This window comes from Musca domestica, unplaced genomic scaffold (assembly GCF_030504385.1).
Source record: "Musca domestica strain aabys unplaced genomic scaffold, Musca_domestica.polishedcontigs.V.1.1 35, whole genome shotgun sequence".
Taxonomy (NCBI): Eukaryota; Metazoa; Arthropoda; class Insecta; order Diptera; family Muscidae; genus Musca; species Musca domestica.
The window spans coordinates 3272847-3375385 of record NW_026712315.1 but is presented as its reverse complement, the minus strand read 5'-3'; the positions used below and the strand labels follow the sequence as shown (position 1 = coordinate 3375385).

The 102539-nt window shown below is 35.5% G+C and overlaps 2 protein-coding genes across 14 annotated transcripts; one reads left to right on the top strand and one right to left on the bottom strand.

Moving 5' to 3' along the window:
- Positions 1-348: 348 nt before the first annotated feature.
- LOC101893237 (kinase D-interacting substrate of 220 kDa) lies at positions 349-97613 on the bottom strand. 13 transcript variants are annotated; one of them, XM_059125723.1, is made up of 12 exons: positions 54353-54657; positions 17379-17711; positions 14711-17318; positions 14482-14647; positions 14246-14424; positions 13941-14185; positions 13466-13636; positions 13170-13397; positions 11271-11300; positions 9542-9650; positions 1005-1259; positions 349-940 (listed from the first exon to the last, which is right to left on the bottom strand). In XM_059125723.1, exons 2-12 carry the CDS (start codon positions 17685-17687, stop codon positions 741-743), a joined length of 4500 nt encoding a protein of 1499 aa, XP_058981706.1. In that variant the 5' UTR covers positions 17688-17711; positions 54353-54657; the 3' UTR covers positions 349-740. The 13 variants fall into 13 exon arrangements, with proteins under 13 accessions (XP_058981706.1, XP_005176388.1, XP_005176383.2 ...); XM_059125727.1 differs by lacking the exons at positions 349-940; positions 1005-1259 and adding exons at positions 5213-5868; positions 96524-97612 and having other exon boundaries at positions 54353-55201; XM_005176331.4 differs by lacking the exons at positions 11271-11300; positions 54353-54657 and adding an exon at positions 74073-74454 and having other exon boundaries at positions 1005-1245; positions 9525-9650.
- A 1926-nt stretch (positions 97614-99539) lies between these two features.
- LOC101893060 (queuosine 5'-phosphate N-glycosylase/hydrolase) lies at positions 99540-100888 on the top strand. The gene is made up of 2 exons (XM_005176324.4): positions 99540-99953; positions 100016-100888. The coding sequence occupies exons 1-2, from the start codon at positions 99710-99712 to the stop codon at positions 100789-100791; spliced, it is 1020 nt and encodes a 339-aa protein (XP_005176381.1). The 5' UTR covers positions 99540-99709; the 3' UTR covers positions 100792-100888.
- The last annotated feature ends 1651 nt before the right edge of the window (positions 100889-102539 follow it).

Sequence of the window (102539 nt, the reverse complement as noted above, 5' to 3'; positions counted from 1 at the left end):
CGACAAACAAAGAACACTTTGAGAAAATTATATTTTTCCGATGAAAATAGGACTCTCTGTGATCGAAAAAGTACATATGTACATTACTCATGCATATAAAAACTGAAATGTCATCCCTGTATCACACGATGTGTTCAACTTTTACGTATGGACAATTTGACACTACATATATGTAAAACCCTTATCGTCCGATAGCAGCTTTAGTAGTAAGGAAAACGTTCCTTTCAGTATGTATGTGTGGTAAAATACAACTCTGGAATCAGAGTTCACAATTTGTCTTGTGTGAACACTGGGTAATAAAAATGTCCCAGATTTCCTCTAAAGAAAACAATTTCATTTCTAAATAATATAATATATATTTATTTTAGTTTCCAACTTTATTGTACGTGCGTTTCAATCCCAAAATATATGAGTCTCTTATTTGTAATTTACTTCTTCCTCTTCTTCTTAAATAACAATTTATAATATTAATAAAATATATATTTGTTGAAGTATAAATTTGTTTGGGGCACCTTTTAATTTCACACATTTTTCTCTGTCTATTTCCTCTATATTGTACTAGTTTTTTTAGTTGTAAATGTATTGGCTAATATCCTGTTTTAGATTTTTCTTCTATTACTAGTATTTGAGGAAAAACGAAAGGAATTTGTGTTTCTTCTAGACAATCTTAACTTAAATTGAATTTCATGAAATGAAAATGTGGAAAAATTAAATAAATAAATATTGAAAATAATAGCGTGTCACTTGTGGACGGTAAATACTAGTGGGGCCGATTCATCTTCCTGCAGCTGTTCGAGGAGGGTGCGGTTAGTGGTTTGTCTTTGAATATTTGTGGCATGTTGGGATTCGATGTCTTCATAGTCAATGGACGAGGATCGCACCAATTTAAAATGAGAATTGCCCTCGTTTTTCGTTATGACCAGGGAGGCTGGGCGAGGTCCTGTAAGGAAATAAAAGAAATTAGTATTTTTAATAATTTATAAATATTTAATTTAAAAACATACCTGATGGCGGCTTGCCTTGTCTTTTCTTTGTGCTGGCGCCCAAAACATTCGAGTTCTCATTGGATTTCTCCGAAATATACTCCACATTCGAGGAACTGGGACTGGCGCGTATGGAAACCCTTTTGTCGGTTTTTACACTACCCTGTTGCTTGAGTATCGAGTCACGGCGAGGTTGTACCGGTGATGCGGGAGGCATTAAACTGCCATTTATTAAAGTCGAAGACAACACAGAACTGGTACCCTGAATTTCAGTATCTGCAAAAATATTTTTGTGGTATGCGAAATGCAAAGAATGCATAGTTGTCGGCAAAGAAGAAAAGTTAAAAGAAAAGAAAAAGTGTTTTTCCAAAATTAGTAGGGTAAACATTATTGGGAGGGGATAATTGGATTGGTATTAAAAAAAATATAGAAAGGGAAAATAAGTTATAAGAAGAAAAAATGTAAAATGAAATACATATACACAACAGAATAGAATGATGTAATAACACAAAACAACTTTCTGAATAGCAACAGTGGGGAAAATGAGAATGTGGTGAATTTTTTCCTTAAGAAATCAGAATGTGTGTTAGTCATATTTTGGCTGAATATCACGTCAACGTGTGATTTTCAATATTTTAAAGTTTTTTTTTGTTTTCCGAAGAGAAGAACATGCAAAAGAGAAAAAGATCGAAAGAATGTCGTTTTTCATTACTTATTTTATCCCTTAAGAAACATATACATATTTACAAGAAGAATGACTTCCAGCTTTGATTATACTGGAGTTTATATTCATGCTCAGAAATCTCATTCAGAAAGAATCAATTTGAAGTTTTTTTAAGTTTTGCCTTAAATTTAGAAAAATCATTTTGTTGGAAACATTTTTACAAAATAATATTTTTTTTACATCGCTAAAGGTTTAATCGAAATTGTCATATACAAAAACTGAAAGAGCCAAGTGACCATTCCCTTCGCCGGGATGAAATTATAACATTAGTGGCGATCAGCAAATATCGCAAAACTTTCAATCAATGTAGTTTTCAAGGACGATTTTTTCTCAAAAATTGCGTGTTTTGTTTCTCTGTGAAACATCTTTAGTTTGGTATATAATTTAACCACGGATCGTCTGACAAACCAACAACATTGCATTTTATTATCAAAATGCGTGCTCTGTTCACCGCGCAAGTTCAAGTTTAAAAATAAAAATGAATTAAATTAAAGGTGTGTCCGGTTACCCTAACATTTGTAAAAATTGTTGCTAATTGTTACTGACGAGGGGAGCGATTTGAGAGAACAATTTTGACAGTTCTTTCACTGAGAGTTTGCAAATTCTTGCTGGACAAATTTCTTCTTGCAAACACTTGTAACTCTTCTTCTTCTCTTTCCGGTAATGCATATTTGGCCAAGAAATTTTAAAACATTTTCTTTTGTTTTTCGATTAATTCCTAATTTTTGCATTCTTAATTTCTTTTATTTGCGGACAAATTGCTTTGTTTTGATAAATAAGTTGATTGTTTGCAATTTTTTGCAGGAATTCCGTCTGTTTATTTCTCAAAGTTTTTTTTTTTTTGTAAAAGAGAATAAAACTACCTAACTCTCTCAGAAAGAAGTTGCTGGATTTTTCCTGCAGGAAAAATAACCAGACATACCTTAGTCTTCCACTCTATTTTATTTATTGTCTTTACGATTCATTTTCTTTTACATTTTGTTCTTCTTGTTAAAATCATCAACTCATTATCACTGTCTCCCATTTACCTCTACAATTTCCTTTTATATAACATCTCTCTCTCTCTTTCTCTCTCTATTAATAATTTAATCTCTTTATTTATTTACTCATATTTCTCTTTTTTATTTTTATTTTAAATATTCATGACATTTCTAATTTAAGTTCAGTTAAAGATTAGAGGCAATACCTTGTAACGTTTTGGTGAACTATTTAAATAAATAAATTAAATTAAATAAAATGTATTTCAATCTACATAATTGAAGCTCACTTTTGCTTCAATGGTGTCGTAAATAGACAGAATTGTTGATTAAGGAAATTTAGGAAAGATCAGTCAGATGCAATATGAAAGCTATGGGCTGGCGGTACCATTGGACTGCAATTCTTTAAATGTGCTGCGAATCTTAACGTAACTGTGAAGAGTGAGCGCTACCGTGTGGTGATATTCATTTTTGTTTGCCTAAAATGCAAGAGCTTGAATTGCATGGCATGAGGTTTCAACAAGGCGGTGCCATATTCCACGCAGTATGTTTAACAATGGAATTGTTGGGAGACGATCTAGTAATGTCGATTTGTCTGTTGTTACGTGCGCCAAGGAGGCGGCTTGGGGATGTTTCCCATTCGAACTCCGGCCAACCCAGCCTTATTATCTAGGGCGTAGTCCCGACCCGCATACCATCAGCCTCTGACACGCAACACTGTCTGGCCGTCCCTACAAAGCCTGTAGTAGCTTAATTCCGTGGATAACCATTCCCGATCTATGTTAGCTTTTACTTGTAAAATTACTGGGTTACCATTCCCAAACTATGTGAATTTTTTCTCAGCCACAAAGTTCAGCAGAGGCTATATTCAGTAGATCATAAGGCCGGAACTATTGAGAAGAACTGGTAGTAGTCTTTTTTACGAAGCCTGGCAGAGAATATATTCTGTGGATCACCACTTACGGATCTTTGGTTCCAACTGCAAGTAGTCTCAACTATGAGGACTGGCAGAGGCTATATTCTGTGAGTCACCAGTCCGAAATCATTTGGTGTCAAAACAATGGTTGTATGTTCTTGGAGTCTGACTGGTGCGCACAATAACTTTCGAAGGAAGTATCCCATTTGATCTAAACTTGGTACATCGTGATATTATTGTCAAACTTAGATCGAGTTCTAATTTGGGCAATATCGTTCCACCTCTTCTGTTACTTCCCCCACTAAATGTCAACATTTTCAAAGAAAATAATTTACTGTACAGAAAGAGAAAGGATAATCCGATTTTGCTCCAACTTTGCATAACCTAATATTTGCATTAGTGCTAGGTCAGGTGCAAAAATGGATAATATCGGTTCACTTCATCAAGTACCTCGGCCACAAAGGGTTAAAATTTGGAATAATTACAACTCTTATAAAAAGTGAAGTAAATGTATGATTGTCTTTAAATTACGAACATCACAATATTTTTATTAAGCCATGGTCTGTTGTGAAGATTCCATTCAGACTTGGCACATTTCCATATTTCTATTAGCACAAGATCTGTTATAAGAATGGTAGAGATCGGATCATTCCATCTGGTACCTCCCCCACGAAGGGTCAAAGTTTTGAATAACCAAAACGATTAAAAAATCCGATATAAGATTCAGGTTTTCTTCAAATTACACACATCACAATATTTTGATTAACCAAAGCTCTGATGTGAAGATGAAATGAATCGGTCTACTCCTTCTGGTACAATAGCTGCGGGTATACATCTGTCGGTAAAACCGACTGATACTATCTTATTTGTTTTATTTTGATTTGAATTTTAATGAACAAATCTTATGGATTGTATTCATAGTTTTAGAACTTTTATAGATAAGAGCATAGCTTTACGAATCCTTGTTTTAATTGGCAATTTTTTTAAAGATTGAATTGAAAAAAATTGAGGAACTTAACTTTTAATGTCTTCTCTATGTTTCTCTCTCCCCCATATAACGGTATCTCATCGATTTCAGGTACTTTCAACAGTTTTACAACGAGAATTTACTCAAAGTCAACTCGATTCAAGCTGTTTTAAAATCCAATAGCATTTCATGATCTAATTGGTATTCACAATTGTTAGAAAGAACAAAATTGCTTCTGAACATCCGGACATATTTGTAAATCTAAACATTCTCCAATGGTGGAAAGTTTCGAGGATGAACCTAGCGCATTTTTTTGTTTATGTTCCAATGTGTGTTGGCCTTTACTTCCAACGTTTTAAAAGGAAATTGTGTTAAATTGATTGTTAAAAAAAAATTGTTAAAAATTTTAATTATGTTAAAAATCCCTTTCCTTCAAAACCATAAAAAAATAAAATAAATGTTATGATTTCCATGTAACACACATTAAGGTTATTAAGCATTATTTTTTTAGGATTATAACAAAAATGAACATTATACATATATTGTCTTAACAAATTTACATACATATATACAGAAGAAAGAAAAAAAAAGACAACTTGAAATAAATAATGAAAATGGGGGAAACCAGAAAAACGCCAAAAAATGTTAATTTTTCATTTGCTTGCATTAAAAGAATAGCATTTTATTCATTTGTTTATTATTAATAATATTAATATTATTTTTGTTTTAAATTACTTAAATAATAGTAATATATTTTTAATAAATATATGTATATGTATATAGCTTTCAATCGCTTAAATATATAGTATCTATAAATATTATATTTATTATTTACTACTAGTTATTAGTTTTGCATATATTTGTCTTTCAAATTGATGTTTGGTTTTTATATTTGGGAGGGGTGTTAGTGTTAATAGACCTTCTATACTTGGTATTACATGCTTTTATTTTTTTTTATATTTTTTTTAACTTTTTCAATTTTTTTGTTTGTTCTTTTTTATAATTGCTAAACTAGGTTTAATTTATTTGTTTTGTTAAATACCTACAATATATATTTTGTTTTTTTTTTTTTTTTATTTTGGTTAGTAACAAAGTACAAATACAGCAAAAAAGAAGAAAGCTTAAAAAATAATTTCCAAACATTTGATGAAGGTTGGCGGGGGGAAGTTTAATGGATATGTCCTTTGCAGATCTGTTCCCCCAAAAACAAATTCCTTAAAATCATCACTTTTTAAATTCCCATTTTTTTATTTTCATTCAAATTTAATTAATTTGAATTATGGTGGGCTGTTGTGTAGCATCTGTGTTTTGTTTTGGTTTATTTTTTTTTTGTGGAAAGGAACAGAAAAGTATTTGATTTTTTTAATTGTGTGTGTATATGTGTGTGTGTGTTGTGTAATAGAAAAACATATTTCAAAGCCATATGAACAACATTAAAACATCTTATGAAATACAGTGCAATAATAAAAGCCTTAAGCGACAAAAAACAACAAAGTAATTCTTAAAACAATGTGTGGAGAAATTCACAAAAACTTGTTTGGCGCCTAAACTAAAAGAAACAAATTGAACGTTTTTTTTTTTGTCTTTTTCAAATACATGTTTCGGGGGGATAAATTGTGTAATTATGACAAATGACATTTGGAGATGTATTGAATTTTATTTTGGCATGTGTTTGCAGGTGTGATATAATAAATTAACTAAATTGATTAATAAATTCCCACTGTATATTGAATGGTAATTGAACTGAGGCTTAAGATTTTATTTAAAATTAATCCAACCTATTCATTCGGAACTAAACTCTTCCAAGACAAAAATGTATATTTTTTTTTAACTCAAAAAAAGTGTCTTTTAAAATTGTTAAGATTTCAAATTTCTAGAGACACAAAACGCTCAAACGCTTGTTTCTCCAAAAATGCAATACCTTCGAAGGTATCTGATATCTGATTGCATTTTCAACAACATGTTTTTAAACCGTAGATTTTTTTAAAAGCATTTTCCAAACCTACTTAACAGCTAGAAATTTAATTTTTACGACCCTTTATTTTTTGAAAGCGTAAATTTTGTTTTATATATTTTGTTTTGTTTTTCTACCAACATTTCAAACTTTTTTCTATGTCCAAACATTTTTTTGCATTCTTAGATTTCTGGAATTTTTTCAAGAATATTTTTTTACGAAATTCCCAGGGCCCAAAATCTAGTATGTTTTAGGTAAAATTTCTTAAAGTGCTACAAAGTCCATTGAAAAATGCTACTGAAATTTTAAAAATTCCGAAATTCATGTTTTGCTATCACAAACTCTAAATAACATGTTTGAGATAAAAGGTGGATATACGAAGACGTGGATCTGCATAGAAAGCAGTACCTACTGCGAAATTCCAAATTTGAAAAAAAATACGGTGAAAAGCGTAGTAGCCAGGACGAACTTTTAATACCCTCCATCTTAGGGTAAAGGAAACATTATAACCCATTATGATCCACAAATACATACCAATTTTTAGACACATTCATAGGAAAATGTGCAAAAAATTATCAAAATACCGAATATCGGCAGATACCGCTATATGGGGCTATACCAAATCGTGGACCATACATGTAATGTTTCGCCAAAGGACCTAGAACCCATTGGGACCCATAAATACCAATTTTTAGACAAATCAGTGAAAAAATGTGACAAAAAACCATCAAAATACCTAATATCGGAGGTACCGTTGTATGAGGGCTATACCAAATCGTGGACCTATACATGCAATGTTTCGCCACCGGAGCTAGAACCCATTATTACTAAAAAATACCAATTTTTAGACAAACCCGTGAAAAAAATGTGCGTTCGCCAGGAACGGGCCAAAATATCGTAGAGCAACATTAGGTTTCATTGGTAGTTTGAAGGGCATAATTTCTCCCGAAGGTGACCAATTCGAACAAATCTAAACTTGATCTAAAATTTGATGCTGTTTCGAAATTTTTTGCTTTCATTCAAAAAAAGTTTAAAAAATTAAATATTATGGCGTTTGACTTTGTTGCAGTTTTTTTATTTCACCCTGTATATGATTTGTGGGGTCTAAAAATGTATATTTCGAGGTTTTATAAACGAAATGACAAACTTAATATACCCTCCATTCTACAGTGGAGGATATAAAAATGAAAAATCCTTAAAAATTAGTTGATGAAAAAAGCTACAAAAATTAAAAACGTTCCGTTTCTAAGGCAAGACTTATGCAAAGGTTTAAAAAAAATGTAGTATCTTTAAAATGAGGATCTAATTAACACCATTTGAGTCCATAGCATTCAGGCCCTGAAGCAAGAATTTTTTGTTTCACCAATTTCTTGAAAAAAACCATCTTGGGTCTAACCGTGCAGTTCCAAAGACATTGTTTTGTAGGGAGTCAAATAGTCGACCGCTTGACTTTCATTCCCGTTCTTGTAGATACCTAATGATTTCTTTCGTTTCTTAAAGCCCACACAAATATGTTCCACTTGTTTAATAGTTTAGTCGGTTACTTGCATTTGGCATCGACAGTTCGATTGGTGTCATTATGTTGGCAAATAATAGCAGTGAGTTTGAAATTTCATTATATCATAAATTCAACAATTTAATAATCCAAGATTCTAGCATCACCCAGTAAAAGAGAATATAGTGGCTTCATGTATTTACTATCCCTAGGTAAGGGGAAGGTAATAAAAAAATCAACATTCTGCTTTTCAATGGCTCTCATGGATAAGTTGGTTAGGAAAAAATTTTTAAAAGCGAAAAATTATAAAAAATTCTTCGAATAGAAGTATATTATATATTTACAACAATGTGTACTTTTAACATTTGAGGAATTTTGAAGAAATAACAACGACAATCAAAAATTGATTTTCATTCCTTTGAACCAAAATTGAAATTGTGGTAATTGTTACTCTAGAATTTTAATACATATCTGTTGTACCTGTATTTGTTCGGCTATTCAAATTTACTACTTTATAACTATTTTACATTACAATTTGTATGTATTAAGATTATTTGAAAATATAGCATTGTATAGTAGTGTAAATAAAATCGCCCAGTATTGAGTTAAGACTTTCGATAAATTACTTATATCTCTTTCATTAATGGCTATTATAGTCGTTTAATTTTATAATTGCATTTTTTCACCTACAAATATTTTTTGTTTTTTTTTTTATTTTTTTTGGTTTTCTTGAATTGCTTTAATAAAAATAGTTTTGATATTATATCGGCTTCTTCTTCTTATTTGACTTTTTCTGTATAAGATATGTTTGTATATTATCAAAGGATATTTACATTTCTGCGTAAATCAAAATATGGAGTACAAAAAACACAATATTTTGAAGTTCTTTATCATAACTGAAACCAACCCTTGCCCAGCCAATTTAAATTCTATAATTTGGTATCATCGACTAAATGATGAGTGACACTGTCGCCACCATTTTCATTGGGTATAACGACAACAGTGGGTATGCCACTCGTAATTGAGGGTGAGCGTAATTGTGGGGTCAGGGAGCCCCCAACGAGTACATCATCACTAACCGAAGGATGGCGACTGGCAAGATTGTTGGAACTCAAAATTAGATTGTTACCACCACCACCACCAATTGAACCTAGACCACCACCTGATCCACTACTTGCATTGCTTATGATACCATTACCCAGTATTTGCATGCCACCCGACAAGCTATGTAATGAATGTGAACTGGCACTGCGATTGTAGTCGCCAGTTGTCAGTTTGTGCTGTTGCATTTGTTGATGAGGATTATGATATTGTTGCTGTTGCTGCATTGCTTGTTGTTGTTGTTGTTGTTGTGTATTGGTGGGCGTATTCGTATTGTTCGGATTGTAATTGTTATTATTAAAATTGTTGTTGTTGTATGGTATTAAATTGTTATTCAATTTTTGTTCATCGGATGGCGAACCGAATTCCGATGATTCTCGAATGGGTGCTAAATGCAGTTGTGCGGCTGCAGCAATCATCTCACCTGTTGGCATGCCCGATGGACTTGGTCTTTCACTGCTGGCCACATCTTCAAAGGCGTCTTCATTCAATGTCTGTAAAGCACCGCAAATCATTTGCTCCTCGAGAGTGACCTGTAAATATGAATAACCACGGCAATTATTAGACTGTTTGAATCCAATCAAGTTAATAATATTAGATGAACTAATCAACATCAAAAATACAATTAGAAGAAGAGGAAAAAGATGGATGAAAAACAACAATAGAATGGTTAAGTTGTTTTAATTTTTGGAAATACTACAAATAATAAAAACAAAATTATTAAATAATAAAACAGTTGGGTTTTCGTTAAAAATATTTTTAAAAAATCTCTACAATTGGTTCCACAGTTTTTTTTTCACTATTTTTTAGACCCGGACTTGTGAGATCAGCTTATAAAGGTCTTCTCCCTAAAGTAGATCTTTGGGATGAAAACTCGTTGTGAGTCATCTGTTTATAGAAGACCTGTCAGAGCTCACATATTCTTAGAGTATGTTAAGAATGCATATAGAAGGTCTTCCATCTCTAAAATAAGACATTTTCAAAAAATTTTCATCTTTTATTTTTATCTATAGCAGATCAACTGAAGATCTTGTATTCATGGAATTTATGAAGACTTAGATCATGTCCAAGACCATGATCTGCATTGTAAATAGGAGATTAAAACGCGTCTTGAGTTTACAAAGCGGGCTTCAAAACCTGCGATTTTTAAGTTTACTTCTCGGCTATACAGGGTGAGATGAAAAAACTGTGACGGCTTCATTGGCCGTTTGAAGGCTATAATTCGTGCCAAAGTTGTCCAATTCAAACCTAAACTTATTCTAAAATTTGATTTGATTTCCGAAATTTTTTGCTTTTATTCAATTAAAATTTAAAAAAAAATGTAAAAATTATGACGTTTGACTTTGTTGCAGTTTTTTATCTCGCCCTGTAGAAGGTCTTCCATCTCTAAAATAAGACATTTTCAAATCGATATACCATTTTTTATTTCTATCTATAGCAGATCACCTGAAGATCTTGTATTCATGGAATTTATGAAGACTTCAATCAAGACCATGATCTAGATTGTTGTAGGAGATTAAAACGAGTCTTAAATTTACAAAGCGGCCTTCAAAATCAGTGATTTTTAGCGATATCCTTTTTTCAATTTTTGAGGTATTTTCAAAACTATTTAGTCATTAAAATATGGATTTTTAAGACTCTCTAAAATGTAATATTAATTTTCAAAAATTTCAAAATATAAATTTTATCAGAGATTTTTAAGGCAACCTTAAAGTTTCGAAACGAATTATTAAGACTCCCTTAAGTTCCCAAATCATGGATTTTTAGGGACTCCTTTAAGTATTCAAACCACGATCATTCGTAGAACTTTTAAGACACTTAAAGTCTTAAAACCCGATTTCCATTTAAAGAATTTTGAAGATGTTTAGCTTTTAAAATTAAATGTTTGAAATACCTTTCAAGTCAAGAGTTTTCCCAAGGAATTAAATATGGCGGGTATTTAATTCAAAAAAAAAATCTAAAATCGTTAACCAATTTCAGTTGACGGTTAATTTTTAGTTCATAAATTTGAAAATAAATCTTAATAAAACCAAGGGGACAACTATAAAGCTAGAACTACAAAATAATATTGAAAAAATTAGAACAACATTTATGAAAAAAGAAACGATTAAAATCAACAATAACAACATTGTAAGGTGATTGTTTTTTTTTACCTGTAGATAATCGTATTCATGGACTTTAGACTGAATTTTTGTTTTTGGTTTGATGCGGAATAAATGTGAATGGTTTTGTTGGAATAAATAAACGAATAAATAAAATGTTCATTTATATCAATTTGATTTTCATATTAGACAATGAATTATGTAGAAAAAATATGACATTGGGTGGTATGCATTAACAACTTAAAAAAAGAAAAGTGGAAATCTCTGTGGGTTTTCAAATTAAAAGGGGATATTTTTGTGGATTTCAATATTAATAAGACTTTATGCAAAAAGTGCTTGTGTGTATGTTGAGAGCACTCCATAGATTTGCAAATTGCATAACTTTAAAAGTTAATAAACAACTGAAAATATTGGCTATGTGCTGAGATTTCTAAATTATAAAATAAATGACAATTGTGATGGCGTCAAGTTCTCACATTTGATATCGAACAAATACCCATTGAAATTAATTTTGATTGTCGATAGAAACGACCAGAGTCTAATCAAATAAAAAAACAAGCAAAATAGTATCAGCCGGTTTTGCCGACAGATGTACACCCCTAGCCTTGAGCTATGATTATTCATATGGTTGACCATTTATAGGGAAGGTTCCAAAGCAGTTGGATAATATTGACCAATCCGTATCTCACCCAAGACTGATAAAAATATTTGAATGGCTAAAATTTGAAGAGAGTTGGACGCCTTTATCGCTTTCTTTGAGCGTTTTGTTTTTCCCCCTATGTGGGAGATGTTCCAGAAGAGATAGTCCGCTCTGTACCATATTTATAACAGATTTTGTATTGATGGAAATATTGAGATGTGCCAAGTCTGAATAGAATCGAATGTTTTAGGAGTTTCATGGATATTCAAAATTTTGACCCTTTGTGGAGCAGGAATGGATCGATATATCCTATATTCACAGCAGATCTTGTGTTAGCAGAAATAATGGAATGTGTGAAATTTGAAGAGAACCGGATGCTTAGTTCGGATTTAATATTTGTTTTTTATTCAAAACTTTGACCCGTTGTGGGGGAGGTACCAGAAGGAATGGCCCGATCTCTACAGCTTTTATAACAGATCCTGTGTTGATAAAAATATTCAGATGTGCCAAGTCTAAATGGAATCTGATGCTAATTTCCCGTTCTATGAGCTTAATGAATATTCACAATTTCGATCTTTTAGGGGGAGGTATCAGAAGGAGTGAACCGATATATTCCATCTTAACACCAGACCTTGGGTTAATAAAATTATTGCGATGTGTGAAATTTGAAGACAACACCCCCCCCCCCCCCCCCCCCTTTGCGTTGGAGGTACTTGATGGAGTGGGCCGATATTGTCCGCTTTTGCACCTGACCTAGAACAGATGCAAATATTGGGATTCGCAAGGTTCGAACAAAATCTGATTATCCCTTTTCATTCTGTGCAGTAAATTAATTTCTTTGAAAATGTCGACATTTTGTGGGGGAGGTACCAGAAGGAGTGGACCAATATTGTCCATATACGAACTCGATCTAAGTTTGACAATAATATCACGATGTACCAAGTTTGAATAAAATCGGGGAGCATCAGAGAGCTATCGTGCGCACCACCCAGACAGACAGACGGGCGGACATCGCTAGATCAACTCCAAATGTCCTGAAACGGATTTGGTCCAAAGAGACCTAGGGTCTAACATTGTTATTTCGATGAGACACGTTTGACTTTATCAAATGATATATACCCTCTGCAGCCATATGGCTAAGGGTATAAAAACTAGATATTTAATAGCTTCTAAAAATTTCAATTTAATCAAACTAAAAGGTAAAATGTTCGCTATGAAATGCGAGAATCTAGCTCTTAGATTGAATGTGACTATTCCCCTCTGCAATTCAATTGATTAAAACTTCAATAATTCTTTTTTTCGCAGCCTACCTGTTTCTCCATATGTGATGTCGTGGAATTTTTCCTTGAATGGGGTTGAGTCGGCACCACCACCATCGCATGAGAATCGTGTGTGTCTTTTGATATTGGTGCAGGATTGGCGGCAATTTCCGTTAATGCGGGAGTAGTTTTAAATTTACGCTGCATCTTCTCACAGTCACGCATCGTGGTGATCAGTAAACGGAATAGTTCCCAGTGTCCAAAACTTAGATTGAGTTCCTAAATCAAATTGAAATATTTTTTGAAGATTCAAAAATCAAGCAAGGTAAAGTATTTAAGATAGTTACCTTTTTCAAATCGTTAAGTTCACAATATTTCAGCACACGTCCATTAATGGCATTCTCCCGTAGGATGGGTGATAATTTCGCTAAAGCAGGTTTCAAATCTTCAACACGTTCTATTAAACTAATAACACCCTCAACGGTTAGGTCGGAGAGTTTCGTTTGTAAAATATCATCCTGAAAAATATATTTGAAATAAAATGGAAAAAATTAAATAGGGAACTAAGATATAAGTCTTTTTAAGTCCTATATAAGGTCGGCCAAGAAGTCTAATTTTGACAACAATTTTACAACCACAACATATATTTTGACTGAAAAATATATTTTCAGATGGGCTTACTGGACGGCTCATGATCTATGAGTCTTATAACAAAATACAAAAAAATCATCCGTAATGGTACTTTACACAGTCCCGTATAATTTCGGAAATTTCTCAAAGCGTTTGATTGTGCCCCTTAAGACAACTATAAATCTTTCTTACCCCAAACGATTCGACTGGCGAATTCAATAGCGGTGTCATGGGTGGTTCACTGCCGGAACTGAAATTTCGTTGACGCAATTCCTGCACTGCTGAATATTCATTTTGCAGCAGCTGATATGGCGGGTATGGTCCCATTGGTGAAGGCATATATGTGGTTGGTGTGGGTGGCATACGTGGTGGATGTTGAACACTAGGACGATTTTGTAAGACCACTGAGCCTTCATCTTCAATGGATTGTTGATCCTCTGCGAAATAATTTAAATTAATAACAAATATCCAAAATACTTCTACAAAAGAATACGCACCCTTAAGCACCTTTCTTAGATAGGGATCTAAATTAATGGTAAAGGGAAGGAAGATACGTAAATCGGCAACCAATAAATCGGATTTATGCAACTGCAGGAAGGCGTCTAATTTGCGTTCATCCCGGTCCAATTCCAAGAGGGGAGCGGCTTCGCGTAAACAAGCCAATTTCGGGCGGACCCTAAAACCAAATAATAATATAAAAAATTTTGAAAAAATAATCTCTCCTGAAACTTACTTCTCATAGACCGCTTGCAGAGGAACACTGTCATCAAATGATTCCATAAACTGGTCATGATGCAGTACAATCATACTGGCTCTTAGCGGCCATTGTTCGGTTAGATTAATCCAAGAACTTAGACGATACCAGCTAAAGTCAATTTGGAATGCCTTTAGTAAACGGACTGGAAAAAAGGAAAAATATCATTACTTCCGTCAATTTAAACCCTGTCCAATCCCCCACTTACCTGTGATATAGATGACATTCATCAGGCGTCTCATACTTCGTGGATTGACATCACTAAAGTAGTCATCGGTCAACATGATCCTCGACATATCCAAGACACCTTGAGGATTCTGACCCAAACGATGTAAATTCGAACCAATTGAACTGGCCACAGATTCGGACAGGCGCAGGGACTTTTTACCCGACGCTGCACCACGTCCACCTCCCAAGGGACCACGCAATTTCTCTTGACTCGACATAATTTCCGAGGCATTCGAGAGACGTCTAGCCGACACGGAGTGACCCAATGTCGGAGCATCATCCGATTGTAATTCGCCATAGTTGCGTTTAAACAGCAACGCTGTCATTTGAGCCCTTTGGACTTTACGTAGACCGGAATTTTGCAAATACACAGGAAGATGAACCAAATTCCTTAGGAAATCATGACCACCAATACCACCCTCGGTAAAAAGACGCCGACTATTAGCCTCTGCCGCCTTGGCAATTACATGGGGATCCACAGCAATTAGCATGACAAATGGACGATTCGGCGAAGACAGCAGGGTTTGTATGGCATTCAGAACGGACAGGATTCTCTCGGTATCACAGGAATCTAAGGCATCCACAACACCCACCAGGCGACTTTGTTGATTGGTAAAAGCATCCAGGCATTTTATCATATCTGTCATCAGCGCCACCTCTGCACCCAAGGCGGTGAGGGGAGCTCCTTCACTTGAACGTATTGTACGTTTCAGATGACGTCCCTGTGAGGTGAAGAGGGCTCCAAATGCCTTGGCTAACACATGAAGATTTGTACAGATGATGGTAATAAGAATGGCACAGATGACATAAATTGACATGAGAACATTGTCACTATCCACACTGGTACCATGGGCAAAGTAGGCCACAACCAGGGAGACACCTGCTATCAGGGTTAGCAGACCCAATTCAAAGATTACCACAATGGGCAGACAGCACATACGACGCCAGCGCCAACCAGATGTAACTTTCAGGGGTTTGGGACGAAAAGCTCTATATAAGCGGGTTGATAGCCAGCCGTAGTGTTGCTCGATGGCCTCGAACAAAGAGGCCAACATATGGGCCACAGCTCCTTCGCCCGTGGGCGAAGCACTGCTGGCCTCGGCAAAATGAAAACGCACCGGTTTTGCCTGGCTATCCGCCTGGGCACCGGGTGGATGACAGAAGGCCACTTGAAAGATCAGTCTTAGACGTCCAATACGTTTCTGTATTCCATGATCAATGGAATAGGCCCAGTACATGTCCATTTGGTAGTTACAGTAGCGTATAATGGCAAGCAGGATATATGTGAAGGCCAGGAAGCAGACACCGGCCACAGGACCCCAGGTAAAGGACCAGGTGCACAAGCCCACAATTGTGCCGAGTATAAGGGCTAAATGGAAACACACTAGGAATAGCAGACCAGCTGTTCGTATCGGAGGTTCCGCCCATTGGCGGGCAAAATTTGTCATTTCTTCTCTAAGTTTGGTGAGTAGGAACGATTTTCCGCTACCCCATTTGGCATAGAGACCCACAGTAATAGGTGTTGTCAACGTCGGCTCGCTTAACACATCAGCCAAGGCCGAGGAGTACAATTCATATCCCAACATGCCCTCCGAGTCTTCGTTGGTATTCAAACGCCTGGAACCGAACACCTGACCCAATATTGTCTTCTGATGGGCGGTATCAATGGCGTAGGGCGTCTCTCCAGACTTGTTGGCCCGGTACAGCAACTGACTGTTCTTGGGGTTCCTTAGCAATGCCTCCACAATGGCCTTGGAACGGGCACGCATTGCTATGTGCAGACAGGTATCACCACGCTTATCGCTAGCACCCACTTTCGCCTTACGATCTAATAACATTTGTACTATTTCCAAGTTGCGATTGCGCACAGCCCTCAGCAGGGCCGTATCGCCATCTTTGGTCGCAGCTTCCAGATCAGGATTTGTGTGCAAGAGGATTTTGACAATTTGATTGTGACCCTTTTCCACCGCGGTGTAAATGGCGGTTTTGCGATCCTTACCCTGGATATCGACATCGGCATGTTTTTTCAGCAAAGACTCGACCACACTGCGATGGCCGCCCTTGACGGCATGTATGAGGGGTGTGTCACCAGCACGATCTTGTATGTTAATATAGGCCCCGGCGGCAATTAGAGCCGCTGCAATATCCTGGTAACCTTCTCTGGCGGCAATGGCCAGGGCGGTCATGCCATCCTTATCCAAGGCATTGACATTGGGTTTCTTTTCCAAAACGGAGGTTACACAGTCCGTGTGGCCACCTGAGGCGGCCACCAGCAGGGGTGTCCATGAATACATACCAGCTGTATCGACATTAGCACCGGCTTTCAGCAGAGTATCGACAATTTCTACATTGCCTTTGCGACAGGCCCACACCAGGGCAGTGGTGCCATATTTATCGCCCACATTTACCTTGGCGCCACGTGTCACCAGCATTTCAACGATGTCCTTGAAACCACGACCAGCGGCCCACAGTAGAGGGCCCAAATGGTAGTTACCATGGACATTGACATCGGCACCCTTTTCCAAGTAGAAGCGCACCAGTTCCGTGTGGCCACGATAGGCTGCCCACATCAGTGACGTCCAACCGCCCTGAAAAATTAAAAATTTTATTTAAAGTTTTAAATTCAATAAAATCTGTTTTTTTGTTACCATTTCTCGATGTTCCAAATCGGCTCCATGATCCAACAACAGCTGGGCTATCTCAAAATGTCCTGCCTTTGAGGCACACAACAGCGCTGTCCAGTTATCATTGTCTTCGGCCTGAACATCAGCACCTCGAGCCAAAAGCTCCCGCACAAATGCCGTTAGACCCCGCGTCGATACAATCATCAACAGTGTGGCACCATTTTCATCGCGATCATCGACCGTTAGATGACGGCTATCTAAGATGGAACGCAAACCGGATATATCATTGGCGTCCACATATTGCAGAAGTGCTCTATGTCCCAACGAACCCATAGAATCTCCAAAGCGATTGAGGTTCTAAAGAGGTGGAAAGGGAAGAAAGATGTGAAAAAAGGGAATACAAAATTAGTTTAGCAGTAAAAAAGGAATACAAAAGTGGGGCACATGCAATACGAGTATTTAATGAACATAGATTGCAGGGCGATGCAGTATTGACTATATTATGTTTACAACAACATTTTTTTAAATAATTTTTAGTTATAAAATATCTTGAACATTCCAGGCAAAATTAAATTTCGAAATCGTCAGTTGTTAATCTGTGGAAGACATCCTCTTTAAAAAAGGTTATCGATCTAAAAATCTAAAAAAGTTTTCTATAAAATCTAATAAATTAAGAAGGCTGAAACAGATATGCTTCGCAGATGATATAAAAAAAAAAACAATAAAAAGTAGTAAGTTCGGCCAGGCTTAACTTTGAATACCCTTCACCGTTTCGAACGTAATTGAAAATCTTTAAAAAAGTATAATTCGTTAAAAATTCTATTGAAATCTTAAGAATACCGGTCTATAATCTTAAAAATACCGGATCTATACCAAGACGTGGATCTGCATAATCAATATTTGTCATAAGCCATTACAATGATCAAACACGAAACTAGAAAAAAAAATCCGGGAGATACCGTTATATTAGGGCTATACGAAGACCTGGACCTTCATAGACAATTTTCTGTCGCAGGTTGTAGTACCTATTAGGAACTTCAAATACGAAATTTGAAACAATTTCGGAACTCTAAATATACAATTGAAACAACTTCGGTGAATAAAGTCGCTAAAATCTTCTAGATACCGAATATTGGGAGGCACCGTTATATGGTGGCTATACGAAGAAGAGGGTCTGCATACGCAATTTTTTGTCATACGCTGTTGTATCCATTACGAATTCTAAATATGAAATTTAAAAAAAAAACCGATGAATAATACCACTAAAATCGTCAAATCGGGGGTCACCGTTGTGTGTGAGCTATACGATATCCTGGACCTATATAGACATCTCTCTTCTAGCGGGTAAAGTGCTTAGAAAGAACTTTTAGTATGGATTATTAGATAATTCCATCGAAAAATGTAGCTCAAATCATGCAAATACCGAATATAGGGAGGTACAGCTGTATGAGGGCTATACATATGTATATGGACATTTCTCTTTCAGGGGGTAAAGTACTCACAAGGAACTCCTTCTGTGGATTTTAAGAACATTTTATGGAAATATTTGGCTACAGTCATCAAAATACCGAATATCGGGGGGTACTGATATATGGAGGCTATACAATATCGTGGACCAATATTGCCCATCTTGCCCGCAGACAAAATACTGATCTGTGCAAAAATTTTCGCTTCCTATCTTGTGACCGTTTGTGGCTGAGAAATCAAAAGGGGTTCGCAGATATATATCATCTTCACAACAGATCTTGTTGTATGTGTGAAAATTGAAGAGAGTCGGATGCTTATTTCGCATTCTTTGAACGTTTTGTTCTTCAAAAATCTTGAACTATATGTGGCGGAGGTAGCAGAAGACATGGTCCGATTTCTACCATCTTTGTAACAGATCTTGTGTTGACGGAATTATTAAGATGCACCAATTGTGAATGGAATCCGATGTTAATTTCGCGTTTTACGTGCTTCATGGATATTCAAAATTGGACCCTTTGTGGGGGAGGTACCAAAAAAAGTGGACCTATATATTCCATCTTCACAGCAGATCTTGTGAGAACCGGATGCTTATTTCGGATTTTATGATCGTTTTGAACCCTTGTTGACTCTTTTTGGAGGAGGTACCAGAAGAAATGGTCCGATCTCTACCATATTTATAACCGATCTTGTGTTGATTAAAATATTGAGATTTGACAAGTCTAAATGGAATTGGATGTTAATTTCGCGTTTTAGGAGCTTCATGGATATTCAACAATTTTGTCTATTTGTGGGGGAGGTACCAGAAGGATTAGACCGATACATTTCCATCTTCACAGCAAATCTTGTTTCAGTAGAAGTATTGAGATATGTGAAATTTGAAGAGAATCAAATGCTTATTTCTTGTTTGACGAGCTTCATGGCTATTCCAAATTTAGGCCTTTTATAGGGGAGGTATCAGAAGGAGTGGACCGATACATTCCATCTTCAAACCAGACCTTTGATTAATAAAAATATTGTGATGTGTGTAATTTGAAGACAATCGGTCTCTTACATTATATTTTACAAGAGTTAAAATTATTCAAAATTTCGACACTTGGTGGAGAATGTACTTGAAGGACCGATATTGTTCATATTCCATATTCACACCAGACCTTGTGTTAATAAAAATATTGTGATGTGTGTGATTTGAAGACAATCGGACACTTACACCTCATTTTGTAAGAGTTATAATTATTCGCAATGTTGACCCTTTGGGGGGGAGGTAATGGATGAAGTAGACCGATATTGTCCATTTTCGCACCTGACAAAGCACTAATGCAAATATTAAAATTTACAAAGTTGGAGAAAAATCGGATCAACCTTTCTCTTTCTGCGCGGCAAAATATTTTCTTTGAAAATTTTGTGAGGGAGGTACCAGAAGGTGAGGGTCGATCTTGTCCATCTCCGAACTCGATCTAAGTTTGATAATAATATTACGATTTACCAAGTTTGGACCAAATCGGATTTTCCCTCTGAGAGTTATCGTGTGCAGCAGCCAGCCAGGCGGGCCGACATCGCTAGATCGATTCCAAATGTCTTGAAACGGATTTGGTCCAAAGAGACCTGGGGTCTAAAATCGTTATTTCGATGAGACACGTTTTGGCCGTATCAAATGATATATACCCTCACTATCCATATGGCTGAGGGTGTAAAAAAAGAAAACAATGATAGCGCTAAAGAAAAAATTCTGCGTCAATGGGTTAATTATGTGTGCCACACCAAGACATTAACTCAAATTAAATATTATTAATCAAATTTCCTCAAAAGAAGAAAAATGCTTACTAATTGCAAAGAATTATACAGATATACATATCAAAACATCACGTTTGATATATGTAAACAAATTAAATGTCCCATAGCGGAATATTTGACATGCTGACATGCGTTACTCTCCACCAGGTTGGATGTCTGTTGTACGGCTGGGAAAGATGATGATTGATAATGAAAAATGGCCTGTTATCTTATCAAGCGTTGCATTTGCTACTACAGCCAAAGGTTTCAAGTGAACGGCTACTGTTAATTCTAACACCCTAGCGTATTTTTTTGTATTTATTTTGAAATGTGATGCTGTGAGTCCCTGCGATTTATCTCCTTCCGTAAATATATTCTATTTTTATGACACTGCATAATGACAGATAGCAGGGAACACAGAGAGAGAGAGAGAGAGAGAGAGAGAGAGAGAGAGAGAGAGAGAGAAGCATTAGTCATATATTTATTTTTTTTATCTTATTTAAGGTATTTCTAATAAAAAAACTAAATTATTTGTTTGTTTTTGCAAATGTTAGGACATGTCAGTACCATAGACAATATTTGTTGTTGACACAAGATCTTTTGCCTTGAGTTATAAATAGCAGACTTTTAATAAGTTTTTATTGAAGCCAGCTCCTTTTATAGGTTTTATAGATTTTTTCTAAAGGTGGAGCACTTCCTACAGATTTATTTTTTTGGGTAGAATATCATTCAAGTGTCTTCTATTCATAGAACACATTTACTATATCACTGGTTTCCCGTGTCATAGGTATTATTTCTTTTGCATGTCACTAGGACATAATAATAACTTTTTCTATTCTCTTACAAATATTCAATTTTTTTTTTATAGGTCTTCTATTGGGTATTACATGTTTTTGCAGGTCTACAAAACGAAAACAGTAAGGAAAATCTTAAAGTCAGGCGGGTCCGACTTTATGATACCCTACACCCCTTTGCATATTTAATAAAGCTTTAGATAACAATTAAAAGTTTTAATGGCGAACTTGTTAGAATTAAATCATAAACCATTACATTTATAATTTAAAGTCCGAAGGAACTAATATATGAGGTATATCCTTCCTTTTGAATCGATTTCTACTAAATTTGCCGAGTCATTTGGGTCTTTCCAATTCGGGCTTATATAACCCATTTGATGTACAATTAACATGAAGTCGTAGAAAGATATATGTGGGAGCTATATCCAAATCTGAACCGATCTCGATAACATTTGGCAAGGGTATTTCTGAGCTGTATTTGATATAATTTCTTGCATATCGTTGTTTCGGAGTGCATATTATGGCTACGGAGGATAGAAATAACAAATCGGATGAACTATATATAGGGGTGCTATAGCTATAAAAAATTAATATACTTGTTTCTAGGCTCAATTTGGTCGTAAGTGCCAAATTCCATCTGATTTCAGGTAATATTACACGCTTGGTGCACAAAAAAATAAAAAAAAAACGGACGAAGATTTATATATACAGGGTGAGATGAAAAAACTACAACCAACTTCAGACTGCTGTCATTTCTAAGCCACTCGTCTGACAGCTGGTAAAATTATTCCAGCGAAAGCTCGTTGTATTGCTTTCAAGCGTACAAAAGCATTTTGGTGAGAATTTTCCAGAAAAATAGTTATTCGTGATGGAATTCAAGCGTGATAGTGTGATTTCTTCATATTTGGCTGGAAACCACAAGTGGCTATCGTTAGAGCACTTCAGCATTTAAATGTGAATAAATCTTTTTTGTCTTGTACCATCGATCGTTACCGTGATACTGGTAGCGTAGCCCGATGTCAAGGAAGTGGACGGAAGAAAACAGCAACATCAGCAGAAATGGTTCGTAAAGTAAATGAAGCGACTTGATCGAAACCCGCGTCGCAGTGGCCGAAAAATGGCTCGTGCGCTGAACCTATCGCAATATTCCATTCGGCAAATATTGAAAAATGAGCCATTGAAATTCCAAAAAATTGCAAGGACTTGCACTGAAACAGAAAGAAAATAGACTCAAAAGAGCTAAAGAGTTCCATCGCTTGGTCGAAAGTGGTGAACAGCCGAATTTGGGTTTCTCCGGTGAGAAAACATTCGTTGTCCAGCAGTTGGTAAAGAAACAAAATGATCGTGTTTACTTGTCAAAGAGGTCAGCTGAAAATGTGCACCTTCGGTTGGCCACCAGATCTCAAGCGATGGTGTGGGCCGCCATATCAGCCGATGGTCGCTCTCCTCTCGTATTAATCGACTGTGACATCAGAATAAATGCCGAATATTATCGCGAAAATATTCTGGAGGGTGTATTAAAGCTTTGGGCACGCAAACATTTTGGCCGAAGACCTTAGACTTTCCAACAGGACTCAGCACCCGCCAGCCAAGAATGGTTACAAAATTAGGTTCCTCGCTTCATTTCCAGCGCATAATGGCCACCAAAATCTCCGGAAACCAATCAGTTGGACTATTGTGAATGGATTATTTTGGAAAGCTAGGTTGGCACTAAAAATACCAAAGTGTCGATCACCTCAAGCAAGCGCTTCGCCAGAAATGGGCCGCAGAATAACATTCGGGCAGTGTGTGACGGTTTCATTGGCTGTTAGAAGGCCATAATTCGTGCCAAAAGTGACCAATTCGAACAAAACTTATTCTAAAATTTGATGCTATTTCCGACAGTTTTTGCTTTCATTCAATTAAATTCAAAAAAAAAAAAAATGTAAAAATTGCGGCACTTGACTTTGTTGCAGTTTTTTATCTCAACCTGTAAGTATTTAAAATTGTGACCCTTTGTATGGTATCGGCCAGAATGGGTTGGTTGATATCTATCATATTCACAACAGATTTTGCGTTAGCAAAAATGTTTGGATGTCTGAAAATTGAGGAGAGTGGGATGCTTATTTCGTGTTTTGTTTTTTAAAATTTTGAAACTATTGTGGAGGATGTATCAGAAAGATGTCGCCGATATAACCCATTTTCACAGTCGATGTTGTGTTAGTTAAAATAATGTGTGAAATTTAAAGAGAGCCGAATGATTATTTCTGATTTTATGATCGTTTTGTTTATTCAAAATTTTGACCCTTTGTCGGAGAGGTACCAGAAGGAATGGTCCGATCTTTACCATCTTTGCAATAGATCTTGTGTGGATGAAAAAATTGAGATTTGAAAAGTCTAAATGGAATCGAATGTTAATTTCGCCTTTTATGAGTTTCATGAATACTCAAAATGTTGACCCTTTGTGGGGGTGGTACCAGAAGGAGTGGATCGATATATCCCATCTTTACAGCAGATCTTGTGTTAGCAGAAATAATGGAATGTGTGAAATATTAAGATAACCGGATGTTTAGTTCGGATTCAATAATTGTTTGGGTTATTCGAAACTTTGACTCTTTGTGGGGGAGGTACCAGAAGGAATGGTCAGATCATGTGTTGATAGAAATATTCATATGTACCAAGTCTAAATGGAATCGGATGTTAATTTCTCGTTTTATGACCTACCCCCCTCCTTTGTGGCGAAGGCACTTGATGGAGTGTACCGATTTTATCCGTTTTTGCGCCTGACCTAGAAGTGACGCAAATATTAGGATATGCAAAATCGATTTATCGCTTCTTTTTTTTGTGCCACAAATATTTTTTTAAAGTTTCGCTATTTGTGGAGAAGGATACCAGAAGGAGTCGACCGATATATTCTATCTTAACACCACACCTTGGTTAATTAAAATATTGGAATGTATGTGAAATTTGAACCTGACTTAGCACTGATGCAAATATTAGGATTTGCAAAGTTGAAGCCAAATCGGATTATCTTTTATCTTTCTGTGCAGAAAATTATTTTCTTTGAAAATTTCGACCTTTTGTGGGGGAGGTACCAGAAGGAGTACACCGATATTGTTCATCTCCGAACTTGATATAAGTTTAACAATATTATTACGATGTACCAAGTTTGGATCAAATCGGATACTCCCTTCCAGAGTTATCGTAGGCACCAGCCAAACAGACAGATAGACGGACTGACGGGCGGACATCGCTACATCGACTCCAAATGTCCTGAAACGGATTTGGTCCAAAGAGACCTAGGGTCTTAAGCCGTTATTTCGATGAGGCACATTTTTGCCGTATCAAATTATATATACCATTCTCTAGCCATATGGCTGAAGGTAACCTAGGTTTTCCATTTGACGCAATACATTTTCTTCATTCCATTTCTTGTTCTATTGAATCTAATTCGATTATAATTTACATACTACTCCAAAACCTTTATTGTTGCTAATAGAACACCCTTAAAACATTTCTTAAAAATGTTATTTATTCTTTTTCCCAAACAATAATTAAATTATCAATACCAGGTAAACATTTAATTAGAACCTTTCGACAATCATTTCGCTTCAAGTTGTTTTAATTTTTTATCAACATCGTTCATCTTTTTGCCGTGTGGACAACTCAAGAATGCTCCGATTATAATTTGTTGTTTACCCCTGTTTTTGACATGTTGTGATTTGTTCGTGTCAATTTGTTAGTGTTACTACTATTATTTAAATAAGTGCAACTTAATTTATCAATAATATTTACAATCGATAAAGTTTTGAAATATGGCGACATGATTTGAAGACAACGACTATCTACGGGCTGACGGCCTGTCAACTTATCAATCATTTTGACACATGTCAAATGGGAGGTATTTTGCGAACATTGTTGGTGACAAGTGACAAAAAAAAAAAACATTTGCTTATTATGAACAAATTAATTTATGATGGAAAAAAGCTCGCTTCTTTTACCCTACACGATATGCAAAACAATAAATTTTGAGGATTTAAACAAAACAAAAATTGTTCGAGTGATGTAAGTGTTTCGAAAATTTCAAAACCTTTACAAATAAAAGAAAATATTATAGATTTGCTTTCCGACCACCCAAGTATTTCTACTATGGCATATCCTTTTGTTTATTTCAACAAATGTCGATTATTTTCAGTTGTATATAAATAACTCTAGGTTGACATCACTTTCGTTTTATCTGCCAAACGGCAACTCTATTATTTTTACACCCTCAGTCATATGCCTAGAGAGGGTATATATCATTTGATACGTCCAAAACGTGCTTCATTGGACCAAATCTGTTTCAGGACGTTTGGAGTCGATCTAGCAATGTCCGTCCGTTCGTTCGTCTATCTGTCTGGTTGGCTGGTGAGCACGATATCTCTCGAAGGGAGTATCCGATTTGATCCAATCTTGGTACATCGTAATAATATTGTCAAACTTAGATCAAGTTCGGAGATGGGCAATATCGGTCTGGTATCTCCCCCACAAAAAGACAACATGTTCAAAGAAAATAATTTACTGCACAGAAGGATTAAGGACAATCCGATTTTGCTCCAAATTTGCAAATCCTAATATTGCATCAATGCTAGGTCCGGTGCGAAAATGGATAATATCGGTTCACTCCATGAAGTTCCTCCCCCAAAAAGGTAAATATTTTGAATAATTATAACGTGATGTGATAATTATAATGTGATGTAAGAGTCCGATTGTCTTCAAAATACACACATTACAATATTTATATTAACCCACGGTCTGGTGGTGGAAGATGGAATATATCCGTCCATTCCTTCTGGTACCTCCCCCACAAAGGATCAAAATTTTGAATATTCATGAAGCTCATAAAACACGAAATTAACATCCGATTCCATTTATACTTGCAACATCTTAATATCTCCATCAACACAAGCTCTGTCATAAAGATGGTAGAGATCGGACCACACCTTGTGGTACCTTCCCCACAAAGGTTCTATATTTTAAATAACCAAAACGAGCATAAAATCCGGAATAAATATCTGGTTCTCACCAAATTTCACTCATCCCATTATTTCTGTTAACACAAGATCTGCTGTAAAAATGGGATACATCGGCGCACTGCTTCCGGTACCTCCCCCCACAAATCAGCATCAACATTTTTAATACCCATGAAGCTCATAAAACGCGAAATAACCATCCGATTCCATTCAAACTTGGCACATATCTATATTTCTATCAGCACAAGATCGGATCATTACTTCTGGTACCGCCGCCACAAAGGTTCAACATTTTAAATAACCAAAACGAGCATAAAATCCGAAATAAACTTCTGGTTCTCTTAAAATTGCGCTTATCCCATTATTTCTGCTAACACAAGATCTGCTGTAAAAATGAGATAGATCGGCGCACTGCTTCCGGTACCTCCCCCACAAAGGCATAACATTTTTGAATATCCATGAAGATCATAAAACGCGAAATAACCATCCGATTCCATTCAAACTTTGCACAACTGAATTCTATCGGCATAAGATCTGTTATACAGAGGGTAGAGATCGGACCACACCTTCTGGTACCTCTCCTACAACGAGTCAGAATTTTGAATAATTTTTTTTATCATAAAATGTTTAATAAGCATCCGACTCTCATAAAATTCCACACTTCCCTATATTTATATTAACACAAGATCTGGTGTGAAGATGAGATATATCGATTTACTCCTTCTGGTACCTCCCCCACAAAATGCGAAATAAGCGTCCGATTCTTTTCAAACTTCGCACATCTCAATATTTATACTAACACAAGATCTAATGAGAGAATGGAATATATCAGACCACACCTTCTGGTAGCTTCCCTACAACGAGTCAAAATCTTGAATTTATATATCTCTCATAAAATGTTAAATACAGGGTGAGATAAAAGAAACTGCAACAAGGCCAAACGCCATAATTTTTACATTTTTTCTGGAAAATTCTCGTGATGGAATTCAAGCGTGATAGTGTGATTTCTTTATATTTGGAATAATTTTAACAGCTGTCGGACGAGTGGCTTAGAAATGACAGCAGTCTGAAGTTGGTTGCAGTTTTTTCATCTCACCCTGTATATAAAGGAGGAATTGGATAATATTGGCCAATAACGGATAATATTGGCTAATAATGAATAATAAATCCGGATGCCAAAATATGTTTAAATAAACGGGCAATAGCTAAGGCAAAAGTAGATCCGTCGGCAAAAATCGACTGATACTTTCTAACTTGTTTTGAAAACTTAAATTGAAAACTTAAACTCCTTAAAATCTGTTAATAAATTTAATGGCATCCGAATGGCTTGACTTGACGTGTCACTAAAATTACCTTTAATTTGTGTTAATGTCACTACCACTCGCAACTATTCCTGTACGTGGAAAATTCAATTTTTCCTCATTATTTTTTTCCGCTGTTATTAAACGTCACTTAGTGTCAGCGCAAATTATCAAAGCTTCATATTAATCACCTGATTTGAGGGTATTTTCACCCTCATTTACCTGAATAATGACAATATTTATTTTCGGTCTATTTATAACCCGGCATTTTGCATGATGATATTGCAAAATACCGATCGATGGCGTATCGTTGGTTATAAATTGTGGGAATTCAACAAAAATTGGGTAACGTCGGATACACAACTTTTGTGCAACGAAAATTCTTAAAAATAAATAAATTGATCTGGTTGCCAAGCGAGTTCAGTACATCAGGGGGGGGGGAGGCTTGTTTTTTCGACAATTTGGAGTATAAAGCAAGTTTCTTGTTCCATGATACAAGCTGGCGTAAAAATAATCCTTCTATGAGAAAATGCTATAAATTTACAATAGGCCCCCAATATCAGTTCTGTTTTGACATTTTTGTAGAAAACACATAGGAAGGAACTTAAAAAAAAATTAAAAAAAAAACGAAGATATGGATCGGCATAAGTAATTTTTTGTCACAGGCTGTGGTATCGATACTGAACTTCAAAGGCGAAATTTAAAACAATTCCGATGTATAATGTCGCTAATATCATCAAAATACCGAATATAGCGAGGGACCGTTATATGGGGGCTATACGATATCGTAGACCGATATAGCCCATCTTCGAACTTGACCTGCCTGCACACAAAAGACTGATCTGTGCAAATTTTTAGCAAATTTTTAAATCGTATGGATTCTAGCGTGATTACAACAGATGAACAGGCAGACAGACAGGGCTAAATCGTCTTGGACTTTTACGCTGATCAAGAACATACTGGGTGAGATGAAAAAACTGCAACCAACTTCAGACTGCTGTCATTTCTAAGCCGACAGCTGTTAAAATTATTCCAGTGACAGCTCATTATATTGTTTACAAGCCTTCTGGTGAGAATTTTCCAGAAAAAAAGTTATAGTGTGATTTCTTCAGCTCGACGTCCAGGAAGTGGACGGAAGAAAACAGAAACATCAGAAAAAGTAAAGAGGCGAGTTGATCGAAACCTTCATCGCTGTGGCCGAAAATGGCCCGTGAGCTGAACATATCGCAATATTCCATTCGGCAAATATTGAAAAATGAGCTCGGGGTAAAGCCATTGAAATTCCTAAAAGTGCAAGAACTTACACCGCAACAGAAAGGAAATAGACTCAAAAGAGCTAAAGAGTTGCTTCACTTGGCCGAAAGTGGTGAACTGCCGAATTTGGTTTTCTCCGATCAGAAAACATTCGTTGTCCAGCAACAAAAAGATCGTGTTTACTTTCCAAAGAAATCAGTTGAAAATTTGCACCTTCTGTTGGCCACCGGAACTCAAGCGCCGGCCATGGTGATGGTGTGGGCCGCCACAACAGCCGATGGTTGCTCCCTGCTCGTATTAATCGACCGTGGCATCAAAATAAATGCCGAATATTATCGCGAAAACATTCTGGAGGGTGTATTAAAGCCTTGGGCACGCAAACATTTTGGCCGCAGAACTTGGACATTCCAACAGGAATTGAATTGAAAGAATTGTTACAAAATGAGGTTTCTCGCTTCATTTCCATCGCACAATGACCACCAAAATCTCCGGGTACCAATCCGTTGTACTATTGTGTCTGAAGTATTTTGGAAAGCAAGGTTGGCACTAGAAAATACCCAAGTGTCGATCACCTCAAGCAAGCGCTTCGCCGGGAGTGGGCCAAAATACCGCAGAGCAACATTCGGGCAGCGTGTGACGGTTTCATTGGCCGTTTGAAGGCCATAATTCCTGTCAAAGGTGACCAATTCGAACAAATCTAAACTTATTCTAAAATTTGATGCTATTTCCGAAATTTTTTGCTTTCATTCAATAAAATTTAAAATAAAATAGTAAAAATTATGGCATTTGACTTTGTTGCAGTTTTTTTTCTCACTTTGTATAACCCCCATATAACGGTACCTTCCGATATTAGGTACTTTGATGATTGTAGCCATATTTTTCAATAGAATTGTCCGAAGATCCACACAAGGAGTTTCTTGTGAATACTTTAGCCTTCTTTAGTACTTGGAAGACAATTGTCTATGTAGGTCCATGGTATCGTAAAGCCCCCATATAACGCTACCTGCCGATATTCGGTACTTTGATGATTTTAGCGACATTTTTGACCGAAATTGTTTCAAATTTTAAAGTATTTAAAGTTTGAAGCTTTAAAGCCCACATATAATAGTACCTCCCTTCATCCGGCATTTTTATGGTATTAGCAACATTATTCACCGGAATTGTTTCAAATTTGTTGATATTGGCGACATTATTCAACAACATTGTTTCAAATTTCGTATTTGAAGTTCGGAAACGATACCACAAAAAATGACAAAAAAATACTTATGAAGGTCTTCGTATATCCTCCATATAACGATTTTTATTTAAGTGGAATTTTTCGACGCATTTTTTTTTTTTTTTTGAAATTATTCGAGATCCTTCAAAATATTAAAGCTGTTTATACCCTACAACACTATGTGTTGGGGGTATTATAAGTTTGATTGGGCCAAAAATTATGTAACACCACGAAATATTGATTTCCCACATAGGAAAGTATATATGGATCTTCCTAGCTCGCCGAGCTGAGTCGATCTAGCTATGTATGTCCGTCCGTCCGTCTGTCCGTCTGTCCATGTTAATTTGTAATCACTCTACAGGTCGCAATTATGGTCCGATCTTCACGAAATTTAAAATGGAGGTGGGGCTAGGGTCAGAATAGAACCCTATTTCTTTTGGTGATGATCGCATAATATTTAGGGGTTGAAATGGACCAAAAACTGAAAAAATTCCTGATTTTGCACTTGCTCTCCAGGTCGCAATTATAGACCAATCGACGCGGAATTTCGCATGTAGATAGAGTTTAGGGCTGGCAAGAAGCCTACCCATTTGGGTGGTCATCGGATAATATTTAGCGGGTAAAATAGACCATATCTTTTGTGTTGAAAAAATTCAAAATTTTTCATTGAACCGCGAATATTTTAAATCCCGGCGAAATCACAAAGTCATGACAATGTTACTTCCGATCTTTACATTGATGTTAACATCCAACAAATCAGATATGTAGCAAAATATGTGCGATATATATGTCTATCGAAGAAGATATGCTTGAAAGATCTCTTATATGTCGAGAACGGCTGAACTGATTTCGACAGTTCTCATTAATTCAGAATGGCCTCTTGGCAGGAAAGAAACAACGTCTAAAAAATCGCATAAAAATATCTCTCTAAAGATGAAAATATTTATTTTGTAAAATTTTCTCATATTTTTTCAATTTTGTCATATTTTTGGCATATTTTCATTTTGAATTAAACATTTGGTAATATTTCTACAGCTAACAAAACTAAGTAGTTAGGATATCAGGATGTCATATACAGATCGCATTTATGGCCCGATCCTTACGAAATTTTGCGTGGAGATAAGATGAGGGTCAGAATAAAAACCTATTCTTTTTGGAGATGATAGCCATATATATAGGGGTTGAAATAGACCAAAAAACTGCAAAATTGTCAGCAGGTCGTAATTATGGGGGTTACCGGACATTGCAAAAGCCAAGCAGTTTTGGATGGCCATCCAAAAATATTTAATGTGTGAAGGAGTTTGCCAACTTTTATAGACAAAATACGAAAATCTCCATTCCAGCGACTTTTTGGAGAATTCACAAATACAGGAAAGACGCACTTCTGACTTTTTCGTTAACGCTGATTTCGTTGAAGAATATAGTCAAATGTCTGTATCTCATATAGATGCGTTTCAGTCAAAAACCAATAATAAATGTTAATCTTTTGCCACTTCTGAGAGATTATAGGTCGTTGGGAAATATTGGTTCCAGGTCTAGGAAGACCATTTACGTGCAACATCTACCAATAAATTGGAATTGAGCAAATTAGTTTAAGTTGCTATTATTCGAAAATTAGAGAACGAAACCTGATGGTTTTCTTTTATTATTTGTCACAATATCTTGTGGAATTCTTTCGAGTATCTCGCCTATATTAACTGTATCGTTTAGTGTGTGTTGTAGGGTATTCAACGGTCGGCCCCGCTCGACTGTAGCCTTTGCTTACTTGTTTTTTATTTGTTTTAGTATTTTTTATTGATTTTCAAACCATTCAAATTTTTATAAAGCCCAAGAAAGCCTTGTATTCCAAGGTCAAAGGACCTCTCCGTTTCGTAACTCTCTTTAGAAGAGTAAACCTTTTCGCAAGAACAACTGTTTTCACACAAAGTAATACTGATTAATTTTTACTTCTTCCCAACACCACAATTTTTTCATAATTTAAGAAATTTTCCACTGGAATACAGTTTCCTCATTTCTTCAATTTTTTTTCTTCAAATTTTCATAATCAACTTTTGTACCACTTATTTATAGTTTGTTCGATGATTTCCAATACCCGATGCACTTCACTTTATTGAAAATTATTATCTCAGTAATTGTTATTTTTAAGATTCATTTTTGTTTTGTTGTCATTTGCTTAAAAATAAGATACTAACATTTTTATTCTTCTTCTTGCCGGGCGTGCGTAAATTATTCAAACTTAGCCGCGACGCGCTTAAAATTAATTCATCCCAGCTCTTTGATAATTTCATACTAAACGCTTTCGCTGGACGCGTCACAACATTTATACAAATTCAAAATAAAAAAAAAATAATTCTATTTTCTTTTTGTTTTTTTTTTTTTTAACTTCCAGCGGTGATTATTTGTCTGGGTGTCACAGGAAAGTCGTCGTTGTCGTGGATAGGAAGCCGCCGGCTCTCAAGTGAAGAGACAACAAACAATAAACAATACAATTCGAATGACAGCTCTGGCATCAATGATATTGATGGTGGTAACGGCAGTGACGACGACGATATTGTTGATATCGATGTTGGTGTTGAACATTTTTCCGTTAAACAGTAATTTTTTTAAATTTCATTTTATTTATTTTAATTCGTTTTATCAATTTGTTTTTGCTGCCTTGCTAATTTTCCGTTCACTCACTCATTCACTGACTACCTAAACACTTCCTTGGAGTGGGCCACTCAAGTAAAGGTGGGGGAAGGGCGAACTATGATAGCGTGGAAAGTCACGGACGCACGAATCACACTGTGACAATTTAGATTACATACACACATGTATATACCACTACTACTACTTCTATCACGCATACACACATTCTTGCATATTGCACAATTTGAGATGACAGTGACAGTTATTGGCCTGCTAGGTGGCGTCAAAGCGATAAGAACCACCTGGTTGCTTGTACCTGTGCTGGCTGTCAAAAGCCACTCATTGTTCGAGACTTGGCGAAGATGGCCCAACTAAGATAGCCCCGAAGAGAATATCTCACATATCTACTCGGTATGTCCACAAAAAATAAATCACATTCCACTTGATTTGCTATCGCTTTTTGACAAATGACAGCCTAAAGTGGCTACTGCCATCAACACCACCGCCGGCTTTCTAGTCAAGGTGTCTCGATTGGCCGGGGTCCCGAGCGATATTCCTGCATATTAACGTCTCTCTTTGATTATCTCAATTAAATTTATAATTAATTTGTTTTTAAATATTTGTTTATGATTGCCTTAATTAAAATGACGTAAAAAACGATGACAACAAGAACAACAACGACAACAACACGCTGACAATCTCAATCACTCATTTGTCCGCTTATGTATTTTAGATGATGGACAAGATTCGTCGTCCTCGTCGTTTTGGAGCTACTGTTTTCCGTTTGATTTGAAAAAAAAAAATGCACACGCGCCAAAAAAAAACCAAATATTGAATGAAATTCTTTCTTCTTCTTCTTCTTTGAATTTTTCGCCTTCAAAAGGTATTCTTTATTAAATTATCCGATGCGCGTCGTCCCGTGTGTTGTGATCACGTTCAAGGTACAATACGTTATGAATCGTTTATTATTATCACCATCATTCTCATCAGCAGCGTCTCATTATCATCATCTGTTTGGTTGGTAAGTTAGGTTGGAGGTGTGTTTGACGGTTTGGTTGGTTGTTTGGCCAGCCACCCGAATATGTGTTTTTTGATTTGAATTTACGGAAGCCATACGCCGTCTTTGCAATGAGGCAGGAATATTGGCCGATAATTAAGTGAAACTATCAGAGATGGGAAATTCACTTTAAAAAAAATATATATACTTTATGGAGGAATTTCGCAAAAAGGGAAATTTCGAAATTTTTAGGGAAATACTATGGGAGAAACTAAAAAATGTTGTCATGGAGGAAACGCCATCTATACTTTAAATTGTTTGTGATGTCTAAACTTAAACAAAATACCTCAAAATTGATCCATATCTACAAACGACAGAAAAAGAATTTGTACCTTTGAAAGACCTGAAGACATTTGACATTTTGAAAATCCTGACACAAAATTTCCCACCGAAAGGGCGTGTAGTTTTAATTTTGCTACGCAATATTAGAAATATTGCCGTATTTAAATTAAAATAATAAAGCATAAATATAATTCATTTCGATGGGATAAATATTTTCTGGTATCAAATACTCAATGTAACCATAATACATACAGTACAAACATATTTTTACAATAAAAAAAAAGTATCCGATAAATACGTACATCTAATATTTTCCATCCTGACACAAAATTTCCCACCGAAAGGGCGTGTAGTTTTAATTTTGCTACGCAATATTAGAAATATTGCCGTATTTAAATTAAAATAATAAAGCATAAATATAATTCATTTCGATGGGATAAATATTTTCTGGTATCAAATACTCAATGTAACCATAATACATACAGTACAAACATATTTTTACAATAAAAAAAAAGTATCCGATAAATACGTACATCTAATATTTTCCATCCCTGGCAAAGAACATAAACATAAACATAGAGCGTACCTAATTAAGCCTCATCCAAACCATTGAGTAAACGGTGCTTTGAGGAATTACCTAATGTTTATCTTTTGCAGTAAACAAAACAACCAAGCATCTCAAACATTTCACACTCAATAGTCTCCCCCTCTCACAGATCATTTCATTTCCCACATGTTCTCAAAAAAAATCGGTCTAATAAACACACAAACGACTAAGCATCTCATTATATTCCCAGACATTTCTTATCTCTCTTCTCCTAAAATCTCTAATTTTCACATTTGGAGACTAAAGCTCCAACATCAACAAACGAAACCTAGAACAGAGAGTGCGCAATGGAGTTGTTGTTAGTTTCTGTTGATTATACTGATCTTAATGAGCAATTTTGTTATGGTGAGAGGAGTGAAGTACTTTAGAGCGTATGATTTACATCAATCAACAATAAAGGGTACTTTATATGAAATGATTTATGTGCCAAAAATTGCAATTTTTTTCGGTTTGGGTGGAAAATTTCGATAAATAAATTTAAAATTTTATGATTTATTATAAGATTTATTAAGTTTATAAAAGTGTGTGCAGGGGTGAAAGAAAACAATCGATCTTCTGTTTTTCTTGATTTTTTTAATAATATTATCATTAATGAGTGCGGAAAAAATGTTTGAAAGCTATTCTATGATTGATGAAGCTATCCATCATGATCTCTAGAATATCGGACCGTTCTATCAAAAAATGGAACAGGTGGCAACACATGTTATTTGAAAAAATATCTATCAGGGTATGATGGAAATTTTTTTATAAAAAAAAAAAAAAAGTAAAAAAAGGCCGAGACGAACTTTTAATACTCTCCAGCATTGGGTAAAAAAAAAACATTTTTATATAAAAGTATCTGGATTTAAAGTGTTCCACTTTAAAATATAAATACCAGCAAGATCTTTTGGATAATGCAGTTAAAAAAGTTAAAAAAAACATTAAGTGGTTAGATATAGATAATTGTATACTATAGATATTGTTATGCATTGCGTGTCTTAAAAAACAAATTTGACTAAGATTGTCAAAATACCAAATATCGGTGGGTACCGTTGTATGTGCGCTATATGAAAAGGTTGACCAACATATTCAATATTCTGCCACTGGAGTTAGAGCCCATTATGAACTACAAAAACAGACTTTTAGACAAATTCAGGTAAAAATGTGACTAAAACTATCAAAATACGGAATATCGGGAGATTCGTTGTATGGGGGCTATATAAAAACGTGAGCCTATATGTACAATGTTCCGCCACCGGAGCTAGAACCTATTACGAACTATAAATACAATTTTTTAAACAAATACCATTTTTTAGACAAATCCGGGAAAAAATTGTGGCTAAAACATCAAAATATCGAATATCGAGAGGTACGTTATGTGTGGACCGATATAAAAGGTGACATCAAACAACTGCAACCAAATTTAGACTGCTGTCATTCCTAAGCCACTCGTCCGACAGTTGTTAAAATTATTCCAGTGACATTATATTGTTTACAAGCGTACAAAAGCATTTTGGTGCGATTTATCCAGAAAAAAAGTTATTCGTGATGAAATTCAAGCGTGATAGGGTGTTTTCTTTATATTGGCCACAAGTGGCCAATCTTTTGTGTATCGTATCATCGCTCGCCCGTGATACTGGTAGCGTAGCCCAGCGTCAAGGAAATGGACGGAAGAAAACAGCAACATCAGCAGAAATGGTTCGAAAAGTGAAGAAAGAAACCCGCGTGGCTGTGGCCGAAAAATGGCTCGTGAACGGAACATATCGCAATATTTCATTCGGCAAAAATTGAAAAATGAGCTCGGGGTAAAGCTTTGGAATTCCAAAAAAGCTAGAACTTACACCGCAACAGAAAGAAAATAGACTCAAAAGGACTAAAAAGTTGCTTCGCTTGGCCGAAAGTGGTGAACTGCCGAATTTGGTTTCCGCCGATGAGAAAACATTCATTGTACAGCAGTTTGTAAACAAACAAAATTATTGTGTTTACTTGCCAAAGAGGTCAGCTGAAAATGTGCATGGCCACCAGAACTCAAGCACCGGCCATGGGTACCGGCGACCTTGACATGGCGACCTTGGCATCAGAATAAATGTCGAATATTATCGTGAATATATTCTGGAGGGTGTCTTCTGGAGTCTTGGGCACGCCAACCTTTTTGCCGCAAACCTTGGACTTCCAATTTCAACAGGACTCAGCACCATCGCACTCAGCACGCGCCACCCAAGAATGGTTACAAAATGAGGTTCTTCGCTTCATTTCCAGCGCAAAATTGCCGTATAACAATCTGTTGGACTATTGTGTCTGTAGTATTTTGGAAGGCAAGGTTGGCACTAAAAAATCCCAAAGTGTCGATCACCTCAAGCAAGCGCTTTGCGGGGGATGGACCAAAATACCACAGAGCAACATTCGGGCAGCATCTGATCATCATTGGCCGTTTGAAGGCCATAATACGTGCCAAAGGTGAACAATTCGGAAAAATCTAAGCTTATTCTAAAATTTGAAGCTATTTCCGATATTTTTTTCTTTCATTCAATAAAATTTAAAAAAAAATATGTAAAAATTATGGCATTTGGCTTTTTTGCAGTTTTTTATCTTACCCTGTATCTCATTTTCAATACCAACCATCCAAGACACAATACAAATTGTTGCATCAAATCGTGAAACTCTACGTGAAATAATGTGGGCTCTATCGTGATTTGAACAGACAGACGGACATTTTTAAATCGACTTAGATTTTTGTGCTATAACAATTCGTTTGGCTGGAAATTGAGACCAAAACCATCGGAATTCCGAAACACAGGAAATGCTATACCTAAACGTGGGAGCTATACCTAAACGTGCATCGACGTGTTCCTTTTTCAATACCAAACATCCTAGCTGTAATTAATTTTGAATTGACAACCCTGAATCTATTTTAGCAATTTTTTCAAGGATACCTAAGATGGTCTAATGCCCTAAGTTACAAAGTATATCTTGTTTATGTGAAAAATGTAGTAAAAATCCACCAAAAAATTAAGAGTCAAATTTATTTTTAAGGTTTATTTCAAAAAATTTCGAAAAAAAAATATATAAATAAAAAAATTAATATCAATCAATGAACATCAAACAAGATCACTTAATGTCTTGTCATTTTCCTTTGATGTAAACAAACCAAAAAAGAAAAAAATATTTCGGTCATATTTAAGTGGAAATTTATTGGCCCGCCGCTGGCATTCTAGCCATTTCTTAAGACATAATAAAACGTGCAGATATGGCGAGACAACGAAACTACAACAAAGTATATTTTTTTTCAAATCAAAACACACATTAAAACGCATTTAATATTTTTTTGTTTTTGCATTCCCCCTCTCTAAGCCGAACCGAACCAAAATACTACATAATCTCACGTTAATTAACACATTCTTGTTTTGTTGTTGTTGCTGTTGGTATTATTGTTACAACTCTTTTATAGTTACAAATATTTTGGTCTAAATCGCTGGGCAATAGTGGCGAAGCAGACGACGAAAAAGCAGAAAAATTGCAATGTAAACAAAGCTCACAAATCGCTAGACGCATGAAGGCGCGTAAATCTTTTTTTTTTTTTGCTTTTGTTTTTCTAGTCAAGTCATCATAATATTAGGCGAACGCAACGTTTTATACGATTTGTTTTCTTTTGATTCGTTTTCTTAAATTTCGCGCCCGCTTGGTGTTTAGCAACGACAACCTACGATGCCAAAGTTTGTCTTAAAACTAACTTGGCTAAAATATGTTGGCCTACGAAAGAGTGTCTCGCTCTTGCAATGGCATGGGATTTTTGCTGCAGTTGCATTGCACTCATGTTTTTGTTTTCTGCTAAGAAAAAACAAAAGCAGCATAAACTGCATGTAGCCAACCAAACAACAATAACAATGAGAGGCACAGGGGTCAACTGAAAATTGGTGGGCTCGACTCTGCAATCAACAACTCTAAAAATAAATAGTTGAGGGCAAACTAATCTAGATCGTAGAGTGCGAGATTTAAAAGAGAGGAATATCCGAGAGAGGAGAGAGAGGGAGAGAAAAGTGTTAGAAATATACTCTCATTTATTAGTGTTGTCTAAACTTGGTTTAAAATTATACAATAGTTTAGCGAAATAAAGAGGTAAAATTTCTAACCACGTTGGGCGCCACTTATTAATAAAGAATTCATAAAGTGGTCCAGCTACACTTTTCCTACCTAGTAATAAACTTAGTATTACAAATTTTTTAAGAATTATAAAAAACGGCAAATTAATCTATATTGTGGTAAAAGAGTCACGTTGGGCGCCACTCATTAAATATTTTAAAAGCAATTTAGGAAAAGAAGACATTTCTAATCCCAATTGGGCTGTAGATTTCATTTAAAATCAAATTAATGAAAAAATCTTGTGGTAAAAGAAATAAAAACATTTAGAAGTCACGTTGGGCGCCACTTATTAAACATCAAAAAACTATGTACGAATAATAGATATATCTCACTCTTTCATTTTCCTAACGAAAGATTAATTTCGCAGTCCAAATGGGCAGTAGAAGTCCCCCCCCAAAAAAAAATGTTCAAATAAACAATGCCATTTTATGGAGTCACTTTGGGCGCCACTTATTTAATATGATAAAACAGTGTTGAACCCATAGAGACTTCTAGTTACACTTTTCCAACCAAGAGATTTATTTAGTATTAAAAATTTAGTTAGTATTACAAAAAAAATCAATTAAACAATGTTATACCTGAAAACAGAATTATTTATTGGCACATTGGGCGCCACGTATTAAATATGTCTCTCATTTTTCACATCGAGAGATTAACTTTGCATAGCAAAGGAGTAGTAGAACTCCAATAAAAAATTTTAAAGAAAACCATCTCATGGTTAGAGAAACAAGTTAAAAAGTTGTGAGTTCGGACGAACTTTGAATACCCTCCACCATTTGAAACGAATTTCGCAATTTCCAAAAAAATTAAATCATTTAAAAATTCTGTTAAAATCTTAAAAATACCGAACGTAGCCGTTACATTAGGGACGACGTGGACCTACGTAGGGAACTTTCGTCATAAGCCATTACAATATTTAAATGCGAAACGTGAAAAAAAATCGGTGAATAATGTAGCTAAAATCATCAAAATGCCGAATTTCGGGAGGTACCGTTATATGGTAGCTATACCAAAACGTCGACCTGTATATACAATTTTCTGTCATAGACTGTATTATCCATTACCAACTTCAAATACCAAATTTGAAAAAAATCCGGTGAATTATGTCGCTAAAAACATCATTATATGGGGGCTATATCAAAACGTGGACCTACACAGACAATTTTCTGACATAGGCTGTATTATCCATTACGAATTCCGGTGAATTATGTCGCTAACATCATTAAAATACCGAATATCGGGAGGTACCATTGTATGGGGGCTATACGAAGACGTGGACCTGCACAGACAATTTTTTGTCATAGGTTGTAGTATCCATTGCGAACTTCAAATACCAAATTTCACACAATTCCGGTAAATAATGTCGCTTAAATCACCAAAATACCGAAAATAGGGAGGGAAATTCACGTTGGGCGCCACATATTAAATACCATGAAAACAATGTAGAAAGAATAGATATATCGTATTCTTTCATTTTGCTATGGAAAGGTTAATTTCCTACTCAAAATTGGTAGTAGAAGTTCCTAAAAAATATTTATGTAAAAAATGTAATGTTTTGGGAATCACGTTGGGCGCCACTTATAAAATATTTTAAGGACATTTCAGAATAGAGGACCGATCTAATTCTAAAATGGGAAATATGTCTCATTAAAAACAAATTAATTAAAAAATCTTATGGTAAGAGAAAAGAAAATTCAGAAGTCACGTTGGGCGCCACTTAGATATGATGAAATAAAATTAAATATATCTAATTCCTTTTCTTTCCTACCGAAAAATTCATTTCGCAATCCAAATGAGTAGTAGCAGTCCCTAAAAAATATTTATGTAAATAATGTTTTTTTTTTTTTTCGCAGTCACGCTGGGCGCTACTTATTTAATATATTACGGCAATTTAGAAATGGTAGACCAATCTAATACAAAAATGGAAAATATGTCCCATTAAAAGTAAATTGATTAAAAAAAAGGTTGTTGTAAAAGAAAAAAACACGGAGGGCGCCAATTTAATATGATGGAAACAATGTAGATGTATCTCATTCCTTCATTTTCCTATCGAAAGATTATTTCGTAATTCAAATGGATGGATAAAAACATTTAAATAAACAATGTCATTTTTTTCGAAGTCTCATTGGGCGCCACTTATAAAATATGTTAAGGACATTTTGGAATTGAAGATAGATCTAATTACAAAATCGGAGGTAGAACTTTTTTTTTAAATAAAATTGATTAAATAATGTTGTGGTAAAAGAAAAAACACGTTGGGCGCCACTTAGTAAGCATGATAAAAACAATAGAAATAATAAATTGATTCTATGACTTTACTTCCCAATCGAAGAATTAATTTCACAATCCCAATGGGTACTAGGAAACCCTATAGAAATGTTTAAGTTAACAATGTTATGGTTAATAATACAACTTTGGGAGTATATTGGGTGCCACTTATTGAATATGTTAAGAGTATTGAATGAGTAGTAAATATGTCAAGAGACTTAATTCGATTTTCAAATGATTAGTAGAGAGACTTCTTTGAAAAAAATATTAAAGGAAACATTGCTATAATAAAAATAATGCGATTCACGTTGGGCGCCACTTATTAAATACTTAAAAATCAATTTTCCTTCGGACAAAGATAATTTCGTATTTAATATGAACCTTAATATGAACTTTACATGATTTTATCTGTATTGAAAAACGTGGATAACCATCGATTCCCATCTCAGAAACAAATCCCTATTCTTGAATGGATTGCAACTCTCTGTTTAGATCTCTCTCTCTCTCTCTTTTCTCTTTTTAAGTTATCACCATAATTTTTCTCTCTCTCTCATTCAATGTTATTTGTGGTTATGGTTCTTTGAGCTAATAATTATGGCCAATATCATAACAATTTTCTCCTCAAATTTAATTGAAGCTTTTACGACAAAAAAAAAAATCATTATTCCATTGAGCACAGTTAATACTATTTAATTGACTTCTTTTTTTACAAATATTGCTAACAGAAATTTTAATGTATTTTAATATACATTGGCGTAGCTAAGATTTTCTGGGATTTAAAATTTTTAAACTTCCAAAGGAATTTTTAATTTTTGAATAAATATCTCTGAAAAAATTAAACATAATTTTGCAAAATTACCCCAACTACTCCGGTATTTGAAAATACATTTCAACATAATGCAGTTATTAAATGTCAATTTATAATTGTTGATTTTCACCAGAGCATGGTCGGGCTGATGATTATTGCAATGAGCTGCATATAATTATGAAAACTAAAACCAAGGGGTCGGTCTTTGTTTGTTTTTTTTTTTTTAATAAAATCTTGAGTGTTTTGTTGCTTTTTTTTAAAAAAGATAGACCATACAGACGGGAAATATATAATTTCTTGGCAATCAATTGAAACACATTTGTCATAATTAGAAACGATGTTGATGTCATTTGCTTTCTTTCCTTTAATTAAATAAAAAAAGAAGAAGAAGAGAAAAAAAATCAAACCAGACAGGCAACAGGTGGTCGGTATAACATTTGCAAATGTAAGAATAGTTTTGTTTTAAGGGTCACTACGAATGGTATGATAAGTCAGGTTGGAAGTAAAATTGGCAGGGATATAAACTAAATATAAACTCCACATATAACAAGTAGAATAGTGTCAGTCAGCCTTGAGGTTCCGAAGCAATTGTCCAATTCGTACCTGACCTAAAACTGATACAACTATGGACTATATCGACTACTTCTTATACTTTATATGAGATATGTGCACATTTTTAGAAAATGTGGAAATATGCGTGAGGTAACAGATAAATCGGACTGAACTATTCCATTTTCATAATTCATCCAATACAGAAAAATATTGGTATGTGCAAAATTTAAATAGAATCAAACATTTATATGCAATTTTATGCGAAATCATAAATTTCGATAAATTACTTATTAGCAATTTGTAGAAGACATACGGGTTCGCAAGTAGAAGACATACGGGTTGCAAGTAGAAGACATACGGGTTGCAAGTAGAAGACATACGGGTTGCCCACATTCGACGGACCCATCTGGCAACGCCGCGTTTGAAGCGTCAGTCCAAGCAGATTTTTACCATGAACCAATACACGCCACGCGAGCGCTCTGAAATTTACATTCAACAGAAGAAGTTAATTGTGAAAACTCAACGTGCTTTTAAAACATTAAAAAAATGTGAGAAGTGCGCCTTCTAAGAACACCATTAAACGTTTATACGAAAATTTTCGACTGGTAAGGCTCTTTCTAATCCGAAGAGGCCATATAAAAATCGACCAAGGCGATCGGCCGAGAATATCGCTGCCGTACGAGCCAGTGTTGAGAGGTCCCCAAGAACATCCCAAAAACGCCGTTCTCAGCAGTTGGGCATGGCTCGGTCCACTTTACAACGGATTATTCGCAATTGACGCAATGAATGTTGCCTGCGGACAAGCCTCGTAGATTGGAATGGGCCCAAAGGTCCGTCGAATATGGGCAAGCCTGTATAAGTATTGGAAATTGTGACCCTTTGTGGGTGAGGTACCAGAAGGAGTGGCAGATATATACCATCTTCACAACATGCCTTCTGTTACAAAAATATTTCAATGTGTGAAATTTGGGGAGAGTTGGATGCTTATTTTGCTTTCTTTGAGCGTTTTGTTTTTCAAAAATCTTGAACTTTATGTGGGGGAGGTACCAGAAGAAATGGACCGATCTTACCATATTTTTAACAGATCTTGTGATTATGGAAATGTTGAGATGTACCAAGTCTGAATGGAATCGGATGTTAATTTTGCGCTTTATGAGCTTCATGGACATTTAAAATGTTGACCCTTTGTGTGAGAGGTAGCAGAAGGAGTGAACCGATATATCTTCACATCATAGGTTGGTTTAATTAAAATATTGTGATTTGTGTAATTTAAAGACAATCGGACACATACATCACATTTTATAAGAGTTATAATTATTCAAAATTTCGACCCTTTGTGGGAGAGGCACCTAATGGAGTATACCGATATTGCCCATTTTCGCACCTGACGTAGCTCTGATGGAAATATTAAGATTTGCAAAGTTGGAACAAAATCAGATTAACATTTCTCTTTCTGTACAGTAAATTATTTTCAGAACAGTGTTGGTTTTTTTGTGGGTGGATTGGTGGCTTTTTCCGAAACCTAGGTATTCCCTGCCTTACCCCCTGGTAAACATTACCATCGTTCTCCACTAATAAAAAAACGTTGTTTTTATAAAAACAACAATAAAGAGATTAAACCTGACAATTTTGCAACAACAAAGTAAATTATTTTCTTTCTTTTCAGAAGAAGTGGACCGATATTCCTTATCTCCGAACTCGATCTAAGTTTGACAATAATATGATGATGTACAAAGTTTGGATCAAATCGGATACTCCCTTCAAGAGTTATCGTGCGCACCAGCCAGACAGACAGAGGGACGGGCGGACATCGCTAGATCGACTCCAAATGTCCTGAAACGGATTTGGTACAAAGAGACCTAGGGTCTAAAACCGTTATTTCTGAGCTGAGGATATAAAAAATGGACGGTCCATGCAGTATTTGTTGTTGTCCTATAGAATCCATATCGGTTGCCAGTATCAAAAATGTCCAGAAGATAAAATAGATGCATTTTTATGTGATCTAATTGCACTCTATATTTTTATACCCTCAGCCATATGGCTACAGAGGGTATATATCATTTGATACGGTCAAAACGTGCCTAGTCGAAATAATGGTTTTAGACCCTAGGTCTCTTTGGGCCAAATCCGTTTCAGAACATTTGGAGTCGATCTACCGATGTCCGTCCGTCCGTCCGTCTGTCTGGCTGGCTGGTGCGCACGATAACTATCGAAGGGAGTATCCGATTTGATTCAAACTTGGTACATCGTAATATTTTTGTCAAACTTAGATCGAGTTCGGAGATGAGCAATATCGGCCCACTCCTTCTGGTACCTCCCCCACAAAAGTTCGAAATTTTCAACAAATTTATTTTTTGCACAGAAAGAGAAATTATAGTCCGATTTTGCTCCAACTTTGCAAATCCTAATATTTGCTCCAGTGTGAGGTCGGGTGTGAAAATGGAAAATATCGGTCCACTCCATCAAGTACCTCCCCCACAAATGGTAAAAATTTTGAATAATTACAACTCTCATAAAATCTGATGTAAGTGTCCGATTGTCTTAAAATTTTACACATCCCAATATTTATATTAACCCAAGGTCTGGTGTTAAGATGGAATATATCGGTCCACTCCTTCTGGTACCTCCCCCACAAAAGGTCGAAATTTTCAAAAAAAATATTTTGTTTTTTTTTGCACAGAAAGAGAAAGAATAATCCAATTATGCTCCAACTTTGCAAATCCTAATATTTGCATCATTGCAAGGTCTGGTGCGAAAATGGAAAATATCGGTCCACTCCTTCTGGTACCTCCCCCACAAAGGGTCAAAACTTTAAATAATCACAACTCTCATAAAATGTGATGTAAGAGTCTGATTGTCTTGAAATTTCACACATCCCAATATTTATATTAACCCAAGATCTGATGTTAAGATGGAATATATCGGTCCACTCCTTCTGGTACATCCCCCCAAACGGTCGAAATTTTCAAAAAAAATAAATATTTTTTTGCACAGATAGAGAAACGATAATCCGATTTTGCTCCAAATCCTAATATTTGCATCATTGCTAGGTCTGGTGCAAAAATGGACAATATCGGTCCACTCCTTCTGGTACCTCCCCCTCAAAAGGTCGAAATTTTGAATATCCATTAAGCTCATGAAACGCGAAATTAACATCGGACTGCATTTAGACTTGGCACACCTGAAATTTTCTATCAACGCAGGATCTGTTAAAAAAACTGTGGAGATCGGACCATTCCTCTTGCTACCTCCCCCACAAAGGGGCAAAGTTTTGAATAACCAAAACATTTATAAAATCCGAAATAAGCATCAGGTACCCTTTATATTTCACACATCCCATTATTTCCACTAACAAAAGATCCGTTGTGAAGATGGCATATATCGGTCCACTCCTTCTGGTACCTCCCCCACAAAGGCTCCAAATTTTGAATATTCATGAAGCTCATAAAAAGCGAAATTGACATCCGATTCTATTCAAGACTTGGAACATCCCAAAATTTCCATTAACACAACACAGTCCAAACCTAGCACGTTGCAATACTTATATCACATTTATTTTGGTCTGATACGAAATCGCCAATATTGGCCATAAGGGGTTTAACATTTGAATAATTATAGCAGAAGTCAAAATATTTTTAAATAATCGAGCATTGGCTGAGGGTATACATCTGTCGGCAAAACCGACCGATACTTTTTTACTTGTTTAGAAGTCACTTCGAAAGTTGATTAGCCAAAAATCATTGCCCAGGAGGCCCGACATTGGGCGCCACCATTGCAAAGTATTTCTTATATATCTCATGAAAAGTACTTGCATATTTTATAGACATTAATTTCCAAAAGATTTAGCCAACACTTTGGGCGCCACAATTTAAAATTATTTATTGTTTTTATGAACATATCTCCAGCAGCCACTTAGGTCCCACATCGGGCGCCACTATTTAACGGATTTAACCAACTTACGTGTTTTACAGATATTCATTTGCAAAATATCGGTAAAAGTCATTTAGTACCCACATCGGGCGCCACTATTTTATAATCTTGGCCAAAATTATCCACTTTCATATGTATTATCATATTATGTAATTCCCAACTGATCTGTTGCAGCCTACAGATCATCTACCTGCATTAATTTTCTTCTAAACTATCAATTTAAAGACTGAATGGAGTTTTGTTGACTTATGTTTATTCGAAGAACATGAAGAAATTTTAGTTAATTCTTACGTCATCGGTTAAGGGTGAATACCCAAAATATTGAAATTAATAATTATCAAATAAAATTGACCTTCTTTGTTCAGAGTTTTTTTTTTTTTTTTGTTTTTAAATCAAATCACGTGAATATCTTTGTGGTGATCCAGCAGAAATTCATCAACAAAAAAAAAAGCCATAAATGTCTGTCATTGTGCAAAGGGCAATGACAAAGTAAAGCTTTCTTTCAATTCTTTTGTCCAAAAAAGATTGTTTTAAAATACGATACATAAAATAAAAAAAAAATTGGAATAATTTAATGATATTAGGGATAATATGTGAAGATTGTTTTAATTTTCTGCTAATCCCCAAAATCTCCTCTGATTTCAAATATCCTTCTAAATATTCAAGAGTGGCAGAAAAGAAATCCCATTTAACCCAGTGTCTCAATAATTAATTCAATATCTCCATAAAATTTCGCAGAATTTTTCTTGTTTTGTATATATCATGTTGTCACTTTATTATCCTTTATCCACAAGGAAATATAGGTCAGCCATAAGACGTCATAATCTTATGAATATTAATGTAAAGATTTAAACAGAATTTATTAAAGATTGAGAAGAAAAACATCCATTTCTTATGAAATATGTGTGTGAGAGAGAAATGAAAAAATCCCAAAACATCGTTCTGAAAATTATCCAAGTGAAAGTGTGCAGGGAGTGAGGGTAGCATGTTTAAAATTTCACGGATATAAAAATAGAAATTAAAAGAATTAAAAATAAATTTTAGGGTATTCTTCAAAAGCTTGTATGTCAATGGAAGACCCTCTGAGACACTTCTGAACGATTTTTTCGAGAACTATGGTCGTTTGTTTTAAACCGTTTTTTTTTGTGGACTATCCGAATTTTTCATATCGACTTTCTTTTTCGTAGATTTTTGAAAATTTCATTAAGAAATTTTAAAGTTTTGGGCTTCTATTGGAAGATTTTTTGGTTTTCTATCAAAAGTCCTTCTGGTCTTCAATAAGAAAAGCTTGTGATCTTAAATAAGAAGACCTTCTTGTCTTCAATCAGAAGATCTTCTGATCTGTCATTAGAAGACCTTTTGGTGTTTTATAAGAAGACCCTCTATTATTTAATGAGAGGAGCTATAATTGAGGATTTTCCCAATCTTATAGAGAACAGAGGTTTAGATTTTTTACGATTTTTTCGAAGACTATGCCCGTAGATTGTTAACGATTTTTCGGGGTTCGAGGACCACAATCGAATGTTGACATGTGCGTAAAGTACCAAATATACAGGGTGAGATAAAAAAAAAAACTGCAACCAAATTCAGGCTACTGTCATTTAAAAGCCACTAGTCCGATAGCTGTTAAAATTATTCCAGTGACAGCTCATTATATTGTTTACAAGCGTACAAACACATTTTCGTGAGAATTTTTCAGAAAAAAAGTTATTCGTGATGGAATTCAAGCGTGATAGTGGGATTTCTTTATAATTTGCTGGAAAACCACCAGGGGCTATCGTTAGAGCACTCCAGCATTTAAATGTGACTAAATTTTTGTGTCTGGTACCATCGCTCGTTACTGTACCGTGATACTGGTAGCGTAGCCCGCCACCAAGGAAGTGGACAGAAGAAAACAGCAAAATCAGCAGAAATGGTTCGAAAAGTAAAGAAGCGACCAGATTTAAAACCCGCATCGCAGTTGCCAAAAAAGTGGCTCGTAAGCTGAACATATCGCAGTATTCCATTCGGCAAATATTGAAAAATGCCATGAGCCATTGATATTCCAAAAAATGCAAGAACTTACACCGCAACAGAAAAAAGACTCAAAAGAGCTAAAGAGTTGCTTCGCTTGGCCGAAAGTGGTGAACTGCCGAATTTGGTTTTCTCCGATGAGAAAGCATTCGTTGTCCAGCAGTTTGTAAACAAACAAAAACAAAATGATCGTGTTTACTTGCCAAAGAGGTCAGCTGAAAATTTGCACCTTCGGTTGGCCACCAGAACTCAAGCGCCGGCCATGGTGATGGTTTGGACCGCCATAACAGCCAGTATTAATCGACCGAATATTATCGCCAAATTATTCTGGAGAATGTATCAAAGCCTTGGGCACACAAACATTTTGGCCGCAGAACTTGGATATTCCACCGGGACTCTGCACATTCGCACTTAGCACGGGCCACACAAGAATGGTTATAAAATGAGGTTCCTCGCTTCATTTCCAGCTCACAATGGCTACCAAAAATCTCCAGATACCAATCCGTTGGACTATTGTGTCTGGAGTTTTTTGAAAAGCAAGGTTGGCACTAAAAAATACCAAAGTGTCGATCACCTCAAACAGGCGCTTCGCCGGGAATGGGCCAAAATACCGCAGAGCAAGCGTGTGAAGGTTTCATTGGCCGTTTGTAGGTCATAATTCGTGCCAAATGTGACCTATTCCTACAAATCTAAAATTATTCCAAAATTTGATGTTATTTCCGAAATTGTTTGCTCTCATTCAATAGAATTAAAAAAAAAATTAAAATTAAAGCGTTTGTTTTTGTTGCAGTTTTTTTATGTCACCCTGTTTTTTCAAGACCTCTTAGAATTGTACTTGTGGAATTTTAGAGAATATTTTTCAACGTTTTCTAAAACGAATCGAGCGGGTTTCCAAAGAATTTTTCAAGATATGTAATTGAAGTGTTTTTTAAGGATTTTTTAAGGATTACCAGAGTGGATTTTTACACTGGATTTTAAGAATATTTTTTAAGGACCGCACATATGAGAATTTTAAGGAATTTTTCTCAGACTTTTTCTTTTTAAAACCCTTTTTCAACATTGCTCTCCGGGCAGTTCTTTTAATAAGTTATTTTTCCAAGATACAGTATCTAATAATCATAGATTTTTCTGAATATATTTAATAGGCCTGTTATCCAATAATTTTGAATTCTTTTACCAAATTCTTGTTTTTTTTTTTTTTTTTGAGTTTTTTGTCTTAGGGGCATCAACTCATTAACCGTTCATCTTTTTAAATATATTTTAAGGATCTCTGGTCCAATATAGGGATTTATTTTTATACGAAATATTTTTTCCGGAAGAAAATGGATCGAAATGTATTTATTTTGTTAGAAATCTCAATTTTGATCGGATTTTTTTTTGATATTTGAATCGTGAATTTCGACCCTGTTATCTCGCATTTTTATACATTCTTAAAATAGTTATATAAAATAAATAATAAAAATAATGATAACAATAACATTGAGTTCGGCTGAGCCGAACTTTTAATACCCTCCACCTTAGGGTAAAAGAAACATTTTTTATATAAAAAATATTTGAATTTAAGCGTGTTTGACTGTAAAATTCATCTACAATTAAGACCGTTTGGATAAAGTGAATCAGGCCGTTAAATGGGGCCATACCAAAACGGGAACCTCTGTAGACAATTTTTTTCCTTCTAGTATTGTCATCTACCAAATCTTCTTAAATACCAAATTGGAAACAATTATGTGGGTAAATGTGACAGGATTATCAATCGGTAGGTACTGTTATATGGGGCTATACAAAAACTTGGGCCTATACATTCAATGTTTCGCTACCGGAACTAGAACCAACTATACCCAACAAATATCAATTTGTAGACAAATTCGTGAAAAAATGTGGCAAAAATCATCTAAATACCAATTTTCGGAAGGTGCCGTTATATGGGGACCATAGCAAAACGTGGACCTATACAGATAATATTTCGCCACACGAGGCAAATCTGTGGAAAAGTGTACAAAAATCTTCAAAATACAAAATATCGAAAGGTGACGTTATATGGGGACTATAAATACCAACCATCCTAGGCACAATATAAATTGTTCTGCTAAATTTTGAAGCTCTACGTCAAATATTGTGGGCTGTATCGTGATTTTTACAGACAGACGGACATCGTTAAATCGACTTAGAATTTTATGCTGATTATGAATATATAAATATATATATATACATTATGGGGTCTACGACGAATATTTACGGATGTTCCAAAGGAATGACAAAGTTAATATACCCTCCTTTCCAAGGTGGAGGGTATAATAATAATATGCCCCTAAGAGGAGTAGTGCCCATTAAAACCCTGTCAACATTTTCCTCTACGGTAAATTGAAAATGCCACCCTCTTAAACTAAGTATTTAAATCAATTAAAAATAATTATTAAAAAAAAAAAGAAATATCACAAACATAAACTTAAGTATAACAAACCTGTTCTGCACAATATTCTGTACCTAAATAATTAATCATTATTATAAAAGTTATTAAAATTGAAAATTATTGCAAAAACCACAAAAAAAATTGTTAACATTTAGTAGTGGGTTTCAATCGCAGACAGAATCCAAGAAACAACAAACAAAAAACGCTGTTAATAAGCCAACTAAGGTTAACCGGAACTTTGCTGTGTTTAGGCCTTACGTCTAAATGTTAGTGTCAGGAATTAGTTATTTTTTTATTATTATTTTTTTTTCAATTGCACCGCACAATCCGGTTTTGGTTATTATTCTCTGCAATATCATTAACTTGACATCGATCATTATAAAGTGGTTTGGATTATGCCCATGCGTATGGGCCAGAATAGTAAAAAAAACAACAACAACAACGAAACACACACACACACATATATAACGACAAGCAAAATAATCTGAAAAGTCAACAACATTTAAGCAACAACAACAGCGTTGCGAACAGGGGAAGGAAAAAGGTTAATGGTCAATGCTCGCAACTGCAGCAGCAGATCATTCAACTTTGTATGTGAACCCAAAAGAGAACAATAAAAACATGAACATACATGCAGCAATAGGCCACAACAAACCAAGGATCCGAAGAAGCACCATAGATGCTAGAAGACCCTTGGGAAATTTTCAAGAGCAGAGGAGTTGAGGTTTTCTGCTCTTAGAACCAGAAACAAGTATTGTAGCAGCAACAACAAACAAGAAAGGCCAAAAGCTCAAGAAGTTTAATAGCCACAATTGGCTATTTTTATAAAAAAAAAAAAAACAACAATAACAGCAACAAGAAACAAATCATGCATGCAATGCAATGTTTAGAGCATGAAAATAGAATAGAAGCAGCAGCAAAGAAGAAATGGAAGAGCAGCAAGCCCAACATAGAGATGATGGTTGTTGTTATGTTGTTGATGATAATGGTTGGATCATCAGCATTGTGTTGTAGAGTGTTGTTGGTGTTGTTGTAATGGGAGTACACATGACAAGAAGAGGTGTACAGAAATAGAAATATCTACAAAACGATGAGAAGTTCAAGAATCACACAAATATATGTAGATGCATTAAAGAAGAAAGCTGGCATCGGAGGATGGGGCAGAGTTAAGTTGTTATGCTATAAATAACCAAAAAAAAAAAGTCCGAATGGAATCGGATGTTGATTTCGTGTTTTATGAACTTAATGAATATTCAAAATTTTGACCCTTTGTGGCGGAAGTACCAGAAGGAGTGGACCTATATATTCCATCTCCGCACCAGATCTTGTGTTAATAAAAATATTGTGATGTGTGTAATTTGAAGGCAATCGCACTATGACATCACATGTTATAAGAGTTAGAATTATTCAAAATTTTAACCCTTTGTGGGGGAGGTACTTTATGGAGTGGACCGACCTTGTCCATTTTCGCACCTGATCTGGCACTAATGGAAATATTTGGATTTGCAAAGTTGAAGCTAAATCGGATTATTTTCTTTAAACATTTTGACATTTTGTGGGGGAGGTACCAGAAGGAGTGGACCGATATTGCCAAACTCGATCTAAGTTTGAAAATAATATTATGATGTACCAAGTTCGGATAAAATAGGTTACTCCCTTTGAAAGTTATCGTGATTTTGGTAGCGTGGATAAGGATTTCACATTATTTGGATAACTTACTCCATTCGGATAATGTGGATGTGCATTTGGATACTATATATAACCATTCCACTTCATTTGGATAACGTTGATAAGCATTTTAAATGGATTGGATAACATGGATAGGCATCACCAATGATTTTGATAACGCTGATAAGCATTTCAAATGTTTTGGATAAGGTGGATAAGAGTTATCCTCTATGAAAACGGAATCCAAATGATTTTGGTAACGTGGATAAAGATTTCACATTACTTGGATAACGTGGATAACCAATTCGATTCATTCGGATAGCGTAGATTAGAATTTGGATAATATGGATAGACTCTCCACGTCATTCGGATAACGTGGAAAGGTAAACCAAATGGTTTGGATAATGTGGATAAGCACTACATTTTACGGATAACAATTCAGCTTCATTCAGATAGCCTTAATAAGCATTTGGATAACGTGGATAGTCCTTTCGTCTCATTCGGATATGTGGATAACCATGCCGCATCATTCGGATGACGTGGATAAGCATTTGGATAACGCGGATACCCATCCCGCTTCATTAAGATAGCGTGAGTAGGCATTTGTATAACGTAAATAAGCATTCCACTTAATTTGGATAATGTGGATAAGCTTTTGGATAACGTGGATACCCATTCCGCTTCATTAAGATAACGTGGGTAGGCATTTGGATAACGCGGATAACCATTTCGACTCATTCGGATATGTGGATAAGCTTTTGTATAACGCGGATAACCATTCCGCATCATTCAGATAATGTGGATGACGATTTCACTTCATTTGGATAATGTGGATAAACATTCCACTTCATTCGGATAATGTGGATAAATATTTGACTTCATTCGGATAACGTGGATAAGCATTTGGATAATGCGGATAACCATATCGCTTCATCCGGATAACGTGGAGAAGCGTTTGGATAGCCATTTCGCTTCATTCAGATAACGCAGATAAACATTAGGTTAACGGGGATAATCATTCCACTTCATTCAGATAACTTAAATGGACATTTGAATAATGCGGATAACCATTCCGCTTCGTTCGGATAATGTGGAGAAGCGTTTAGATAACACGGATAGCCATTCCGCTTCATTTGCATAACGCAGATAATCATTGCGTTAACGAGGATAATCATTCTACTTCATTCAGATAACATAAATTGACATTTGGATAACACGGATAACCATTCTGCATTGTAATTTGGATAACGTGGATAAGCCTCCCACTTCATTGGGGTGTTTTGAATTAATATCCAAATTATCCACATTATCTACATAGCATTATCCATGATGCTCGGATAAAATGGATAAGTTTTAAACAATGTTCTATTAACGAAAATGAGTTATTGACCATGGTTCGGATAAAGCACATATGCTCTCCAAAGTGTTTGGATAATTTGGAAAAATTACTTGCGATAATTGGATAGCATAGGAAGATAATAAATGCAAATAATCCGTGCGGATAAATTAGTTCTGCGATTAGAGAATAATTATCCATAAACTTTCCACAGAGATATCTGAGTTAATAATTGAGCGCACAATTTATCCATTTGATCACATGAGAGAATTATGTTTCAAGAGATTAAAGTTGGTTAGATAAAGCAGTGTTAAGAGCATGCCAGCCAAGTCAAGCAGAACGATCCATGCAAGGAGCCATGAAATCGAAAAAGTTCCAACACCAGAAATTAGAAAGAAAGAGGGGTAGAGAGTGTGTGTGTGTGTAAGTGAGTGAAGGAGTAAGAGAGTACCAATAACAACAACAAATTGGGGGAGCAAGCAACGAATTTTTGAGAAGAGTAATAAGTATTATTTTCAGAATGGTACCGTGGCATTATGGGCGTGTGAAAATCTTCTCAAATGGAAATTGAATTGACTGAAACGCCGTCCAGGACTTGTGGGTATATCCGAATCGTGTAGCTTCTGACCGTTGTCACAGTTGTTGTTGTCGATGGCAGGATCAATTTGAACGATGAGACGCGGCAGGGATGAGTGCGGCGATACTTCCGATACGGGATGATGTTTCGACAACGGTGAATGCAAGTGGTGTAGATGGAAATTTAGCAACGAAGATCGATGGGTAATAACCTTTGTTTCTTCGCTGAGCTGAGATTTGTCAGCTTTATCCCGTTCCAACGTCACGTCTTCCTCGTCCTCCTCCTCGTCGTCGGTGTGAAACAAAGGCAAATGCAGGGTATGTATGTCACTGGTGCCCGTCTGATGCAGTCCCCTAACCAGGGCACTGATCGTTGGAGCATTATAGCGCGAGGAGTCCGGCGGTACATTGACCGGACGCAGCTTATGAATGGGTGCAGATGGTGATGACACCCGCCGCTGACCAGACTCCGTTGCCTTTGTTGTAGTTGGTGTTGTCAGAAGAGAAGGTGAGCTCTTGATCTGTCGATGCTCTTCTTGCTGCTGCTTCGCAGGAGATTTTGGGTCATTTGCATCATCATCATTCTTCATGTCTCGCGATGATTAATAATAATAATTTTTCTTGCTGTTGCTTATGAAGTTGTTGTTTTGTGTCTTTGTTGTTGGGATTTTGATTGAGGGTATTAATTGGTCAGTTGTTCTTATGATCGTGCACTGATGTCGTCGTTGTCATATAGTATGCAGAAGTTTTGGTGGCGGTGACGACGATTGTGGTAACAATGTTGGCCCATAAACTGTCATCTGGTTTGCAGAGTCAAAGAGGACGACACATTGTTTATGGCCAATAGGTAGATAGGTGTATGGGTGTGCGTGCGTATGCGCAAAAGGAAGAAATATCGTTATGTCCGAGAAAAAAAAGAAAGAAAGAAAAAAGAGCAAGAGAAGATGAAGAAGATTTCATTTTCAGTTATTTAGTGGTTATTTTTAGAATTCTTCAATAAAATAACAACAATAAAAAAAACAACAACGAACAAGGGAATTATTTCGCCTCTCAAAATTTCGGTTAATTGAAATTCCAGATATTATTTCACCAGCAATCCAAAAAAAAAAAAGAAAGATGAGAAGAAGTGACCGCGCACACACTGAGAGAAAAATTGAGGGTAATTAATAATAAACTTTAATTAGAACTTAATTGTTGTTAAAATACAGAGACTTATTATTTTGTTTTGAATTATAATGTCGTGTGTAGAAAAAATAGATACTGTTTTGACAGCATTATTTTGGATAACCAAGATAAGTTATCCATTTGTATGAATGGCATAAATTAAAATAACATGGATAAGGTTTTGAAAATGGATATAACGAATATATCATCTATGGATACGGTGGATAATGAATATACAAAATTCGGATAAATTGGATAATCAATATAAGATACTTTGATAACGAGGGTAATATATATTTTTTTAGACAACGCGGATAAGTTATTAGAGCATTTAAAATAACGTGGCTTTTAGATAACGTAGATAAGTTTCCTATGACTATATACAACGTGGATAAGTTATCTATACTATTTGGATAACGCGGATAGGTTGTATATGTCATTTGAATATCACGGACATGTTGCCTACGACATTTGGAATACGGGGATGGTTATCCAAGAATATGGAAACCCACGTTTTCTATGACATGAATAAGTTATCTATGATATTAGGATAGTGCGGATAAGTTATCAATGACCTTTGAATAAATTAAATAAGTTATCAGTGACATTTGAATAGCGTAAAGAAGTTATCTATGAAATTTGGATAACATAGAAAATGTATCTAAGACATTTGGATGACGTGGATAATTTGTCTATGGCATTTGGATAATGCAGATAAGTTATTTATGACATTTAGATAACGTAGATAAGTTATCTATCACATATGGATAACGAGGATAAGTTATTTATGACATTTGGATAATGTGAATAAGTTGTATATGACATATGAATAACTCGGATAAGTTATATATCACACTTGGATAACGCGGATAAGATATGTATGACATTTGGATAACGTCGATAAGTTATCTATGTCGTTTGGATAGCGCGGATAAATGGTCAGCAATATGGCAATCTTGGATAATTTATCTATGAAGTGGACAAGTTATCTTTGACATTTGAATATCTTGGATAAGTTATCTATGATACTTGGATAACGTGTATTAAGTTGTCTCCGACATCTGGATAACGTGGATAAGTTATCCACGACATTTGGATAACGTGGATAAGTTATCTACGGCATTTGGATAACATTGATAAGTTATCTATGACATATGGATAGCGCGGATTAATTACCATGAGTATGGCAATCTTGGATAATTTATCTATGAACTCTAGATAACGTGGATAAGTTATCTATGACATTGTGATGACGCGGAAAAGTTATTTATGATATTCGAATATCGCGGATAAGTTATCTATGTCATTTGGATAGCGCGAATAGAATACCATGAATATGGCAATGTTGGATAATTTATCTATGAACTATGGATAACGTGGATAGGTTATCTATGACATATGCACAACGGGGATAAGTTATCTATGACATATAAACAACGGGGATAAGTTATCTATGATATTTGTATAACGTGGATAAGTTATCTATGGTGTTTAAATAACGTGGATAACTTGTCTACGACATTTGGATAAGGTTGACAAGTTATCTTTGACATTTGAAAAACGTAGATAAGTTATCTATGGTACTTGAATTAAGTTAATAGGTTGTCTACGGTTTTTAGATAACGTGGATAAGTTATCTATGAATATTGGATAGCGCGGATTAATTACCATGAGTACGGCAATCTTGGATAATTTATCTATGAACTATAGATAACGTGGATAAGTTATCTATGGTATTTGGATAACGTAGATAAGTTATCGATGCCATTTGGATAGCTCGGATAAGTTATCTATGTCATTTGGATAGCTCGGATAAAATACCATGAATATGGCAATGTTGGATAATTTATCTATGAACTATAGATAACCTGGATGAGTTATCTATGACATATACACAACGGGGATAAGTTATATTGATATTTGGATAACGTGATAAGTTATCTATGGGACTTGGATTAAGTTAATAAGTTATCTACGGCTTTTAGATAACGTTGATAACTTATCTAGGACAAGGATAGCGCGAATTAATTACCATGAGTATGGCAATCTTGGATAATTTATCTATGAACTATAGATAACGTGGATAAGTTATCTATGTCATTTGGATAGCTCGGATAAAATACTATGAATATGACAATGTTGGATAATTTATCTATGCTATATATAGATAACGTGGATAAGTTATTTATGGCGTTAAAATAACGGGAATAAGTTGTCTACGACATTTGGATAAGGTGGGCAAGTTATCTTTGTCATTTGAAAAACGTAGCTAAGTTATCTATGGTACTTGGATTAAATTAATAAGTTATCTACGGTTTTTAGATAACGTGGATAAGTTATCTATGACATTTGGATAACGCGGATAACTTATGAATGACATTTTAATAAGTTATCTATGATATTTTGGATAACGCGGATGAGTTATCTATGACATATAGATAAAAAGGATGAGTTATCTATGACATATAGATAAAACGCTCCGTAGATAAATATAGATAAATAAAAGCTCCGTACATAACTCAACCATGCCGCTTAGTACAAATGGATACGATGTCTAAGATGTTTAGGTAAATTGGAAATGTTAATTATAGATAATTATCTATGTATAATTAATTATAGATAATTTATCTATGTTATTTATGTAGATCCTTGTAATAGTCTTTGTTATCTTCAAATTTTTATACTTTTAAAATTAGAAAAAAAACGATTTCAGCTCTCAACTTTTCTCTCAGTGTGTGAAGAAGGTTACTTAGGGTTATTTACATTTGAAACTCGACATAGAAGAAATCTGTAAAAACACCATTTTCGTCATCAGATCATCAGCCAAGTCTTACTTCAAAAAATATTGCCAACTCTTTAACCATCCTTAAAGTTGAATAACCGCCGATGTTTCAAATATAACTGAAAATATTTTCAAAATGAGAAAGAAAAACAAAATTTTTGGAGAAGAGTAATTTGTTTAGCAACCATCCCACACCCTAATGAAAACCCTTAACTACCTCAACATATAATACCACAATGACATATCCAAAAAATAAAAAAAAAAATACTCTCAATTATTAATTCATGTTGAATATGTTTTGTGTTCAGGTTTGGAATAAATGATGAGGTACCATGTCTAGACAAAATTTAGTTTCTTATTCTGGCATTGATTTCTAGAATTATGAGAAATGTCTGTCCACATATTACTCTCTTCTCTCTCCCTGCCTGCCGTTAATGCTAAAACCGAGCCTAATGCGGACATGTCGATCATGTAAAGTATTATTACCAGTTTAAGACTCCAAAGAAACCAAAGTTACACTTCTGTTTTTGGGACAATTTGTATGTAAAATTATTTCATTTTGTATTTATAAATATTTCGATGCTATTGATTCTGCTAGCTGGGTGTTGTTGTTTTTATTTTTCGTATTAATTATAACCAATTGACTTGGTTGTTGTTGCTGTCGTTGCCGCTGTTGAACATTCTATGAACATTAATTAATTCATTCATCAATCCATCTTTCAATTCAATGCGTCCCCACACAAACATACATACATTCCGACGTCCATATATCATAAATAAAAACTCGGAGTGCGAATGCAAACCTCTACAGAATGCTAACAAGTCGGCAGTACGAAGAACGCGATGCCCAGGTCTGTCTGTACTTCGATATGCCGCCGCCGCCGGTTGGTATGAAATGAAATGTCACATGAATTCTACACGTAAGGTTGACGTTTGCTTTTTTTCTATTTCTATTTTTTCTCCTTCTCTTCAACATCATCAATAAAATTGATTTGTATGCCGTTAAAATGTCTAAATGCAAAATCAATAACCACACACACATATGCATACAAATGAACATTGGAATTAATAGCTAGAATTAATTTAATTAAATTGAAATGAAAATAGTTGGTTTTCCTATTTTAGGATAACAGGGTTACAATGATGCGAAAATATATAATACTATTCAAAAAAAAAAAAAAAACAAGTTAAATGCAGTAAGTTCGGCCGGGCCGAACTTTCAATACCCTCCACCATTTGCAACGAATTTGGAAATTTTCAAAAAATAAAATCCTTAAAAAATTCTGTTAAAATTTTAAAAATACCGAATATAGCCGTTATATTGGGGTCTATACGACATGGACCTACATAGGCCTTGTTTGCCATAAGCCATTACCATATTGAAATTCGAAACTTGAAATGAATGGTGAATAATGTAGCTAAAATAATCAAAATACTGAATATAGGAAGGTACCGTTATACGGGGGCTATGCGAAGACCTGGACCAGCATAGACAATTTTCTGTCACAGGCTGTAGCATCCATTACAAACTTCAAATACCACATCTAAAACAATTTCGGTCGGTATTGTACCTAAAATCGTCAAAATACCGAATATAGGGAGACACTGATATATGGGGCCTATACGAAGACCTGGACCCGCACAGACAGTTTTCTGTCACAGACTGTAGTTCCCATAACGAACTTCAAATACCAATTTTGAAACAATTCCGGTGAATAATGTCGCTAAAATCATCAAAATACTGAATATAGGGAGGTACCGGGCTATACGAAGGCGTGGACCTGCACCGACAATTTTCTGTCTTAGGGTGTAGTATCCATTTTGAACTTCAAATACTAAATTTTAAATTACTTCCGGGAAAAAGGTCGCTAAAATCATCAAAATACCGAATGTCGGGAGGTACCGTTATATGGGGGCTATACGAAGGCATGGACTTGCACAGACAATTTTCTATCTTAGGGTGAAGTATCCATTTGTAACTTCAAATACCAAATTTGAAACAATTCCGGTGAATAATGTCAAAATACCGAATATAGGGAGGTACCGTTATATGGGGCCTATACGAAAACGTGGACCTACATGGCCCATTTGCAAACTTAACGTGCCTACTGGAAAAATAAACATGTGTGCAAAATTTTAGCCATCTATCTCAATTCAATCGAAAGATAGCGTGACAGACAGACAGACGGACGTCGCTAAATCGACTTAGAATTTTACGCTGATCAAGAATATATATACTTTGTCTGGTCTGACATGAGTATTTCGAGGAGTTACAAACGGAATGACAAAGTTAATATAACCTCCATAGTATGGTGGAGGGTATAAAAAATAGATAAGTTGAGTAGTCGGCACTTTTAGGATTTTCGATTTTTCAATCTCTCAACATTCTGAGTGAAATCTTTCAATTGCAGAAAAATAAAGTTTTTCAGATTCCATATTTTGTCGACTTTTCGAAATAATAAACAAAAATTGAATTTTTTTCTAAATAGGCAAATTTTACAGTTTGCCAGTAGCCGGCATATGGTATTTCAGTAAAAAAATATTATTTTGTATATTTTTATACCCTCCACCTTGGAAAGAAGGGTATATTAACTTTGTCATTCCGTTTGTAACATCCTTAAATATTCGTCGTAGACCCCATAAAATATATATATTCATAATCAGCATAAAATTCTAAGTCGATTTAACGATGTCCATCTGTCTGTCTGTTGAAATCACGATACAGCGATTGTGTCTAGGATGGTTGGTATTGAAAATGAGATATAGCGGTCAACGTTCTGGTATAGTCAACATATAACGGTATTTTGATGATTTATGCCACATTTTTTTTACGGATTTGTCTGAAAATTGGTATTTGTAGGGCATATCGAGTTCCTGTGCGTGTGGCAAAACATTGCATGTATAGGTCCACGTTTTGGTATAGCCCCCATATAAAGGTACCTCCCGATATTCGGTATTTTGATTATTTTTGCCACATTTTTTTACGGATATGTCTAAAAATTGGTAGTTGTAGATCATAATGGGTCCCAGTTCGTGTGGCGAGTCATTGTAATTATAAGTCCACGTTTTGGGTATAGCCCCCATATAACGGTACCTCCCGATATTCGGTATTTTTATGGTTTTTACCACATTTTTTCACTGATTTGTCTTGGAAATGGTATTTGTGGGCCAGAATGGATCCTAGTTCGTGTGGCGAAACATTGTATGTATAGGTCCACGTTTTGGTATAGTTCTCATATAACGGTACCTCCCAGTATTCGGTATTTTGATGATTTTTGACACATTTCTTCACGGATATGTCTAAAAATTGGTAGTTGTAGATCATAATGGGTCCCAGTTCGTGTGGCAAAACATTGCATGTATAGGTCCACGTTTTGGTATAGCCCCCATATAAAGGTACCTTCCGATATTCGGTATTTTGATTATTTTTGCCACATTTTTTCACGGATTTATCTAAAAATTGGTATTTGTTGGTCATAATGGGTTCCAGCTCCGGTGGCGAAACATTGCATGTATGGATCCACGATTTGGTATAGCCCCCATATAACGGTACCTCCCCATATACGGTATTTTGATGGTTTTTACCACATTTTTTCACTGATTTGTCTTGGAAATGGTATTTGTGGGCCAGAATGGGTTCCAGCTCCGGTGGCGAAACATTGCATGTATGGGTCCACGATTTGGTATAGCCCCCATATAACGGTACCTCCCGATATTCGGTATTTTTATGGTTTTTACCACATTTTTTCACTGATTTGTCTTGGAAATGGTATTTGTGGGCCAGAATGGGTCCTAGTTCGTGTGGCGAAACATTAGGTCCACATAGGTATAGGTCCACGTTTTGGTATAGTTCCCATATAACGGTACCTCTCAATATTCGGTATTTTGATGATTTTTGACACGTTTCTTCACGGATATGTCTAAAAATTGGTAGTTGTAGATCATAATGGGTCCCAGTTCGTGTGGCAAGTCATAGTTATTATAAGTCCACGTTTTGGGTATGGCCTCCCGATATTCGGTAATTTGATGATTTTTGCCACATTTTTTCACGGATTTGTCTGAAAATTGGTATTTGTAGGTCATAATGCGTTCTAGCCCCTTTGGCGAAACATTGCATGTGTAGGTCCACGATTTGGTATAGCCCCCATATAACGGTACCTCCCGATATTCGGCATTTTAATGGTTTTTGCCACATTTCTTCTAATGTTTCCTGTACCCTAAGGTGGAGGGTATTAAAAGTTTGGCTCGGCCGAACTTAATGTTTTTTTACTTGTTTTATTTCAAACAGTATAAAACAATGCTATATTACTAATTCAAAGTTTAATCCAGAATTTGAAATTAATTTCGTTTTCAAATAGTGTTTTATTTAGTTAACATTCTAAACCAAATATAGATAGAAAATCAAGAATAGTACGGTTACCTTCAATTATAATTTCAAAAATGAGATTAAATAAAAAAAGAAAAAAAGTACCTTTCTTATATTTGGAATTTGTGAATTGATATTTTTCCTTCAGATAGCCCATATTCAAATAGCTGATTAAATCATTTAATTATTTGCAATCATTTAATTATTTGGTCAATTCTATTCTTAGTTATTTTAGTTTAAATTTCAAAACTGCCGACTACTGGTACATGCCGAACTTAGGCGCACTTATCCTATGTTAATTAGGTTAAGTGGATAAGTTATCTATGAAACTTTTAGAAAGTCGATAAACCATTAAAGCTTTTAAGATGACGCTATATACGTTATCTATGTTACTTTTACAACATGGATAAGATATTTTGATAACGTGGATAAGTCATCTACGCTCTTCTGATAGCATTAAAAGTTATCTATGCCATTTATATAAGACGGATAAATTATCTATGCTACTTAGACAATGTGGATATGTTATCTATTTTGTTTAAATGACGTACATACAACATTCATTTATTTATGATCATGAGAAGTTATCCATAACTTCTATCAATTCTGGATAATTTATTTGTGACATGTGGATAACATGGGAAAGTTATCCATGACATGGATGAGTTATCTATGGCATTTAGATAACGTTGATAAGTTATATATAACTTATATAATGTTATATATAACTTGTAACAGACAAAACCAACTTACATGGTTATGTTACTTCGTTCACGTAAAACGAAGACATAACATGTGGAGAGAGTGGAGTGCGGTTGTAAGATTTGGAAGATTTTTCAAAAAGAATTTTAGTTGTATGTAATTCTTTGGTTTCTCTTCTACAGAGCCTACGATCTCATCACTTTTGTCATAGAAGTTATTTTTAAAATGACTCATGGGGAGAATATCCCAGACAAAAAACAAGGGAGCTGATGAGGATTGGTAGCTCTTTCCGAAACCTAGGTATTCCCTGACTTACCTCCTGGTAAACATTACCATCGTTCTCCACTAATAAACAAACTTTGTTTTTATAAAAACAACAATAAAGGGATTAAGCCTGACCATCTTGCAACAACAAAATACTATGGTATCCCGAACAAACAACACAAATCTGTTCCAGCTACTCTGGATAATTTATTTATGACATTTGTGTGAATAATGTTTTCTATGACATTTGGATAATGTGGATAAGTTTTTTATGACATTTGGAAAAATGGATATGTTATCTGTGACATTTTGATAGCCTGGTTAAGTTATCTCTGAAATTTGGATAATGTGGATAAGTTGTCTATGACATTTGGGTAACGTGGAAAAGTTATCTATGATAGTTTGATAACGTGGAGAAATTCCCTAAAACCTTGGGAGAACATAGATAAGTTGTCATTTTGATACAGTGGATAATTTATCTATTATGTATAGACAACATGAAGAAATTATCTATAAATTTTGGACAACGCGGATAAGTTGTATTTGACGTTTGGATAACGTAAATATGTTATCTAAGACATGTGATTAAGTTTTCTATGACCTGTGAATAACGTGGATAAGTTATTTTTGACCTTCAGATAACGAAGATAGGTTATCTTTGACATTTGGATAACGTGGATAAGTTATTTAAGACATGTGAATAACTTGGATAAGTTATCTAAGTTATATTTGACATTTGGACAACGTGGATAAGCTATGTTTAACATTTGGATAGTGTGGATAAGTTATTTTTGACAATTGTATAACGCGGATAATTGTTCTATGACGCTTGGATAAGATATTTATGATATTTGGATAACCTGGATATGTTATCCATGGCATGTGGAAAAAGTGACATTTGGATAACGTGGATAAGTTTTCTAAGACATGTAGATAAGTTATCTATGATATATGAACAATATGGATAAGTTATCTATGACATTCAGATAGGTTATCTTTGACATTTGGATATTGTGGATAAGTTATTTTTAACATGTGGATAAAGCGGATAAGTTGTCTATGATATTTGGATAACCTTGATATGTTATCTATGGCATATGGATAACGTGCATAAGTTATCTAAGACATGTGGATAAGTCGTATATGAAGCTTGGATAACCTGGATAAGTTATCTAAGACATGAGCATAACGTGGATAAGTTAATTATGACATTCATATAACGAAGTTATCTTTGTTATCTTTGACATTTGGATAATTCGGGTAAGTTGTCTATGAAATTTGGATAAAGTGGATAAATAATAAATGATATTTGGATATCCTGTATATGTTATCTTTAGCATATGGATAACGTGGATAAGTTGTATATCACACTTGGATAACATGGATAAGTTATCTGTGACCTTCAGATAACGAAGATATGTTATCTTTGAAATTTGGATAACGTGGATAAATTGTCTACGACATGTGGATATGTTATCTATTATATTTGGATAACGTGGATATGTTATGTTACCTATTGCATGTGGATAACGTGAATAAATTATGTATAACGTTAACCACGATAACGGCATTTGGATAACGGGTATAACTTATCTATGACATTTGGATAACGGGGATAGCTTATCTATAATCTTTAAATTACAAACATAAGTTATCTTCGACATGTGCATAAAAAGGATAAGATGCCTAGGATACCTGAATTCTCTGAATAGATTATCTATCATATTTAAATTGAGTGAATACGTTTTCAGTCTTTTAATTAAATATCTTAACTGTGATATTTGAATAAAGTGGATAAGATATCAACAACATTCAAATAACGTAGATAATTTATCTATAACCTTTACATATCGAAGACAGTAATTTATGTTACTTAGAGAGCGGAGATAATTTATCTATGTCATTTGAATAATGTGGATAAATCATCTATGGCATTCAAATAACGTGGATAAGTTGACTGGCCAAAAGTTCTATAAGATCTGTCAAAATATGAAGTTATTACGCTATTATTTTCAATGGGTGATGGCCCCTCCCTCACAGGGATGAGAGAACTCTCATTGAACTTTTTGGGAGCAATCTCAACTTTCAACTATCTTTTCAAGAAAGTCCTCCGGCTACTCAACAATAATTTTTTAACTCTCAACAATTTTCATCCCAAAAAACTATTCATAATATTTTGTAGCACAGTGTAATCAAGTAAAGATGAATATTTTTTGAATTTATTATTGATTTCTTGTTTTTTCCATTCAATTTCACCACATTTATAAAATAAAAAAAAATATATAAACTTTAAAATTAAAACCTACCTCCACTTCCGGAGCTGTAGGCTTTAAGCGAGCCTTGAACATTTTCTTTAAGTTTTTAGCGTGGGAATCCGTTTTGAAGGATATTTTCGCAACACAAGTGCAGCAGCAACAGAGAAGAAGTTAAAAGAAACGGCACACGTACACACAGAGGCACACACGAATATGAGTTCCAACAATTAACACCACTTAAATGTCCTTTTCGTTCGCAACCGTGGTGGGAGACAACAAAAGGGCAATTAAATTAAATTACACCGTGGCTCAAAGGACACCTGAGGACACTTAAACGACAACACGCCAAAGTATTGTTAATTGTGTGTAGGGGTGGATTACACAATGGATGTCAGGATAATTAAGGATAGGCACTTTGGGAAAATTAAGTTTTTATTTTTTGTGTCTGCGTTTCGCTGAGGATGCTGTTGTTTGCTGTTGGGCTGGCGGCGATGTTATTTCATTTGCAATTCGCGAGATTAACTGAATTCCAGCATAGCCGATACAATTAATTTAAACAACAAATTATGCAGTGGTGGTCGGCCGCCGCGAAAGGCCAACTCTTTTTTTTTTTTTTTGGGAAAATGTTAATTAAAAATTATTTAACAATATCGGTTTGTTTTCATTAGTTGTTTGTTTACACTTTGAAACAATAACAGATAACAAAGATAAAATAGCCGATGATAAGCTTTCGAATAGGCAAATATGTAACAATTGAATGCTTTCAATTTGTTTCCGCTTTCACGGGAAGGAAGTTCAAGTTGCCAGGGGTTAAGTTTAAATAAATATTTATTTTTTATATCTGGTTGCTAATATTGCACAATTATTATCATTTTTATTATTTTTTTTTTTTTTTCGTTTTGAAAGAAAACCGAACGGAAAATATTTCTTCTTCTGCTGTGGCCAACTTAGATCACCAAACTGAAGAAATGCCTTCTTGCAAAGAAACTGTCGCATCATTCTTGTGTGTTGCGGACGTGAGGCCCGACATTTCAATTAAGTTTAAATGATTTTGTATCTTGTACTTTCATAGACCTTCTTTTCATTCGCTCTCTCTCTATCCCGGCATCCACTCTATGTCAATTGAATGCAACAACAAAACGTCATAACAGAATAAAATCATTTTGACGAGATATATTTCTGATCGTAAAGATTTATTAGATCTTCAACAGGCTGGCTTCGCTGACAGACACTGTGTCAATTGTGGATTTTATGATTGGGGCCTTCCACCACCACCACCATCATCATTATCATCCATAAAAATTTTGATAACTCAATTCACACTTTTTTCAAGCGGCAATAAAATAAAGATATCAAAGTGCTGGGGTATGTGAGCCATTTTCAAAGCATACTTTCAGGCGTCACATGAAATAAAGTGATATCGATCAACAAAATACAGTAGGGGACATAATTAGAACACAATTGGAAAATAATATCTATAGCAGACATTTTTCAACTGAAGACATCCATAGAAGACCTGTATAAGGTCTTCTATCCATAGACGCTGAATAGAAGGTCTTCATATTCATAGAAGACCGACCTGTGGAAGGCCTTCTTTCCGTAGAAAACCTGTAGAAGGTCTTATTTCTGTAGAAAACCCGTGGAAGGTCTTCAATCCATAGAAGACCTGTGGAAGATCTTCTACCCATAGAAGAACTGCAGAAGGTCTTTTATCCATAGAAGACCTGTAGAAGGTCTTCTATCCATAGAAGACCTGTAAAAGGCCTTCTATCCACGGTAGACCTGCACAAGGTCTTCCAACCATAGAACACCTATAGAAGGTCTTCCATCCATAGAAGACTTCTATCCATAGAAGACCTGTAGAAGGTTTTCTATCCATAGAAGACATGTAGAAGGTCTTCTAACCATAGAAGACCTGTAGAAAGTCTTCTATCCATAGAAGATCCGTGGAAGGTCTTCTATCCATAGATGACCGGTGGAAGGTCTTCTATCCATAGAAGACCTGTAAAAGGCCTTCTAACCATAGAAGACCTGTAAAAGGCCTTCTATCCACAGAAGACCTGTAGAAGGTTTTCTAACCATAGAAGACCTATAGAAGGTCTTCCATCCATAGAAGACCTATAGAAGGTCTTCCATCCATAGAAGACTTCTATCCATAGAAGACCTGTAGAAGGTTTTCTATCCATAGAAGACATGTAGAAGGTCTTCTAACCATAGAAGACCTGTAGAAAGTCTTCTATCCATAGAAGATCCGTGGAAGGTCTTCCATCCATAGAAGACCTATAGAAGGTCTTCCATCCATAGAAGACCTATAGAAGGTCTTCCATCCATAGAATACCTATAGAAGGTCTTCCATCCATAGAAGACTTGTAGAAGGTCTTCTATCCATAGAAGACCTGTAGAAGGTTTTCTATCCATTGAAGACCTGTAGAAGGTTTTCTTTCCATTGAAGACCTGTATAAAGTCCTCTAGCCATAGAAGATCTGTAAAAGGCCTTCTAACCATAGAAGACCTGTAAAAGGCCTTCTATCCACAGAAGACCTGTAGAAGGTTTTCTAACCATAGAAGACCTATAGAAGGTCTTCCATCCATAGAAGACCTATAGAAGGTCTTCCATCCATAGAATACCTATAGAAGTTCTTCCAGCCATAGAAGACTTGTAAAAGGTCTTCTATCCATAGAAGACCTAAAGAAGGTCTTCCATTCATAAAAAAAAACTATAGAAGGTCTTCCATCCATGGAATACCTGTAAAAGTCTTCTATTTATAGAAGACCTGTAGAAAGTCTTCTATCTGTAGAAGACCTAAAAACCGTTCTATCCATAGAGGTCCTGTCGAAGGTCTTCTATCCATAGAAGACCTGTAGGAGGTCTTCTATCCATAGAAGACCTGCAGAAGGTCTTCTATCCATAGAAGACCTGTGGAAGGTATTCTATCCATAGATGATCTGTGGAAGGTCTTCTAACCATAGAAGACCTAAAGAAGGTCTTCCATTCATAGTAAACCTATAGAAGGTTTCCATCCATAGAAGTCCTGTAAAAGTCTTATATTTATAGAAGACCTGTAGACGCTCTTCTATCCATAGAAGACCTGTAGACGCTCTTCTATCCATAGGAGACCTGTAGAAGGTCTTCTATCCATAGAAGATCTGTAGAAGGTCCTCTATCCATTGAAGACCTGTGGAAGGTTTTCCATCCATAGAATGCCTATAAAAGGTCTTCCATCCATAGAAGACCTGTAGAAAGTCCTCTAGCCATAGAAGATCTGTAAAAGGTCTTCTAACCATAGAAGACCTGTAGAAGGTCTTCTAACCATAGAAGACCTGTAGAAGGTCTTCTAACCATAGAAGACCTATAGAAGGTCTTCTAACCATAGAAGACCTAAAGAAGGTCTTCCATTCATAGAAGATCTGTAAAAGGTCTTCTATCCATAGAAGACCTGTAGAAGGTCTTCTATCCATAGAAGACTTTTAGAAGGTCTTCTATTCATAGAAGACCTGAAGAAGTTCTTCTATTCATAGAAGACCTGAAGAAGTTCTTATATCCATAAAAGCCCTGTAGAAGGTCCTCTATCCATAAAAGACCTGTGGTAGGTCTTCTATCCATAGAAGATCTGTAGAAGGTCTTCTATCTGTGGAAGTACTGAAGAAGGTCTTCTATCTATAGAAGACCTGTAGAAGGTCTTATATCCATAGAAGACCCGAAGAAGGTCTTCTATTCATAGAAGACCTGAAGAAGGAATATCATCTGCTTCTTTTGAAAAAAAAAAGTCATATGGAAGGGTACATGATAATTTCATATTGCCAAATCTATGGCTATTTATAACCTCATATTTATGATCTCATTATGAGGAACATAAATAGGTATACATGCGATTAACAAAATTTGTAAAAAACAGATATACTACCTACATGTGCCTTTGTGTTTTTCATGAGCATCTGATAATACATTAGGCCACCGGAGGCATGGGCAATTCGTGTCTGAGATAAGACGGCTATCGGTTTCCAAGAGCAATTCCAAAAAAAAAAGAGAAAAATTGGGCCAAAACAAATTATAACCACCATTTCCCCTACCACAATGTTATCTTAACATTCGACCGGCCAGACAAACTTCCGCAAGTAAATTTTCACAAACATTGTCTCTATGTTTGTAGTTGAGATATTAACAAAAATAATCTGATATTTTTATAAAGAGATATGCAGGTATGTTTGAATGTGAAAAAAATGAGAGTATCATTCACTATCTGCTGAATAATGTAATATGGCCCGATAACGAGCCATTAATACGATCCACCGCAAAGATAAATGTTTGTGGTTTCGAATGAACAAAATACTATTGGGTTTGCCGAGCAGACATATGCGCCTAAGCACATTTAGTTAATTTTGTTTCGCTCTTTTTAGAAGAGACTAAGAGCGAAAATAAGAAATCTTTCACAAAAAAAACCACATAGCATTCTGGCTAGAGAAGATCTTTAGAATGTCTTCACCATCAGGATACCTCAAAAAGTTCACGAATGAAAAACATATTTTAGGGTAATACGATCATTTTTCGAATTAAGACCTTCTAGATACCTTCTGCAGAAATGAGTGTTCGAAGGCATCTAACATAGAAAAAAAGATATTCTTACAGGGGTTGTTCTTCTAAAGCCTCCTTTATTGGGCTTAAAATCCCCTTTTAATAAATCCTTGTAGAAAATGTCCAGAGGACTTCTCTCTCTTTCAGAGGCCTTCTCTACAATCAAGGCTTCCCAAAATCCCACAAGTCTTCTTCTTATAGAAAGAAAAATTATTCAGAATTCTCCTGCAAATAAAAGACTTTCCATTAGGTTTTCAAGTCATTCAAGAGGTGGTTTATAGAAAGAAGACTTTTTTTTAGGTCTTTTATGGACAACAAAGCTTTAAGAGGTCTTCTATAGCGAAAATGCTTTCTAGAGATCTTCAAGATTCTAAGTACAAACCGTGGATTTTTTAAAAAAGGATTTTTAGGGAGCATTAAAGCATAAAACGAGGATTTTTTTAAAAAATAATTTTCAAGGAGTATTAAAGTTTAAACCAAGGACATGTTAAAAATAATTTTCAGGGACTTTTAAAACTTTTTACAAATATTTCAAATAATAAATGTTTCTCAAACGAGGATTTTTTAAAAATATTTTTCAAGGACTGTAAAAGTCCCAAACGTGAATTTTTAAGGAGCATTGGGGTCCAAACCGTGGGTTTTTAAACATTTTATTCAAGGCCTAACAAAGTCCCAAACTTGGATTTTTTAAAAATACTTTTCAAGGACTATTAAAGCCTCAAACGTGATTTTTTTTTAAAAATACTTTTCAGGGACCTTCAAAACTCCAAACGGTGATTTGTTTAAAGAATTTTCACTTCTAGATGTCTGCTAAAGACAGAAGACTTTACCTTTTAGAGGCATTCAGTACCTTCCAAAGACCTTTTATAGACCGACGACCTTCTAGAGGTTTTCTCTAGCCAGAAGATTTTCCAAACGTTTCTGTTGATGGACGACCTTTGAAAGATATTCAGTTGATTAAAGACCGTTCTGGGGTCTTCCATAACCAGACGACCTTCTACAGTTTTTCTGAACTTGAATCACTCTCTTTTGGTTTCCCATAACCTAAAGAGGTCTTCTAAAGTCAGACAATTTTCTAGGCGGCTTCTGTAAATGAATTATCTTTTAAAGTTCTTCTGTACCTTCAAGAGACCTTTTATAAAACGTCGACCGTCTACGGTCGTTCTGGGAAACTTCTGAAAATGAATTGCCCTTCTTGGATATTCTATAATGCCAAGTGCTTCTGGAGGGCTTCTTAAGACGAACTACCTTTTATAGGTCTTCAGTAGATAAATGAGTGTCAATGGTCTCATATAACTGCAAGATCTTCTTGTTGTATTTTAAAACAGTCTGCCTTCCAGAGGTCTCCTATAACCGGAAGACTTTCTAGAGGACTGATGCAGACGAAGGACTTTGTATAAGACTTCTGCAGATGAACGACCCTCTATCGGACTTCTGTAGTCAGAAGATTGGCTCTCCTTTTATAGACGAATGATCTCTCTCCAGAAGTTTTCCAAGTGGATACCTTAGGGTGGTTCCATATATAAAGGACATTTTAGAGGTTTTCTGTAAATAAATGAACGTTTTTTTGAACTTCTGTAACCCGACAACCTCCTAGATGTCTTTCATTGCCAGAAGATCTTCATGAGGGCCTCTTTGAGCTTCCCAAATGTTTTCTATAGCCAACAAATCTTCTAGAGGGCTTCCATAGATAAACGACCTTCTTTAGGTCTTCTATACGCCGATAGTCTTGTAGGTCTTTTAGAGATAGGCAATCTCCTTGAGGTTTTCTATAGCCTGAAAATCTGTAGAGCAAGGACCGCCTTTAGGTCTCCCATAATCAAAGTATCTTCCAGAGCCCTTCTATAGATGAACGAATCTTCTTTAGGTCCCTTCAAGGATTCTATTAAACACCTCTTAGATATCTCCTGCAAAAAAAGCTTCTAGGAGAGATCTTTAAGCTGACGAAAATAAACATTTCCACATTAACATTACCAAACGAGGGAGTTGCTCCGATGGGCTTTCTTTGATTACTTCAATATTCCGATGAATTTTTATAAATATACTGCAGTTCTAAGAGTCTTCCATTGCTAATATGCCTTCTATTGACTTTTTCACTGACCGAAGACTTTTTAAGAAATCTCCCACAAACTACAAAACCTCTTACAGGGTAAGATGAAGAAAACTGCAACCAACTTCAGACTGCTGTCATTTCTAAGCCACTCGTCCGACAGCATTTGAAATTATTCCAGTGACAGCTCATTATATTGTTTACAAGAGTACAAAATCATTTTGGTGAGAATTTTCCAGAAAAAAGTTATTCGCGGCGGAATTCAAGCGTGCTAGTGTGATTTCATTATATTCGGCTGGTAAACGACCAGGGGCTATCGCTAGAGCACTCCAATATTTAAATGTGAATAAATCTTTTGTGTCTCGTACCATCGCTCGTTACCGTGATACTGGTAGCGTAGTCCGACGTCAAGGAAGTGGACGGAAGAGCAACATCAGCAGAAATGGTTCGGAAAGTAATGAAGCTACTTGATCGACACCCGCGTCGAAGTGGACGAAAAAAGGCTCGTGAGCTGAACATATCGCAATATTCCATTCGGTAAATATTAAAAAAATAGTTCGGGGTAAAGCCATTGAATTTCCAAAAAGTGCAAGAACTTACAACGCAACAGACAGAAAATAGACTGAAAAGAGCTAAAGAGTTGCTTCGCTTGGCCGGAAGTGGTGAACTGCCGAATTTGGTTTTCTCCGATAAGAAAACATTCGTTGTCCAGCAGTTTGTAAACAAACAAAATGATCGTGTTTACTTGCCAAAGAGGTCAACGGGAAATGTGCACCTTCGGTTGGTCACCAGAACTCAAGCGCCGTCCATGGTGATGGTATGGGCCGCCATAACAGCCGATGGTCGCTCACCGCTCGTATTAATCGACCGTGGTATCAGAATAAATGCCGAATATTACCGCGAAAATATTCCGGTCGCAGACCTTGAACATTCCAACAGGACTCAGCACGTGCCACTCAAGAATGATTACAAAATGAGGTTCCTCGCTTCATTTCCAGCGCACAATGGCCACCAAAATCGCTGGATACCAATCTGTTGAACTATTGTGCCTGGAGTATTTTGGAAAGCAAGGTTGGCACTAAAAATACCAAAGTGTTGATCACCTCAAGCAAGCGCTTCGCCGGGAATGAGTCAAAATACCGCAGAGCAACTTTCGTGCAGCGTGTGATGGTTTCATTGGCCGTTTTTAGGCCATAATTCGTGCCAAAGACGAACAATTCGAACAAATCTAAACGTATTCTAAAATTTGATGCTTTTTCCGATATTTTTTGCTTTCATTGAATAAAATTAAAAAAAAATAAAAATTATGGCGTTTGATTTTGTTACAGTTTGTTTTGTTATCTCATCCTGTATAGGTAGATACGCTTCTAAAGATATTTAATTGTTTTCCCAAGTAAATGCCTAGGGACAAGACCCCTAGAAAATCGTTTACTTCACAGGAACCCTGACTTTTTAGGTAATTAATTTATAGAAGGCCGATTGCGAAGAAGCTCTCTTCTTATATAAGAATCATACCTGCAAAGAACTACCCGACTTGGAAAAGGAACTGCGAAGAAATCCAAAAGTAAAGATGCTGCCATAGCCGCTGATGGAGTCACGATGTCCTTGACCTTGAGAGCCGGCTGGCACTGATGGGGCTGAAGCAGCTGCAGACGATGTTGAAGGATTCAGGGGTGAAAGCTCAGAATAGGCACGGCCTACCTGGCTCAGTTTTGGAACATTACGTTTCATGTTTCGAAAAGGTTTAGATTGTTTTTTTTTTTTATTTTCAAATAACTAACACTTTACAATTAACAATTTTCCAAGAGAAAAATTTGCAACACTTCATTTTATTTACACAAATATAGTTCTAAATTGTTCGCTACAATTTTACATTGTACATTTTCGATTACATTTTTTTTTTTTTTTTGTTTATTTATTTAATTTTTAAGGAACATTAAATTTGTAACACCAATAAACCGAATGGAGAACAAAAATAAAAAGCAGACAACAAAAATTTACGGCAATTAGCCACCACGTTGATTCGCCGCTAGTTAATGGGATGGGTGACTGGCTTTTCGTATCGTGGTGGCGACTTTGAGAACTTAACACCGACTAGTCGTTTGTAGTCGCTGTTAGACAGACTCATGACAACAACAACGACAATAACAGCAAAATAGAACAAAATAAATAAATTCCTATTTTATTTCACTACATCGTTGCAGCTCATATGAGTAATTCGCCCTCCCCATCTGCTGCTGGAGCAGTATGGGGGTGAAGAAAGAGAGAGGCATCCCAATATCAGCAACAACATTTGAAATCCATTGCTAGACCCAGGAGGAACAACATAGACAAAAATGTTCCACCAGCAACAACAATAAGAAGAGAAAAACAAATACTTTTATTGTTGTTGATGATGATACTCCAAAAAGAAACAGCAACAAAACTCATCCGTTTTGACACCGTATTCTGAGCTGATTTCAAGTTTTTCTTTGGGGTTTTGGAGAATAATAAGAAGTTGTTGTTGTGCGTGTGTGCGATTTTTTCCTGTGCCATTTGTTGTTGTTAACTTTTGCTCCCTTTTTCGTTTGTTTTTTTTTTTTAATGTGAGATTTCATGATAGTGAGAGGGAGGAGGGGGCGTGAGGAAAGATTAATGTGTGAACATTAGGGTGTAACGGACCTGCATGTACTTCAAGCTAATGTATTCGGATATATGTTATGGGCTTATATATGCCCAAATTGCTAGTTCACTGCCAACCATTGGAAAGACAGCGCCTAAAAGTATGCTAACATAGAACGATATGAATTTCAAATATAGATGGATTTGTTTGCAAGAACTAAGATTAAATTTAAGGTTTATGTCCCTTCTCAAAATCAGTTTTTTCCGAATACAAAAATCAATATCAGAATACAAAATATCAAGAAGTATGAAATATGAAGAGAACCGGGTGCTTTTTTCGGATTTTATAATCGTTGCGGTTATTCAAACTTTTGGCCCTTTGAGAGGGAGCTCCCAGAAGGAGTGGACTGATACATTCCATCTTCCCACCAGACCTTGGTTTAATAAAAACCGGATGCTTATATCGGATTTTATAATCGCTGTGTTTATTCAAACTTTTGACCCTTTGTGAGGGAGGTACCAAAAGGAGTGGACTGATACATTCCATCTTCACACCAGACCTTGGTTTAATAAAAATATTGTGATGTGTGTAATGCGAAGACAATTGGGCTCTCACCACACATTTTATTAGAGTTTAAATTATTCGAAATGTTGACCCTTTGCGGGGGAGGTACTTGATGGAGTGGACCGACACTGTCGATTTTCGCACCTGACCTAGGACTGATGCAAATATTAGGATTTGCAATGTTGGAGTATAATCGGATTATCCTTGACCCTTTGTGGGGGAAGTACTGGGTGAATTGAACCGATATTGTCCATTTTCCTGACCTAGTACTGAAGCAAATATTGGGATTTGCAAAGTTGGAGCAGAATCGGGTTATCCTTTCTCTTTTTGTTCAGCAATTTTTTTTTTTGAAAATTTCGACCTTTTGTGTGGGAGGTACCAAAAAGAGTTGACTGATATTGTCCATCTCCGAACTCGATCTAAGTTTCACAATAATATTACGATGTACCAAGTTTGGACCAAATCGCATACTCCCTTCGCTAATTATCGTGCGCACCACCCAGCCAGACAGACGTACGTACGAACGGACATCGCTAGATCGACTCCAAATGTCCTGAATCGGATGTGGTCCAAAGAGACCTATGGTCTAAAACCGTTATTTCGATGAGGCACGTTTGGCCATATCTAATGATATATATTCTCCCTCTCTAGCCACCATATGGCTGAGGGTATAAAAAAGTTTTTTTTTTTTTAATTGAAACAGAAAATACATTTTCGGTATCAAACCGACACAACCTAATGTGCCAAAGCTAGATATTAGCAATTTGTTATTATTATTTGTTGTAACAACAATTTATATGATTAACCATCTTGCTGATAAGACAGATGTTAACAGTTGTGATCGATATCATAGCAAAATATCTTAGCCATCAGTCAGAGAAATGAGCAAAGAAATATTGGAGGATTTCCCCCTAAATCCTAAATTTGTTCCCCTAAATTAAATCATAAATATGATAAGGAAAAATATTCTCGTACAAATGAAAGTAGTTTCTTTGGATTTCAGATAATTTCTTGACTTAAAATGACCACGTCATTAATAAATAAATAAAAAAGTGGCTGTTATTAAATAATTTCCCAATTTTTATACCCTACACCACATAGTGGTAAGGGTATTATGTCTTTGTGCATTTGTTTGTAACATGGAGAAGGAAACGAGATAGACCCATAGTTACTTTTGAGAACCTTCATAGAATCACTTTCTGAGTCGATTTATGCATGTCAGTCCGTCTGTCCGTCCGTCCGTCCGTCCGTCCGTCTGTCCATGTATTCTTGTGAACAAAATGCAGGTCGCATTTATTATCCGATTGAGATGAAATTTTCCAAACAATATTTTTTTGGCTCAAGGACGAACCCTATTGAATTTGGTGAGAATCGGATCAAATTTAGATATAGCTCCCATATATATCTTCATCCGATTTCGGGTCAAATGTGCACCAAATGTCCACTATCAGTCCAAATTACCTGAATTTTGGCACACCCAACCGAGTTCGGCCTAGAAGCAAGTATATCAAATTTGGAGAAAATCGGTTCAGATATAGCTATAGCTCCCATATATATCTTTCATCCGATTTGATCTTGAAGTCCCTCACATTCCTACTATGCACTCCACAACCGTGATATTTGGTACCAGGTATTAGATGGAGCACAGATATAGCTGTTTTAAATTTTATCGAAATCGGTTCAGATTTGGATATAGCTCCCATATATATCTCCATCCGATTTCGGGTTAATTGACCACCAAATGGCCAATATCAGCCCAAATGGCCCGAATTTTGGCATATGTGACCGAGATTAGCCTTAAAGCAAATACAACAAATTTGGAGAAAATCGGTTCAGAGACAGCTATAGCTACCATATATATGTTTTATCCGATTTGGTGTTTAAGCCTCTCACATTCGTAATATGCACTCCACAAGAATGATATTTGGTACCAAATATAAGATACAGCCCAGAAATAGCTGTTTGTAATTTTATCGAAATCGGTTCAGATTTGGATATAGCTCCCATATATATCTTCATCCGATTTCGGGTTAATTGTGCACCAAATGGCCGATATAAGTCCAAATGGACTGAATTTTAGTACATCAGACCAAATTCAGCCTAGAAGCAAGTATATCAAATTTAGTGAAAATCGGTTCTGATTTAGATATAGCAACCATATATATGTTTCATCTGATTTAGTGTTTTAGACCTTTACATTCGTAATATTCACTCCACAACCGTGATATTTGGTACCAGGTATTAGATGGAGCACATGAATAGCTGTTTTAAATTTTATCGAAATCGGTTCAGATTTGGACATAGCTCCCATATATATCTTCAACCGATTTCGGGTTAAATGTGCACTAAATGGTCAATATCAGCCCAAATCACCTGAATTTTCGTACATAAGACCGAATTCAGTCTAGAAGCTAATACGTCAAATTTGGAGAAACCCGGTTCACAGATAGTTATAGTTCGTAAAATGCACGATAGAATTAGATAGATTTTGATTTTGTACCAAATATCTCATAGAGCTCTGAAATGCCCTGTATAAACCTTTTTACGAGATCTCTACTAAATATGCATAGTGGTGTAGGGTATCATATAGTCGGCCCCGCCCGACTTTTGAGCTTTCCTTACTGGTTTTTTTTAAGATAATAATGCTATTAGAAAAATGTTTCTTCTTTCAGATTAACATTCGAATTTCATTGGATGCGACGTAGATGCTTTTAAAAATATCTAAGGCCTGCTATATTTCCCCCCAATACTGTCCTCCGTATTTAGTCTGTGTGTCTGTCACACGTTCGAGACAAACAAAAATAAACATATTGTCACTCATATTACCGTTATAGTAATGTCAGAGAACAAAACTCATGATAGTGAGTCAAATGTTTGGGGTTTTTGCTTTTTTTCTCCCTCTCTTCGTCAACTACGGTCGAGTAGAGGTATATGACGCCGGGTTATGATTCCAAATACAACAGAATGTAATTCACTCACATTCGTAATTATGAATAAGTAATTTAACGAACATGAACACTTCACTTAGGGGAGATTACGATATGTAAACAAATGACAGAAAAATTCTTTCGAGGGAATTATGATAAACCGGAACTCGACAAATGATGAAGTGTGTAATAATGAAATGACAGGGATCTACGACGAGGGAAGGTGAAGTACATTTGTGATACAAAAAGGCGGTAAAAAAGGAAACTTTGTTAAGGGGACGAGTTGGAAGTATTCCATATATAGATGATCTGTGATAGTATTCAATAAATAGGGAAGCTTTGGAATTATATTAAATATAGGCTACCTATAGAGAACCGAACTCCTTTACCTAGGAGATCCACTACTCCTATCCAAAGAAATCCGTTAAGTTTTCTATTTATATGAGGCAGTTAATGGATATACTACCCATTAAAACCTATAAAATGAGAGAAATATTTCAATTATAGAAAACTATACAGAAGACCTGAAAATTTTCTTCTTCAAAAGGGAATCTGTGAAATCTTCTATAGGAGACTTCCGAAAAGGCCCCCTCTTCTGTAAAGATTTATAAGAAGACTTATTAAAGGTATTCTATTCATCAAAATACTAGGTGAGATGAAAAAACTGCAAACCAACTTTAGACTGCTGTCATTTCTAAGCCACTCGTCCGGCAGCTGTTAAACCTATGCCAGTGACAGCTCAATACATTGTTTACAAGCGTACAAAAGCATTTGGCAATTTACCAGAAAAAAAAAATATTCGTGTGATTTCTTTATATTTGGCTGGAAAACCACAAGTGGTTATCGTTAGAGCACTCCAGCATTTAAGTTTCCCTCGTCATTTGTCGAATATGAATTAAATCTTCTGTGTCTCGTACCATCGCTCGTTACCGTGATACTGGTAGCGTAGCCCGACATTTGTCAAGGAAGTGGACGAAAGAAAACAGCAACATCAGCAGAAATCGTTCGAGAAGTAAAGAACCAACTTGATCGAAACCCGTGTCGCAGTGGCCGAAAAATGGCTCGTGAGCTGAACATATCGCAACATTCCATTCGGCAAATATTGAAAAATGTGCTCGGGGCAAAGCCATTGAAATTCCAAAAAGTGCAAGAACTTACACCGCAACAGGAAGAAAATAGACTCAAAAGAGCTAAAGACTTGTTTCGCTTGGCAGAAAGTGGTGAACTGCCGAATTTGGTTTTCTCCGACGAGAAAACATTCGTTGCCCAGCAGTTTGTAAACACACACACTGATCGTGCTTACTTGCCAAAGAGGTCAGCTGAAAATGTGCACCTTCGGTTGGCCACCAGAACTCAAGCGCCGGCCATGATGATGTTGTGGGCCGCCATAACAGCCGATGGTCGCTCTCCTCTCGTATTAATCGACCGTGGCATCACAATAAATGCCAAATATTAACGCGAAAATATTCTGAAGGGTGTATTAAAGCCTTGGGCACGCAAACATTTTGGCCGCAGAACTTGGACATTCCACCGGGACTCTGCACATTCGCACTTAGCACGCGCCACCAAAGAATGGTCACAAAATGAGGTTCCTCGCTTCATTTCCAGCGCACAATGGCCACCAAAATCTCCGGATACGAAGCCGTTGGATTATTGTGTCTGGAGTATTTAGGAATGCAAGGTTGGCACTAAAAAATACCAAAGTGTCGATCACCTCAAGCAAGCGCTTCGCCGGGAATGGGCCAAAATAGCATGTGATGGTTTCACTGGCCGTTTGAAGGCCATAATTCGTACCAAAGCTGACCAATTCGAACAAATCTAAACTTATTTTTAAATTTGATACTATTCCCGAAGGAATAAATACACCATTCCAAGACCAGTAGAGAAAGTCTTAAAGTCGGGCGGGGCCGAATCTGGTCGGATTTTCAGCAATTTTATTATGAGTTTGGGAAAATTTCATCGCAATCGGACAATAAACCGAACAATTTTTTACATGCTTCTGGGGAATAAGAATTTAATTCATTTGTTGTTGTTTTTATTTGACTCATGGTCCGAAAATATCCTGTTTTTAATAGTCCCTAAAAAATATTTTTTTTTTTTAAATTGACGTTGATAGATTGTCCTTGAGAAAATATTTTTAAAAAATCTCCGTTTTTAAAAGTCCTTATTTTCTTATAAATCGACGTTGAAAGATTGTCTTTGAAAACTATTTTTTAAAAAATACTTGTTTTTAATTGTACTTTAAATATATTTTTTTAAGATTCCTGTTTTTAATAGTCCTTAAAAATATTGTTTTTAAATCGACGTTGATGAATAGCACTTGAAAAAATGTTTTAAAAAAATTCTTTGTTTTTTATAGTCCTTAAAAGAAAATATTTTTTTTTTAAATCGACGCTGATAGATTGTCCTTTAAAAAAATATTTACCTTTGTTTTTAATCCTTTAAGGGATGTATTTTGCTTTTCTCGCTTGCTTTTGTACTGGAAATGCAATCAAATATGTCTTTGTGCCGTAAATGATTTTCTCATTCATTCCCTTCAAAATCAAACAAAATTCAGAGCATACTTTTAGGCTGAAGTAAATAAAAGCCCACTAGAATAAGGAAATTATGAAAATAAGCAAATATTAAGGAAATTAATTGGCATTAAAATAGATTTTTTAAGTAGCACATTAAAAACAATTGTAGATTTTATGGTAGCATGGCAATGCAAAATACACAACAACTACAATTAGCCTAAAAAAAACCATTAAAAAACAACAAATCTTACGAAACATTCTCAACGCCAATATAAAAATTCTCGTCTTCCGATAACAATGTTTATAAATGTAATTAATTGTTTTGCTGTTCCGTTTTTTTCGGGAGTCTTGTGTAAACTTTTCGCTTAACAATTAGTGAAAACAATTTCAAAAGAATGCCAGAAATAAGCGCCGGTTTGGTGTTTTCTAATTTTGGGGACATTTTCATTGAAAAAAAAAATTGAAAAACGAAATTAGAATGAATTTCAAATATTTACCAAAAAAAATAACAACAATAAAAAACCAAGTAACCATAGAAATGACATTGGCCTTTAAGAACGACAAAAACAAAAAACGACAAAAGCCAAGAAATGCGCGCGGAGACAGCCAAATGAATCGAAACGAAAAGAAAATATATTCTTTTTCGTTGTGGCCGTAAAGTGCCAACAACGTGACGATAACGTGACGTTATCATTTCGGTGTGTTGTAAAGGCAAAAAACAACAACAATTGTTGTAATTTCATTGAATATTGTTCGTTGTTGGCTCGAAAAGATAGGGATTTGTTTATTTGCGAAACTAACTAAGTTTTGGATAAAAAATTTCCAATATCCTTCTTTCGTAAGACCTAAGACCATATAGTATTTGGGGTCTCGGGGAAGTGATTTTAAGACTTCATTATATATTTTCAAAGCAGTAATGTTTGTTTTTATTTTTTTTATTCAAAAAAGTCAAAAGAGTTTATTGTCTTGAAGGAACCCTAATAAAATTCCAACATGTGTTAATATCGCGTTCACAAGTTGACCTCTAAAGAGGAATATTTTTAAATTCGTTGTGGAAAGACAGACATATATCTAAACCGATCTATTCTCTTAGGCAAAAAATTGGTCGACGTCCAATATTTAAAAAAAAAAAAAATATCTTAGCGTTAAATCAATTCGACTTTGATCGTCTTTCGATTCTTAATGAAACATGTCGGCATTCTGCAGCACGTTTTTCATGATTTTATTTTTTAAAATTGTTGTTTTTGTGATTGTGTGTATATGTGTGGATAAAATACATCTTTATTTATAGAAATGTCTTCAACATAATTTTAGATGCTAGACAAAAAACATAAAATATTGAAAACTTTGTGTGATTCCTCATGGCACAGAGAACACACATTTCACTAAGTGGCCAATAATTTTGAAATCCTCAAATCTTAATCTGAATTTTCAATTTTGTGGCATGAGAATGATCTGTTGTGTTTATGCCTGTCATTTTAAAGGTCGAATAATGAAAAGCCAACGTCATGGAAAAAGACTAAATCTGCCGGGGTTCTAAAAATAGGCACTGCAAAAGATCTTCTGTGAACAGAAGGATCATAAAAGGTTAACTATCAAAAGATGATGATGTAGAAGAAGGTCATCTAGGCGTAGTAGATCTTTTAAAGGCCTTGTAGTCTTATAGCATTTGAAAAAGACTTTTTTAATCCTTGCAGAATCATAAAATCCACTGTGGATAGCTGTTTATTTCTATCTGTAAAAGACAAAGGAAAGCACCAACATCAACAAAAGGAAGTCTTAAGAAGACCATGGAAGATTTGTGACAATTTTTTGATTCATAGAGGACCCTTAACAATCTTCCATCTAGAGGGTGAGATGGAAAAACTGCAATCAAATTCAGACTGCTGTCATTTCTAAGCCACTCGTCCGACAACTATTAAAATTATCCAATAACAGCTCATTATAATGTTTACAAGCGTACGAAAGCATTTTGGTGAGAATTTTCGTGATAGTGTGAATTCTTTATATTTGGCTGGAAAACCACAAGTGGCGATCGTTAGAGCACTCCGGCATTTAAATGTGATTAAATCTTTTGTGTCTCGTACCATCGCTCGTTACCGTCATATGTCAAGGAAGTGGACGGAAGAAACAGCAACATCAGAAGAAATGGTTCGGAGAGAAAAGAGGAGACTTCATCGAAACCCGCTTCGCAGTGGCTGAAAAATGGTTCTTGAGCTGAACATCTCGCAATATTTCATTCGACAAATAATGAAAAATGAACTCGGGATAAAGCCATTGAAATTGCAAAAAGTGCAAGAACTTACACCGCAACAGAAAGAAAAAAACTCAAAAGAGCTAAAGAGTTGCATCGAAAGTGGTGAATTGCCGAATTCGCTGTCCAGCAATTTGTAAACAAACAAAATGGTCGAGTTTACTTGCCAAAGAGGTCAGCTGAAAATGTGCACCTTCGATTGGCCACCAGAACTCAAGCACCCTTCATGGTGATGGTATGGGCTGCTATAACAGCCGATGGTAGCTCTGGCATCGGAATAAATGCCGAATATTATCGCGGGTGTATTAAAGGCTTGGGCACGCAAACATTCCAACAGGACTCAGCACCATCGAGCTCAGCACGCGCCACCAAGAATGGTTACAAAATGAGGTCCCTTGCTTCATTTCCAGCGCACAATGGCCCCCAAAATCTCCGGATACCAATCCGTTGGACTATTGTATCTGGGGTATTTCGGAAAGCAAAGTTTGCACTAAAAAATACCAAAGTGTCGATCACCTCAAGCAAGCGCTTCAACGGGAATGGGCCAAAATACGGCAGAACAACATTCGGGCAGCGTGTCACGGTTTCACTGACCATTTGAAGGCCATAATTCATGCCAAAGGTAACCAATTCGAACAAATCTAAACTTATTCAAAAATTTGATGCTATTTCCGACAGGTATTACTTCTATAGAAGGTATTTCATCTATCCATAGAATCTAGGTCTTCTATCCACAGAACACCTATCTAGGTCATCTATCCATAAGAGACCTATCTAGGTCTTTTATCCATAAATACAGATAGAACAAGACATACCTAGCTCTTTTAGTTATAGAAGCATGGGTCCTTAATGCCTAGGTCTTCTATCCAAAGAAGACTTGTCTAGATTATCTCTCCATAGAAGGCCTATGTAGGTCTTCGCTCCTCTATAGGTATCGGTAGGTCTTCCATACATAGAACACCAGTCTAGGATTTTGATCTAGGTCTTCTAGCCAAAGAAGACTTGTCTAGGACTTCTAGCCATAGAAGACATATCTAGGGCTTCTATCCATAGAAAACCCGCCTGGATCTTCTAACCATAGAAGACAGGCCTTGGTCTTCTATACCTAGATGACCTGTCTACATGTTTTATCCACAGAAAACATCTCCAGAAAAGCTCTATTCACATTCGATAGATCTTCGAAGGACTTTTACACACAGAATTTTTTTTTATAAAAAATCCTCTGGAACTTTGAGTTGAACTTTTTTCTATAGAAACATTTTCTCTGTTTCCGGGAGTTGAACTTTTTTCTATACAGAAAATTCTTTTGGACCCCAGAGTTGAACTTTTTTTTATAGAACAGAACTTTCTCTGGATCTCCGATCACCTTCAAAAGATCTTCGAAGGACTTTTATACACAGAAGACTCTTTTCGATAAAAAAAAAAATCCTCTGGAATAGTGAGTTGAGTTTTTTTCTGTAGAACTTTTTTACTGGTTCCGTGAGTTGAGAGAGAGAGAGAGAAAATTCTTCTGGACGCCAGAGTTGAACTTTTTCCTATAAAACAAAACTTTCTCTGGACTCCAGAGTTGAACTTTTCCCACAACTTTTTTGTACAGAAACTATTTCTCTGAACATCAGAGTTAAACTTTTTTCTAAAGAGAAAAATTAATTTAGAACCCAGATTACAATTTTTTCCCCTGAAGACAACTTTTTTCTATAGAAAAAATTCTCTGGACCCCTGACGACAAGGTTTACCTATAGAGAATATCCGCTGGCCCCTAGGTCATGTATAGAGGGCTGTAGAAGGCCTCCTCTGAAAGCAAGACCCTTCGAAGGTCATGTACCCATGGAAGACTTGTCAAATGTCTTTCACCTTTAGAACAATCCTTAAAAATCTTCTATTTCCAAAAAGGATATTCTCTGCATAAAATGTATCTCTCGATAAAAAAACGATATTATGGCCTTTTATCCGTAACTCGCAAAATTGTCTCTATGTTAAGAAGGCCCCTCAAAGAGATACACCCCTTGAAAGTCTTGTATAGGTATTTTGGGTAGGTATATATTACAATGAAGTTTAAAAATAACATTAAATCTAAATATATATTTAATGATGACGTAAACTGATGTAAAGGTAACTTACAATAATTTCCTGCAATTCCGCAGGTCTTTCCAATGACGTTGCCGATGTAGGGTAGAGAATCTCCACCAATTGAGATATCGAATAAACCGGTATATTATCATTCATGATGGAAACGGGGTTAGGGGTAAAAAAAATACCTCCCACAATTTAAACAAATTTCAATGGTATTGAGTTCGAAATTTACATGTGATAAAATATTGTTGGTATATTTTTTCAAATATTATAAATGCGTTTCTTTTAATGCAGTTTTATTCAACTTGAGGAGTGACAACAAAAACCACACAATAATTGTGGAGAAACAACTACATGAAGATTCGAAGTATGAAGGAAAACTGAAAACATTTTTATCCGCAACAAAATTATGGCTGCTGTTTTGCTGGTCTTGCTGTCTGTCGTTTATTTATTTATTTTTTTTTTTTTCAATGAGGATGGGTGGGGGCTACGGCCGCCTCGTTAAATATTCAATGGACATTCAATTGTGTTATCAGCAGGCGTATTATTTTATTTTTCTTCTCCGAGTCGGTTGGTTTTCTTTTGTCTGAGATCATTCGGCGGAAAACACGAAACGATTTAATGAAATTAATTAGAACTCTATCTTGCTCGGCCATGCTCTAAACTTCTCAGCGGAGCTCTCTCTCGCTCCGCATCTTCGTGGCTCGCACTTTTATGCCGTTGTAATCAGAAGTTTTATCTAATTGCCTGCTCTCTTTATGAGCCACAATTTTTTATGATATTTAACTTGTTAGCGACAGGCCAACCCCACCTTTGTCGAGGCGCTTGTGGCCAATAAACCCAAATACACAAAAATATCAACGTCAACAAAATGATTTGTTTGAATTTTCCATTCTCCAGCAGCGTTGTTAAATTGTTTATGATTTCTGTCATCTTTAGTTCTTCTAATGAAGTTGTTGTCGGTTGTCACTCCCAAGCCAATTAGTATTAATTTGCCCCACATATAGCGGAGACTTTCCTCACCAAAATTCGTCGAGGTGCTAATTTGTTGATCAAGGTTGGGGTTTATTGGCTTGCAAACACCTACCCACCACCATCAACGCTGATTTTTTTTTTCCGATAGAAATTCTTGGAATTGCTGACGAATAATTTTCATACTCTAATGTAATTCAGTGTTAAAATTAACAGTGACTTAAATTATGTTATGGCAATGTTATGATAACAGTGATGTAAAATCAAAGAGAGAGAGAGAGAGAGAGCTAGATAACTAACTAACAGCATTGTGTAAACAGGGCCATGTTATTAACATTAGTACTCTCTTGGAGAGTGGAAAAGGTCGGAATTGACTTAATTCATCAACATAATTCACACCATGAGTAACTCAATTAACTTGACGTCAGCTTATATCTGTATCTTCAGCAATCATCGAGAAAGATTTAAAAGTTCAAACCAAATCTGATTCAATTTCATTAACACCTCCTCTTGGTCTGATAATTCTCAGTTTGCAAAACAAAACAAAAAGTTTGAAAAGAGAGGAAAGAAACAAAAAGGAGAAGAATGAGACATTTCATGTATTTTTTTCTTCGATTTCTGAAAATAAAATTGAAAAAAAAGGAGGTCTGATTGTAGAGTAGCCCGACGCCAAGGAAGTAGGCGGAAGAAAACATCAGCAGAAATGGTTCGAAAAGTAAAGAAGCGACTTGATCGAAACCCGCGTCACAGTGGTCGAAAAATGACTCGAGCGCTGAACATATCGCAATATTCCATTCGGCAAATATTAAAAAATGAGCTTGGGGCAAAGCCATTGAAATTGCAAAAAGTGCAAGAACTTACACCGCAACAGGAAGAAAATAGACTCAAAAGAGCTTAAGAGTTACTTCGCTTGGCCGAAAGTGGTGAACTGCCGAATTTGGTTTTCTCCGATGAGAAAACATTCGTTGTCCAGCAGTTTGTAAACAAACAAAATGATCGTGTTTACTTGCCAAAGAGGTCAGCTGAAAATGTGCACCTTCGGTTGGCCACCAGAACTCAAGTGCCGGCCAAGGTGATGATGTGGGCCGTCATAACAGCCGATGGTCGCTCTCCGCTCGTATTAATCAACAGCGGCATCAGAATAAATGCCGAATATAATCTCAAAAATATTCTGAAGGGTGTATAAATGCCTTGGGCATGCAAACATTTTGGCCGCAGACCTTGAACATTCCAACAGGACTCACCACCATCGCACTCAGCACGCGCGTTCCTCGCTTCATTTCCATTTTTTCATGGCACTAAAAAATACGAAAGTGTCGAAAGCAAGTGCTTCGCCGGGAATGGACCAAAATACCGCAGAACAACATTCGGGCAGCTTGTGACGGTTTCATTGGTCGTTTGAAGGCCATAAATGGTGCCAAAGGTGACCAATTCGAACAAATCTAAACTTATTCCAAAATGTGATGCTATTTCCGACTTTTTTTTCTTTCATTCAAAAAAAATTAAAATAAACAAACGTTGTTTTTATAAAAACAACAATAAAGGGATAAAGTCTGACCATTTTGCAACAACAAAATTAAAAAAAATGTAAAAATTATGGCGTTTGACTTTATTGCAGTTTTTTTTTATCTCCTCCTGTGTATAGAGAAGAACTCTCGTAACGGTTCATAAGACATAAAAGCTTCTTCAAGACTTCTATAGAGACAAGATAGTGCTCATGTAAACTAACCACCCCTACATCGACTGGAGACATTTATAGGTTATTCATAGACAGTAAACCTTTGACAGGACCTCTATGGATAAAGAGATTTTCTGCTATATTAAGAAAATCTGTAACGGGTTTCCTATAGACAGAAGACTTGTTTCAGGCCTTCCATAGACAAAATGCCTTTTATAGTCTATAAACAGAAGACCTCATATGAGCTTTCTAAGATTAGCGGACCTTAAAAATATCTCCTGTACACCGAAAACCTTATAAATGTGTTTTATGCCTTTAACATGCATTTTATAGACCGGTGAGCTTCCATGGGTCTTCTAAAGATAAAAGAACTTTTATCCATCATCTATATGAAAAAAATCTGTAACGGGCTTCCTATACACAGCAGACCTGCTGCAGACCTTCCATAGACAAAATGACTTTTATAGTCTATAGACAGAAGACCTCTTATTGCAGCTTTTTTATCTCACCCTGTAAGTAGAGAAGAACTCTCGTAACAGTTCATAAGACATAAAAGCTTCTTCAAGACATCTATAGAGACAAGATAGAGCTCTTGTACACTAACCACCCCTATATCGACTGGAGACATTTATATTCATAGACAGTTAACCTTTGACAGGACCTCTATGGATAAAAGAACTTTTACGGGTCTTCTGTATGAAAAAAATCTGTAACAGACATCCTATACACAGAAGACCTGCTGCAGACCTTTCATAAACAAAATGACTTTTATAGTCTATAGACAGAAGACCTCCTGTAGGCCTTCTATGGTGTATCTCCTGTACACCAAAAATCTTAAAATGTGTTTTATGCAAGGAAACCTCTTCACAAGATTTCATAGAAAGAAGGCCTTTAACAGGTATTTTATAGGGCGGTGAGTTTCCATGGGTCTTCTAAAGATAGAAGACTTTCTTTAGATCTTCTATACCCAAAATAGTTTTTATAGTGTGTCTATAAACAGAAATATTGTAAAGCTCCCGTGTAAAAGATCTGTTAAAGCTCACCTCTAAACAGATTGCCCTTTCAAGGACTTTTTTCAACACAAATGACCAATTGGAATCCTTTCATAGGTAGGTAGTTTTTATAGCCATTGTACGGAGTTTCAATTGACCGAAGACCTTTTATATAGAAGACACATCGTGAGCATTCGAAGGTAAATTTTTCACATATCTTCTATAGGTAGAAGACATTTTCTAGGTCTTGTACAGGCGAAAAATCACACACAGGAATGGTAAACAAAAAAGAATTCTCATTGGCCAGAGTTAGACAGCAACACGATAACAGGTCTCACATACATTAAAAGCTTCTACAGGTCTCCTATAAAGTAAAAAACATCAAGAGGTCTTTCAAAGCCTACTGATGGATGGTGCATGTGCAGAGTGCAATGTTTTTTTATGCAGTCATCAACTATTTTGGTGATGAACAGTTTGCAGGTGTCATCAATTAAAAACAGAAATTTATCATCGAATAAAAATCAATTTCAATAACCGCTGACAATTTGACACAATAATTGATTAAAAAAAAACTAGTAAATTCCTGAGGATTTTTTTCCTTTCGAAAAACTTTTTCTTCCATAATCGATCATATATCCGCTATCAAATGACGTTTTGTTGTCATTTTTTTTTTGTTTTTTATATTTTTGTCATTCTACTCGAGCTCATGTTGTAATCTTATCGCCCCAGTTGGCCTTAAAATACTAATACCCATAATCGTATAAATTAATTTGGAATCAGTTAACACTCAGACAGGTATTAGAAACACACTTAAAATTAAAAATATCGCAAAATTTAAATCATGGGGCTTTTTGTTTGCTGACTCCATGTGGGCGCCCTTGATAAGTAGCTCATCATTGAAAGGAGACAAAAAAATGTAACCCTCAAAATTACCATAAATATTTTATGGATACAATGCCACTGTAACTGGTGATGTTCTTGTTGTTGTTGCATGTTTTGGAGTTCTGTTTGTTGGCCACATAACTAACAAAAACACCGACATTGTCAAATGGGGAAACTATAGTGTTTCGTCCTTGAGACAAATTTCCACGTAAATTTCAATATCAAGTTAGACGATGACCGGCAAAATGACGCTCTATCGTCGGAAATATTAAAGGTCACAACCGCAACACACAGTAATGCTCAGAGAAGGACTTGTGTCACGTCTGGGAAGAGGAAAAAGTGAACAAACGTTCTCTCTCTCTCTCTCTCCATCCCTACGCTCTTCCTTTATGATTACACACAATCCCAATTCAAGGTTGGCCAATAGTTTGAAGGTCGTATGTGAGTTTTATTTTTGAGAAGTTGTTGATGGCAAGTTGGCTGCTTGGGATAGTTGTTTCAAATTGTTGGCTAAGATGTGGTCAACCGGGCATAGAAAACCTTCAGACGACCATGAGTGTCATTTAGAAGCATTTCTTTATAAAAAAAGACAAGTAAAAAAGCTGTAAGTTCAGCCGGGACGGACTTTGAAAGCACTCCACCACTTGGAACGAATTTGGCAATTTTCAAAAACAATAAAATCTGTTAAAAATTCTGTTAAAAACTTAAAAATACCAAATGTAGCCGTCATATTAGGGTCTAAACGGCGACGTGGACCTATATGGACAACTTTTGTCATAAGTCATTACAATATTCAAATGAGACACTTGAAAGAAAAATTCGGTGAATAATGTATCTAAAATCATCAATCATCAGGTACTATTATGTGGGGGCTATACCAAAATGTGGACCTGCACTGACAATTTTCTGCCTTAGGCTGCAGTATCCATTTCGAACTTCAAAAACCAAATTTTAAATAATTTGGGTGAATAATGTTGCAAAAATCATCATAATACCAAATATAGGCAGGTACTGTTACATGGGGGCTATACAAAGATGTGGACCTGCACAGACAATTTTCTGTCTTAAGCTGTAATATCCATTTCGAACTTCAAATACCAAATTTGAGACAATTCTGGTAGATAATGTCGCTAATATCATAAAAATACCGAATATCGGGGGGTACTGTTATATGGGTGCTATACGAAGACGCAGACTTACACAGACAATCTCCTGTCATATGCTGTAGCATCCATTAAGAACTTCAAATACCAAATTTGAAACAATTCCGGTGAAAACTTTCGCTAAAATCATCAAAATACCGAATATCGGGAGGTACCGTTATATGGGTGCTATACGAAGACGTGGACCTGCACAGACAATTTTCTGTCTTAGGCTGTAGTATCCATTTCGAACTTCAAATACCAAATTTGAAACAATTCCGGTGAATAATGTCGCTAATATCATTAAAATACCGAATATCGGGAGGTACCGTTATATGGGAGCCATACCAAAACGTAGACCTACATGGTCCATTTTCAATACCAAAAGTCCTGCAGACATAATATACATTTGAGTAAAATTTTATCAATCTACTTCATTTCGTTCGGAAGCTAGAGTAATTTCCACAGACGGATAGACGGACCAATATCGCTAAAACGACATAGAATTTAATGCTGATTAGGAATATATATACTTTGCGGGGTCTAAATTGTATATTTCGAGGTGTTACAAACGGAATGACAAACTTAATATACCCTCCATACCATGGTTGAGGGTATAAAAACTGCGGCTTCTGTCCATAAAAGAAAGTATTCAATTGATGAAGATTTGAGGAAGGTCTTCCAGCAAGAATCATGGATTTAGAATTTCTATAGGTCTTTTCCCAATCCATCAGACCCTCCAAAGGGTTATATGGAAAACTTCTTGGTGTCTGCGCCAAATATTTACTCATCCATTTAACAACTTGATGCGGACATGAATTGACGTGTCTCGTTTTCTTTTTGCGCAGACATCAGTGCGTGATTCCCAATATTTTCGTATTAGCACGATCATAATTGACAAATAAATAATATTTTTTCATATAATTTACTAACCAATTAAGATACACGCATATATCCCCCCGGAAAATATTGCAAATCATTCTAAATTTATACCCAAACAAAAATATGCTTTGTCTGGCATTTTCCAAATGACAAATGACGGTGCCGGACACCAAGCAAAATGCCACCAATAAGCACAAAATAAAATCTTAAAATAGCTGTGGGTTCGTGTTAATCAATTATGTGGCAGTCTATGGGCAACGTAACAAAAATATACAAAATGGGAAAAATAGAAAGAAATGGCGGAAACTGAAAAAGAAAATAATAAATTATTTTTGCCAATACTCAATTTTTAATGAAATGAATCAATAGTTTGCCCATCGAAATAAGTTCGAAAATGTTCAAGTGCTTAAATACTATTTTTAAAATTTATTCTCATAAATCAAATTCAATATTTGATTTTGTACAGTGATTTGGAAAGGAAAAGATTTGAAAAACAGAAAACAAGTTCGGGTTTAAAAATCCGTATATCAGGGGTTACAGTTATATTGGGTTATGCGAAAACGCGGACCTTTACAGCCAATTATCTGTCAGAGAAAGTGATGCCTATTACAAACTCCAATACAAAGTTTAGAATAGTTCTGTAGAAAAATGTAGCTAAAATCATCAACATTTCGAATATTGGAAGGTACAGTTATATGGGACCTATACGAAGAAATGAATGTATATGGGCAATTTTTCAGTCATAGAAAGCAGTACCCATTACAAACTCCAAATACCAAATTTGAAACAAATCGTCAAAATACTAAATATCGAGAGGTCTAAAACTGGTACCTATATGTACAGTTCTCTGCTTTAACTAAGACACCCAAAACGCTTTAAAACTGTAGTTATGGTTTTATAGGGCCTACAGGGTGATTAAAAAAACACAACAAAGTCAAACGCCATAATTTTTACATTTTTTACACTTATTGAATGAAAACAAAAAATGTCGCATCAAATTCTAGAATAAGTTCAGATTTTTTCGAATTGGTCACCTTTTCACGAATTATGGCCTTCAAACGGCCAATGAAACCGTCACACTCTGCCCGAATATTGCTCTGAGGTATTCTGGCCCATTCCAGGCGAAGCGCTTGATTTAGGTGATGGACACTTTGGTATTTTTTAGTGCCAACCTTGGTATCCGAATTGGTATCCGTAGATTTTGGTGGCCATTGTGCGCTGAAAATGGAGCGAGGAACCTCATTTTGTAACCATACTTGGGTGGCGCGTGCTAATTGCGATTGTGCTGAATCCAGTTGGAATGTCCAAGGCCTGTGGCCAAAATTTTTGCGTGTCCAGAATATTTTCGCGATAATATTCGGCATTTATTCTGATGCCACGGTCGATTAATACGAGCGGAGAGCTACCATCAGCTGTTATGGCGGCCCACACCATCACAATGACCGGCGCTTGAATTCTAGTGGCCAACCGAAGGTGTACATTTTCAGCTGACCTCTTCGGCAAGTAAACACGATCATTCTGTGTGTTTACAAACTGCTGAACGACGAATGTTTTCTCATCGAAGAAAACCAAATTCGACAGATCACCACTTTCAACCAAGCGAAGTAACTCTTTAGCTCTTTTGAGTCTATTTTCTGTCTGCTGCGGTGTAAGTTCTTGCTCTTTTTGGAATTTCAATGACTTTACTCCGAGCTGATTTTTCAAAGTTTGCCAAATAGAATATTGCGATATGTTCAGCTCACGAGCCATTTTTCGGCCACTACGACGCGGGTTTCCATTAATTTGGTCTTCACTTTTCGCATCATTTCTGCTGATGTTGCTGTTTTCTTCCGTCCACTTCCTTGACGTGGGGCTACGCTACCAGTATCACGGTAATAAGCGATGGTACGAGACACACGAGATTTATTCACATTTAAATGCTGGAGTGCTCCAACAATAGCCACTTGTGGTTATCCAGCCAAATATAAAGAAATCACACTATCACGCTTGAATTCCATCATGAAAAACCTTTTTTTCTGGAAATTTCTCACCAAAATGCTTTTTTACGCTTGTATACAATATAATGAGCTGTCACTGGAATAATTTTAACAGCTGTCGGACGAGTGGCTTAGAAATGACAGCAGTCTGAAGTTGGTTGCAGTTTTTGCATCTAACCCTGTATACCAAAACGCGGACCTATTTAGGTCATTTTCAACACCAAAAGTACTGCAGACATATAGCATATCTGAATCAAATTTTATTTTTACTTTTTATTTGTTTATATTTTTAAATTATTTTTATATATTAATTTATTTTAAATATATATGTTTTTTATTTTTTTGAACCACTGTTCTCCGTTGGGATTCGTACTCATAACACCCATTTTGCACGCTTCACTTTTGTCTTGAATGTATGTCTGTCTTCTATTCATAAATTATCTCTTCTTAGAAAAAAAGCAAACGTCAACATAGTTTTATCAATGCTCATGAATGAAAGTTATTGATGCAATGACGATGATGTCTAAATACTTCACTTCAAAACAAGCTTGTCAATACCACAAAAAAAGAAAAGATGAAATCTAAACTAAAACAAATTTTAGCCCACAAGAGAATTCTAAATATATCTACGTATGATTTATTATTTTAATATTAAAAACGGAGTTATACGTCACAATTACATTACGAGTGTCAGCAATATGCAGATAAATCCATTGAAATACTACCAAATAATTCTGTGTGACAGCTGGATAAAATATTAAACATGGACATTGATTTCAAGTTAATCATCAGAACATTGCGGATTGCAGCCGAAATATTTGAACTCAACTCAACCACATAACTCATGTACTTTAGAGAAAAAGAAGACTCACATTAAGAGGGAAAGAAAAGAAAGAATTGCACATAAAGGAGGCTCTCTAATCAGGGAAGATCAACAGATAAATTGCATTATTGGATCTATGAGTCCATTACCTACATCAATTCATTCCAGTTCTAAATATATCATATACTGAAGACCTATGTGACATATTTTGCCCATACCAACTTGAAAAAAGTCCATCTATTAATCTTCTTGGAAAATATTTTGCAAATCCGCAGGATTTTCGTAATGTAGTATTAGAAAATATCGCATTTCTGCCCGAATTAAAAGCATAATCCTGAGACAGATATTGGTCTTATTCCGAAAATTGTCTATGGAGATTAAAATTTTCAGCCATTGTCTGGTTCAGATTGACACTAAAGATAATTCGTAATGTAGTATTAGAAAATATCACATTTCATTCCGAATTAAAGGCATAATCCTGAGACAGATACTGGTCTTATTCCGAAAAATGTCTATGGAGTTGAACTTTTTCAACCATTGTCTGGTGCAGTTTGAAACTAAGGATAAATTTTACACGTTTTCCATAGATAAATAATCTTTAACAAGTTTTCTATATACAGGATCCGCAAATAACTTTCTTTCTTTTAATTCTATGAAAAAAGTAATAAATATTTTCTAATTTTTTTTTTTTTTTATTTGAAACTGCAATCCTTGCGTTTAATAATAGAAAATATTTTCATTCAAATGTCTACCTCGACTGGCCAAGCAGTAACCTAAACGATCGGTTCAAGCTCAAGCGGTTAAGCTCATTCTCTCTGTATTTCAGGAATGGCTTCGCGAATATAGCCCTTTAAAGCGTCAATTGTCTCTGACTTGTCGTCATAACATTTATCTTTGACGACCCCCACAAATAATAGTCCAAAGGTATCAAATTACAGCTCGGAGGTGGCCAACGAACATCAGCTCTACGACTGATAATGCGATCTTCAAAAACGGGGCTCAAAACTTAGGCTGTGTAGCACATGACGTCGTCCTGTTAAACTCAGATGTTGCCAACATCGTACTCATCAATTTTTTGTGAGCAAGAATTAGTTCCGCCACCGTCAACGCCACTCATAGCTTATTTTCAAAAAAGCCAAATTATGCCTCTGGGTGGATGACATTTTCACTGTAGGTATATGGGTTTTCTGTGCCTTAAATGTGAAAATTTTGCTTGTTTACATGCGGAGCTGACGGGGCTTCTATTCTCCCAATTTTCGCACACAGCGGAAGGATAAAACTAATCAAAGCCGACTAGACATGAGCTAAGCGTAAAAAAATTGTAAAAAAGTTAGACGGCGGACCCTGTATTATATAGCCTCTAGGATCTGCTCTGTTGTTTTCTCTATAGTACAAATATGGTGGAGTAGTTTCTGGTTATTTCATTGAAAAAAACAATCTTCATTCATTCTTTTTTCGCTCAATTCATTCCTGAACAAATAAATCTGTTATTTTTCAGTTCCAAAACACTTCTAATAATTGTCAACACTTCGAATCAATGACTAATCAATCAAACAAATTCCACTTAATTTGGAGAAATGACATACCTACATCCAGCTGTCACATGGAATTACAAAAAATAAACCAATTAACAATTATTCAATAAACATTAATAACGACAAGCACTTAACTCCACACACTCACCTGTTAGACGAAAAGCAGCCGCATAAACTCACACGATGGGAAAAACACAAACAACAAAACAGCTGTTCGTCGTTACGATAATCCAATGAAATTCCTCGGCTTAAGCACACGATGCCACTGTGCAGCTGGTGTAATAGATTTGATTTGTTTTTGTTTTGATTGTTTTCTATTTCCGCCGCCCGCCAAATGACAGAAAGTTAATAAAGATGACGATATAGAACCCGGAGCAAGATGATGGGAATCACAAAAAAATATATTGTTGGTATTGTTGTAGTTGAAATGAGGAACCTCAGCGGAACAATGGATTTCTTTATTTTCTTTTTTAACTTTGGTCACAATACAAAGATAATTTTTTCCACAATAAGTATTTATGATTTTTTTCTTTCCGAATATCTAATCTCAATTTTTTTATTTTCTGGTTTTATTTAATTTGGAATTTTTGTTGTTGCCTGCCTCTTTTTTATTTCCCTGCTTGTGGGAGGCCAGGCAGTCGTCGCACGCAATTTTTTTTTATTTGGTAATCAATCCACCACTTGAGAAATTTTTTCCTTATTTCCTTTCTTTTAAACAGAAGAAGACCATTGTATTGTTTATTATTTTGGTGTGAAAGGGGGTCGGAGCACTAATCGATCACTTTACTTTGTTGATACTATTATGCTTGTTGTTGTTGGTAATTTATTTTCGTCATAGACATTAAAAGAAAGAAAAACTCTCGTTTTTTGTTGTTTAGAAGAGTTATTAACCACAATCTTCTTGTCACACAATAAAAACAATAAACTCAAACACAAATACTAAGCCCCATGGAAAGATGGGGGCATAATTTCGTTATATTTTCTATTAAAAATTTCTGCTTTACTTAACTTTTTTTTGATACACACAACACAGGCACAGAACAATTTTTCTTTTCTTCTTCATTGAAATGCCATTGCAGCCAAATACAGAGATGAGGACACCAATCAATTATATTTTGCAATTATTTCTTTATTTTTGCTTTCTGAATTTTTACTCTTTTTTTATTTATATCTTAAATTCACATTTCATTAATTTCTCTCTGTTAATGTAATGTAAATGAATGAATGTGAACATTTCTGAAGACAGCTGGACAAAGTTATCGTGCTGACTTCGAAGTTCCTTTTAGAAAATTTGCCGCCGTTGCAACAACGACATATGTTTGCTTTGTTAGTGTTTAATGACGACGTATCTTAACGTATCGTGTTGTGTACGTGTTATTGACAGGTTATTACATCTTTCCGATAGATAAAAAATGATGTTGTCTGGCAAATAAGTCGTTTTTCGTTATTACAAGTTTTATTTAAATATGAACTGTCCGATAAGCAAAAAGTCAGACCATCCTCCCTTTATATTTTAACGCAAAGTTTACTGAATTCATGTTGCCATATTTTGTAGCAAAATGTATTCAAATAAAAAAGGGATAACGCAAATAGTTTATTTTATATTAAAAAATATTTTGAAGATTTATTTCACTACGGAAAAATGCACATTTACAATTTGCCATACCTCTTAAAACAATACATATATTTTAAAGGAAATATGTAATAATGAGAACCCGATAATGTGAACTTTATCCTTCACTGTTCCTAAAGTAAGGGATAACAAAAGTGGACTATAATGGAAAGATGGATTGAAAAACTATGAAATGTGTTTTGAAAGATGAAGAAAGACCTGACAATTTTCTCCTCTAAACAATGGTATTGACATTTGGTTTTCATAGCCCTGAGCTTTGTATCCTGTTCTAGGCGGATATGGAAATAAAAGACCTTTTAGGGTTGTTCAAAATACACAAATAGGTGTGTCTGGTTACCCTAAAGTTTGTAACAATTGTTACAAATTGTTACTGGAAGTCGTCTGTTAACCCGAAAGTTCTGCAAAAGAGAGCGGTTGGAGAGAGAAATTTTGACAGTTCTTTCAGTGAGAGTTTGCAAATTCTTGCTGGAAAAATTTCTTCTTGCAATCTCTTGCAACTCTTCTTCTTCTCATTCATCGACATTCAATCAGATGTTTTCTATTGTTTATTTATTTCTTTTTGCGATTTTAATTTGAAAATATTGTTTTGGAATTAGCAAGACTAATAGTTTTTGGAGAACAACTTTACAAAATGTGAAAAACGTAAATGTTAATATGTAATAAGAAAATAAAAGACTATTTCCAAAATTTTTATTTAAAAAAAAAACTTGTAATATTAGTATTGCTTCCTTTGTTTTAATTCTCCTTATGGGGGACAAATTGGTTTGTTTTGACAAATCAGCTGATTAGTTGCAAGCTTCTGCAGGAATAGTGTCTGTTTACTTTTCGCATTTTCCTTGCAAAAGAGAATAAAACTACCTTACTCTCTCAGAAAGAAGTTGCTGGACAATTCCTGCTGGAAAAGTAACCAGACACACCTAATGTATGTTAACGAATTCCAAAGATAGAGAAAGTTGAAAAAAGGGATTATAAATAAAGCTACTTGTTGTATAATATTGTTAGAATCACCATAAATACATAACAAACAAATTGTGTTTGATTTTTTTCACCGATAACGGAAAAAGTTATTACACTTTACAAAACTCCAACGCAAATGGTCTCTTTATAGAATTTTCAAATCTTTGAACAGTTTTTTGTGTGTTTATATATGTATTTCTCGAATTCAAATTATAACGATCATCCTACTATTTTAACTATTTTAAAGTAGTACAATCGAACGCCAAATGCAGGTATTTGTTCTGTTCCAGTACTGCAAGAATGTAAAAGTTTTTACAACGATAGCCGATTTTTCCTTTATGATATCGAAAACATTGCAAACTAGTAGATTCTTTCAGATTCTGGAACAGAGCAATTATCTCATTGGGGTGTACAAGTTTTTCTTGTGCGGGAACTATTTTGCTGGCTTTGGCAGACACCTATTGTTTTTGTTGTTGTTCAGTACTTTGTCCGATATTATCGATGGTAAAACCTTTCAATTAATACTCCCTATTAAAATAAAGTATCGATAACATTGCCATCGATAGTTGGTCAGCTCTAACACACAAACAAACATCCAAGACTTACTTTTTCCGGTGTTTGAGTGTTTGAAATACACTACTACTAACTACTTGTTGAATTCCAAAGCAAATTAGACGTTTATTAATTAATTAAAGTTTAAAAAAAACTAATTGTTTATCTATACGCTAAACATCACTTCCCGAAATGTCCCAAACTGCCCTTTTACCACGTGAATCAGGCGAATATATTGTGAAAAATGCCAAATACCTAAAGGTTTTGGAGACCGGCATAGAGAAGCTTACCCAGGAGATCATCAAAGGAATACAGGAAAAGGTGATTGATGTCAACAATTTCTCCCAGCACGATTTGCATCCAAAGCCCTCGGATGCACATGCCGTTGAGTGGATATTTGTGGTGGATACTTTGAATTTCTGTTTTTGGACACCAAGTGAGTTGGATTGGAATGGAAAAATATTTCACTAGTAAAATAATATGATTTTTATATTTTAGCTGATTACACCAAATACAAGGTTAATGGCTACACGGGCTACTTTGCTCTGTGTGCTGCAATTAACCGCGCCATGAAGGATGGTTTGGACATTATCAATGCCGATTATTACAGTAAAATAGATTTGGAGACTGTTAAGCATATTTTTCGTTCAGATGATGGAGAAACCATGGTTCCCCTGTTGGAGCAGCGTGTAAAATGTTTCCATGAAGTTGGCCAACGTTTGTTGGACAAATGGCAGGGTAAATTTGAAAATGTTATTCATGCCGCCAATGGTTCAGCTTTGGAGCTGTTGAAATTAATCGTCCAAGAATTCCCCTGCTTTAGGGATGAAGCAGATTTTGCGGGCAAACGTGTTTCGCTCTACAAGAGGGCACAAATTTTAGTTGGTGACGTATGGGCATGTTTCCGTGGTGAAGGTTTGGGGGCATTTACAGACTTGTATCACATTACCATGTTTGCTGATTATCGAGTACCACAAGTGTTGGTACATTTCGGATCATTGGAATACAATGACGAGTTGATGGAGGTTTTAAAATCGGATAAAATTTTACAAAATGGTGAACCCATGGAAGTGGAGATTCGTGGAGCCTCAATTTATATTGTGGAAAAGGTCAAAGATCGTGTACTACAAGAGTTGGAGCAGAAACATCCTGAAATATCGAAGGATAATGTCAATTCCATACTAATTGATCACTTTCTGTGGGACTATCGCCGTAAATATGCCAAAGAATTGGAATATATACCATTCCATAAGGTGCTGAGTGTTTATTATTGATTGTATAACAAAAAAAAAACGAACAAGTGTGCCTATTCTATGTTGACAAACAGGAATTTCTTGTGATAAAAATAAATGTTAAGAAAACATTTGTAAATGGGAGTTCCGTGCTGCATTCAAGAAAAGCAAAGGTGATACTCAAGAGAATAAGGGAGTTTATATCAAAACAAACTTGAACACGGAACACTTATCACTTTTAGGAAGTCTGGAAATATGAAAAGCAAGCAATTTTTTTAAGGTAAATATATGGATTGCTTTTTTTAACATTCCCAGGTGAAGATTCTGGCCATAGGACATATATCAAGTTCTTTACCATATTCGAAATTGCAGCTTTGACGGACCGTTCTTAATATGATAAGCCAAAATTTCCATGAGGGTCAAGAGTAACTTTTTACATAGTTCTTGGAAAACTGGTTCGTAGCAAAAAGAAAGAAGCATTTTGTCTTGTTTCAAAGAGGAAGTTTCTTATTAGAGGTGGAGAGAAATTGCAATGCAAACAATTACAAATCAAATAACAAATATAGTGACAATCAGAATTATCTTTGGATTTCGTACTCACATCAAGTGTCTAGTTATTTGTCATTTTTATACCCTACAACACTATGTGTTGGGGGTATTATAAGTTTGATTGGGCCAAAAATTATGTAACCACGAAATATTGATTTCCCACGTAGGAAAGTATATATGGATCTTCCTATTTCGCCGAGCTGAGTCGATCTAGCTATGTATGTCCGTCCGTCCGTCCGTCTGTCCATGTTAATTTGTAATCACGCTACAGGTCGCAATTATGGCCCGATCTTCACGAAATTTAGAATGGAGGTGGGGTTAAGGTCAGAATAGAACCCTATTTCTTTTGGAGATCATCGCATAATATTTAGAGGTTGAAATGGACCAAAAACTGAAAAATTTCTTGATTTTGCAGTTGCTATACAGGTCGCAATTATAGACCAATAGACGCTGAAGTTAGCACGGGGCTAGAGCTTAAGGCTGGACAGAAGCCTTCCAATTTTGATGGTCATCGGGTAATATTTAGTGAGTGAAATAGGACACACAACATTTGTGTTAAATAAAAGTCATATTTTCCATTAAACCGCGAATATTTTTAATCCCGGCGAAATCACAAATAGATGAACAGGTCAATTCTGGCCGTCACGTAGATGCCGATAGTAAATATATCGGATACATGTAGCGAAATATATACAATGTATATATACGAAGGGAGGGGATGTTAGCTAGAATGCATATAGCTCATGAATGGCTGGACAGATTTTAACAAATTTTGTCAATTCTGAATGCTCTCTTGGCATAAAAGGATAAAATGTAAAAAAAAAAATCGTATAAAATGATGTCAATAATGATCTAAATATAGATTTTGTAGTATTTTGTGACATTTTTTTATTTTTTCATTTTTTTATCGCATGCGATTTTTTCAATTTGACTTATAATATTGAAGTGTATATTTTGTAATATTTTTTTACCTTACAGATTACAATTTTCGTCCGATCATCACGAAAATTTTTTGACAAGGGTAGTGCTAGACTCAGAATGGCTAGACCAATTGTTTGCAAAGATGTCCGCAATATATTTAGAAGTTGAAATGGACCAACAACTAAAAATGTTCCTGATTTTGCAGCCATTATAAAGGTCACAAATCGAAACCAGTGGGCAGTGCTCCGTGATAAAATTTCAAATCGAAATCTTCCAAAATGGATTTGGACATAAGGGGGTTGTAGGGTATCACATGGTCG

Bases quoted from the DNA above. Each gene is read 5' to 3' on its own strand.
- LOC101893237 (XM_059125722.1), bottom strand. From the start codon at position 54,991: ATGAAGAATGATGATGATGCAAATGACCCAAAATCTCCTGCGAAGCAG. The intron at 17,319-17,378 runs GTAACAAAAAAA...TTAATTTTTCAG, and splicing joins ATTTGGAACATCGAGAAATG to GGCGGTTGGACGTCACTGAT. The intron at 13,637-13,940 runs GTAAGAAAGATT...TATATTTTTCAG, and splicing joins CGCCAGTCGAATCGTTTGGG to GATGATATTTTACAAACGAA.
- LOC101893060 (XM_005176324.4), top strand. From the start codon at position 99,710: ATGTCCCAAACTGCCCTTTTACCACGTGAATCAGGCGAATATATTGTG. The intron at 99,954-100,015 runs GTGAGTTGGATT...TTTATATTTTAG, and splicing joins TTTCTGTTTTTGGACACCAA to CTGATTACACCAAATACAAG.